Here is a 111,698-nt window from a genome sequence, read left to right on the forward strand (position 1 = left end):
TACACAATGGAGCTTACATTCTGGAGAGGCAGATGTACAATAAAGAATATACATAACAAATAAGAAAAGTATATATTATGTTAGAAGGTGCCAAGTAATATAGAAAAATAGAACAGGGTAAGGAGAATAAAGAAGGAAGGGATGTTTCAATTTTAAATAGAATAATCGGGACTTCCCTGGTGGTCCAGTGGTAGAGAATCCACCGTCCAATGCAGGGGACGCAGGTTCGATCCCTGGTCTGGGAACTAAGATCCCACATGCTGCGGGGCAACGAGGCCCACCTGCCACTACTGAGCTTGATCGCCTCAACTAGAGAGGCTGCGTGCGGCAAACTACAGAGCCCACGCATTCTAGAGCCCACGGGCCATAACTAGAGAAGAGAAAACCCACACACCACAACTAGAGAGAAGAGACCCGTGCGCCACAACTAGAGAGAAGCCCAAGTGCCTCATCGAAGAGCCCACGTGCCACAACAAAAAGATCCCACATGCCTCAATGAAGATCCTGTGTGCCTGCAACCAAGACCTGACGCAACCAAAATAAGTTAATTAATTTAAAAATATTTTAAATAAATAAATAGAATAATCAGGGTAGGCCACATTGAGGAGGTAACATCTGAGCAAAGACTTGAGGAGATAAGAGTGACTCATGTATACCACGTGAATGAACAAATGAACAAATAAAATGGCTTTTATGATACATTCTAACTATGCAATTAGAAAGCAGACATTAGAAGGGCTAAGACCCTGAGTTGGGAAAGATAAATTCCAAGGATAGATAAGATCAAAGTTTAAAGATCATACCCAACACAGTAGGGTGACAATGACTCATTCCACAAATAGTGCCAATTTGCTGCTTCAAAATAATTTTGGAGCAGAGAAAGCTGCTTTCTGTAGCAGGCAGTAAACACGTGAGACTTACCCCCTAAAGATGGTACAGGCTGAAAGCACAGGACAGTTTTCAGTAAATCCATATTGCCCTGGGGTCAGTGATTGAAAGAAGCTGGGGATATTTGCAGGGTATGCCCTAACCCTTTGCTGGGATCCCAGGTACGAGTCTAGTCTTGTGCCATGTTAGAACATAGGATCTTGGTAGACTGAGCCCTGAAATGCATATCCTACGTCAACGAACATTGAAAGTCCTTTCTTTTACACTTTACACCGTTGATGTTTGTTAAACAAATTGCAAACTAGACAGACAGAATTATTACATTTGTGGCTTTTAAAAAAATACAGGAATTACATTGGATCAACTTTTTCAAACATAAGATCACACTTTCTGACCAGATCAGGATATGTCATTTTGACCGAAGTATAATTCTTAACAACTGATTTGCTTAATAAATAATTTCCAAATTAAATGGCCTTTGCTCTTTTTTTTTTTTTTTTTTTTTTTTTTGGTACACGGGCCTCTCACTGTTGTGGCCTCTCCCGTTGCAGAGCACAGGCTCCGGACGCGCAGGCCCAGCGGCCATGGCTCACGGGCCCAGCCGCTCTGCGGCATGTGGGATCTTCCCGGACCGGGGCACGAACCCGTGTCCCCTGCATCGGCAGGCGGACTCTCAACCACTGCGCCACCAGGGAAGCCCGGCCTTTGCTCTTCACAGAATGTTTCCATATAAATATATAAATATAATTTTGATGAAATGAATCATAACTGAAATGTATGAAGTTGTCTTAATATTTAGAAAATTTCTATACAAATAGAGGCTCAGCTTGTGAAGTACCTCCTGTAAATTTGCTTTATGTATGTAGATTTTTGTTTATTGAGTTTTCTTAGAGTAGAGCACACGCATTTGACATTACAGTTTTTTAAAAGTATTTAAACTTTTTACACACTGATATGGAATGTTCCCCAAACTGTAAAGTACAGACTGGCACATATTTTATGCTATCATTTCTATTAAAAATATACACATATAGGCTCATGTATGTATAGAATATCCCTGGAAGGATACACAAGGAATTGGGAATAGCACCTGTCTCCAGGGAGGGAAACGGGGTGATCAGAAGACAGGGGAAAGTGGCAGAGGTCTTTTTTACTTTATATCCTTTTATATCTTTTGACCTTAGTACCATGTGTATGCATTATTTAGTCAAAAAAATAAAATAGATTTAAACACAACATAAAAAAATAAATCATTGCTGTTTTAGGATAATTATATAGTCACCAAAATGACTCAGAAATTAAATAACGAATGTTAGTGTTAATGACACATTGACAGGGTCAGGGAAAGTATTGTCTGAGTCCAGGAAATACCTTCCCCTATCTCTCCCTTTAAAGGTAGACTAGTATTGATACTTTAAGTTAATGGAACTCAATTTTGTTTTAAAGATTTACTCAAAATACAGCTTATTTACATGCCTTCCTCAGATAGGGACCTCTGCTCTGATTTCACAGAGTCCACTATATCTGCTCTTCAAGATTGCCTTTTCTTTTTTTTTTAACTGCAGCTTCTGAAACATGAAGCTTTTAGTAATTATATAAGCAACAGATATGAACACATATTTTACACAAAATAAAATACAAATAGTAAACCTAAGCATGGAAAATATTCCATCTCAACAGTCTAAGAAATTCAAACTAAAACAAAGAAATATCGTATTCAATAAGCAATTTATTCAAAGGTTACCCCCAATGGAAATGTGGGTCTGGTGAAATCTGTATACATTGATATCACTGGCTAAAATATAAATCAGCTGAGCCCTTTTACAAAACGTATGTCAATTCCTGCAGCCATAAAAATATTAATGTCTTTTGACCTGGTAATCCCGCTCCTCAGAATTTGTCCTGAGGAAGTTTTTCCAAGGAAGAGAAAAATCTCAGTGTAGAAAGATCTTCATTGCAGCTCTGTTCATCAAAGTGAAAAAGTGATGGGCTAGAAAGAGCATTGGCTTGGGCATCAGGTGTCGGGTTTGAGGGCTTGATTTGGGGATGGGCCACTTGGTATCTGTGTGGTCTTGGATAAATGACCTGAGTCTGCATCTACCAGGGTGGAAGGAGGGAAATCAGGCTGTGAAAGTTGGGTGGAACCAGATTATGGAGGATCTTGACTGCTAAGCTAAGGTCTCCAGGCTCTACGCAGTCAGCAAAAGGAAACATTGCAAGTATTCGATCAGAGCTCTGCATCAGAAAAATTACCCCAGCAGTGGCATATAAGATGAATGGAAAGAGCAAAAAGGTGGAGGTGGGGAGGCCACTTAGAAGTCTTCTGCAGTAGTCTCTATGAGAGGTAACGACTAATTAAATGAAACAGCCTAAATTGTGTGAGTACCTTGTGGGTGATGAGCCATTATCATAAACCTCCAGCCTCCCCGTAGAATCTGGTTAACAGTCTGCGCTGAGCAGAAATACTTCATAATAACACCTTATACTTCTAAAACCCTTTACAGTTAAAAAAAGTGCTTCCATGTGTATTATCTCATTCGATCTTCTAGGGTGTTTACAAGTGAATATTTGTAAAGTTTTCCCATGTATTGGACCCAGGTCTATGGGTTTATAACTTCCAGGGTCCACCCCTCCTCTCCTCCTTCCTTCAGCTTCCTTTTTTGTTCAGTATTCAGGCACTCCATAGTTCTTTATTTCATTTTACTGCAAAAAAAAAAGTGGCTGAACAATGCACCAGCCTCCTCACTTAAGTTCCTCCGAAGGCAGGTAAGTCATCAGTGGGCTGGATTTGAGTGCATTTGGTTTATTTAATCATTTGTTGTCTTTCTCTGATTGCATTGGCGTATCACATGTTCCACCATATGCTGTCCCCCGATGCTCTGCACACACAAGCGAGAGCCCACGAGGGGGCCTAACCTTCCCTCCTCTCCCTCCAGTTCCAACCCTTCCCCCATCCCAGCGAGGGGCATCTCTCACTGGAGGCCCCAAAAGGGAGCCTAAGTCAGACAGACCCAGTCCACGAGAAGTGGGTCTAGCGATCACCCAGGAAATCTGGGGCCCGGGACGGCACTGTGACAGAGACTTCCTAACTCCGGACTTCTCTGGCTTGCAGAGGCGCTAATGAGCAGGGCTGAGCGGTAATTAAGTCTGTGCTCAGCTCCACATCACGCAGCACAGCTGCAGCCAGCCAGGAGGAGGGAGAGGAAGACGGGAAGGAGGCCCCCAACCCTCTCTTCCCACTCCGAGCCCGCTCTCCAGGGCTCTATTTAGTGCAGCAAGAGGAATCCATAAAGCCACAGGATGAGGGAACACCTATAGGAGACAGCTGCTCAGGGCTGGAGGAAAGCACCCAGATGCCAGCCAGGTGTTGCTGCTCCAGCCCATGGGCCGCCAATGGGCCAAGCTGTAATTTTGTCAGAGGTGAAGATTACCCTGTCTTGCAACCAGCCTGGCACTACAGGACCTGCAGCAGGGTGGGGCTGAGGTCTGGCAGGAAAGGAGAGGCATGACACCTACTACCCACTACTCATTGCCATGCAGGTATGCCATTGTCTCTGGGGAGTCTGGGACCTTCTTCAGCTCACACCCCAGACCAAGGGTCTGCTCTGGATGAGGACCAACATCAATATGAATTATTCAGTGAGCAATCCTCTGGAAATCCACAAATCTATAGGACCCAGTCCATGCCCTCCAGTGGGAAGGCAGACGTGAAAACAGAGACATGCCTTTTATTTTGAGTGTCTTTCTTTGAACTTTTGCATTTTCTATTTCTATTTTTGCAAGGATCATTTGGCATTTTTTAATGTTAGCATATTTTCCTTGGAGCAATAAAGGCGTTTGCAGTATGGAAAAAGTGACATTTGATCTGAAGGAGTCCGGAGGGGATCTTTGAGTGTGGGGAACTGACCTTTTGTAACCACCCACCCAGAGCACGGGCTGCAAAGTGTGAACTGAGCCTCCAGGAATGATGTCTGGTGCCCTCCACAGGTCAAGTCACAATAGGAGCCTTGGTGACAGCCGTGGGAGCATGTGTGTGCCTGTGCTCCCGTGCCTCTCTCCTGCGGTTTCTCTAGATGGCTGTGGCTACCCTTCTGTCCTTCCTCTCACTCTGTCGTCAGCTGTCCCAGTTCTCCGTCTCTCTCTCTCTCCTTTCAGCCCAGCCCGGAAACCCAAGGGCTGGGCCAGAGGGAAGCAGTTGTTGCTGTTTTTCCCCAGCTCCCGCTCAAACCTGACACCCACAGAAAGGTCAGGCCCACGTGGTTCAGCACATCCCGGCCTGGCCCGCCCTGGCTGTTACCATGACGACTGCTGGTCTGGAAATGTCCTTAGCCACCTCTACTCAGCATGTTGGGTGGCTGTCCCAGGCTCCATTCTCAGAAAAGCCATTCCTGCCTGGCATTCCAGAGTTATAGGGCTTCTGAGAACATGGACGGACAGACAGAGACACAGAAAAACAGACCAAGTCAGAGGCACACACACAGACTGAGACAAAGAGAAACAAGCAGACTTAGGGACCCAGAGACTATGAAGATGCTAGAGAGATGGTGACAGAGCCTTGGCAACGCAGGACAGAGGGATAAATAAAGCAAAACAGAGTCGGAGATGGAAATAAGAAAAAGAGACAAAGAGAGGCACAGAGGACCATGATGACCTAAGGAGAGAGAACCCCAGACTAAAAGGATAAAGGAGGGGGCCCGAGGGAGGGAGGGAAGGGGAAGAAGGCAGAGGTGTGAGAGCAACCGGCTTTCACACCCCCTCGCTCCCATCCCAGTAAATTACCTTGTTATGCGCAGGGCTTGGATCCAATATTTCTCTTTGTCTCGTCCTGTCTGAGGTCTCAGGTGGGGTCTGAGATGATTTGCTGGCCGGGCTTTTCCTCTGGCTGGATAACATTTGCCGCCTTAGAAGAGGGATCTTGTCCTAAGCTAATAATGGTAAACTTGAACTCCACTCCACTCCACCCCAGAGCACACACACACACACACACACACACACACACACACACACACACACACACACACCCCTCTCCTTACCCTAGGGAGGCCCTTGGTTCCATCTCACCCCAAATTCATCATAAATACCTACTCTCAGCCTTACTTATCCCAAGTAGTAAAATGGGTATCAGAACAACTGAATAGGGATGATAAGAAATGAGGCAAAATTAGGGAGTAATGAATGTGAACATCAGAGATGATGAAGCCCCAGGAGGTAACTAATATGAAAGAGGAGAGAAGAGATGGGCTGGAAAGAGTGAGTACCAGACAGGAGTGTGGGGGTAAGAGGGTGAGAGGAACCAGGGGAGGAGGAGAGAGACAGGTTCAGAGCTCTGATCAAGGCAGCCCAGAGAAGTTACAGGAGTGGTGGGCCAGCTTGGATCGGTCCTCCAGGTCTGGCCGGGAACCCTGCCTCCACCATTAGTGCTATGATCTCCCATCTTCAAAGTGTCTCCGAGGCTTTGAGCGAGGTCTCTCGGGGTCTTTGGGTTCTTGGCCGTTCTTAGCCTTTTCCTTTTAAGAAATAGTGAGGAGGCTTCCCTGGTGGCGCAGTGGTTAAGAATCCGCCTGCCAGTGCAGGGGACACGGGTTCGAGACCTGGTCTGGGAAGATCCCACATGCCGCGGGGCAACTAAGCCCGTGCGCCACAGCTACTGAGCTTGCACTCTAGAGCCCACGAGCCACAACTACTGAGCTTGCGTGCTGCAGGTACTGAAGCCCGTGCGCCTAGAGCCCGTGCTCCACAACGAAGAGTAGCCCCCGCTCGCCGCAACTAGAGAAAGTCCGCACACAGCAACGATGACCCAACACAGCCAAAAAGATAAAAATAAAATAAATAATGAGACCATTAGCACCATTAGCAGAGAGGAAACCTGGAGCCTATCCAGGCTTCGACCTGTCCTGACCTGGAGCACAGTGTAGAAGGGACAATGGAGCCAGTGTCCCTAATGTCACCAAGTTCCCAGCTCACGTGTGGATGGAGAACAGGTGCCAGCTTAGAGGGCCCAGCCCGGTGCCCTCAGCCCAGAGAGCCCAGTGAGGGAGCGGGGCCCAGAAGGGAGACCTGAGTCCAAGAGAGGTGTGTGTGGACATTCAGATAGGGCTGTGCTGAATTAGCCAACCTGGAGGGCATGCCGCACCACAGTGGCTGGAATGTGCAAATCAAAGGTACCACACTGCCCTGGAAGATGGGTCCGGGACTGGGCGCGAAAGGGGCTGTGGCCGATGTTGTTGGTGCCCCACATCCCTTCAGCCCCCTTTTGTGTCCAGCTGCAGCTGTGGTGGACGGTCCTGACACATCCTCTTCTCTGCCAGAGGCTCTTGTCAGTCCCTGCCGGGCAGCCTGGAAGTCCCAGGAGCTTAGCTCTCCCAAAGGGCAAACCGTAACCAATGAGGGATGGCACTGGTGGAATTACTTCATCACTCAGTGGGGAATTCTGATCTGCGATCTTTATGGCTCCTCAGAATGATCCCAGGAAGACTGAGCTGTAAGTACCCACAGGGGACCCCTCAATGCAGCTTCCCTGTCTCATTGCTCCCTTGCTCCTGTTCAGCCCCTAAAATGCCTGCATCCAAGTCCTTGTCTCATGATATGTATTCAGAGAGCATAAATAGCACAAGGGCTGTCTTTCTGTGACCTTCAGAGCCAGAGTGTGTCCCACAGAGCTGAGCTAAGATAAGCAGTATTGGAGGGCTCTGCCCCTGACTGCTTGTTGGTAGGTGATCAGGTGTTTGTTGGAAGGGGTCATTATCATCTAGGGAAGGAAAAGAGCTCACCAGCTCTACCTCCCAGATGTTGGGGAAGCCAGGGCTGACTTATTAGCACCAAGCCTACATAGGTCTCCAACAGACAGCCGTGGACTCTCATAACTGGAGAGGACCTCAGGGGTTACCTGATCCAACTTTCTATGCAATTTGGGAATCTCCTTCACAACCTCTGTGACACCTGCTTAAACACTTCTAGTGACAGGGAACTCACTACCCTTTACAAGACAGTCCTGTCCATTCTTGGACAGCTATTAGAAAGTTCTCCTTATACTAGATGGTAATTGGTCTCCTTGAGACTTCCCTGCCCTATATCTAGTTTGTCCTTTGTACTTCAATGTCTCATCTGTCTATCCAAGACTGCTCCAAATATTCTAAAGCCAACTGTGTCTACTACATCTTCTCTTCTCTAGGCCAAAAACTCTTACTGCCTTGACGATTCTTCAAATGACTCAATCTTCTGAGTCTCCTCATCCTGGACCCCTCCTCCAGGGAGCACTATGGTTTATCAATGTTACCCTTTCAGTGTGGTGCCCAGATGATGCCTCAGAGTAGTATGACCAGTGAAGAATGTATTTTTCACTACTATGGCCCTAAGTACATTTCCACTATTAATTTCTAGAATTATAACTTTTTTGGCAGGTTCACAACACTGAACTGTACTCAGCTGAACTGTGAAGACAATGTCTGTGCTTTTGGCTTCTCAGCATCCCTTTTGATTTTTTTCAGGTAACAGTAACTCTCCCCCATTTCCCATTCTCAAATGGGTCTGGTGGGATTGCCAACCCCAAAGCCCTGTACCCCTTGGCATAGGTTTGGACCCATGACCTAGGCTCAGCCAATAACAGAGTATCCTTTCCCTGATCACAGTAATTGTTTCAATGAGGAGCATGTGACCCAAGCCAGGCCAGTCAGATTCCTTCCCTGGGATTTATTATATGGAGCTGGAAGGGAGACCTCTACCTTTGGATGTGCTCAGCTGGGATGATGTGCAGAGCTCTCTGTGCTATACCAACACACCAATCAGAGTTAATAGTGAAAGAAAGATGAGACTGAAGATACTGTTTGAGTCCTTGGATCTAGCCGGCCTTGAGGCCAGCTCCACTTCTGTCCTTCCCAGTCAGTGTCCCTGTATGGCTTGATCTAGGCTGAGTCTGTCTACCTTCTGTCACTAGAACAAAGTAGCTAATTCGCAGTTCTTTGTCCTCTAATGTGTAGTTAATTTTTTTGATCCTAGATAAAGATCATTATATTTATTCCTAGTAGGTTTCATACTTTGTCTCATCATTCCAGTCTATAGAAAAATTTTTGAGTTCTGATTCTGCGATTCAATCAATTACCTATCCCGCTCACTTTTGATAAGGATGCCTCCTATGCACTCATGCAAATCATTGATAAAAATGTTGAGCTAGGCAGAGTAAAAAAAAAAAAAACCAACATCATGTCAATTTATCAAACAACTGAGTGTAATTTTCAGATGGTTGTTCAAACAACCATGAATCTGCTCAACTGTACTCTTATCCAGCCCTGACCGTCCATCCTGTCTCTGAGATCTCGTTACTTGATCAGGCACCATGCCAAAGACCGTGCTGCACCTCGGCATTCTGCCGAGCTACCACTTGATGATGTCATCCAAAAAGGACATAAGATTAAAAAACCAAAACTGGTCCTAGGCTTTAAAATGCTCAGAAACTCTCAGTAGCCCATCTCGCTTATGCGCACACATGCACACACATAGACACAATCCCTCCCCTGCCTCTGCCTCTGCCTCCTCCTGCCTTACTTGTCTGCAAAAGAACCAATTTTTTTTTTTTTAAGTGGATTAGGTCAGCATGAAGCGAAAAGAGAGTCCGTCCATTTGGGAAGAGGCAACCTTTACTTCAGAACGATCTGTGACAGGTAGCACTTGGGAAATGGAGGTGGGGGGAAGGGAAGCAGATGAGTATCTCTTAGCCACTCTTAACTCATGGAGGCAGCACAGGGACAACTTTAGTAAAGCCTGGAGCTGGAGGGTGGGGAAATGAAGGAGCAGAGGCCCACTGTTGCTCCGAGTCTGGCCTGTTCGAGGCAGTACAGTGCAGCAACAGAGAGCACAGGCTCTGAAGAGAGCTAGGCCCCGGTTCTCAGTCCTGGGAGTATCACTCGCTAACCACCCACCACTACCTTGTGCCATACCCGGGTGCCATGCTTCACTCTTCCCACTCACGCTTCGTTCCACTCGGTTACCAAGTTCCCGTGGTTCTTCCCCCTAAAGGCTTCTCACATCCACTCCTCTCTAGCCTCACTGCCGCATCCTCGTTCACGTAACCGTCATCTCTTCAAATATTTCTTCTGCCACTTTCTCTCTCTCTTCTTCTTCTGGGACTCAACTCATATGTGTATTAGACTGTTTGATGTTGTCTCACAGCTCTTGGAAGCTTGGCTTTGCTTTTTCTTACCCCACCCCACTCTATTCTCTCCTTGTGTTTCAGTTTGGATAATTCCTATTAACCTTCCTTAAGTTCACGGATTTTTTCCTCAGCTGTGCCTACCTATTGAAAAGCCCATTGAAGGAATTCATCTTTGATATCATGTGTTTTTTTTATTTCTAGCATTTCCATTTGGCTTTCATACAGTTTCCATGTTTCTGCCAAAATCCCCCATTCGTTCACGCAAGTTGCCCACCTCTTTCCAATAGACCCTTTAACATACTAAGTCATTTTTATTTTAAAGTCCCTGTCCGATGGTTCCAACATCTGTGTCATCTGTGAGTCTGGTTCTGTCGATCTCTTTACCTTTTGACAATGGATTGGGTTTTTTTCTTTGTGGGCTTTTTGTATGTTTTGTAAATTTTTATTGAGTGCCTATCATGTGTAGAACAGCAGAGACTGAGGTAAATGGTATTTATGCCTGGAAATGAGCATGCACCTTCTGTCAGCCTGTTGGTGTGGGGGGAGGGGGGAGGATGGGAGTCCATCTATTGATAATTAGGAGTCAGGCAGGGTTTGAATTTTGTTGTTGCTGTCATTATCTCAGTGCATCACAGATTTAAATTCATCTAGTTGTGGGCTGCTGAGAGAGGAGACTGGGTGTCAGAGGGTTTTTCTGTGTTCCTGCTCCACGCTCCCCTTTTCAGCCATCCCAGCACGCCTGCCCCTCCACCCAGAGGAGACTGCCTTCCCTTGCTATTAGGTGCTAGTTTGGGGGCGGGGTCTCTGACATCCTGGTTCAGCTTCAGTCTTAGGCAGGTCCTCTGTGAGTTTCAGGAATGGGGCTTTCTCGTATTTCTGCTTCTGCTCCCAATGACAGCCAAACTCTGTCTCCTACCTGTGGTTGGTTTTGGGTGGCCAAATTTTCTTGTCCTCTCCCCCAGCAGAGCAGACGTTTGCTTGAATTTTCAGCCCAAGACAGTTTCCCACTTCTCCCCTTGGGGTAGAGGGCTTTTGCTTGTTCTCCCTCCCAGAAGCAATGGGTTTTCAAGTGTTCAAGAAGGACAAGAAAGTTCTTACCCCTCACCCAGAAGCAGATGGGTCTTGCTTTTATTCCTCCCCCTGAAGCAAGACTCTGTTGCCCCTCCCTCAGTGGCTTAAGGCCGGTGCTTATTGGAGAAAAGGATTGGAAGCAGCCGAGGCGTTTTGCCTTCCCCCAGCAGCTGCCTTAATCAACTACTTGCTTGTACCACCAAGGAGGGACGCTCTCTCCCATTTCCTGCCCTGCTCCCACTTTTTTCTCATGAACCTCAGGGGACCTGTGGAAGAAAGTTTGCCGGTGAGTAGAAACCCCCTGTGTCTGGAATGGTCTCCAGCTACTCTAAACTGACACGCTAGCTCATGTGTAGCCTTTAAACGTTTGTTAAAATTTTTGTCGGTTTTGTCTTACCTGCTTGTATGACAGCTCCCCCGTTTCCCGTGCTCTGCTAAACTTGAAACTGTTTTGTGTATCTCTCTCCTTGAAGAGGCTTTACTTGGTTGCCTTGTGACCTCAGCTTTCTGAGGGCTCAAGAAAAGCTATGATTTTGTAGATTCTCTGGCTATTTCTCATGGTTAAGGTGGGAGTGATGCTTTCTTGCAGCGCTGTTCATCCTCAGTAGAAATACAAGTCCTCGAGTCACTGTCACCTCTTTCGTAGGCAACTGCAAACACCTAACAGCTGGTGCCTGCGCCCAACTTTGCTCCTCTCCGTACTGCAACCAGCATAAGTATTCAAAATTCTGTGACCATCAGAAACTATAAGGGACCGCAAATAAAATACTTCAAACTAGCTACATAAAAACTGAAACCTAGGGCTTCCCTGGTGGCGCAGTGGTTGAGAGTCCGCCTGCCGATGCAGGGGACATGGGCTCGTGCCCCGGTCCAGGAAGAACCCACATGCCGCGGAGCGGCTGGGCCCGTGAGCCATGGCCGCTGAGCCTGCGCGTCGGGAGCCTGTTGCTCCGCAACAGGAGAGGCCACAGTGAGAGGTCCGCGTACCGCAAAAAAAAAAAAAAAAAAAACCTGAAACCTAGGTTATGGTGTACCAGTTTTCTATTGCTGAGTGACAAGCCAACCCAAAACGTAGTGGCTTAAACCATGACATTTTTCCTGTTTGTGAATCTACAGGGCTTGCAGGGACAGCTTGTCTCTGTTCCACTTGGTGTCAGCTGGGGTGGTTTGAAGGCTAGGGCCTGAAATCATCTGAATCACTTATATGTCTGATGCCTGGGGTGGGAAAGACTCAAACAGCTGGGGACTAAACTGCGGGAGCCCCTCTAGCTCTCGGTGGGGTCTCTCTAGTATGGAGGCTTCAAGGTTGCCAGACTTCTCACATGTTGGCTCAGAACTACCAAGGAACATATTGAGAAAGAGAGAGATCCCAGGTGGAATGTTTTTATGACCTAGCCTCTGAAGTCATATTATTCATGCTGTACTCTACTAGCAAGGCAGTTACGTAGGTCTACCCAGGTTTCAGGGGAGGGAATATTGACCCAACATCTCAGTGGAAGAGTGTCCACACCACACTGTAAGTTGAAAGTGTGGGATGTGATATATTGATATGGCCATCTTTGGAAAACACAATCTGCCATACATGATTCTATGTGTTCTGTAATAGTGAAAAAATAACTTCAAAGAAATCAAGCCAGAAAATAAAAACAAAGGAAAACCACGAACCATCTGACTGCATTATTTCATGTAGACAGATCATTGCCAAGTGTGAATTTGTGCTCCCCTCATCAATTTAAACATGTCAAACCCATGGCAGCCATAACCATCTTTCTAGACGCAATTCTGGTCCTGTCACTGCCCCTCTTAAAGTGACACTTTAGCTCCCTGTTGCTCCCCAAATGCATTCCAAGCTCCTTAACAGGGCTTATAAAGCCCTTCCCACCTGGCCTTGTTTATTCATTCCTAAGCTCACCTTCTGATGCTTCCTCCTTTGTCCTTTATGCTCCAGCTACACTGAACCATTTTCCAGTATCCAAACTTTATTTTGCCTTCAGGCCATTGTACTTGCTATTTTCCTCTTCTGGAACTTTTCTCTGCCCCCGTGCTCTTATCCCTCCATTCTCTCCAACTGCTACTCATTTTTCGGGACTCAGCTTCCCTAACTCGGTCTCTCTCCTACCTCCCACCCAGCTAGCCTAGGGCTCTCATATCTCCTTCCCATATGCTCTCAAAGCACTGTGTGCCTGTGCTAGGGCTCTACAGAATCAGAGACCACAGCACCAGTTAACTAGGCCGTATCTGCCCCTCCATCAACCCACCCCACCCGTATGGGAACATACGGTTTTATTTTATTCACCACCACGCACAGTGCCTGAAGCATGGCAGGGGCTCAAAAAACATTGGTTAGATGAATGAACCTGTGCCTTAAATAGCCCACTGGGTTCAAGTAGACAGCCCTCCCATGAGCCTAAGATTGTGATGACAGTGTCCTGTCTTGAATCTTATAACTGAGGTAGGGCCAAAGCTGGCTGGGATAGTTTGGAAATTTCAGGAAAATATCAGCTGTTTTATGTGGCTGGAGCTGTTCCCAGCGTTGGGGGACTCATTCCAAGGCAGGGCCAGGGAGTGGCTCCAGGGCATCTTCCCTCCTCCAGCAATAGTCCTGGTGGGCAGGCCTGCCTGAGAGGGACACACCTCGGCAACGGCTGGTAGGACGTTTGTTTACTTGCTGTGCCTACATCCAGAGCCTATTTCTGGAGCAGGTACTGGATGCAAGCCTGTGCCATTCCGGCACTGATCTTGCCAAGCCCTGTGCCAGGAGAGAACAGCGGCGGTCACTTACCTTATCTCCCTGGCTCCAACCAGCCTTCTCTGGATATACCTAGTTATTATTGTTTTGCCCTGTTGGGAATTGCCCTTCTCTGGCTCTAAGGTTTAGCAGTAAATATTGCTCCATGTGCTCTAACTTTCTGTCTGTTTCATTAAGGACGTGAGGAAGGAAGAAAGTTAGGGGTGCTAAGAAAGCCTCTCTCAGCTCATAAAGTTTACTGATTTGAGGAAGTCTTAACTGGAGCGCCTTGGGAGTTTCCAGGATCAAAGGAAACAGATCAGCATTTTTGGCCAATACAATTTTTCCTACGGTTAGTCCAATTTCTGAAAGGGAACTGGAATACAAAGAGGTCATTTGACTTATTTATGATCCCACAGTAAGCCACAGCACAGATAAAGATAGCACCCAAGACTCTTGGTTTCAAATTTAGTACTACATCAATCGCCTAAGTTAAATTTATATTAAAAAGTTAGCTTTGGGAACTAATATCAAATTTGTTTTTGGTAAATAGAGTTTCACCTTTTTTTTAGAGCCATCACTTAAGTTGTCATCTCTAAACCAATTAAGAAACCACAGTTCTTAAATTCCATATATGTGTTAGCATACGGTATTTGTCTTTCTCCTTCTGACTTACTTCACTCTGTATGACAGACTCTAGGTCTATCCACCTCATTACATAGGGGTAAGACAGGAATAAAGACACAGACCTACTAGAGAACGGACTTCAGGATATGGGGAGGGGGAAGGGTGAGCTGTGACAAAGCAAGAGAGAGGCATGGACATACATACACTACCAAACGTAAGGTAGATAGCTAGTGGGAAGCAGCCGCATAGCACAGGGAGATCAGCTCGGTGCTTTGTGACCGCCTGGAGGGGTGGGATAGGGAGGGTGGGAGGGAGGGAGACGCAAGAGGGAAGAGATATGGGAACATATGTGTATGTATAACTGATTCACTTTGTTATAAAGCAGAAACTAACACACCATTGTAAAGCAATTATACCCCAATAAAGATGTTAAAAAAAAACAGAAACCATAGTTACAGCCCATTAGACTCCCTTCTGTGGAAGCCTGTCTCTGTAGAGGAGTGAAGTGAGAAGGCAGCAGAGATCTGGGGCCTTCCCCCCCACCCCCGCCCCACCCCGGGTTTTCACTCTGGGCTAAACATCTTTCAGTCCTACAATTCCTTTTCAGTTCCTCTGAATCAACTCCCCACCTTTTCGTATTAAGATTTCTGTTTCTTAGGTCGAAAATGGGAGGTAGGGAAAAGGCAAAGTTGGAATCCTGCCTGAATGACAGAAACGCTGTTTTCTGGTACAGAAACATTCTCTAACCACCCATGATCAGCTGCTCTTTGGGAGAGTATTTTCAGACCTTACTGCCTTTTTTCTTAAATTGTTGTTACTGAGGAAGAATAATTTTGTTTATCATGCAGGGAGAAGGAAAGTCTTAGGTGTTTTTTTTTTGTTTTTTTTTCCTTTCTAAGCCTATCCATCCATCTGAAAGCCATCAGATGGCTCTGTAGGAAGAGTGAGGTTTGGCACCTGAACCCCAGGCAGAATCCCTTGCAAGCTTAGTCCAGGGCTGGATGACTGTCAGTGTCTGGCTTGCTCAAAGTGTCTGGGGAACAGAGGGTCACTCTCTCTGTCAAAGGCATCCTACTAATAAAAAGCAGTAAGAATAAAGCTAACACCAGTAGTCAATGGCAAAACAAAAAGGAAAACCCATCTGGAAATTACGACAAAAATATTCATATAATTAAGCAAGTATATAGAATCACCTGGTTGGTTCCCATCCTTTTGGACAAGGCAAAATTTCTCAGTCTACTTGATTTAGAAATGAGCAAATGTTCTCTGAAGGTTTTTATGGCCACCTGCTCATCATTAGGGATTTGGAACCTATTACCCAGAAAGAGGCTCCACTGGAGCCATGACCTCAGAATCCTACCCTCAGGGCACCGAGGTTTGGCTTGTCAGAGGGCACAAAAAACAGGAATCTGGCAAAAGTTACCAGCTCTCCTGCGTTGACATGCATTTGTGTTTACCTCCTGACTGCCTAGGAGTGTCTCTCTGAGAGGAATCAGGTTAATAGCACCACACACAGCTAGTCTGATGAGAAAAGTTTTATGTGGACAATACCAACTGAACAAGAACACCATAAACAAGGTAGGAAGCATAGGCTTAGCCAGGAAAGCTGCCGCAAGGAGTAGGCGTGGAATTATTCAGCAGTGGTTTCAAATACCAATACCATAAACACAAGTCTAATTTGGAACCTGGCTCTTTTTAAGTGCCAGAGGAAGTCAGGGGAGAAACCATGCATGAAATAAAAAATATACATGTATACACAGAAACACCTATATTTTCACACTTCCTTCGTTCATTTTCCCCACAAGAAACAAATCAGACGAAGGAAAAGCCCAGCCTCTTTTTCCTAAAGTCCCTATATTTATTATGGACTTGTTAGAGAAGCCTCAGATGGGTCTTGGATTCAAGGAAGCAGACTTCACTCTCTTCGGTGCCACGCATCCCTGACAATTTACCAAGGGAACGCTTGGAACACAGGTGGGACCATCCAGAAGAGGCGAGAAAAAATATGGCTCACTTAACTTATCCATTATACACAAGGGTATCAGTTTCTCCAAATACTTTCACACTTGGTCCTTCACTAGGTTCTCAGCAGACTTCTCACCTGCAGCAACAGAGCTCAGACAAGCTGTGAGACAGAGAGGAAGGCGGTATTTTGATCCAGCACCCACTGGGTCAGTCACTTTACCCAAGACAGTCACACGTGCCAGCCCCCAGCAAGTCCTCAGGGGCCCGCAGCTGCTTGCTTGGTGGAGTGGAAGGCTGGGCTTTTTCCCTCCCTAGATTTCTCCTTGCTGCTGCCGCTGCCGAGCTCTCTGCTGTTCCCTCTGGAACCAAGACAGCTGCTGGGCATGTGTGTGTGTGTGTGTAATTTATTGTTCCACTGCTGCTGGCTCGTCCCCGGGCGCTGGCTTCTCAACCTGCGACTCTGGAGGAATCAGATACTGGACCTCCTCCGTACTGATGGCTACTTTATCTGGCTGGAGCCACCTCTTGAAATGTTCCAAGGTGCTAGGAAAGAGCAGGAGAGAAGGGTGGCTGCATCAGACCTCACTGGTTAATTACTCAATGATTATCTCACTCAAAGACTGCCTTCCCGCCCACCACCAATTTCTTCCTATAATTGTTTTTCACTGCTAACGTGGGGAGCACAGATACTCCTCTGACAGCTGTGCATCCTGGCAGCTCTGTGGCATAATTTACCCCCTAGTGGGCACTTGGGCGACAAGCAGCACCAGGCCGCCTTCAAATGAATGCAGAGTCTCTGAAGGCTTGATGAGAACAGCTAAAGAGCTTATGCCTCAGTCCCGTCTTTTTTTCCTCAAAACTGGAGAGAAGAGAAATCGTCAAGGGGAGGAAACATTCAAATAAATACCAAATTATTAGTGAGGCAGAAACCTGAGCATCTTGAAATCTCTTATACCTGAGGTAGTCTGAGGCTTAATTATACTTACAGCACTTAGTTGTACTAAACACGATTTTTCGTGTGTTTTTGTTTGTTTAGTTCTTTCTACAGCAAGATGCCAAGGTGGAAACATCTGAGTAGCAATGTCCCCCACAAAGGAATGCCACTATGCCAGGGGGCTCTTTTTTGTTTGGATCTGTGGGGAGGGGGAAGTGTCCCCCTCCCACCTTCCTCGAGTACCCAGGATATCTCCACCCTAAAGCTATTAGACATTCACGGTAAATTGCAAATGACTAGGAATAATATAAACCTCATTCTGTGCTCTTCAATAGCAAAAAATCGTAAGCCAAGAAATAAGGCCATAACCAGCAGATTTTAGACACCTAAAATGAGGGAATCATGTTGTGGACAGTAGGATTTCCCAGCCCATTGCTCCCTTGCCAAAAGCATGCCATAAGGAGGGTCACACATCTGGCCTTCACATACGTGAAGAACCACACAATTCCACTACAAAACGGACTGTGTTTAAAACATAAACTTTGAAGTTTGAAACCAAATGCACGTCTACTGTTTCCTGGCGCTTGTTCTGAACACTGATAGAAAGAAGCATTCCCACAGATGTAGGCTCAGGGCAACAGGTGCCCACAGCTCAACAGGTGCCCATAGCTCAGGGGACTAAGGTGCTATGTGGGCATTTAATCTTCATCTACCATACTTTTCAAAAATTGTTTCAATTATTTCTATAAGGAAGGGAAACCCACATTATTTTAGGTATTAATAAATACACAGAAACATAAACTTGAGTCTTGGTGCTGATCTAATTTCTGAGAAGAATTACTATTTGAGAATTATGCAGGAGAAAGTTGTCTTTTCTTCTCAGAACTGGAGAGGAAGGAAATATTGAAGAGGAGAGAATATAATACCAAATTATTAGTGGCTCAGAAATCTGTGCATCTTCATCTTTTGTGTTTGGGGCAGTTTAAGGCTCAACTGGGAAAAGAAAAGAGTAAAATGTATATTATTTTCTGAACCCTCAGAGGGAAGCTGACCTGACCTTAGATGCCACACTGATTTCTGAAGGATCTGGGGGCACGCTGATGCAATATTTGAGATAATGTAAGTGAAAATACTTTGCAAATTAAAAAATAAAATGTAACCATGAAGTTCTATTCACATACTGTCCATGATTTCAGCAGCAGTATCTTCATCTGATACCATGGGACTCTCAAAATCAGTGTTAATGCTATGATGTAAACTTAGGTTAAGTCATATTCCCCTAAGACCTTGTGTTAAAATTCAGGTTTTTATTTCCCTCACTGATTTTCATTTTGAATAATTTCTTACTGAATTTTAAAATTCTGTTAGGAAGAATAATATTAAGAAGAGCTAACACACAGTACTGACCCTGTGCCAGGCACTGTTCTAAGTGCTTTATACATAGTAACTCATTTAATGCTCGTAACAACCCTATAAGGTAAGAGGTACTACTCCTGCTTTACAGAGCAGGAAGCTGAGGCACACACAGGTTACTCACCCAGAAACATACAACCAGTAAGTGGCAGAGCTCCTATCCCCAGTGTGTCAAGCACCATCCTGCTTTTTGTGGCAGAATGCCCTCTCCTCCTTTCTGCATCCAGCCCATCTGCAGATACTTTTCTCCTTTGGTACAAAACTAGACCCCAGAGGGAGCTCAATGGTCTTTCAACTCCTAAAGCACGTTGTCACTTCCACTCATCTGGCTCTTTTCTTATGCTGCCTCGTTTTGTTAGGTATGTCTACATATATATTTGTCAGCTCTCCCCACCTAGTTCTGAGGACCAAAAAAAGGCTCTAAAACGTCCTTACATCTCCCCTCCATGCCTACGACATCAAGCACAGTGCCTGCATAGTAGATTAAGAAATTCATTCATCTGGTCTACACAAATTTGAGTGTCCACTCAAATTTGACAGAAATATGACAGAAACTCTGTAAGGCAGTGGAGATTGATAGGTAAGAAGACTTGGTTCCAGTTGTTGATTGATTACTACTTTCTCAAGCACAGTGTGTACTTAAAAATGAAGACAATAGTTTATTCTCAACTCTGTTCAACCTGTGATCAAGATGTAGGTGGGGGGGGGCTTCCCTGGTGGCACAGTGGTTAACAATCCGCCTGCCAACGCAGGGTACACGAGTTCGAGCCCTGGTCTGGGGAGATCCCACATGCCGCGGAGCAACTAAGCCCATGAGCCACAACTACTGAGCCTGCGCTCTAGAGCATGCGAGCCACAACTACTGAGCCCGCGTGCCACAACTACTGAAGCCTGTGCACCTAGAGCCTGTGCTCTGCAACAAGAGAAGCCACCGCAATGAGAGTCCGTGCACGGCAACAAAGAGTAGCCCCTGCTCGCCACAACTAGATAAAGCCTGCACGCAGCAATGAAGACCCAACGCAGCCAAAAGAAAAAAAAAGATGTAGGTGGGGAATTTGCTTTTTGGCAAAAATACTCATTCCCCAGGCTTCCCTGGTGGCGCAGTGGTTGAGAGTCCGCCTGCCGATTCAGGGTACACGGGTTCGTGCCCTGGTCTGGGAGGATCCCACATGCCGCGGAGCGGCTGGGCCCATGAGCCATGGCCACTGAGCCTGCGCATCCGGAGCCTGTGCTCCACAGTGGGAGAGGCCACAACAGAGAGAGGCCCGCGTACCGCAAAAAAAAAAAAACTCATTCCCAAAAATCTGCCACTGGACTAAGCAAATAAAGCAACCTTACAAAGGATGATTTTAGCTCAGAAAAGCTGATGTTGATATCAACTTATATCTGGACTCAGATGTCGCTCTCCCTGACTTCTTTAGAGGAAGAGAAATGCTTTCAGTGAAACAGACCGTCACCTGGAGCTGGACTGAGAATCAATTACCTCTCATCAGAATCAAGTCCATCCACAAAGAATTCTGATGCTAACTTCTCCTGGAGGAACCGATCCCAGCATTCCTTCTTTGCTTGGGCCAGGGTACGAAGCATGTCCTTGGAAGTCACTTCCTGATGTAAACCTTTGATTCTTCTCAGTTTCTTCTCTAAAGAGAGAGGAAGTTGAACTTAACAAGGAAAGTGAGTATGAAACAAAACTAATCTAAAATGCAAAATGCCAGACTTCCCTCGAGGTCCAGTGGTTGAGACTCTGCGCTTCCACTGCAGGGGGCACGGGTTCAATCCCTGGTTGGGGAACCAGGATTCCACATGCCACACAGTGCGGCCAAAACAAAACAAAGCAAAAATGCAAAATGTCAACTTAAAAATTCTCTCACTGATGAGTACAAGCACACTCCCTGAAAAAGAGCTCATTTTTTTAAGGAGGACAAACGTACATTTTTCTTTTTCCATCCCAATGCCTTCTCTCTGCATTGTACCAAATAACTGTTAAACTGTTTAACCCCAGAAAAAGAGTTTATAGGTTCTCATAAATAAATTGATGGCACGGTTTCTTTGAAATCACAGAAGCCCAGCAGGTATCTCTCTAAGAAATGCTTGTTTTCCCTGGCTTGACATGTGTATGCTATTTTCTTTTTTCAACTCCTGAAAATAGTCTCTCGGAGGAGTAAATGGCTTTTTTTGTTACAGTCTCATAAAGTGGTTTCCAAACCTCATGAGAAAGAATTAGATAAAGTGAAGAGAGTTTCGTTGGTTCATTAGACACAAAAATTGACTTGATGAGAACTCAATAATAAGAGACCTTTAAGATCTCTATGTGTGATTAAGTTCTTGATTAAGGAAAAGGAATCTCCCAATGTTTTTTTTGAAGGTTGTTCTGCTTGTGGCCTGGATGTTGGAGCCTAACAAAAACATCTTGTAATCCCTGTGAGAGTGATCCATTATGGCTTCCTGGTGATACATGTTTAGTTACTCTTCTTTGCATTTTAAGTATAACTGATGAACAGATAGCCCCTTTAAAAGAATACAAGTAAGGGTATCACCATTTGCCTTCTGCCTTAATTTAGTCTTGCCTCTAACTATAATAAATAGGTAAATGATGACTTTCTGGAGGGGAGGGGTGGACATCAAGCCCACCAATAGAAACTTTATGATTTGCAATCTTGTTTTCATTTCTAAACAAGCCGCATCAGCTGGAACCCACTGATCAAAACAAACACCTTTTGTTGCTACAAGTTACCACCAAAAGCTCACCCATGGAAAAAAAAAAAACAAAACTACAGTTGATAAATGTTAAATATTTGAGGAGTTTTTTTCTCCTGGAGGATGGGTAAAGGATTATGTATATCTCAGGTTGAACTGGCTAAAAGTTTTTAATTGTTGCTCTTAGTGGATTCTCTGATATAAGTTTATTTGGCAATAAAAACAATCTTTATGTTGTCAGGCCTTGATTGTCAAGGTGGGAGGTAGTCTTTTGGGCTGGAAAAGGTCTTCCCCTTTCTGAGGGTGCTGAGTCCCTGATCAGATGTGATCAGGCAGAAATAGGTGCCTTGCATTCTCCAAACCCGCTTGCCATTATCTTCCAGACTCTGCCAAAGGCAACAGGAATCCCTCTTATTTTCTTCAGGGGAGGACATTTTAATCATCATCTTAACTGAGTTTAGAAAAGATCCGTGGAGTTTTAACTTTCTGAACCAGTCTTCACCAATCAAAAACATCACTGAATCCATGAAAGTTTCTTATATGCCCTGGGCACAGAGCACCAACAAGCCGAAGGATCTGGTTCTTCAGCTTCCTAAGACTGTGGCTTCTTCTATCATCATTAAGCAGATATTCTGACTACAACAGAATTGGTAACCTCCTCGGCCACTGCTGCAAGTATTACTACACTATCTCTGGTGGCTTCCCAACAAATTTCATGTTACACCCTCATCTTTCTCATTAGCCATCATTCCACCTGTGTTTTTCTCATATTTTTTTCCTCCAGTACATCATTAACCAAATTCCTTCTATTTTTCCAAGAAATTTCTTAGCAATCATGTAAACTCTATTCTGACTCTTCTTTCTGTCCTTCCTCAAATGCTTCTTCTTCCTGAATTGCCTTTCCTTCCTCAAATAATTATTCTCAGGTTTGGTTTTGTGACATATTGATGCGTCTCATGGATGTCTAATAATAAAGGTTAACTCAATTCTGAAGATTGGCGATCACTGCCCAAGACTGATATTTGTCTTTCCCCTAGCACGGGATAATCTGAATCTCTTTCCTGTGTTAGGAGTCTCTCTAAATACTTAAGGAAGGCCACAGGACAGGGCAGTGAAGATGTGTTCAGGAAATATTTAAAAACTAAAATGGCTAACAAGAGGCAGAATGAATTTTATGTCAATATACTCCCATCCCAACCATCAATCTATTAAATCTATTTCTCAAACTGTAGCATCATAAATCCACATGTAGCTCTGGGACCATGACCTTCTTCTTTCAGGATGCATAAGGTATGACACTTTGGGGTTATCTGAATACATGGGCCACCAAGAGTGAACAAGAGTGTCCTACAGAATGCCAATAAATAAAGCAGAATTGAGATGAAACAGTCAGAGGCAGGAGATGACAAAGACTGTTAAGGGATGTACAAGGAAAAGGGGGCTCCTTCCCAACAACCAACCTGAAACACCCCCTAGAATTACATCTGACAGATACATGTGGTAAGGACAAAAAAACAAACAAAAAAACAGAGAACAGAAAACCAGGTTTGATGTAACAGAACTTCAACATGCTTCCTTAAAACCACCAGCTTCTGATTAAAAAATTAAAAAAAAGCCATCTAACTTACCTAGAGATGCTAAATACACTTCTGAATCCTGCAGGGGAGCCCAAGGCTTTACAGTTGGCTGCACAGCAAAGTCTGGGGCCTCCCTCTGGCCTGTGCCTGCAGGGTAAGAATCCATAAAGGAGTCTGAGAAAGCATTGCTGGTACTATCCTCTTGGTCAGGATGTGGCAGACAGGAACAGATTTCAGCCCAAAGATCCGGGCCAGGTCTTGTAGTTGTAGAGTCAACGTTCTCAAACATTTTCATTTGGAATCTGAGCTGAAAAAACAGAAGCTCAAGTGAATAAGGACTGACTTAGGAAGGAAGGTAATAGCCTTTTATCAAGTTTCTCTTAACAAAATTTAAAATGTCTTCTATTACATTCCTATGTTATAGAGAAAAAGATGACAAAAGGGTAATTAGGTTCCTCTTCTGGCTCTGCACTCAGGTTGTTTTCATAATGAAGTTTGTCTTTTAAAATGGAATTTCTTTTTTTATTAATTAATTAATTTTTGGCTGTGTTGGGTCTTCGTTGCTGCACGTGGGCTTTCTCTAGTTGCGGCAAGCGGGGGCTATGCTTCGTTGCAGTGCGCGGGCTTCTCATTGCAGTGGCTTCTCTTGTGGAGCACGGGCTCTGGGCACGTGGGCTTCAGTGGTTATGACACGTGGGCTCAGTAGTTGTGGCTGGTGGGCTCTAGAGCACAGGCTCAGTAGTTGTGGCGCACAGGCTTAGTTGCTCCGCAGCATGTGGGATCTTCCTGGACCTGGGCTCGAACCTGTGTCCCCTGCATTGGCAGGCAGATTCTTAACCTCTGCGCCACCAGGGAAGTCCCTTAAAATGGAATTTCTATAAGCCAGACACAAAAGGACAAATATTGAATGATTCCACTTATATGAGGTCTATGCAGTCAAACTCATAGAGACAGAAAATAGAATGGTGGTTGGAGGCGGGGATGGTAATGGGAGTTACTGTTTAATGGGTACAGAGTTTCGGTTTGGGAAGTTCTAGAAATAGATGGTCGGAATGGTTGTACAATAATGTGAATGCCACTTAACAGTACATCTATAAATGGTTAAAATGGTAAAATTTATGTTATGGATGTTTTAACACATATACGCACACACACACAGAGGAATTTCTAGGACATTTCCAGTGAGGACAACCATTCTGCACTTTTCTCCAAAGATCTCCAAAATGCAACCACTCTGTCCTCAGCCAATTAAATTCTGTTTTCAATAGGATACAGACTAAAGGCCCTGCACAGTTCCATATACAGTACACCAGGATAATATAAATGCTGCTTGGTGAAAACTGTCGGAGAGCACTGTCATATGCAAGACTCATGTGCTCATTACATGGTGACGCTGGGCTATACGGCTCGTGTTCTTATTTTAATAGAAAAATGGAAAGACAGACATTGTCATCATTTTACAGATGAAAAAACTGAGGATCATGAGGGTAACTTGTCAAAGGCACATTACTGATACAGAGTGAATCCCTGATTGGAAACCAGACCTGTGACGCTCCAAAAGCCATGTTTTTACCCATTACCACTCTGCCTGTTTGGGACTCTATACTGAAAGTAGCCTGAGCAGAGCTAAGTGGGTAGGGCTACCCACAAAGCCCGGGGGCTTTCGTAACTATCTAATCTAATAGGATGAATTGACACCTTCTTACAGGAGGGACCTTTGAGATTAGGAAGGCTGCCTGGGAAAAGGTCTGAATAATTCCAGGAGAGAGCGCCCAGCCTGCGCAATGGCCCGGAAGTAAAAGGGCCAGATATGTGACGGAGTCCCTGTATGAACTGATGCCAAGGGTCACAATGAGGCTCCACCCCTATACCGAAGTCGTTTGAACCCACCCACACCAAAACTTTGCCAGCATCAGAGCCCTGGTCCCCTGGTCCCCCGGTCCCCCGCAGGAAGTCCATACCAGCGCGGAAAACCCTGATGTCCAGATCTCGGGCCTCAGTCGCTCAGGCCTCAAGGACTGGCTAGGAGGGACGACTGAGGCCCCGAGGCACCTCTGTGGTATCTCGGAGCCGGGGATACAAAACGCTGGGCACCCCCGCGCCTCTCCACCTACCGCAACCGCCGGCCCCGCAGCCCGCAAACGCTCAGCTCAGTTCAGTCGCTGGCAGCCTGGGAGAAATAGGGAGGCGGAGTTTCCAGGTGACGGATCCCTGGAGTCCTCCAACCACCTCCCAAACTGGCGATGTTCTGTGCGTCAATTGGTCGAGTGGAGCTCAGCAGGGTAAGGAAGCGAGAAGCAGAGGGCTAGGAAACGATGGGCGGGACTGTTGTTGCCTGGAAACGGTGGAGAACACGCCCTGGGCCCCAGTCTTCCCAAGGGCCAGGTAGATTCGGCTCATAACAAGTGCGTTACAGCCGCGCGGACGGCGCTTTCCACGTGGTTCCTGCTCAGATAGGGAAGCCCAGTTTCCAAGGCCTTGACTTTTCTTGGTTACCTGAGCAAGTTAATCTCCTCGGCAGTTCTCTGGGCTGCTGTTTGTCCCCGAAAATTTCAGCCCTTCGATACGCAAATTAGAGGACTTCTGCTCCTCGAATGGGGTTGGAAGCGATTACTTTACTTACTCTCACAGGAGATCCAGGTCCCGTTCACCAAGTTATGTAGCTTTCCCACATTCATTTAGTCAATAGACATAAGTCTCATGCTGTGTTCGAGGCATTGTGTTAAGCGGGAATTCAAGACAGGTAAGACTTGGTATGGGTCCCAGCCTTAAAGCTTAGGAGGAAGCGCCATGGAGACAGACAAGTTTACAAATAACATCAAAGAGTTATAGAGGATATGACGGAAGTGTGGCCAGAGTACATAAAGGAGAGAGTGGTCATGGGAAATGTGTGTCAGAAACTCTTTTTTTTTTTTAAAGGAGATGACCTTTGATATCCTTCAGGGGTTATCCGTTCGCTGAGATGCAACCCTCCCAACCTGATCCCCAATTTCCAGGGCAGGTTACTGTCTCGCAAAAGACACATGTGAAGAAAGACATCAGCCAACCATCTGTAGAAGTAGCTTGACTGAGGGTATAATCTCTAGATGTGTCCAAAGCCAATCAATGTGGCTATGGTGGTAATAACTACCACCATGTGAAAGGGAACTACAAGGTACTCTGTTACATTTATAACCATTCTTAGAATATGCAAACAGAAGGAAGTGGAAAGCAAGAAGGTTAGAAAACAAAGGAGCAAATAATAGGCAAGATTTTGGCAGTGCTTATTCACAGGGAATATATGAGGATGGGCGGATCCACAGAGTCCTCCAACTGCCACCCGACCTGGTGACACGAATCTGGTAGCATCTGATTCATAGAAAGGGTCACTGTCATAGATTTATGGGTGCTTCATTGAGCTGCTCCATGGCCTTTCAACTCACTTATGAAGTTTTCTCTAATTTCCTGCTCACCAAAAAAACCTCTTGATTTCATATTTGGCCTCTTACATATCTTGATACGAGGATGAGGGTGCCTTTAACAGTAGGCACAAACAGTGGCTGGTATAAAATTGAATACACCTTTTAACTTAAAATTACAGTTGTAAATTAAAAAACGGTCACCCTTAGCGATTCATCTGTGTCCTTTGAGTTTAATTAGTGTGTGCACTGAATAAATCCAAACCAGATCCTGGACTTGCAAAGCTGAAACCATAAGCCCTGGTGATCTCCCCCTCCCCAAGGACTGTTCACACTGGGAAGCCACATGAGGGCAGTCAGCATCCCTCTATCTTAGTCTCTGCTTTAACCACAATGTGATTAGCACAAATATGTTTTATATTTGTTTCCTCAACCAGCCTAGGCCTTCACTGAGGTCAGGAACCATGTCTTTCTTACCTCTGTATCTCTAGAGCCAAGTGATGCTTGGCAAATGTTCAAAACTTGTTTGGTGTCTGAATGTTTAAATTAGAACCCTCATGGTCAAAGACCACACTGAATTGGAGCTAGACCTTGTGATTCACTCTTCAGTCCCTTCTCCAAGTTGCAACCAGGGTAATCTTTTTGAAATGGAGATTAGATCATGTCACTCACACACACACACACACACACACACACACACACACACACACACACACACACACACACACACACACACACACACACACACACACACACCAGAAACTCTTTCCCATTGCTCTTAAATTAAAGACTTAAATCCTTATCACAGTAAGTTAGGTGGAGTTCTTAGTTCAAACTATAGAGCTCATTCTAGCCGTTTAAGCAGTAAAAGGAATTAATTAAAGCTGCTCTGTACAATAAAATTTCTGTGATGATAGAAATGTTCTGTATTTGAGCTGTCCAATAAGGTATCCACTAGCTTCATGTGATTATTGAGCACTTGAGATGCAGTTTCTGTAACTGAAGGACTGAATTAAAATTTTTTTTCATTTTAATTAATTTAAATAGCCACAGGTGGCTAATGGCTATTCTATTGTACACCACAGTATTAAAGGATATTAAGTAGTTCACAGGATCTCAAGATGGACCAAAGAGTCAGACTTGGGGTCTATACCCACTGAGTAAACCTCAGTGTCCAAACCTCACTGAGGGACTTCTCAGGGAGCACCCCAATGCCATTGAACATAGACACTGCAGCTGGGCACTGGACACAAGAACTTCCCCCACTCTTAGTCCCCCAAATCAGATACCTCCAATGCTATCTTGTCAGACATGTATTCCACACTGTGCCTGCTTCCTCTGCTATATGCCTCTGAACCAAAGGTTCTGCCTGATCAAAGGAGCCCAGGTGATGGATGCCCAAGTTGCAAGGGAGGCTGGGAAGGCCAGTTTCTGAATTCCACCTCTTGGAGGCAGTACTTAATGTGGGAAATTCTCCACACAAGAGTGTTGAGAAGATGCTGGATGTCCAAAGGGTACGACAAAAATCTACTTTGCATGGTCTATAAAAGTCCTTTTCAAACTTTAATATGCAGACAGATGATCTGAGGATCTTATTAAAATGCAGGTTCTCACTCAGCTGATCTGGAGGGAAGGAGGAAAAAGATTCTGCGGTTCCAGCAGATGTTGCCCATGTTGCTAATCCACAGACCACATTTTGAGTATTTAAAAAAAAAACGTTATTGAAATATAATTCACATTCCATACAATTCACCCTTTTGTCATGTGGCTGGTTCTCAGAGGCCTTGCCTTCTCTTGATTTGGATGTTTCTGAGCCTGTTCTCCGGCTCTCTTGTGAATCCTATGAGGCACTAATATCCTTTCAATAATTCCGTCTCTTATGAAGTTAACAGAAGTTGGTTTCAGTACTTTGCATTTAAGAACTCTGACAAATACATCTTCTGATCCACTTGGAGTTTTAATCTCAGGACACGAGCATATGGGAGGCAAATGGGAGATCTCTAGTCCTCATGCTCTTAGGGAGCAGGACAAGTGTAAAAACATTGCTTCTGAGATGTGTGTGCTTAATTACATATATAACAGCTTTATTGAGTTATATAAGTCACAAAATATACCCTTTAAAGTATACAACACAGTGCTTCTTGGATATTCAGAGTTTAGCAATCCTCATTTTGTTTTGTTTTGTTTTAAAATAACTTTCAAGAGTCTTTCCAGACTCAGGGGACGTCGAGCATATCTACATGGAATCTACACTTAATGAATCATTCTCACAGCCTCTCAACTCAACTCATTCTGCTCACTCCTTCACTCCTATTCTTAACGCAGTCCCGCCTCGGCACTAGGCCTCACTGATTGGTTGGTGCCGAGTGACGTCATCAGAGCGCGACATGGCCGCCGAGGTTGGGTGGTCATGTGGCTGGGCGGCCGCGTGTGGCTCCAGGTTTTTGGGCAAGTGTGCTTCAACCTCCGGCGTCTCACCTTTGACAGGACTTGGGGTGGCCGTAGGGGCCCCATGGCGGAAACACTTTCGACCAGGGCCGAGGCAGCTAGCGGGCTGGGGGCTCCGGCTCAGCAAAATGGAGATGCGGGTGGCTACGCGAGGGGTGAGCAGCCCCCAGGGCGCCCGGAGCCAGCGGGCCCAGGAGTGGAGCCGGCCCCGGGGGACGCGACGCAGGCCGCAGGGAGCGGGGAGCAGGCCGCGACTGCAGGCCCGGGCCCCGGCAAGCGGAAGAAGCGGCGGGGAGCAACCGGGGAGCGCGTCGTGCCGCCCCCGAAGAAGCGGCGGGCAGGCGTTAGCTTCGGCGATGAACACTTTGCCGAGACCAGCTACTACTTTGACGGCGGCCTGCGCAAGGTGCGGCCCTATTACTTTGACTTCCAAACTTACTGCAAAGGCCGCTGGGTGGGCCACAGCTTGCTGCACGTCTTCAGCACCGAGTTCCGAGCCCAGCCTCTTGCCTACTACGAAGCCGCGGTCAGAGCAGGGCGCCTGCACCTCAACGAGGAGCCAGTACAGGACCTCAGCGTTGTGCTCAAGGTGGAGTCCGCAGGGGGCCTGCCCAAAAGGGGGCAGGGTTTTATTTCATAGTTACTAGGGCATAGGTACTGGAGTAAAATCGGGGTAATTCTGAAGCGTTCTCATTTTCACTTGGAACACTCTTTTAGCGCCCCATCTCCGCAGGTAGACAGCCTGTATGCTTAAAAACTCAGCCCACTTATCCCCTCCATCAAGGCGTCTTCGGTGTTTCCAAGGGACAGAAGTTGTAATTCTCATAGCTCCTTTTACGCACTGTCTTGTGGCACTGGTGCTTATGACTTTCTACCTTGCGTTGTAGATCTCTATACAAATAGTAATAACCGAGACTATCATTTATATCTCCTGACTGTGTGCTGGGCACAGAGTTAAGCATTAAGTACTTTAACATTTAATTCTAATGACAAACTTGTGGAGTAGATACTGCCACCTCATTTTACCTGTGAGGAAGCTGAGAAAACTAAGGTAAACCTCACAGAGGTAAGGTAACAGTGCCACTTCCAACGCCTGTGTCCTTATAACTTCTGCTTAAATTATTTATCACAGAGCCTGATAAGATAGAATTATGAAATGACAGAGATTGAGACTAGAATTGTCTAGCCCAGTGCTTTGACTCTTTAAAATTCCATCACAGCTGAGGTACCAGACACCCTTGTTATTAACACTGCCTCACCATAGTTGTGAGGGGATGCAAGGCATTTGGAGAGTGAGTGGTTTGAATCCTCTCTCCCATCCCAGTTTTGAGAAGCAGAGGTCTGGACTGACCCTCACATTTTACAGATGAAGAAACTGAGGCCTGGAGAAGTGAAGTGACTTTCCTTAGAGCATACAGTAGGCCTATAGCAAATCCAGGTGTAGAGCCCAAATCTCTGGACTTAGAGCTTGGTGTTTGTTCAAGGTCACAATAAGTGATGATTTATGGAGGTTTTTTTCCTTTATTTTAGAAAAATTTACTTTTCGAATATAACTTTGTGGTAGAGAAAATAAGAATAAGCAGAATAACAACAAAAATCCATACTCTTACCACCCAGGGATATCACCGTTAACATTTTGTGTATATCCTATGAGTTTTTCAATGTCTGCTATCTACCTGTATGTCTGTGTTTTTGCAAAGTGAGACTACACTATGCACACTGCTTTTTCTGTTTAAGGATGTACTGTGACCATTCTTCCATGTCAGTAAGGAAGAGGGGAGGAAGCTGTGTGTGCTGCTGACTGATTATAGGTGGCTGGACCCTGGACTGACTGGTTGCCTATGTCATTGGCAGGACAATGACTTCTTACGGAACACAGTGCACAGGCATGAGCCACCAGTTACAGCAGAACCCGTCCGCCTGCTAGCAGAGAACGAAGATGTGGTGGTTGTAGACAAGCCTTCTTCCATTCCTGTCCACCCCTGTGGCCGCTTCCGACACAACACGGTCATCTTCATCCTGGGCAAGGAGCACCAACTCAAGGAGCTACACCCATTGCATCGGCTTGACCGCCTTACCTCTGGGGTCCTTATGTTTGCCAAGACAGCAGCCGTCTCGGAGAGAATTCATGAACAGGTTCGGGACCGGCAGGTGAGCCAAGCTTTTGCCTCCTGCAGGCCACCTTCTGACCTCATGAATGCTCTGTGTTGAAAGGGTGTCACTGAGTTCTAGATCTGAAGTGAGCCTTCGTGTTTATCTGGTCATGCCGCCTATCTTCAGGAAGGTCAACACCTAAAGTGCCGGAGACAGGTTATTATCTCTCATGTTTCAAAAGATCTTTAGAGATGGCATATACTGCCTCTCAGTAATATGCTGTTTTGAAGATTTAAAGTGCTGACAGGCTGAGCAGGGTTTTTAAGACTGTGGTGAGAATCTACTTGGTGGGAAGAATTCTGGATGGCGTTGGAAGATGCTTGGGTAGAAGAGTTAAATGGTGGTGATTGTGGTCTTGAGACTTGTAATTCTGGATCTGATTGTAATATATTTATTGTTTACTGTATACCAAGCTCCAGTACCAAGTACGTTAGAGCCCAGCTGACTGAATCCGTATAACAGCCCTGTTGGTGTAAATGCTTTTCTAATCAAACATTTTCCAGACAAGTTAATGGGATTTAAAGAGGCTAAGTAAGTAATGTGCCTAGGATTGCGCAACTGGCAAATGGTGGAGCTGGGGTTTGAATCCTTTTCTGTCTGACACAGGTCCATTGTCCTCACTGCAGAGGGTTTGGGCTTCATGCGTTTAGGCTTTGTGCTGACTTTCTCCCTCTCCCCTCCTGTGTAGCTGGAGAAGGAGTACGTGTGCCGGGTGGAGGGGGAGTTCCCTGCCGAGGAAGTAACCTGCAAGGAACCCATCTTGGTGGTGTCCTACAAGGTAGGGGTATGCCGTGTAGATCCTCGGGGCAAGCCCTGTGAGACAGTGTTCCAGAGACTGAGCTACAATGGCCACTCCAGTGTGGTACGGTGCCGGCCACTCACAGGCCGCACCCACCAGATCCGAGTCCACCTCCAGTTCCTGGGTCACCCCATCCTCAATGACCCCATCTACAACTCAATCGCCTGGGGCCCCTCCCGAGGCCGAGGCGGCCACATTCCAAAGACAGATGAGGAACTACTGCGGGACCTTGTGGCAGAGCACCAGGCCAAACAGAGTCTGGATGTGCTAGATCTCTGTGAGGGTGACCTGCCTCCAGGACTCCCAGACTCTACAGCCCCTTCCTCAGAGCTGGGCAAAGACTGCCTAGGAGAGTTGGCTGCATCTGCCCAGAAGATGGATGGAGCAGTTGAGGCAGGCCCTCAGGATCTGGACACAGTGCCCTTGGCATCAGGGAAGGCAACGGAAATCGATGTCGTGGATCAAGAGACAGACCCACTCTGTGCAGAGTGCCGGCTAGTGCGACAGGACCCCTTGCCGCAGGACCTTGTGATGTTCCTGCATGCCCTGTGCTATAAAGGGCCAGACTTCGAGTACTTTTCACCCATGCCTGCCTGGGCACAGGATGACTGGCAAGAGGACTGAGGGCTGTGGCCAATGGAGGGATTACTTCTCGGACTGGAACGGGGATGGGCCATGAAGTAGGAGTTGACCACATGGGGTGGTACTCAGACTTTCTCAGGGGTGAGGTTGGGCTCTTAAAGGACCTGCTCATACTTGCTACCTCCTTCCTTCTCCCTCCAGCTAGAGTTTGGGGACTTTTTGGTTTGTAAAATAGATCTCTTTTTCTAATACCTTGTGTGTCTGGTTTTCTTACTAGTCTTTTTGGTTTTTTAATTGAGGTAGAGTTCACATAACACAATTACCATTCTAAGATATACAGTTTAGCGGTGTTTCATACATTCACAGTGATGTGCAGCCATAACCTCTTAATTAGTTCCAAAACATTTTCATCACCCAAAAGGAAACCCGTACTCTTTAAATAGGTAATCCCCATTTCCTCTTCCTCCTAGCCCCTGATTCCATTCGTCAACCTTCTGTCTCTATGGATTTGCCTATTCTGGACATTTTTTACAAATGGAATCACATAATATGTGACCTTTTGTGTCTGTCATCTTTTGTTTAGCATAGTGTTTTCAGGGTTCATCCCGTTTTGTTTTTTTGGCCACGCCATGTGACATGTGGGATCCTAGTTCCCTGACCAGGGATCAAACCCGCGCCCCCGGCATTTGAAGCACGGAGTCAACCATTGGACCGCCAGGGAAGTTCCCTGAGTTCATCCAATTTATACATGCATCAGTACTTCATTCCTGTCTATGGCTGAATAATGTTCCATTGCATGGTTATAAACCACATTTTGTATATCCCTTCATCGGTTGACGGACATTGGGTTGTTTCCACCTTTTGACGGTTGTGAATAGTGCTGCTATGAACATTTGTATACAAATTTTTGTTTGAATACATGTTTTCTGTTCTTTCAAGTACATACCAAGGAGTGGAATTGCTGGGTCATATGGTAATTCTGTGTTTAATTTTGGGGGAAATCACCAAACTTTCCCACAGCAGCTGAACCATTTTACATTCCCACGGGCAATGCACAAGGGTTCCAGTTTCTCTCCATTCTCACCAACACTTGTTATTTTCCATTGTTTTGATTATAGTCATTCTAGTGGGATTGAAGTATTATCTCATTGTGGTGTTTTTTTGTTTTTTTGGTTTTTTTTGCGGTACGCGGGCCTCTCACTGTTGTGGCCTCTCCTGTTGCGGAGCACAGGCTCTGGACGCGCAGGCTCAGCGGCCATGGGTCACGGGCCCAGCTGCTCCGTGGCATGTGAGATCTTCCCAGACCGGGACACTAAGCCGTGTCCCTTGCATTGGCAGGCGGACTCTCAACCACTGCGCCACCAGGGAAGCCCTCTCATTGTGGTTTTGATTTGCATTTCCCTTGTAACTAATAATGTTAAACATCTTTTCATGTGCTTGTTGGACATTTGTGTATCTTCTTTGCAGAAATGTCTATTCAAATCTTTTGCCCATTTTTAATTCAGATTGGCTTGTTTTTGAGTTATAAGAGTTTTTATGTATTCTGGATATAAGACCCTTAAAAGATACATGATTTGCAGATATTTTCTCCCATTCTGTAGGTTGTCTTTTCACTTTATTGGCAGTGTCCTGTGATTCACAAAACTTTTATTTATTATTTATAATGGTAAGAACACTTAACATGAGATCTACACTTAACAAATTTCAGTGTGTACAATACGATATTGTTAACTGTAGGCATGGTGTGGTACAGCATCTCTGAAACTTAAGTATCTTGCGTAACTGAAACTTTATACTTGTTGAATAGCAGTTCCCCATGTCCCCCTGTCCCCAATCCCTGGCATCATCATTCTACTCTCTGCTTCTATGTGTTTAACTATTTTAGATACCAGGAAAGAAAAACTCATTTTCCTTTACTCACAGAATACTCTACTTCAAATATGTGGTGGTTTCCCCACATCAAGCAATTCTCTGACACAAGCTGAGTGTCCTACACTGTAACTCATCTCTGACACCATCTACCTGGAGATAGGGTCAGATGCCACAAGTTAAGGACTTGGTCCCACAAGACTTGCCCCAACTTCAAATGCCAATGGCAAGTCCAGATTGTTACCTGTGCTTCTGACCCGCTGTGAATCAAAGGTTCCCACAACCGCCTCCTCAGGTTCAACCATTTATTAGAATGGCTCACAGAACTCAGGAAAGCAGTTTCCTTACTCAATTACTGGTTTATTACAAGGGATTTTAAAGGACAGGAAAAACAAGCAAGATGAAGAGATACACAGGGCGAGGTCTGGAAGGTTCTGAGCACAGGAGCTTCTGATACCGTAGAGCTCAGGTGTGCCACTCTCCAGCATGTGGATGCCTTCTTGCTCACCAACTCGGAAGCTCTCTGAACCTTGTCATTAGAGATCTTTAGGGAGGTTTCTTTACCAAGTCATGACTGATTATATCATTGGCCGTTGGTTATTAAGTCAAACTCTAGCCTGCCTTTTCCAGAGGTTGGAGTTTGGTGGTAGTGCTGGAAGTTCCAGGGTTGGTTCCTCTGGCAACCAGCTCCCATCCTTAAGAGTTTTCCAAAAGTCACTGCATTAACATAAACCTTTTTTTGGCCGTGTGACAGGGCATGCAGGATCTTAGTTCCCCGACTGGGGATCCAACCCGTGTCTCCTGCAGTGGGAGTGAGGAAGGGGCATATTTTGGGGTGACATTTTGGTTTCCCTCAGCTGGATCATATGGTATTTCTGCTTTTAATTTTTTGAGGGCCCTCCATAGCGGTTGCACCATTCTACAATTCTATCAATGCACAAGGGTTCCAATTCTCTACATCCTCTCCAACACTTGTTACTTTGGTTTTTTGATAGTAGCCATTTTCCTCACCCAAAAGGAAACCCATACTCTAAAGAGGCCATACAAATGGCCAACAAGCATATGAAAAGATGCTCAACATCAGGACAATGCAAATCAAAACTATCAAAGATATCACCTCACACTCATTAGGACGGCACATCCTGAACAGTAGTGTGGGTGGAGAAACACATTGAGTTTATATGCTTTTAGTGGTTCATACTGGTTGTTAACCACCTACTATATGCCAGACATTATTTAGTGCTGGGATACAGAAATGAATGACTAGGCTCTGCCCTGATAGAGCACATATGTTTAAGTGTGCAAAATACAAAGGGAACAGTGGACATATGGCATAATTCAGTCTGGAAGTGCCAGCACTGATTTCCCAGAGGAAGAGGCGTTTAACAATGAGTTAGAATTTGCCCAGTAGAGACATGAGAAGGATTCCAGGTAGAGGGGAAATGTAAGAGGAGGCAGGTGTATTCCAGAGCTAGAGAAGATGGAGGCGGCACCCAAGGAGAAATGTTTTGGGGACTTTTGGCCCTCTGGTCTCAGTGTATGATTCACTGTCACTGACTATGGAAGTCTTTGCATGGCTTGTATTTCAACAGGGCGCTCTGAACTACAAAGCATAGAAACAGCCTGGGTAAGACAAGATTCACATCGATCTGAGTATCTGCCCAGCTTTGTGAAAACTCTATCTCTTTAATCTCTTATGAGCCAACCAATTCCTCTTATCACTGAGACCCTCCTTAACTCAGGAGCTCTGGTTTCCTAGGACTGGCAAAAATCAGATGCCTGGTAAAACTCATTCATTCAGCAGACATTTGAGTACCAACTGTGTATTAATTTTATACCAGACTCTGTTTATATAATGGTGAATAAGATAGATATGGTCCCTGCTCTTATGGAGTACACAGTCTGCAGTGTACAACATGATGTGGGGAAGACCAGTAAACAGTTAACATACAGGGAGGTCAATGTTCTATGTGATGGGAGGAGGAAGGGGGCAGAGGCTATCTCCATACCTAGTCTGTTGTCTTCCAGGGTTCTGAATGGGAACATTAACCTTTGCCCATTTTCTTTCCCTCTCTAGTCCTGTTTGTCTTATTCGCATTCTTTTAGTCAGCTTCAGAGGTTCTTGAAGTAAGGACACCTGGATGGGCTTGACAGGGTCCCTGGATCTCTTGAAATTGTATGCAAAATTTTCTGTATGCATATTTTTTTCTGAGGAGTCTATGTATTTCAACAAATCCTTCAAATCTGCATTGTCTAATACTAGCCATGTGTGGTGATTTAAATTTAAATTAATTAAAATTAAATAAAATTTAATATGCAATTATTCACTTGCACTAGCCACATTTCCAATGTCCAATTCACTTGGTCTATTGCACAGCATATGTGGAGAGCACTTCTATCATCACACAAAGTTCTATTGAGCAGCATTACTTCAGTCTCTATTGAAAACAAAAATCCCTGACTACCATGACTCCACTAGTCTGCAGACACTTAAGAAACAGGGGTTTTGTGTGCGTGTGTGTGTGTGTGTGTACGTGCACATGCATGTGTACTTCCACCTTCCACATGCTAGTCAAGTAATTGGTCTCTGTCAGTCAGTTACTGTGCTAGGTGCTAGAACAGTTGTACAGAATCTGTGAAAAAGTTATTGCCCTTAAGGAGCTCAGGTTGAATCCAGTTGATCTTTCCTCTAGTTAACAGTTGGCTGGACTTGAATGTGTTTTTTTCCCCTTGTAAAATGTTACCCTTTTTATTTATTTATTTTTAATTTATTTGTTTTTGGCTGCATTGGGTCTTCATTGCTGCACACGGGCTTTCTCGAGCTGTGGTGAGCAGGGACTCATTGCGGTGCGCGGGCTTCTCATGGCAGTGGCTTCTCTTGTTGCAGAGCACAGGCTCTAGGCACGCGGGCTTCAGTAGTTGTAGCACATGGTCTCAGTAGTTGTGGCTTGTGGGCTCTAGGGCCCAGGGCCAGTAGTTGTGGTGCATGGGCTTAGTTGCTCCATGGCATGTGGGATCTTCCCGGACCAGGGCTCGAACCCATGTCCCCTGCATTGGCAGGTGGATTCTTAACCACTGCACCATCAGCAAAGCCCATGGTACCCTTTTTAAAAATTTAATTTTTATTATAGCCCCCCTCTCCTTACCCCTACTCTGGAGGTAACTACTATTAATAATTAAATGGTCTTTTTATGGACTGTTTTCTCTTCATAGATACATAAATCTATCTGTATTTTAAAATGAAAATGGGATCATGCCTTACAAATTTTTCTGCAAGTTGCTTTTCTCTAGGACTTTTAAAAAATAATAGCTGCCTTGTGTTCCATTGTGTGACTACACCATACTTTAATCCATCCCCTATTGTTGAAATTTTAGGTATTTGCAGTTTTTCATTATTACAATCTATAGTGAACATCCTTATATCCTTTCACACTTGTACACGGTGCTTCTGTAGAGCAAATTTTTAGTATAATTGCGGAGTTGATAGCTTTAAATACTGATTGATAGGTAATACCATACTACCCTCCAAAAAGATTAAACCAATTTACATTCCCATCAGTAAGTAGTGTGAGAGGTAGAGGCAAAGGCAGCTGAATGTAGTGACTGAAACGGCTGGTTAGGCAACTGCATTTTCAAGTTTGGCTTTAGTTCCAGCTGTGTGTTGTAATCACGGGTTTCCCAGAAGGTCTGTATCTCTCAATGGATGACCTAGGTTTGCTTGGGTTAGTCTTGCTCCCAAAGGCTTAGTTTAGAGAAAATGGGCTCATTTCAAAGCCTCTTTAGGCTTTGGATCACTGGTCCTCAGGACTGAGGATTTTCTAGAACACAGAATTACTGAAAACATATTATTGAATTATTGAAAATGGAAGCAGAGCAGCTTAATGAATGTGACCAGGTTTGGGATGGATAAGTTTATTGGAGTCAGAGGTATCATCACCAAGGCACTCATTCTGCTTAGAACACTGCTTTGCACATGGCAAACAATATTGTCTATGATTATGACTATTGCTTTCCTCCCCTCCAAACCCTCTGTGTACCCTCCTTTTCCTTTCATTTGAAGCTTGTCCATGTAACATTTTTATCAGCCATTAACCACATCAAAACAGTTAAGAATTGCCTACTAAAGTTGACAAGTGATTCCACTTGTAACTATATACCTAGAGGAAACACTTGTATATGTACCCCAGAAGGCATGTATAAGAACATCCACAGCAGCATTCTTTTTTTTTTTTTTAATACATTTTATTTATTTATTTGTTTTTCGCTGTCTTGGGTCTTCGTTGCTGCGTGCGGGCTTTCTCTAGTTGCAGCGAGCAGGGGCTACTCTTTGTTGTGGTGCGCGGGCTTCTCAGTGCGGTGGCTTCTCTTGTGGTGGAGCACGGGCTCTAGGCACGCAGGCTCAGTAGTTGTGGCGCACGGGCTTAGTTGCTCAGCGGCACGTGGGATCTTCCCGGGCCAAGGCTTGAGCCCGTGTGACCTGCATTGGCAGGCGGATTCTTAACCACTGCGCCACCAGGGAAGCCCCAGGTCAGCAGATATTTTGTTGCTCTTCTTACCTGTATTTTTGTTGAAATTCTTTCCCCTATCTTTCCTCCCCTTCCCTTCCTTCCTTCTTTCCTTCTTCATCTTTTTCGCTTCCGCCCTCCCTCCCTTCCTTCCTTCCTTTGCCAGAAATTCTTTCTGTTAGCAAAGCAAAGAATGACTTGGTTGTGATATACTGTATGCAGTTTCACAGTCAGATATGATATTCTATGAATGGGACTTTAAAGGTCAGAAGTACCCTCCCCCCTTCACTATCACTTACTTTAGAAATAATATCCTTTGCAGCTCACTGCTGAGCAGCCTAGCACGTGAACAGGAGCACAAGCTCTGGGGCCAGGCTGCCTGTTCAAATCCTGGCCCTTCCACTTATCATAGCTTTGAGCAGGTTACCAATTTCTCTGTGGTTCACTTTCCTCAGGTTTAAAATGAGGGTTTTATATACATAAATGAGGGTTTTTTATATATATATATATATATATATATATATATTTATATATATAGCAGCATTCTTATAATAGCAAAAAACTGGAGACAACTGAAGTATCTGTCCATAAGACAATAGATAGATAATTATATATTCAGATAATTGTATAATAAGCAGCAGTAAAAATGAATGAATTATATGGATAAAACAGTGTTGAGTGAAAGAAGTCACAGATGAATGATTCCATTTATATAAAATTCAAAAACAGATAAGACAAATATATTCCTAAAATGTTATATATATGTATGTATGTATATGTATATATGTATATTTGGTAAAGAAAAGTAAAAGGATGAATAACACAAAATTCAGTGTAGTAGTTTTCTCTTTGGTGGGAGGATGCGAGCAGGGAGGGGCACACAGGAAGCTTCAAAGGTCCTAGTAATATTCCATTTCTTTAGCTGGGTTGTATATAAATTGTACTGGTTTTATGCTTTTAAACTATACATACACAATATATTACATGTATGTATTATATCATTGTATGTATAATACCTTTCAAGGTAAAAAAATTTTTTTTAATCGTTAAAAGATCTCTCTCTTTCTTTTTTTAACCTTTGGTTATCTCTGAAATAGTGATCCTCCTGGTCACCCACTGCACAACTCCCAAGGTCTATTTGACCTCCATGCAGCTGGTGGGTACCACTCCCAAGTGCCTCGGCCATGGGTCGCTTTCACCAGCGATGGAAAAAGAGCACCATATGTCTGGAATTTTGGAGACAGTAATGATAAGCAATATATAATAATTTGCAAAAGTGACTGACCACTTTAATATGCCTTAGCAGATTCAAATAATGCTTCTTTATCATAACAGAGCTGAGAGATCTAAAAGCAGTTTAGAGTTTTGGTATTCTAGATTTGGCATACTTTCAGACACAAAGAGAGCCCTGTGCATTGCATTTCCTAACACTTTATTAATGTGACATCTAGACACAAAATTCTTGAAAATACTTCATTAATTCAAGTAAACAATAAATGATACAATTTTTCTGGTTCTTTTTTCTTGTAAACTTTCCAACATTTGAAATGGAGTAAGAATAGCTTTATATTTCATCCTAAATGCTAAATTGTCCAGAATCAGAATTGAGGCAAAATTATAAGGATTAAGAATTTTACAAGCAAAGGAATGTTAAAGATTGCCAGAAAATCACCAGAAGCTAGAAAAGAGATGTGGAACAGATTCACTCTCACAGCCCTCAGATGGAACCAACCCTATTGACACCTTGATCTCAGACTTCCAGTCCTCAGAGCTATGAGATAATTTCTGTTGTTTAAGCCAAAAGAAAAATAAAACTAAGTCCTACATCATGGGCTAAAATAAAGGTTGCCTCTGTTACTTGCTGGATTATACCAAAAAAATGATTACTGACAGTCATTGAAAGGAGAGTTGATTTTAAGTGATCCTTGTAGTGAGTACATAGAAACTACTGTCAAGGAGCTATTTCAGTTTTCTGAAAGCAAAATTTTATTTTAGGTGTCAAGTTTCTATATTATTCAAGTATTTAAAAATCAGAATTTAAAAGCTATATCTGTATTAGCTATCAACAGAAAGTTGATCATTGAGATGACTTGGAATTGTTACTGGTCTGTTGTTATCACTTAGTACGCTGTCATAGTTCAGAACAAATATAGCCTTCATTTGTCCGTCGTAACTTTCTAAGCATTAACTGAAGGCATCTGATCTAGAATTGATAAATGTAAATTAAAAGATTCAGGTAAAAATACTTAAGAAAGTCAGAATCTTTGAGAAAGCCAGAGGGGAAAAAAGTGCTTAGAGTCAATGACCTTTTATTTAGCCCAAAGAGAAATATGAAAAACTTACTACTCCATAGTACCAAAATCAGAAAAGGAATTATTGCTTCTAACTCCATGGAATCATCAGTCATGTCCTCAGGTCCTTCATCCATTAATTTCACCTACTGAAGTTGGGCTTGACCCAGTTTTACTTCATTCTGGAGATTTCAAATGAATATTTGAAATTTGAAATCTGGGGCATTGCTCATCCTCACTGTGATGAGAAGGAAAGGTGTATGTAACTGGTTCTTGCTTGCTATCTATCCATAGCTATCTTTGCAGAAGATACAAAGCATGGGATATAAGCAAGTGTTATTCCCCCTTTCCCCTAGTCTATTGGCATTTATTCACTTTGTCTTCCTGAAGAAGTTTACTATAAACTAGATTTCAATTTTTGCTCTATCGATCTTCAATATGAAAATATTGTTTAGTTTTCAGCTTAGTAGGCATTCCCAGAAGTTGTTATGGCAACATGGATGTTTTCATATGATAGCATGCAGCTGAGGGAATAATTTGAGGAAAAAATAAGTTTTGAGTTGATGTTGCAGACTCAGAGAAGAATGCCTGGATTCATTCTTGAACTTCTCCAGGTCTTGTCACAACTGTCTTCCCAGAGATGATTCTCAGTGGGACCATACTTCCTAATGGTAAGGAACAGAATGAATTCACTTCTGATATGGTCTGCCTCTCAAAACCAATCTTTGTTAAGTCTTGCAGCCCTGGGTCTGAGTTTCTCTTGTAAGAATTAAGAAACAAACTGGAGGCACACCAAAAAAAAAAAAAAAAAATCCTGGATTTCACTTCTTCCTTCAGAGATTTGTCCATGAGGGCTGCTGACACATAAGGATCTGCCCAGGCAGCAGACCATCACCAAGTAAACACTGGACAGTTCTTCCCAGAGCACCTCATTCTCCAGAGACAATGGGTCTTCTTGAAGCTGGACTCAGAGAATGAAGATCCATTCCCTGGCACCGAAGTAACAGGAGAGCTGGAATATCTTGGTAATGCATCTGGCTGTGCAATGGTTCTTTTTCTCCTGGTCTTCCAGAGGTGAGAGGTCCTGCAATAGTTCAGGATAGGACTTGTGAAGAACCCTGGTGTTGATGGAGAATGATTTCCTTGAGCTGTGGCTTGTTGACAAATTTGGGGGAGTAATGGGGATATTTCAAAACGTATGAGCCATTCAGGCAGAACTATCTTGTCCAAGTCTTCAGTTGCAGCTTCTCCAGTAGATGGCGCCTCTAACACTTTACTGCCTTCCTTCATTACATAGATAAATTTTTCTCCTTACTACTAATCCAAGTCCCCACACCCCTGGCCTCAGGCTTTTAAATAAACTGGCATGTTGTTAATCCTTTTTTTTCCCCAGCTGTGACTCCAGACAGGATTCAAGAGGAGTTTTACAATCTTTTCTCTGGGTTTTAAAGAGACTTACTTTACCCTTCTGTGTTAGCCTGAATCCTTTTGATTCTCTGAGAAACAGGTAAAATAAGCACAGTTCTTATACATGAAGAGATCAAAGAAATGCAAAAACTGGGACTGTCATAGCAAGACTTACTGTAAGCATGAGCTTTGTCCAGAGAGAGCAAGGCCTAGTTGAGAGGAAGGTTAAGATCAATGTCTTGAGGGCACTTCAGAAAAATCTCTCAGGGGCTCTTAACCTTTTTTGTGACATAGATCTTTGGTAGTCTGGTAAAGCCTATGGGTCCCTTCTCAGAATATTGTTTTTAAATGCATAAAATTAAGTTTGTTGTAATAGACAGTCAACCAGTTAAGTTGGAATACAGCTATCAAAATAGTTCAGAAATCTGTGATATAATACCAAGTGAAGCAGAAACAGAAAGACAAATACCATATGATATCACTTACATGTGGAATCTAATGTAACATATATGTGGAATCTATGACACGAATGAACTTATCTACGAAACAGAAACAGACTCACAGACATAGAGAATAGAGTTGTGGTTGCTAAGGGGGAAGAGGGGTGGGGAGGGATGGATTGGGAGGTTGGGATTAGCAGATGCAAACTATTATATATAGAATGGATAAACAACAAGGTCCTACTGTATAGCACAGGGAACTATATTCAATATCCTCTGATAAACCATGATGGAAAAGAATATGAAAAAGAATGTATATATACATATAACTGAATCACTTTACAGCAGAAATTAACACAACATTGTAAATCAACTATACTTTAATAAAATAAATTTTAAAATTAAAAAAATCTGTGATCTAATAGTATAATGCATGTACTTTCTTATGAATGCATAAATTTACAAGATCTAATGGCAGGTCCAACAACTACCATTATCTTGAAGTAGTAGTAATGAGCATAAAGCAGTAACAGTAATGTGATATAACATTATCTGTTATTTCTATTGGTGACAAAAATCACGGGTAAGGTTAATATTACTGTAGTTTGCTGCTTATCTTTATTGAAGGAAGTGCTTTCAATTAGAGATGAATGAAAATAAAGCTGCAGTTTTTTCCCCAACGAAGTAACCAATTGAATTCTATCCATGGACCCCTTGGGAGTGTGTAGAATCCGGGTAGAAACACCTCCTAGCAGCAGAGTGGTGAATGAATTACAGAGCAAGGCTGAAGGCAGGTACTGGGGTGACCCTCAGTCCTCAGCCCAGGCAGGTATCAACATTCCCAAGGGATTTGAATTGACAAGGAGGAGCCACTGGAGCCTGAATTCCACCCTGAGGGCTAAGAACTTTGCTGAAGACACCTGCCCGTTGCCAGGTTCTGGGATACCGTACACTGCAGAGAGAATGTGTAAACCATCACCGCAAGGGATTGATGAGCACTTTTTACTAATTTCCAGCACCACATAGGATGATGTTAAGAGCCACCAGAGTTCGACAGACTTGGGTTACAATGCCTTTTCTGCAATTACAGAAGCTGTATAACCTTGGGCAAGCTTATCTTTCAGTGTCCTCATTTATAAAATGGAGTAATAAAAATGTTTATCGTGATCACAGGGTTATGGTTAATTAAAGTGCTATAATTCATTGTGTTGCCTGCAGATAAATACTGGATAAATGAAGGTTGTTAAATGTGAGTTGAATGAATCTGCCCGATGACCTTTCAAGAGGGGAATCTATTCTTTTTCTACTCCCTGTTTTTCCCTCTTTGCTTAAATCCAAGAGAGGAATTAAGACCTCCTTTGGGAAGGTAGACGTTCAGTCTCTGGCTTCTAGATACCACCAAGTTTCCACGTGTTGTCAACATCTTTTTAATGTCGAATACTTTTCTTGAACACCTGCAGCCTGCTGGGGGCTGGAAGAGAATCCTCAACACTGTCTCGAGGTAGCTTTTGAAGTGAAAACCCTGGGGTAAGAATCCACAGTAATTGAAGTTCCTCAATCAGGAGCTGGGTTAAGTAATGTTGACCAGACCACAACTGGAACATATGGGAACAGTAATAATCGTGGAATTCTATGCACTATTGTTTACTTCATTAAAAAGACATTAAATCCATTTTATAATTAAACTCCGAATCCCAGGAAATGTCTCTTTTCTTTATCTGCGAGGTCACAATGCTCCCGAGCCCTTCTTTCAAAGATTCAAACAGGAGGTTAATTGTGCTGGAGTAAATTGACTAGTAAATCATACCTGGAACAAATATTCAACTGTTTTCATTCCGCAAGCAAATTTACGTTTATCTGTTCAAATCAGAGGCAAAAACAATTCCTCGACGAGGATGGGATTCGAACCCACGCGTGCAGAGCACAATGGATTAGCAGTCCATCGCCTTAACCACTCGGCCACCTCGTCCCCGAAGCCTTCTGTTTCCTGCTAGCTATAGAGAGTAAAACTAGGGGGATGTGACGCAATGTGATAGAAGCCGCCATTTTGTACGGAAGCAAAGCTCCTATCCTTTTGATAGCAAGAAATCAAAAGAAGATGGCCGCTCCCATACTGTGGGAGATCTGCAATGGGAATGGACAAAGGAAAATTCGGTAGAAAATGAGATAACCTTGAAAGAAATAAAATCGGCATACAGGTTGCAAAGGAAGTTTGATTAAAGGAGTCTTAGGAAGGCTCTGGAGCCTAAGGGGCGGGGCCGACGCGTTGAGCGGTTTTGCGCATGCGCTCCAACAGGGCGGTTAGATTTGAATGCTTCACTGAGGCCGTCTGGGTGTTGTGAGGTGACGTCGAGGGGTGGCGGTGAGGTGCCTCTCTGAGAAGCGTGCGGACGCCAAACAAGTCTGAGGAGAATTTCTCAAGCAGTTGGGCCGCGGCGGGTAACTTTCGGCCTGGGCTTCGCGCGGAGGGATTTAGGTTTTGTCTGAGCGGTCTGAAGGCCCCGCGGTGGGAGGTGGGGGACACTCCTACAGCCAAACTGCCTCGGAACTCGCTGGGCTCAGGTACTGACGCTTCTCCGCGGGTGCGGGTCTCTTTTTTCCTCACCTCGGCCTGCACATGTGCCGCCTTCCTCCTCCCTAGCAGTCTCCGTCCACACCTGGGCCCCACGGCGAGGGGGACCCGGCCCGCGGCGCCCCGCCCCGCCATCTTCTGTCAGGGTTCCGGTACTCTTCCTCGCACCCCAGTTTCTTTTCCTTGGGGAACTCGCGGCTGTTCGCACTTCTTACTCAATCTTTTCTTAGCTATAAATGAAGTGACAGCAATAAGTGATTTTAAACTCTCGGCTTATGGTTTATTTACAATGTCTGATCGAGTGCTAGCAGCACTGAGCAGATTTTGGGTTTCCGGCGGATGTAATAACATAGACAAATAAAGCCAATATTAGTACACCACAAATAAGTTTTTAAAAAGTCTTCCTCTGTCCATTATTAGGCCAGAGTTAAGGAGTCTTTTCTTCCTGTTTATCTCAATACTGGAGTTTAAGAAAAAGTTCTAAAAAAAATACATTGCCGATTGGAATTTTGAAGATAGGTTTATAGAGAGATGACAGAAAAGACCAAAGCAGAACTTACTCTAGGTATTAAGATTGAAGTTTTCGGTTGAATTGAATAAGTCGAATTCCTCAGATTTGTATTGGGTTCTTTGTTGTCTTGTGCCAGGGCTGGGAGCGGATGATTGAGTCCCTCATCTAGAGTTTACAGTCCAGAACGGGAAAGAATTAATATACACAGATAACTATAAAACAGGACAATGTAAAGGATTGTAGGACATTCTGAAGGAATATGGGAGCACAGAAAAGCTTATCTGATGCTTTTTGGCAATGGAGACTAAAGGAGGCTTCTTGGAGAAAGTGGTATTTGAGGTGGAACTTGAAGGGAAGAATGATTTATAGAGATGAAGAATTAATGTAAGATTTTGCTAATTAAAGTTTGGGTTCAAAGCAGTATAATTCTTTTTGACTATGTGAATGGCTAGGAATGTTTACAAGATTGACAAATAGATGTAAACTGAGTAAAAATATTTGGAGTGGTAGTATTAATGATCTGTTTGATGCTAAGTAAGAGATGGTAGAAGACACTCTAGATATTGTTAGTAGGACAGTGCTGTCCAATAAAACTTTCATTGTTAATGGTAATGTTTTATTTCTGCACTAACACGGTACTCATTAGTCCCATGTGATGAACACCTGCAATGTGTCTATTGTAACAAGAACTATATTGTAAATTTTATTTCATTTTAATTTAAATTTTAATTAATTTAAATTTAAATGATATAGACTCTAGACCTGTTCTGTATTGGACAGCACAGATCTAGAATCTGTATCATTGGACACTATGAAATACATTAATTCTAGATAGTGGTGAAGTAAATGAAGGAGTGGACAAATAGCTAGATAGTAGATTTTCAGGTTTTGCAGGCTCCATGGTCTACATGATCTCTGTCACATTTCTTCTTTCTATGCTTTTTTTTTTGTTCTCTGTAACTGATTTAAAATGTAAAAAACTACTGTTAAAGGCCCATTTGGCCCAGCAGCTGTAGTTTGTGGACCTCTGGATTATTTAGACTAGTAGTTCGCAAATTTTCTTGGCTCATTATGCCCCTAGGACAAAAGAAATATCTAACAGTTCTATCAATATTTATTAAGTGCTTAGGTCCAAACAATTTTAGAAGTTGTTGTTAAGTGATTCTACCTGCTTAGTAGCCATTTGAAAAAAATAATATACATAAATTGAAGTAAAAGATAATATTTTAATTTTATTCATAAATACTTACAATTATTTACTAATTGGATATGTGTGCCTGTTGAATATTGCACACCTTTTAGATTTTGGAATCAGACTGGATACTGCCACCCTCATTTCCAGTACCACATTGATCAAAAGTACTTGCTTTATATCACAGGAACTGCCAAAAATCCAGCTTTGCGATAATATGTTATCAAAACTAATGTAATGTGAATGGGTACTATATTGAGCTAGCAGTGATGTATAGATGTTGAGAATTGTTGTTTCTCTCAAAAGTTCAAAATATCCCAGAACACCTTTGTGAGTAAGCTGTAGCACCCCTACCTGTGTGCCAAGTGCACAGTTCTGGAACCAATCAGTAATCAATTAATGTGACAGTGATCAAAAGTTCAACCATAATAGCATTTTACACGTGAAGCTTAATGTGAGAACCTGGAGTCTCCTGTTTCTGTTGGAGGTGGAACTTACAGATATGTACTGAATAGAATATTTTTAAAAGAGGACATCAATAAGCTTTGAATCTTATTACTTAATCAAGTGTCAGCTGGTCTGCAGGCTAAACAAGAATGATGCACGATGACTGTTTCAAACAATGAAGATGTTTAGGTGATCCTGATTTGATAGTATTTACTTTTTTTTTTTTTTTTTTGCGGTACGTGGGCCTCTCACTGTTGTGGCCTCTCCCGTTGCGGAGAACAGGCTCCGGACGCGCAGGCTCAGCGGCCATGGCTTACGGGCCTAGCCGCTCCGCGGCATGTGGGATCTTCCCGGACCGGGGCACGAACCTGCATCCCCTGCATCGGCAGGCGGACTCTCAACTACTGCGCCACCAGGGAAGCCCGTATTTACTATTTTTAATCTGTGAATTTTTAATATATCACGATTTGAAAATATTTCCAAAAGAAGAAAAAAATGCAAGACATAGATCATGAAGCCCCCAAAATAATATTTTTAATTTAAAAATTTAAGCTATTACATACTGTCCTCTTTCCCAAAAGCAACCACCTTCACTACTTTAAGTTAGTTATTTTGTATCGAAAGAAAGCTCTCTTGGGACTTCCCTGGTGGCACAGTGGTTAAGAATCCACCTGCCAATGCAGTGGACATGGGTTCGAGCCCTGGTCCGGGAAGATCACATATGCTGCGGAGCAACTAAGCCCGTGTGCCACAAGTAATGAGCCTGCGCTCTAGAGCCCTCGAGCCACAACTACTGAGCCCGAGTACTACAACTACTAAAGCCCGTGCACCCTAGAGCCTGCATGCTGCAACTACTGAAGCCCGCACACCTAGAGCCTGTGCTCCGCAACAAGAGAAGCCACCGCAATGAGAAGTCCACACACTGCAACGAAGAGTAGCTCCTGTTCGCCACAACTCTTCACTGAGCAGCAGTGAAGACCCAAAGCAACCAAAAAAAAAAAAAACTCTCTTACCCGCAACCACCTCCACCTGCATCCGGAGCCTGTGCTCCGCAACGGGAGAGGCCACAGCAGTGAGAGGCCTGTGTACCGCAAAAAAATAAATTAATTAAATAAAAAATAAAAATATTATTTTAAGTAGATATAGGTGTTATCTGTGAACAGGAGGTAAGTGAAACCAGAAGAATGGATAAACAGACTTAGAAAGTGATGGAGGACAAAAGGAGAGGGTCAGAGATCAAATCCTAGAAGATACCCATCACCTTATATCTATATTAACAGCTAATTAAATAAATCAATACTGAAAAATAAGCAGACTTTTACTTCAGGTTCAAGTTCATTATGAAGTATTCTTTAATTTGACTTGTTATATATGATGAAAGCATGTAAAATAAGATATCTTTTAAGTACCTGTTTTTTTGTTGTTTTGGTTTTTTACTTATTGCTAAAAGTGTAAGAACATTGATTCTGACAGTTTGTGTATGTGGTATTTTATTTTTTTCTAAGTAAGTATTTTAGTCTTTTTATCTATCTATCCATCTATTTATTTATTTTTGGCTGCCTTGGGTCTTTGTTGCGGTGCGCCGGCTTCACATTGCAGTAGATTCTCTTGTTGCGGAGCACAGGCTCTAGGCACATGGGCTCCAGTAGTTGTGGCACGTGGGCTCAGTAGTTGTGGCTTGCGGGCTCTAGAGTGCAGGCTCAGTAGTTGTGGCGCACACTTAGTTGCTCTGTGGCATGTGGGATCTTCCCAGACCAGGACTCAAACCCATGTCTCCTGCCTTGGCAGGCGGATTCTTAACCACTGTGTCACCAGGGAAGTCCATATGTATGTGGTATTAATTTAGTATTTAGTAGAAATGCTCATATTGTTGAGTCAGAATCTCGAGCTATTCTGTTTTTTGAAATCTGCAATGGAATTTTTTCTTACCCAGGGATAAAGTTCTAAGGTTAAAATGCATAAAGTGAAAATATAGGTATGGATAGGTAGGAGATAAGACCAGTTAAAGAAACTTCAGGTTATGCTTCTTATTGCACACTCTTTCCAAGACAGATACTCATTGAGTGAGATTGTAAACATAATCAACTACACTGTTTAAAATGTTTTTTCCCCCAATTATTTATTTATTTATTTATTTATTTAGGCTGGCCCGGGTCTTTGTTGCAGCATGCAGACTTAGTTGCAGAAGGATAAGGGATCTAGTTCCCCAACCAGAGATCAAACCTGGGCCCCCTGCATTGGGAGTGCAGAGTCTTACCCACTGGACCACCAGGGAAGCCCCTAAAATGTTATTTTTATGCCTTAAATTTTTTTTTGCTCGAGTACTTAAAGTTAAATTTTCATAAGATAAATATGCATTTATGCAAATCTACTTTATGCAAATATAAGTATTTTGATAGCTGATTGACTATATTTTGAGATTGAATTATTATATAATCCATAAACTCATATAAACTAGGACAAATTTTTATTTGAACCGTTAAAGTCCATCTCATTCCAATCAGAGTTAGTCACTGATTTCCTCTTGAATATGAGAATTTTCTAGGATTGGTCACTATTAGAGAATAGTTTAAAATCCTCAAAATTTCTCATGTTTCATAGCCCCATAGTGAAGTAATCCTGAAATTACAACTCTGCTCTGCTCTTAACCTCTTCACAGATTACAACTTCTCTTCCTTTTTTCTCACCTTTTCTCATATTGTGTATTTGTTACAGAAACAGTTTTTCTTCAAAAATGGATGGGATGTCTTCAGAGGCTAATGAAGAAAAGTAAGTTTGGGAAATGCAGCTAAAAATGTTCAACTCTTTATCAGGGAAAGATACTTTTCCAATTAGTAAGACATGTTTATAACTTCTGAAATGTTTTCCCAGTCTGTTCCAGGGAAAAGAAGTAAATGTTACAAAGTCACAGCACTCCCTGCCATATCTTTATGTAAACTCATCTAGAGTCAAAACTGAGAGGGACTTTAGAGACCACTTCCTGTCTCTTCAATTTAAGGATGAGAAAATTGAGGCCTGAAGAAATGAAATGATTTGTCTAAAGTTGGCATCACAAACTAGTGGCAGTTTACAGCCTACAGGCATATATATATATGACAAAGAAAAAATTGTCTAAACAATAAACAGTGTTTTTTAATTTTTGAATTAATTGCCAAAATTTCAAGATTTCATACAATAATTAGATTTTCAGCTTTTCCTGAAAAATCAAGTGGTGGAACACTGGGCTCATATTCTTGCTTGGCAACAACTAACCTGAGCAGAGTACATAATAGCTGTGATGATCAAACCAGGCAGGAAGGAAACCAGACTAAGTTGTCTGTTTGGCTACCATAGCCAGTTGAATATTCAAAACCTGCTCTAAAAATCACACTGTAGTAAAACCAGAACTAGAGTCTCTTGATTTATGGTCCATTTATCTCTTTTTTTTTTTTTTGGCTGCACTGCGGCTTGCAGGATCTTAGTTCCCTGACCAGGGATTGAACCACAGCTATAGCAGTGAAAGCACTGAGTCCTAACCCCTGGACTGCCAGAGAATCCCCTTTCTTTCTTTTTTTTTTTTCTTTTGGTCCATTTATCTTATAATTATGCTTATATAAATCAATATGGTAAATTATGTTTTAAATTATGTTATCTCTTGTTTTTCAAGAGATAGTCCTATGGTATACCATATGTATTTTAAAACACTGACTTTCTAAATACTGAATTTAAGTCTCGTAATATAAATTTTATTAAGTGAAAGTGACGCCAACTGTTAAGTGATGACCAATTTAAAAGCACGTAAGGGATGTTGTAATGATGGGTTTTAGAAATTCAGTTTTTTACTGCTATGTATATAAATTTTTTTTCCTCTTTCAGTGACAATGTAGAGAGACCTGTTAGAAGACGACATTCCTCAGTAAGAAACACCTATTTGAGCTAATAATTGTTACCTTTTATTGAATAATGACTACATACCACAGTAATTTTGAATGACATCACCATCCCAACCCCCCTGGCTTCTATTGCTCTCTGGATAAAGACTCAAATATTTAACCTGGGCTTCCCTGGTGGCACAGTGGTTGCGAGTCCACCTGCCGATGCAGGGGCACAGGTTCGTGCCCTGGTCTGGGAAGATCCCACATGCCGCGGAGCGGCTGGGCCCGTGAGCCATGGCCGCTGAGCCTGCGCGTCCGGAGCCTGTGCTCCGCAACAGGAGAGGCCACAACAGTGAGAGGCCCGCATACCACAAAAAAAAAAAAAAAAAAAATTTAACCTGATTACACAATTCTGTAAATATACTAAAATTCCTATTTTATGGGTTTCATGGTAATTTAATACATTCTATGCTGTGTAAATTATACTTTAATAAAGCTGTTTAAAAAATATATTTAAATGTGTACAAAGCTGTAGCAAGACACACAATAATCCAACTCAAACCGATTTAAGCACAAAATTTATTGGGTTATGAAATTGAAAAAATCCAAAGATAGGGATGATGTTAGGCACAATTTAACCAATCAGGTGTTCCAACAGTAGCACCAGAGGTTGTAGGGTACTTTCACTGTAAGCATCTTTGCCACAAACACTTTTGCCACATAATTAATTGGCAGCAGTGCAATTTAGCTGTAAAGGTTAAATAACTAATTGATAGTTTGATTTCATTTCTTCATTGATGCAGTACTCTCATTTTTATATTACATAAATCTGAGATATGCCAAGGTCTCCAAGGCAGAGTTGAACCCATTTCTCCCACAGAATTTTGGAACATCTCTCAACAGACATATGGCATTATGCCAAGAACAAACAACAGTGTGGAAGGGTTTTATAATGCAATACAAAGCTCAGTTACAAATATGTATCCTAGTATTTGGAAACTGATAATTTGTCTTAATGAAGAAAGAAATTTTAATGAAAATGAAAAAGCGCGATGCCAAATGAAGGGAATGAATCAATAAACTAAAAAATGTATAAAATACTATGAGCAAAAGACAGAAGGCAAGAGCTTAGGTACAACCCACAAAATAAAATCAGTTATTTGCTCAGTATTGGCATGAATCTACACACATTTTAAATGTATTCAAGTATTTCATATCTTGCAATAAAGTCTTTAACTTTCTTATTCATTTTTCATGTTTCATTATGTCCTCTTTAATGTCCCTCTTTTATCTTTTATAGCAGAAATGCCTTACGGCCAGTTAGTTATGCAGCAAAAATGTTTGCAGCAAAGATGTCTGTGGCAAATATGCTTATGGTGAAAGTACTGGACATGATCACCAGTACTAAGATTTCATTTTTTATACTCTGATCCCTTTCTCTGGGTAATCTCCATTATCAGAACGGGCTCTCCCTCTGTGATTACTACAGTACATCTAGCTCTCCCAACTTCCAGGTTCAAGTCCTACATGAAAAATAGTGTCTATTTCCTCAGGATAAAACACGAAGGAAACAGAATACTCAGGATTGAATCATCTTGGCTTGATTGTCTTGACCATATCTTGATATGGGTCAAGTCCTCATTACCAAACCAGTCACTATTGACAAAAGAATACCATGTGCAGATTGTTCTCAGCCAGGGCTACCTGTTGAACCCTAGAGTTGGAGTAGAGCTTTACTGAGACCACATGGGATGAGAGTAGGCAAAATAATTGGGGAATGTGGGCAAGGAGAAGGGAATAGATGCCGAATATTTAAAGCAGCCACAAAGTATACCACTGAGCAATATGAGTTTGAGGAGTTTTAGAGGTTTTTACAGGAATTTTAGCATCTCTACCTTTCTGCTCATGGTATAACTTGAAATGAAGTGATTATTAATAGACATTGCAGATTTTCTTGAATAATTCTGTTCTAGATTTTGAAATGCAGCTTTTCTTGAATAATTCTGTTCTAGATTTTGAAACCCCCAAGGAGTCCTCTTCAGGACCTCAGAGGTGGGAATGGGAATGAAACTGTTCAGGTAAGTCTCTGGTACAAATGCTTTATAGATGACTATTTTCAGTGATTTTTATTTTTTTTTCTTTTGCGGCACGCGGGCCTCTCACTGTTGTGGCCTCTCCCGTTGCGGAGCACGGGCTCCGGATGCGCAGGCTCAGCGGCCATGGCTCACGGGGCCAGCCACTCCGCGGCATGTGGGATCTTCCCAGACCGGGACACGAAACCATGTCCCCTGCATTGGTAGGCAGACTCTCAACCACTGCACCACCACGGAAGCCCTCAGTGATATATATATATATATATATTTTTTGTCAGTGATATTTTTAATAGTTAGAAACTTTATTAGCTATATGAAGGGAGAATGTCATAAATGATTCTCAACTGAATATGTACAAGTAAGCATCCCATGGCCTTAAGGTTAAAATCCAAACACTTGAGCAAGCTGGCACTCTTGATTTTTAACCCCTATTTGCTTTTCCAGACTTCTTTCTTGCCACTCTCATACATGTATCTCACCATTCAGAACTGTTTACCATTCCCCAAACAGACAAGAACTGTCAAGCCTGCAGGTATTTACATGTGATGTTACCTCTGTCTAGATGGCTAGTCTCTCATTCTTCGTTTATCTGCCAATATTTTATTAAAAATTTTTTTTTCAAACACACTGAAAAGTAGAAAGAATTTTAGGGTGAATGTTCATATAGTCATTACATAGATTCTATAATTAATATTTTATCATACTTGGTTTATCATATATTTGTAGTCCTCTATTTTTAAAATTTATTAATTAATTTTGGCTGTGTTGGGTCTTCGTTGCTGCACACGGGCTTTCTCTAGTTACGGCGAGCGGGGGCTACTCTTCGTTGCAGTGTGCAGACTTCTCATTGCGGTGGCTTCTTTTGTTGTGGAGCATGGGCTCTAGGCACATGGGCTTCAGTAGTTGTGGCTCACGGGCTTAGTTGTTCCGTGGCATGTGGAATCTTTCTGGACCAGGGCTCGAACCTGTGTCCTCTGCATTGGCAGGCGGATTCTTAACCACTGCGCCACCAGGGAAGCCCTGTAGTCCTGTTTCTCTGGTAATTCCAATTTGTTTTCAAGACTCAGTTTTGGTATCATTTCTCTCAGAAAATCATCCCTTAACATCTTCTATTGTAATTGTTTACTAATGTCCATTCTAAATTGAGAACTCTCTGAGGTCAGGACTTCGTTATGTGTTTTTTAATATATTATGCCTGGTATATAGTTCACTTTCAGTACATTTTGTTGATGGATGAAATGCATATAGTTTTGGAGACCATATAATTCTGAGTGCTTACACTACTTCTGCCTCTCTTATCTTTCTATTTCTCAAATACATCAAGCCTTTCCCTGCCTCAGGGCCTTTGCACATGCTCTGCCTAGAATGTTTTCCCTCTGCCCAACTGTTCATCTGACTACTAACTAATCCTTCAGGTCTCAACTTAAATGTACTTCCTCAAAGAAATCTTCCATGATTATCAGGCTAAATTATTTTTTTATATACAGTTTTTATTCACACCACTCATTACACTTTGAATTTTATATTTTTGTGGATTTTTTGTTTTAATCTGTTTCACCATTAATCCTCATTAGAGTAAGGACTGTATTGTTTCCTTTACCGGTCTTTTTCCATCACTGAGCATGGGATTTGGTATGTGTGGTTTTTTTTAATTTAATGAATGTTTGAATGAGTAAATGACAGATTCATAGACTCATAGAGCTTTAAAAACAACAGGACCTCAATACTAATCTTGAATCTAGTTCCTTCATTATATAGATGAGAAATATGAGGTCCAGAGAGGTTAAATGTTTTGTCTAAGCCCACACAGTTAGTGGCAAACTTCAAATTGGAGCTCTAATCTCCTAATTTCTAACTCAGTGCTCTTTCCAATATACCACATAAATTTCAGGGGTTTTTAGTAAGAAATGTAGTAGTATTTGCTATGTCCATAATATTGTCATTATTAAGCTCAAAGCTGCCTGTGGTGTCTGCCAAAGATCTTAACAGAGCGGATGATTCTTTGTTATAACAAAACTTGTCCTCAGTTATCCAGAATTAGCACAGTTAAAATTCTCTATGTATTTCATTTGTTTTTGTCTTTTGCTTTTTGTGTTCGGTATCTACGTGAGTAAAAATGTTTGCCATTGTTAAGGAAGATGAGGGAAAATAAAAGTAGTATATTATAATGAAAAGATGCTCAGCATCACTAATCATTAGGGAAATGCAAATCAAAACCACAGTAAGATATCAACTCATACCCATTAGGATGACTACTATTAAAAACAGAAAACAAACAGAAAATAGAAAGTGTTGGCTAGGATGTGGAGTAATTGGAACCCTTGTGCACTGTTGGTGGGAATGTAAATGGTGCAGCTGCTGTAAAAAACAGTGGTTCCTCCAAAAATTAAAATAGAATTACCATATGATCCAGCAATTCCACTTCTGGGTGTATACCCAAAAGAATTGAAAGCAGGGTCTTGAGGATATGTATACCACTGTTCATAGCAGTGATATTCACAGTAGCCAAAAGGTGGAAGCAACCCAGAGTCCTTTGATAGATGAATGGATAAACAAAATGTGGTGTCTATGGAATATTATTCAGCCTTAAAAAAAGAAGGAAGATGCAAGAGGGAGGAGATATGGGGATATATATGTATGTATAGCTGATTCACTTTGTTGTAAAGCAGAAACTAACACTCCATTATAAAGCAATTATACTCCAATAAAGATGTTAAAAAAAAAAAAGGAAATTCTGATATATACTACAACATGGATGAACCTTGAGGACATTATGTTAAGTGAAATAAACCAGTCACAAAAAGACAAATACTTTATAAATTACACTCATGAAGTACCTACAATAGTCATATTCATAGAGACAGAACGTAAAATTGTGGTTGTGGGGAGGTTGGCGGGGAAAAGGAGGAGTTGTTTAATGGATATACAATTTCAGTTTTGCAAGATGAAAAGATTTCTGGAGATTGGTTGCACGACCATATAGAGGTACTTAACACTACTGAAGTGTACACTTAAAAACAGTTAAGGACTTCCCTGGTGGCGCAGTGGTTGGGAATCCGCCTGCCAATGCAGGGGACGCCAGTTCGAGCACTGGTCCAGGAAGATCTCACATGCCGCAGAGCAGCTAAGGCCGTGAGCCACAACTACTGAAGCCCGCACGTCTAGAGCCCATGTTCTGCAACAAGAGAAGCCACCGCAATGAGAAGCCCATGCACCGCAATGAAATAAATAAATTAATAAAAAAACAGTTAAGATGCTTCAGTATGTTATGCTAAGTAAAATAGTCACAGAAGGAAAAATACTACATGATTCCACTTATATGAGGTGTCTAAAATAGTCAAACTCATGGAAGCAGAAAAGAGAACAGTGGTTGCCAGGGACAGAGAGGAGGGGGAAATGGGGAGTTGCTAATCAACGGTATAAAGTTTCAGTTATGCAAAATGAATGAATTCTAGAGATCCGCTGTACAACATTGTTGCTATAGTTAACAGTATTGTATTGTACACTTAAAAATCTGTTAAGAGGGTAGATTAAGTGTTCTTACCACAATAAAATTAAAAAAATTTTTTTTTAATTTTCTTTTTTTGTACAGCAGGTTCTTATTAGTTATCCATTTTATACATATTAATGTATATATGTCAATCCTAATCTCCCAATTCATCACACCACCACCCCCCAAAATTAAAATTCTTAAAAGTGGTTAAGATGGTAAATTTTATGTGAATTGTATTTTACTGCAATTAAAAAAAAATTTTTAATCTTGAAAATAGTATAGTAAGGTTACCATAATAGGCAACATATCACTTGTTTTGTTCCCAGTCTTTCTTCTACTTAATTGCAAAATAACCATTCATTTAAAGGAGAGAGAAAAGGTAAGGGATAGTAATCACCTTCCTTAAATATGTTGTTTTTGTCACTGTGCTTATTTTCACATTGAAAATCATATTCATGTTAAGCGCTTCTATATTGGAATTTTTTGGAGAATCAGATTAATTATGAAAATTAATGATATCACATTAATTCAGAATAAGAACTGGTCTCTGTCTATCATAATCTTGGAGACCTAATTCACAGTGGTTTCATTAAAAATCATACCATATAAAAAAAATCATACCATATATTCTCTGTCCTTAGGAATCCAATGCTTTGAGAAATAAGAAAAACTCTCGTCGAGTCAGCTTTGCAGATACTATAAAGTAAGTTGAAAAGAAAAATAATTAAAATGTGACAGGTAATACTTTTTGTGTGTCACACCAAATGTGTTGGTACTAACTGATTCGGATAATTTGTGTTTCAATTAGGGAAGCTTTAGAAAATTGTTATTTAAAAGGCTGTTATGCTTAAAAGAGAAACATTGAAAGCATCCCCTTTACAGTCCAGAACAAAACAACTATGTCTTACGGCTGCTATTTAACATTGTATTGGAGGTGCTAACCAACAAAAAAAAAACTAGAGAAAGAAAATGGAGTTACAAAAATTGGAAAGCTGGGGATAAATCTGTCGCCTTTGCAGATTAAATAATTGAATATTAGGAAAATCCAAGAATATCAATTGAAATACCTCTGTAAACAGGAAGTAGCAGGATACAAAATTAATATTTAGAAATTAATGTATTTCCTATATAAAAATAATAACCAGATAGAATGTAAATGTCCTTTTTCCATTATATTATATTTAGTTGCTGTAAATTTAATAATAAAAGAATATAAACTGTACAGGGATTTCCCTGGTTGTCCAGTGGTTAGGACTCTGCACTTCCACTGCAGGGGACACAAGTTTGATCCCTGGTCGGGGAACTAAGATCCCAGATGCCCTGTGGCATGGCCAAAAAAAGGAAAAAAAAAAAGAATTGTGCAAATGAAGACAAGTTCCTGAATAAAAAGATTTAACATCATAAAGATATCACTTCTCCCTAAGTTATTAATTTAATGTAATTCTTATGTATAATGTTTTTATGATTATTTTCTTGATGCTGAGCAGTATATTTGTATTTCCTCATTGATTGAAGAGTTGTTTAATTGAGAATTTTAACATTCATATCTAGGTGGTAAAGACATCTTGTGGTCATTAATTTTCAGTTATATTGTAGTGAGAGAATGCTAATTTGTGTTATTTTGATTTTTATTGAAATTTTCTGTGTGGTCTTGTATATGATCAATTTCTGTGAATGATCCATCCACTTGAACAGAAGACACATTTTGTATTTTAGGGTGTAGAATTTGATATATATCAAATATATCCATTTTATGCATGTTATTTGGGTCTTCTGTAATTTTATATAATTTTAGTCACTTTAATCTGCATGAATTATGAGAGAGGTAAATTAGTCTGTAACTGACAGTGCATCCTACTCTTTCCAGTAGTTCTTCTTTATGAATGTTTATTCTATGTTTATTGGTGCATAGTCATCAATGTTATATCTTCATTCGGGATTGCACTTTCTAGCATTATGAAATATTCATCCTTGCTTTGTTTATTGCTTTTTGACCCAAATTCTACCTAGACTGATGTTAAAATTTCTGTCTTTGTTATATTTTTGTTTTCATTTTTGTGGTATATCTTTGTGTAATGTTTGACCATGTATGAGCAATGGTAAAGTTAGTCTATTTCCTCTCTCCCAACCCAGTTTTACTTAATAATATACTTTTGTACTATTAAATGTGCTTAAATTTCAAATAAAACTTCATTGTATTATATGATATCCTTTGGCATTTATAATGGATGAAGTTATTGGCCTACTTCTTCCTCTCGTTTTCTCCCCCCATTCCCTACCCATCTTTTTTTTAAATTTTATTTATTTATTTATTATTTATTTTGGCCACGCTGGGTCTTCGTTGCAGCATGTGGGCTTCTCTTGTTGTGGTGTGCAGGCTCTAGAGTGCGTGGGCTCAGTAGTTGCGACGTGTGGCTCTCGGGCCATGTGGGCTTAGTTGCAGTATGTGGAATCTTAGTTCCCTGACCAGGAATCAAACGTGGTCCCCCTGCATTGGGAGCATGGAGTCTTAACCACTGGACTACCAGGGAAGTTCTTCCCTCACCCCACCTTTTTTTTAAGTTGTATTATATCTCTTTCTCCCTTTCTCTTACTCTCTTATCTCTCTATCTCTCTCTCTGGGTATTTGACATTAGGTCATCTGTCACATTTGTGTCTTAGTTGTATTCTATATATTTAAATGTTCACATCAGTTCTATTACTATAGTTGCCCTAATTATCTCTTGGTTGGCCAAAGCTTTTCTCTTATGTTTTCCCAAGAAAGGCTCATTGAAGCAATACTCCCTGAGTTCTTGGGCGCTCAGACTGTTAGTCATAGCCTTTATACTTGAAGATTTAGCTGGATATAAAGTCTTCAGTTCACATTTTCTTTTTTTCACTTTGAATATGTTTTGTTTTGTTTTTGTTTTTGTTTTTTATCAAACACCAAAGTCACTGAGGGTTTTTTTTTGTTTTTTGTTTTTGTTTGTTATACAGCAGGTTCTTATTAGTTATCTATTTTATACATATTAGTGTACGTATGTCAATCCCAGTCTCGCAATTCATCCCACCACCACCCCACATTTTCTTTAAGGAACTTGTTAATGTGATTCTGTTATCTTCTGGCGTTGAATGTTTCTATGAACAAGTCAGAGGAGAGCATGATTTTTCCCCCTCATAAACAACTAGATCTTTTTGACAGGCTACCTAACAGATTTTTTTTTCCTTTATCTTTGAAGTTTATTGACTTTACTTGGATACATCTTTATTTTGACTGTTTTGGGTCTTGAATCTTGAATTAACCTTTAAGTATCTTTTTCTATTTCATTATTTAAATTTCGTTAGGGACTCCATAATTTAGAAACACAAATTATGTTTAGATTCTTTGGTTTTCTTCTGTATTATATTCTCTCTTAAGTCCTTTTATTTTCTTTTACTTTGTTCAGTTAAAATTTTTTTCTATGTCCTTAACCATATTTTCCAAGATACTTACTTACCTTTATGTCTCTTCCAGTTTTGCCTTCATTCTGTGATGATTATATTTTTTCTTCTGCTTCTTTCATGAGTTTCATCTATTTGTGTGTCATTTCCTGTTTTCTTACCATCTTTTCCTTGAGTTCTTGTATTTCTTTCATTTCTGTCTTTGATAGAGATGATTGATTTGTTATGTTTTTTAAGTCCATAAAAAACTGTATGCATACAATTTTCATTTTCTCTGGGACAACATTTTTCTGAGTGTTTTTCTTATGTTATGTTATACTTTGCTTTCTTTTAATCTTATGGTGTCCTTATAGATTGTATACTTTTTACTCATCATTGAATGGGTTGGGTTTTCCTGAACCACCTATTTTCAAGACATTTCTGTGGAGGGAGAGGGGATGTAATGGTGTTCCAGGGTACCTGTCTTTTTGTAAACAGGCTCTCCTTTTAGTTATCATAAAGATAGCTTGTCTACTTAATATCACCTTCTTCAAATTTTATTTTCTGTATAATTCAGATTTCTTTAACTTGGCCTGTTGTGAGGTGAGCTCCTAGATCAATTTAACCTTGAATTTAAACATTTTAGGATGAGGCTTGATTGTTTCTTGTCCAGAAATCTTCCTAGGAATGTCCTGGGCTTTGATCTGCATTGTTTCCCGTTCCTCATTTGTTCCTCTCTCTCCTCCGAATTCTTTATCTTAACAAACCTTTAGGATCAGACAGATTAAAGAAATTCAATTCTGTATTTGCCATATAAAACATGATTTTGCATTAGGATAAGTTTATAGTTGCCCGGGATTTCAGTTGTGGGGCTATTGGGAACATGTTTTCTTCTTTTCCTTAGGGGAGTAGTAAGTAAATGTTGGTAAGGGGTGAAGAAGGGGGTTCCCACTTAGCTGCAGACTATGTGACATCTTTCTGTTACTGAGTAGTTCCAAACAGTAGCTACCTTCTGAAATATAAATTCATTGTTGTCGATTGATAGTAATTTTAATTGTTTTATACTTCTTTTCTATCCATCTTTTATCCACAAATCAATTAACGTCTTCCTGGATAAACATGAGTTGTCAATATTTCATATGTATTGAATTCTGGGAGTGGGGGGTGGGAAAGACATAGTAAGATTTGGTATTATCAGGGAAGATTAGCTATTGCCTGCCAGTAGACTTCCCTAGGTGGTATATTCCTTGGTGACGTTGCTACTGTCTTCCTAGATCTTGCCCTTGGCTTTGCAGACTCCATATTGGTTTCTTCTGTACCAAAAATGGGCCTATCTCTTCGAGATGGACTTCTACTAAACAGATTCACTAGAGATTTGTGTATAAATAAGAATGCTACTACTAAATATATCATGAGAACCAAATCAAATGAATCAGAACCCTTATTTGAGTAGATCAATACATTCCTTATAGGCATTCTACCTAAGAAAGTAAACTATAATGTAATTATGGCTTGCTGATCATGGAATCTGAACTGTTAGTTATTTGAATGGTTCAGAATATTTAATGGCACCAGGCTAATGAATCCATGTCCACAGTAGGTACATACACACCTGTTGCAAGCCTTGAATGATTCTGTCTGTATACTCCCAGTATACTCCTTGAATAGGTGTGGCCAAGGTTTGATTTAATAACTCATTTTCTCCCCTTTGTTTCAGACTGACTTTTCCTTCACGTGCTGTTTTTTTGTTTTTTTGATTTTTTTGGCTGTGCCACTTGGCTTGTGGATCTTAGCTCCCTGACCAGGGATTGAACCCAGGCTACTTGGTGAAAGCACTGAGTCCTAACCACTGGACTGTTAGGGAATTTCCTTACATGTTTTCTTTAGGAATATTAATGTTAATGTAAAAATAACTATTTTAAATTTTCTGTTAAGCATTTGATTGTTCCTTGTGCTGTGTTAGATATTTTTGTGTAAATTACCTTTTTTCTTTTGAGTTACTTCCTTGGGATTATAGTCCCCAAAGTAGAATTGCCGGACTTAAAAGAAGCAATGGTTACATAGTCATTATTACATTTTTGTTATTGGTTTTAGTACCTCTAGTAATGTACCTTTTTTTCCCTAAGGCACTGTAAAGATTAGATTTTAACACTTAATTTTAGCTGATTTTATTGTTATCTTAGTTATTTTAATTTGTACTTTATTTTTCATTACTATTTTTTCTATATTTTGTTCATTTATGCTTTTTTTTCCCTTCTCATTTTGAAACATTTCATTTTTTATTTCCTTGTCTACCCAGACGATATTGAAGAAAATATTTTAAAGTTTTTGTTTGGTTAAACCCTTTAAATTTTGTGTTATTAAAGCATGTGTCTTTCTTGGTTCATAAATAATTTTTGCAGCAGATTGTACCTTTGAAAGCTTTCCTTGTGTCACAGACACTATATAGGTTGAAAAAAAAATGAGAGAGCAAGGAACAACCATAATTAAGATAAATATCCAGAAAGATAAATATGGAGGAAAGAATTATTTTGCCCTTTCAGTTAGGTGTCTCCATATGTTTGCTAAATATGTTTTATTAATTATATACATTTACAACTTACTCTTTGTCTACCTAATATATGGTGTTCTAAAATTTGGATCTTAAGGCATCTAAATATATTTCTGTATTTTCTTCTTTGTATTTCTTTCATTTTTTTCCTCTGACTTCTTTTTTTTACATGTAATTTGGTTTATTCATTGTTAGTTTTCATTGATAACTTTCCTCCTACTGTATGATAGCAACCTTGTTTAGTTCTAATACTTTATTGCTATGAAACTTAGTTGATGTGTTGGATGACTTCATAATTATCTTTTCTGTTGTTTGTCCACAGATAATTTTTAGCTGTGAAAAATTTTAATTTGTAACTTACTGGTTGTAGATTGAGTTTAAAATTTTTAAAAATTTAGTCAATAGCCATTTTTTAATAGGGTAGCTCAGCCAATTTACATTTGTTAAAATCAGTACACCTATTCTCCCTATATTGTTGGTTAAATTTAACTTTATTGTTGCAGATTTTTGTTTTGCATTTAAACAAGAATGGATATTGGATTTTATAAATGTTTTTGACCATCTATTAAAATAACTAGAGTTTTTCCCAGTTTAATCTTTAATATGATAAAACAAATTTTGGGGTGTTGAGTAATCTTAGCATTCCTGGGATAAATCCAGTTCAGTCATAAAATATTCTTTTATTGGGTGGGCCAAAAGGTTCATTCCGTTTTTTCTGTAAGATGGCTCTAGTAGCACTTAGTATCTTTAACTTCATTCGAAACAATTTTGTTAGATTGTATGTGACAGCTGTTATATCAGCATGCATTTTTAAAAAGACTTACCAAAATTGGTGAATTTTTGTATAGCCATTTTAATATTGAAGTTGGAAGAAAAAAAGCAACATTTTCGTCATATTATGCTTTATTTCAAGAAGGTAGAAAAGCAAGTGAAACGCAAGAAAAGATTTGTGCAATGTATGGAGAAGGTGCTGTGATCGATCAAACGTGTCAAAAGTGGTTTGCAAAGTTTCATGCTAGAGATTTCTCACTGGATGATGCTCCATGGTCAGGTAGACCAGTTGAAGTTGATAGCAATCAAATCGAAACAATAATTGAGAGCAGTCAGCGTTATACCATGAGGGAGATAGCCGACATACTCAAAATATCCAAATCAAGCGTTGAGAATCATTTGCACCAGCTTGGTTATGTGAATAGCTTTGATGTTTGGGTTCCACATAAGTTAAGCAAAAAAACCTTTCTTGACCATATTTCTGCATGTGATTCTCTACTGAAACATAATGAAAATGTTCCATTTTTAAAACAAATTGTGATGGGCAATGAAAAGTGGATACTGTACAATAATGTGGAACGGAAGAGATCTTGGGCAAGTGAAATGAACCACCACCAACCACACCAAAGATGTTGATGTTCTGTATATGGTGGGATTGGAAAGGAGTCCTCTATTATGAGCTTCTTCCAGAAAACCAAACGATTCATTCCAACAAGTACTGCTCCCAATTAGACCAACTGAAAGCAGCACTCGACGAAAAGAGTCCAGAATTAGTCAACAGAAAACGCATAATCTTCCATCAGGATAACACAAGACTGCATGTTTCTTTCATGACCGGGCAAAAACTGTCAAAACTTGTATGGGAAGTTCTGATTCATCCGCCATATTCACCAGACATTGCACCTTTGGATTTCCATTCATTTTGGTCTTTGCAACATTCTCTTAATGGAAAAAATTTCAATCCCCTGGAAGACTGTAAAAGGCACCTGGAACAGTACTTTGCTCAAAAAGATCCATCTTTTGGGAAGATGGAATTATGAAGTTGCCTGAAAAATGGCAGAAGGTAGTGGAACAAAAAAGGGTAAATACGTTGTTCAATAAAGTCCTTGGTGAAAATGAAAAATGTATCTTTTATTTTTACTTAAAAAACTGAAGGCACTTTTTGGCCTACCCAATAAAACATTGCCAGGGAATTCCGTGGCAGTCCAGTGGTTAGGACTCTGTGCTTCCACTGGAGGGGGCACAGGTTCTATCCTTGGTCAGGGAACTAAGATCCTACAAGCCACACTATTTAAAAAAAAAAAAAAAAACCTTGCAGATTTTCAGTAATCTTTATTTTGCTTTCTAGAGTATTCCAGACAGACCCTCATATGAAAATAGTGGAAAAGTCAGAAATTTCAGGTAAATTTGTTACTGCAATCCCTGCTAAATCTGTTGTCTATATAATTATGCTGTGGTTATCTAACCAGATAATTGGTATAACTTAGTATCCATCTTATTGCTCAAAAAGTGTAACTTGTAGAGTCATGTACCAAAATGTTCATTGCAGCTCTATTTACAATAGCCCGGAGATGGAAACAACCTAAGTGTCCATCATCGGATGAATGGATAAAGAAGATGTGGCACATATACACAATGGAATATTACTCAGCCATAAAAAGAAATGAAATTGAGCTATTTGTAATGAGGTGGATAGACCTAGAGTCTGTCATACAGAGTGAAGTAAGTCAGAAAGAGAAAGACAAATACCATATGCTAACACATATATATGGAATTTAAGGGAAAAAATGTCATGAAGAACCTAGGAGTTAGACAGGAATAAAGATACAGACCCACTAGAGAATGGACTTGAGGATATGGGAAGGGGGAAAGGTAAGCTGTGACAAAGCGAGAGAGAGGCATGGACATATATACACTACCAAATGTAAGGTAGATAGCTAGCGGGAAGCAGCCGCATAGCCAGGGAGATCAGCTCGGTACTTTGTGACCGCCTGGAGGGGTGGGATAGGGAAGGTGGGAGGGAGGGAGATGAAAGAGGGAAGAGATATGGGAACATATGTATATGTATAACTGATTCACTTTGTTATAAAGCAGAAACTAACACACCATTGTAAAGCAATTATACTCCAATAAAGATGTAAAAAAAAAAAAAAGTGTAACTTGAGCCATGGGGGGCAGAATGAAAGGTACATGGTTAGTATTTTTTTTTATTGTTAATGTCCTTATGCAATTTTTCTAATGCTTAATCAGTGTATTATTGAAAAACTTTAATCTTTTCTCTATTTATAGAAACAGAAGCAGGAGGAAATGTCCTATTTATGCAGTAAGTAAAAAAATGTGATGTAAATTATACTTTAAAACTTGTTTATTCCTATTAAATGAAGTGTTTTTAAAGTTAAAATTCTTTTTGTTTTTTATTTCCATTCCCTTTTGTGGAATACTTAGGATTAATTCAGAAAACAAATTCTTTGCATAATTTAATATACTGCTATAGTTGATAAGTATGTGCATTGTACACCTTATCCTATTAAGAGGGATGAAACATTCCACTTTCATATATAAATCCTCAAATACATGAGCTAGTACAAAACAATAAATACCAAGTCCTCAGATTTTTTTCATTAAACTAGTTTTTCTTATTATAACATTAATACAAAAATTAAATAGCAGTAGGCTTGAACAAATGAAAACATACTTATCTTAATCATAAGAGAAATACAAACTTAGACTATATTGAGACATAATTTTTCATCTAATCAGTTAAGAATATAGGTAAAAAGTCTCATTGCTAGTGGGTATATATTGTAGAAGGCAATTGGCAATATCATTCAAAATTTTAAATGCACATGCTCTTTGGCTCAGAGATTTCATCTCTGAATTTATCTTACCAATACACTTGTAAATGTGTGAAATGATGATATAAAGTTATTCACTGTAACATTTATTTTAATAGTAAAAGATGTAAAAGATCCTAAAGGTCCATCAGTAAGGGACTGGTTAAATAAATTACAGTTTTTCCATGTAATTGACTAGTGTTGAGCTGGAAAAAAAAAAAGATTCTCTTTATATATTGACAGAAAAATCTCTAGGCCATATTACTTAGGCTCCTCACAGATAACCACTGTTGATAATTTTGGATGTCCTTGCAGAAATTTTATATGTATATCCAAGTGCATGGTTTATCTTTAGCTTTTTTTTTTTTTAGACAAGACAAAAATGGGATCACTCAAAGTCTTTGGCACTTTCCATGTTTCCATGTTTCCATGTAGATCTACCTCAGTCTATTATAATCTGTTGTATGTCTGCACCAACATTTAGTCAGCTCCCCATTGATGGACATTTGGGTTAACTTTTTTTTGGCTGCGCCCTGGGATCTTAGTTCCCCAGCCAGGGATTGAACCTGGGTCCCCTGCAGTGGAAACGCGGAGTCCTAACCACTGGACTGCCAGGGAATTCCCTGGGTTGTTTCCTTTGACTTACCTTTTTTTTTAAAGCTAAATTTCTAGAAAATGAGTTGCTTTACAGGTCATTCGTTTTTTCGTTGTTTTTTTTTTTTTAATTTATTTTAATTTTGGCTGCGTTGGGTCTCCGTTGCTACGCTCAGGCTTTCTCTGTTTGCGGGGAGCCGGGGCTACTCTTCATTGCAGTGCGGGCTTCTCACTGCAGTGGCTTCTCTTGTGGCAGAGCACTGGCTCTAGGCGTGTGGGCTTCAGTAGTTGTGGCACATGGTCTCAGTAGTTGTGGCTCCAGGGCTCTAGAGCGCAGGCTCAGCAGTTGTGGCTCATAGGCTTAGCTGCTGTGAGGAATGTGGGATCTTCCTGGACCAGGGCTCAAACCCGTGTCCCCTGCATTGGGCAGGTGGATTCTTAACCACTGCACCACCAGGGAAGCCCCTACAGGTCATTCTTTAAAAAAAAAAATAGGTAATTCCCTGGCTGTCCAGCTGTTAGGACTCCATGCTTCTACTGCAGGGGACCCGGGTTCGATCCCTGGTCGGGGAATTAAGATCCCGCAAGCCTCGTGGCACGGCCAAAAAATATATATATTCTTTTAATAAAAAATTAAAAAGAAAAAGCAAGCAGCATGTATTAAACATATTTTTATAGTGTTCTTGAAATTTAGATATCTGAAAAAAATTAATGGTAAGGTCCTTTAATTGCCTTGTAATTTTTTCTGCCAGCATTAGATGTCTTTTTTTTTTTCTTTTAATTTATTTTTTGCAGTACGCGGTCCTCTCACTGTTGTGGCCTCTCTCGCTGCGGAGCACAGGCTCCGGACGCGCAGGCCCAGCGGCCATGGCTCACGGGCCCAGCCGCTCTGCGGCATGTGGGATCTTCCCGGACCGGGGCACGAACCCGTGTCCCCTGCATCGGCAGGCGGACACTCAACCACTGTGCCACCAGGGAAGCCCAGATGAGTCTTTTTTTAAAGATGTCTTTGGAGTTTTCTGCCAGTCACCCTGCGAAAACCTATTGCCTACCCTACTCTTTCAACTGTTGTGATTCTTGGTAATTGTCCAGAGTATAGATTTTTAAATTACTTTATAATTTTTAGGAATAAGAATCCAGAAGATAACTACTGTGAGATAACTGGTGAGTATGATCAGAGTACTTTTCTTATCATACGTTTTTCTCTTTATCTAGATTCCTTGAAAAGTAATATGTAAGAGAACCATGAACAAAAAATGTAGAGAAAGTGTTCTTCTTTACACAAAATCTTTAATTTAAAGTTTCACAAACTTACTAATATTTCTCTCAAACCTGCTGTCCCTGTTGTTCTCTGTCTTGAACTCCCACTCACTGTCATTCACTCAAGTCAGGAATTGAGTCATGTTTTCCTCCTTTCCCCATATCCATTTGGCCCTATTCTCTTTGATTTTTTTTTTCTTTTTTTCTGGCTGTGTGGCTTGCAGGATCCTAGTTCCCAGACCAGGGATCGAACCTGGGCCCCCTGCAGTGGTAGCGAGGAGTCCTAACCACTGGACCACCAGGGAATTCCTCAGGCCCTATTCTCCTTCAATTCTGTCTCCAAAATATCTGCCCCATCTGTTAGTTATTCTCTGTTCCTTCTGCCCATATTTGAATTCAAGTCCTCGCTGTTCTTTCTTGAGCTATTGTATTTAGTTTCTTATCCTTCTAGTCCATTCTACATATTTCTAAATCTTATCATATTACCTCCCAGCTTACAGTTGTTCAGTGACACTATTTTGCTTACAGGATAAAACCCACACTCTTTAGCATAAACTTGGAAAACCTTTTATAATTTGGCTTGTTTTTTTCTCCAAGTTTATCTCCAGCCCTTTATAGGCATCCTGTGCTCTAGCCCATGAATAACTACTTGCAGTTTCCCATGTGGACTTTTTTCCTGCCTGTATCCATTTGTAAATGCTATTTCCTCTGCCTAAAGTGATCTTCCTAATACAGTTTGTCTAACAGTCTTCTCATCTTTCACTTAACTTAGCTTTTCACTTAGCTTAAGTTTAGTGCTTTCAAAGTAACCAGTCCACAAACTGTTATAGTCCTTGACAGAAAAGGAACTTGCAATAGAATGTAAACCAACTACAGCAGTAAGCTACTGTTTAGCGGCATTTTTTTCTTAGCAAAGCTCTACTGATGAAAGGAATTTTACATCAGCTGCAAGCTCCTTATCTCAAAATGAATTAATTGATAATAAGCAGTTCACCATCTGGCAACATACGTTAAGTAATACTGGCTTAAATCAAGCCTTCACTGACAAAACCAAGGAGTTAGTCACTCTGTTTTGTGCTCTTACAACACCCCTTTTATTTCTTAGTCTCTTGTAGATTTTTTTAAATATAAATTTATTTATTTATTTTTATTTTTGGCTGCGTTGGGCCTTTGTTGCTGCGCACAGGCTTTCTCTAGTTGCCGCAAGTGGGGGTTACTCTTCGTTTTGGTGCACGGGCTTCTCATTGCGGTGGCTTCTCTTGTTGCGGAGCATGGGCTCTAGGGCACGTGGGCTCAGTAGTTGTGACTCGCGGGCTCTAGAGTGCAGGCTCAGTAGTTGTGGCGCACGGGCTTAGTTGCTCCACGGCCTGTGGGATCTTCCCAGACCAGGGCTCGAACCCCTGTCCCCTGCATTGGCAGGCAGATTCTTAACCACTGTGCCACCAGGGAAGTCCCTGTTGTAGAATTTATCATGCTGTATTTTAGGTATTTGCTTTTGGCTCTCTTATTAAACTAGGAACTCTTTTGAGTCCAGAAATTTTGTCTTGTTCTTTGTGCTTTAGTATATGGTTGAGTTCTGGGGCACATAATAGGTTCTGAAACAATATTTGTTAAGTAAATGACAAGAATGGAAGCTGGATATGTAAATAAAACTTTAATAAAAAGCCCATAATTACTTCATCATATTCAGTCGAGGTTGCCATAAACCCTTTGAAATATTCTAAATATTTACCTTTAAACTTAAGAATTTTTAAATGTATTTCCTGTTTCATTATAGCATCTTCAGTCCCTTCCTTATTTCCAACATCCAGTTTGTTACCTAAACCTTTATATTTCAGTTCTAGAATGTCTTTTTTTCTTTTTCTTTTCTCAACTTCCACTCTTTTTATTTATTTTTTTATACAGCAGTTCTTATTAGTCATCCATTTTATACATATTAGTGTATATATATCAATCCCATTCTCCCAATTTATCACACCCCCACCACCACCACCACTTTCTCCCCTTGGTGTCCATACGTTTGTTCTCTACATCTGTGTCTCTATTTCTGCCCTGCAAACCGGTTCATCTGTACCATTTTTATAGGTTCCACATGGATGCGTTAATACACGATATTTGTTTTTCTCTTTCTAACTTACTTCACTCTGTATGACAGTCTCTAGATCCATCCACGTCTCTACAAATGACCCAATTTCGTTCCTTTTTATGGCTGAGTAATATTCAATTGTATATGTGTACCACATCTTCTTGAGGTGGGCTTGTATTGCTATAAACTTCCCTCTTAGAACAGGTTTTGCTGCATCCCATAGGTTTTGGATCATCATGTTTTCATTGTCATTTGTCTCTAGGTATTTTCTGATTTCCTCTTTGATTTCTTCAGTGATCTCTTGGTTATTTACTAACATATTGTTTAGTCTCCATGTGCTTATGTTTTTTACATTTTTTTTCCCTGTAATCGATTTCTAATCTCATAGCATTGTGGTCAGAAAAGATGCTTGATATGATTTCAGTTTTCTTAAATTTACTGAGGCTTGATTTGTGACCCAAGATGTGATCTATCCTGGAGAATGTTCCGTGTGCACTTGAAAAGAAAGTGTAATCTGCTGTTTTGGGATGGAATGTCCTAAAGATATCAATTAAATCTATCTGGTCTATTGTGGCATTTAAAGCTTGTGTTTCCTTATTAATTTTCATTTTGGATGATCTGCCCATTGGTGTAAGTGAGGTGTTAAAGTCCCCCACTATTATTGTGTTACTGTCGATTTCCTCTTTTATAGCTGTTAGCAGTTGCCTTATGTATTGAGGTGCTCCTATGTTGGGTGCATATATATTTATAATTGTTATATCTTCTTCTTGGATTGATCCCTTGATCATTATGTAGTGTCCTTCCTTGTCTCTTGTAACATTCTTTATTTTAAAGTCTATTTTATCTGATATGAGTATTTCTACTCCAGCTTTCTTTTGATTTCCATTTGCATGGAATATCTTTTTCCATCCCCTCACTTGCAGTCTGTATGTGTCCCTGGGTCTGAAGTGGGTCACTTGTAGACAGCATATATATGGGTGTTGTTTTTGTATCCATTCAGCAAGGCTGTGTCTTTCAGTTGTAGCATTTAATCCATTCACGTTTAAGTTAATTATCAATGTGTATGTTCCTGTTACCATTTTCTTAATTGTTATGAGTTTGTTTTTGTAGGTCCTTTTCTTCTCTTGTGTTTCCCACTTAGAGAAGTTCCTTTAGCATTTGCTGTAATGCTGGTTTGGTGGTGCTGAATTCTCTTAGCTTTTGTTTGTCTGTAAAACTTTTGATTTCTCTATCGAATCTGAATGAGATCCTTGCCAGGTAGAGTAATCTTGCTTGTAGGTTCTTCCCTTTCATCACTTTAAATATATCATGCCACTCCCTTCTGGCTTGTAGAGTTTCTTCTGAGAAATCAGCTGTTAACCTTATGGGAGTTCCCTTGTATGTTATTTGTTGTTTTTCCCTTGCTGCTTTCAATAATTTTTCTTTGTCTTTAATTTTTGCCAATTTGATTACTCTGTGTCTCAGCATGTTTCTCCTTGGGTTTATCCTGTATGGGACTCGCTGCGCTTCCTGGACTTGGGTGGCTATTTCCTTTCCCACGTTAGGGAAGTTTTCGACTATAATCTCTTCAAATATTTTCTTGCATCCTTCCTCTCTCTCTTCTCCTTCTGGGAGCCCTATAATGTGAATGTTGTTGCATTTAATGTTGTCCCAGAGGTCTCTTAGGCTGTCTTCATTTCTTTTCATTCTTTTTTCTTTATTCTGTTCTGCAGCAGTGAATTAATTCTACCATTCTGTCTTCCAGGTCACTTATCTGTTTTTCTGCCTCAGTTATTCTGCTATTGATTCCTTCTAGTGTAGTTTTCATTTCAGTTATTGTATTGTTCGTCTCTGTTTGTTTGTTCTTTAATTCTTCTACATCTTTGTTAAACATTTCTTGCATCTTCTCGATCTTTGCCTCCATTCTGTTTCCGAGGTCCTGGATCATCTTCACTATCATTTTTCTGAATTCTTTTTCTGGAAGGTTGCCTATCTCCACTTCATTTAGTTGTTTTTCTGGGGTTTTATCTTGTTCCTTCATCTAGTACATAGCCCTCTGCCTTTTCATCTTGTCTATCTTTCTGTGAATGTGGTTTTGTCCCACAGGCTGCAGGATTGTAGTTCTCCTTGCTTCTGCTGTCTGCCCTCTGGTGGATGAGGCTATCTAAGAGGCTTGTGGAAGTTTCCTGATGGGAGGGACTGGTGGTGGGTAGAGCTGGCTGTTGCTCTGGTGGGCAGAGCCCAGTAAAACTTTAATCCGCTTGTCTGCTGATGGGTGGGGCTGGGTTCCCTCCCTGTTGGTTGTTTGGCCTGAAGCGACCCAACGCTGGAGCCTACCCGGCTCTTTGGTGGGGCTAATGGTGCACTCTGGGAGGCATCACACCAAGGAGTACTTCCCAGAACTTCTGCTGCAAGTGTCCTTGTCCTCATGGTGAGCCACGGCCACCCCCTGCCTCTGCAGGAGACCCTCCGACACTAGCAGGTAGGTCTGGTTCAGTCTCCTATGGGGTCACTGCTCCTTCCCCTGGGTCCCGATGCTATACTACTTTGTGTGTGCCCTCCAAGAGTGGAGTCTCTGTTTCCCCCAGTCCTATCGAAGTCCTGCAATCAAATCCCGCTAGCCTTCAAAACCTGATTCTCTAGGAATTCCTCCTCCCATTTGCCAGAGCCCCAGGTTGGGAAGCCTGACATGGGGCTCAGAACCTTCACTCCAGTGGGTGAACTTCTGTGGTATAAGTGTTCTCCAGTTCGTGAGTCACCCACCCAGAAGTTACGGGATTTGATTGTATTGTGATTGCAGCCCTCCTACCATCTCATTGTGGCTTCTCCTTTTTCTTTGGATGTGGGGTATCTTTTTTGGTGAGTTCCACTGTCTTCCTGTCAATGACTGTTCAGCAGTTAGTTGTGATTCTGGTGCTCTCGCAAGAGGGAGTGAGCGCACGTTCTTCTACTCCGCCATCTTGAACCAATCTCTAGTTCTAGAATGTCTTGAGTCTAATCCCTTATTTCCATTCTTATTGTCTCTTGCCCTAAGACAAACTCTCAACGTGTTGTATCTGAACTTTTAGAGTAGCTTCCTCATTGGTTTATCTTCTCTTGAATCTTCTTTCTTCTCCTTCTCTTGAATTATTTTTATAAAATGCACGTCTCATCCTGGAAACATTTAGACTCCTTAACATAGAATAAAAGATGCCTCAGAATCTTACCCTAATATCTTGGTCTTTTTTTGTTTTTTTTTATTGGAGTATAGTTGTTTTACAATATTGTCTTAGTTTCTGCTGTACAGCAAAGTGAATCAGCCACACGTATGTATATATCCCCTCTTCCTTGGATTTCCTTCCCATTTAGGTCACCACAGAGCATTGAGTAGAGTTCCCTGTGCTATACAGTCTATTCTCATTAGTTATCTGTTTTATACATAGTAGTGTTTGTATGTCAATCCCCATCTCCCAATCCACCCCACCCTTCCTTCCCCCCTTGGTATCCATACATTTGTTTTCTATGTCTATGTCTGTCTGCTTTGCAAATAAGTTCATCTATGCTATTAACATTTTGGTCTTATCAGTTGGTACTCTTTACTATGTAACTTCTACTATCCAGGAAATAAAAATAGAGAAGTGAAGGAGGAAAAAAAGTAGTCCACACTTTCCACTTTTAGAATCCCACCTTCTCTACCACATTCAAAAAATATTTTAATCACACAGAGAATACAGTAATCACTGAACTCTCTGTCTCTAAAATGGGAAAATTTTAAAGTCTCAGTGAAATTTAGGAAGGACTTAGTAACTAAAAAAACTTTAGTAAATACTTGTAGCTGATGAAATTCCTAAGAAAAGGGAAGTCAGGCTCTTGGTGATATATATTTTTGTCATTGACTATAGTTTTTCTTTTTACTTAATAGGGATGAATACATTGCTTTGTGCTCCCATTCAGACCCAGATGCCCCAGAGAGAGGTATGAGTTCATGCAAGTGCCTTCATATTTTAATCTTCTTTGATAGTTAAAACTTTTAAAACACAAAAAATTTCATGTTAGTGACATGATTTAGGGATTACTTACCAAAATGGACCAACATAGACTGGAAAAACTACATACCTTTCCAGTTAACTAAGTAAATCACTGCCAGTTTAAATAATAGGGAAATATGTTAATTATATAAGGACTTCTCAACTTTAATGGGCATGTGAATCATCTCAGGATTTTATTAAAATATAGATTCTTATCCAGCAGATCTGCGGTAGGTCCTGAAATTCTATACTTCTAACAGTCCCCTAGGTGATACTAATGCACTGGTCCACAGACCATACTTTGAGCAATAAAGAGTTAGACCATGTCCTCACAAGTAAAACCACTGCATTCAAGGACAACTCAACCACCCAAGAGTATAGAGTGTACTATAAATTAGCCATCATGCACTTATTCCTTCCAAGTCTTTTTTACTTAGAATGAGAATGACCTATCTAATATAACAATTAGAATTTACATTATAGTTACATTTGGTATTGTCAGTCTTTTCATTTTTTAGTCAGTCTAGTGGGTGAATAATTAACTTTTAATTTGTTCAGAAACACTAAAAGTATTCACAGACTTCAGAAAAAAATTTAAATAAGAAATTCTGTGCTGCACACCACACCATTGATTCAAACAAACCAATGTAACATGAAACCATCATCTAGGATTGTTTATATAATACTCTTTCTATATAGTACATGTTATAAAATACCTTTTTAGAAGTTTGCATTTGATTTGATCTCTTATATTTTCCTTTCTTTGTAGGTTTCAGTTACAGAATACAACCATGAAAGGAAACATGCAAATGACCAGACAGTCATCTTTTCAGATGAAAACCAGATGGACCTGACAGCAAGTCATACTGTGATGATTACCAAAGGCCTTTTGGATTGTACCAAAAGTGAAAAATCCACCAAGATAGATACCACATCATTTCTGGCTAACTTAAAGCTCCACATTGAGGATTCAAGAATGAAGAAAGAATTAAATTTTTCTGGGGATCAAAGCACTTTCTCAGAAAAGAAAATAAATTTCAATGACTTCATAAAAAGATTGAAAACAGGAAAATCGAATGCTTCTCCTTTTACAGGACCTGATAAAGAAAATTCTGAGATGCCTATTCATTACAAAGAATCAAATAGGGCCTCTTCTATGCATCAAATGCATGTATCTCTTAGTGTAGATGCAAATAGCAGTAATATGACTAGACTCTTTAGAGAACAAGACGATGGGATGAATTTTACCCAATGTCATACAGCCAATATTCAGACTTTGGTTCCCACATCCAGTGAGCCCAGCTTAAGGGAATTTAAAGGTGATGATATTACAATTTATGGCAATGACTTTATGGACCTGACAATTAACCACACTATACAGAAGTTACCTTCAGCAGATAATCTGTCTGAAATAGAAAATCAAACTCAGAATGTCATGATGGATGTTTCAACAGGTCGTGGAGCTAAAGCACTAGGACAGAAGACAGTCTTTAAGGATAAACCAAACGATGCTTTTCAAGACCCTTCCTTAAACCCTGAAGGTGACATACATATTACCAGCAGTCATATTACAGGGACAGAAATTCAGACAGTCACACAGACTTCCTACCAGGACGTCAGAACATTGGCCATGATCCCAGAATCTAAACGTTCCAGTCCAGCTATTCAAGATTATAAGACATTTTTCTATTCTAGTTGTAATGATGCCATGGAACTGACCAAGTGTTTCTCAAGTATGAGAGAGGAGAAGAATTTGCTAAAGCATGACAGGAGTTATTCTAAAATGTATCCCAATCCAGATGCCATCTCTCTTCTCAGAGAGAATACGATTTATTCGGGAGAAGAAAGCATGGACATTACCAAGAGTCACACAGTTGCAATACATAATCAAATTTTTAAACAAGTTCAGACAAATGTACAGATAGCAGCTGCACCAGTATCTGAAAAAGAAATGATGATCCAAAATCACATAATCATGTCAGAGGATGGGGAAATGAATATAAATTATAGCTCAGTTCCTCACGTATCTAAGGAAAGATTACAGCAGAGCCTGGAAAATCCTTTATTTACTTCATTGACTGACAAAAGGACTGAAATCTTCACAGATGAAAATATGGATTTGACTAAAAGTCACATAGCTAATGTAGGAAGTCAGTTTCCTCTTGCATCTTACAGTCTGGCATCTGAGAATACCAGTAAATCTCACTCTCACAGCATAAGCCCTTCAGATGAATGGGAAGAAATGACCAAAGGTCGTATTGAACCATCCCGACAACCAAACATAATATCTAAAAACATCCCAACTGACACATGGGACAAAGGAAAAGATCAAGTTTTGAATATTTCACCCTATCTTGATAAAGATTCTCCTCAGTCACCTGATATTAACCAGAACATAGCAACAAGCCATAATATAGTATACTCTGGTGGAGATCTTGATAAACAAGTAACACTGAGAAATAATAGAAATACAGTTTCTTGTGAGCAATCTTTGTTTCCTACTACAAAGCCATTGTTTTCATCAGAAGGACAGTCTGCCATGAGAAATCATAATACTGCTGTTAATAGTCAAACAGTGAAACCTGTACCAGACCAGAATTCTAAACTGCCTGAGCCACTGAGGAAAAGTTTAGGCAGTCCCACGCCTGACTGTTTTCATGACAAGATAATTATTTGTTCAGAGAAGGAGCAAAATATGGACCTAACCAAGAGTCACACCGTTGTCATTGGATTTGGTCCTTCTGAAGTACTAGAACTAGGTAAGACTAATTTAGAAAACACTAACAACCAGCTAACAACAGTAAACAGACAGAAAGCTGTAAAAGTTGAAAAATGTAATGAAAGTCCGATAGAAAAAACTGGAGTATTTATTTCTAATGATATCATGGGTGTGTTGAAGGACAAAACTGGAATTCTGAATGAAAAGCAAGATGTCAAAATTTGTGAAAGGAAAAGTCTTGGCAGACTAAAAATTGATAAGACTGTTGTGTTTTCAGAGGGAGATGAGAATGATATGGATATCACCAAGAGTTACACAGTGGAAATAAATCATAGACCTTTACTAGATGAACATGATTCCCGTTTGGTGCCTTTGGCAGGAACTTCTAAAACTGTTTTGTATACATGTGGGCAGGATGACATGGAGGTCACCAGAAGTCACACAACTGCTATAGAATGTAAAACTATCTCACCAGATAAAATAACTACTAGGCCTGTGGACAAAACTGTAATGTTTATAGATAATCACGATGAACTAGAGATGACAAAGTCCCATACTGTTTTCATTGACTACCAAGCAAAGGAGAAAACTATGCTTCCAGACAGCTCTAACTTTGAACTATCCAAAAGAAAAAGCCTAGAAAAATCAAAAGTGACACCTAATCCTGCTAAGGAGGGTGTTTTCTTTCCGGACAATGGTGAAAGTGATCGCTCAGTAGCAAAAGTCAGCCAGCTAACATTACCGGGGGAATGGTCTAATAGTGATCCTTTAGAGAAAGCTGAAGCATTTTTAGCTGCTGGTAACATGGAAGTGTCTAAATCAACCATTTGGAAAAATGACAAAAATGTACAAAAGCCTGGATTTCTGAATGAATCTCTATCAGGCAAAAGTCAGAGAAGGAAGAGCCTTAGACTCAAAAATGACAAGACCATTGCATTTTCAAAGAATGACAGAAATGGTGTGGATGTCATCCAGAGTTGTACAGTGGAAATAAATAACAAAGGTGTCCTGGAAGATAGAGAGGACTCTCATTGGGTGCCTTTGGAAGGAACTTCTAATACTGTTTTATATACATGTGGGCAGGATGATATGGAGATTACCAGAAGTCATACAACTGCCTTAGAATATAAACCTCTCTCACCAGATAAAAGAACCGCTGGGCCTATGGACAAAACTGTTATGTTTGTAGATAATCACAGTGATCTGGAAGTTACTAAGTCCCACACTGTTTTCATTGATTGTCAAGCCATGGAGAAAATACTTCAAGAGTACCCTAAATTTGGAATAGCAAAAGGAAAAACCTTGGGTGTTTCTTTTCGTAAGGATGGTAGCTCTGTTCAAGAAATCACTAAAGAACAAGCACTGGCTGTAGAAAACAAAACTGTTCTTCACACTGAGCAAAAGCATCATGTGATACCCTTTGTTCCTACTAATATATTGTCTGGGGGTCAAGGTGAGACAGAAGTCAAATTCCATAGCACTGCTGTGGATGAAGAGGCCATGAAAGTTGTAGTCCAGGCCTATGTATTGGAAAAAGCCAAAATTGAAAGCTGTCACTTAAATAGTACAGATAGAAGAAATGTGGGTTTTACAGGCAGTTCTGTAGCTGCTGTTTGTGGATCCAGTGATAATTATTCCTGTTTACCTAATGTTTCCTTTTTTGATAATTTGGAGGAGAATGGCATGCCCTTATGTGATAAAGATGATGTAAAAGCCAGTCATTGCCCAGTGCAAAATGAGCTTCCTTATGCAAACAATTTAGCTAGTGAATATTATTTGAAATCTGAGGGACTGCCTCTTTCTGCTCCTTGTTCTTTGTTAGAGAAGGAAAAAGTTGTTCAAACCAGTACCCAAGGACAGTTAGACTGTGTCCTAACAGTACTCAAAGATCAAGATCTGATTAAGGAGCCCCCAAATCTATTAGCTAATGAAACTTTAGTATATGGTGAAGATTTGGGGGAGATGACTAAACTTAACTCAAAGCGAGTATCTTGTAAGCTTCCAAAGGATCAAACGGAGGCCTTTGTTGATAATGCAGAGCATAGTTTAAAGAAGACCTTTGTTGATGATGTTTGTGTTGCTCCTCAGCATCATCTGTCAGCCCAGCAACATCCATTACCTCAACAAGGACAGAGTATTGTCAGTAAAGATGAAACAATATTGTCTAAAGTGGGAAATAAGAATTTAAATATTGTTAGAGGAAATGCCTCTGAACCCATATGTGAAGACGATTCCACAATGCTCAGTAATGAGAAACAGTTTACTATGGCCTGTAAAAAAGAACTAAAGAAAAATATTCAAACAGCTAAATGTAATACAGCTATAGATTTCCACAATAACTCAGACTTGACTAAGCAAGTTATTCAAACTCATATCAATCCTAGAGAAGCATCAGATCCTGTAATTGCATCTAATGCTGCAACTTTTAGTAGTATCAAACCACATCTGAATAATTTGAATGAAAAAACTGAAGAATTTTTAGATTTCCAACCAGTTCATATACCACCTTCTCCAGAACAATTACTTGAATTAGTAAATAAGGCACACAGTAATATGAGTATAGTGCAAGCTACAGAAATACATAATGTTAACATAGTGTCCAGCAGTGTTAAAGATGATAGGGATGAAGAAAATAAAATTTCTCATAATGGAGCTGAAACCATCTCTGTACCATTAATGACGACTATAAAAGATAAGGTGAGGAGATGTTCTTTGGGAATATTTTTGCCCAGATTGCCAAACAGGAGAAATTGTAGTGTCACTGGTATTGATGACCTGAAGCCGATTCCAGGAGACACAACTGATTTAAATAACTTAGAAACTCAGCCAGTCTCCAGTAAACATTCAGACACTGGATTTGTTGCAGCTAAACTGAACTTAAGTCCATCTCAATATGTAAATGAGGAAAATCTTCCTATATATCCGGGTGAGATTAATTCCTCAGACTCTATTAGCATAGATACTGAGGAAAAGGCTTTGACTGAGACATACCAAAAAGAGATTTCACCATCTGAAAATAAACTGGAAGAAACCTGCAATAGCCAAAAAAGAACCTGGGTACAAGAAGAAGAAGATGATATTCAGGATGAGAAAAAAATCAGAAAAAGTGAAATTAGGTTTAGTGATACCGCACAAGATCAGGAGGTGAGCTCTGTCTTGAATTAAGAAATGTTCTTAATTTTTTATGAGTATTCTTGAATTTTAATTTTAGTCTCGGGTAACTAGGAATTGATTATTTCCAATTTTATATATACATATATATATATATATATATATATATATACCTGGGGAAATATTCCTATGTAGAATCTTAAGAAATTAATTGACTAGCAGTTAGACTTAAACACAATTTGAAGTGACAAATGGTCACAAAAAATGAAATGGAAAGTAGTACAAAAATTAATATCAAAATTGTGTAATTCTAAATATTCTGTCACTTCTAGTGTTTTGTCATTTTGGCTTTGCATATTAGAATCTCTAGCCAGGGTATATGTGGTTTGACAAGTCATCTTCAGTGTGAAAATATTTGGAGGGTAAAAAGCTTTTTTATTATGCAAACTGCTTAAAGAAAAGCTGGACTGAATTTTCTTGGCTAGTGAGGATATATAGAAGCTGAAAGTCCATTTCTTTCGAGGATGGGAGAATGCGTAGATCAAGCCCAGTATCTCAAAGTGAAGTGAGTGAGATTATGTGTTTATTTAAAAGTCATAGAAGGTTCTTTATTTTGCAACATCTAGGCATTTTGGAAGTCCTGAGGTGACAATGTATGATAAAAAGTAGAGCTAGTGAATTAACCCATTTGTAAATATCTTTGTTATAATTGATAAAAAAGCAACATTTTGGACATGGAATTGTTAAACCCTCAGCTGAGAAATGTACGTCAGGACTTGTTCATTAGGTTGGCAGCAGAGGGGCAGAAGGAAGTATAAAGGTAGGGCTAAATGTGGATGTGTTCATATTTAAATTTTGATGATAACCATTGATGTATGTGTGTACCTCTTGGCTATACTATAGGAATACATTAAGTAATTCAGTGGAAACGTACCTCCTTGCTAATACTTGAATAGTTTAGATCAGGTAATGAATCCTCTTAGAAGCATTATACTTTACGTACTCTGTTGCATTATGTCTCATTTTTAATTGAACATTAAGGGAATGTAGTATTTTAATCATAACTCTGCCAATATCTTTATCTAGAGGCCTGTTGCCATTTTTGTCTTTTATGAAATTTTTGTTGCCAAGAAAGGCAGGATTACATTTTTTCCTTCCAGATTGAGTTGGTTTAGTGTATTCTTGGTTATCAAAATACTCATAGCTTTGGGACTTTGAAATGTTAAATATTCATGATGTGTGAAAAAGCATGATACATAACTGTATGATCTTAATTACATAAAAATGGATGCTAAGTTTTGTAGGTACACAAACGAGACCTAGGACGACACATCAAACAGTAAACTGCTTGTGATTGTGGATGACTTTGTTTTCTCTTCTTGTGTTTTTTGGTTTCCTATTTTGCATGTGTTATCTTTTAAGAAATAAGTGTTATTTTAAAAACCTTTAAAAACAAAGGCATAGATTTTAAACGTTGAGGGAACACTGATTTGGATAACTTGTCACTGAAACTGAGTTTTACAGGTGGAGAAATAAAGATTAGAAAGTATAATAGGTTCATAGGGGGCTTCCTTGGTGGTGCAGTGGTTAAGAATCCACCTGCCAATGCAGGAGACATGGGTTCAATCCCTGGCCCAGGAAGATCCCACATGCCACGGAGCAGCTAAGCCTGTGTGCCACAACTACTGAGCCTGCACTCTAGAGCCTGTGTGCCACAACTACTGAAGCCCGCGTGCCTAGAGCCCATGCTCCGCAACAAGAGAAGCCACGACAATGAGAAGCCCGCGCACCACAACGAAGAGTAGCTCCAGCTTGCTGCAACTAGAGAAAGCCCGTGCACAGCAAAGAAGACCCAACACAGCCAAAAATAAAAAAACAAATAAAAATAATGAAAAAAAAGAAAGAATCATAGGTTCATAGAAACAAAGTTTAAACTCTGTTAAGAAATACGTAAGTAAGCTTAGAAGATGATTTCATTGGTTCTTTAAGGTGAGGTCCTAGGGAAATTGTTCATCTATGAAGCTTTGAGAAAGTTGTAACAGTAATATAAAATGTATAACTGAATAGATTCTATGAAAATTAGTATTATTTTATTTAATAAATATTTATTGGGTATCTGCTATGTCCTAGGTCCTGTTTAAGTCCTGGGAATGCTTCAGTGGGATTTACGGACAAAAATCTGTTCTCATAGAGGTCACATCCTAGCACTTAGACAAGGAATATATTGCCCTTAAAAACATAAGTAGGGCTTCCCTGGTGGCGCAGTGGTTGAGAATCCGCCTGCCAATGCAGGGGACGCGGGTTCAATCCCTGGTCCAGGAAGATCCCACATGCTGCGGAGCAGCTAAACCCGTGTGCCACAACTAGTGGGCCTGCATGCTGCAACTACTGAAGCCCACATGCCTAGAGCCCGTGCTCCACAACGAGAAGCCACTGCAGTGAGAAGCCTGCACACCGCAACAAAGAGTAGCCCCCGCTCACCGCAACTAGAGAAAGCCCGCGCACAGCAATGAAGACCCAACTCAGCCAAAAATCAATAAATAAAATAAATAAATTTTATTTTTTAAAAAAATATAAGCAAGTAGGTAGATGAAAATGGCATTTAAGGGCTGTAAAGTCAAATGGTTAAAATGGTAAAAGCAGGACCATATGACTTATTTGACTTCAATCAAAGGAGTCTTGGTCACCTGGGGAAGGAAGTACTAAAGCCTGGAAATAAATGCCTTCTCTGTACTCCAGACAGAGCCATTGTGTACAGCCGGTATTCTCTTCTGGTTTTCTGCAGTGTGGTAGCCCTGACCATGGTGACTAGTAGTTGAAAAATCAGATAGGTCAACGTTTGGTAGCTCATATGATATGGCTGTAACCTAGATACCTCTGGGAAACATTTGCTTATATAGTATAACGCACAAAGTTATTTCTATATATTTTTAAATAAAATTACTTTGAACTCTAAAAGCCTTATTCTAATTCTTTATTAAGGTATTTTATATGATTATAGATAAATTTTATAGAAGTATTTCTCTTAACATTGAACACTTAGTCATTATAAGTATACACTGTCATAACATTATTCTTATGATGTTTCTTTACTGATCATTTCAGATTTTTGATCACCGTGCTGAAGGAGCTATAGAAAAAAATGCTAACAGTGTGTTGATAAAAAGCCTGAGCAGGACCCCATCTACTTGCAGCAGTTCTCTGGATTCAGTCAAGGCTGATGGGACCTCTCTGGACTTCAGCAGTAAGACCTTCATGAAGGCTAAATAATAGAAGTCATCTGCTTACTTGACTAATAATATATTTCAGTTCAGGAGATATTTGAAAGTTGTATAAGCTTTTTGGGAGTTGATAAGTAAAGTCATACTTAGTTTATTTTTAATTCTTAGTTATTTTAATAAATTGAGAAGTGTATATTATGAAAGTGATTTTCGTAAGAGGCTTATAATTAGTAGAGAAACATATATGGAGCCTTAAAACTGTAATACACTTTGCCCTACAAACGACTGTCTTCCCAGAAAAATCCTAGCAGATAGCTTCAAGAGCTTGAACCACACATAAACCTGAATAATAACTAAAATTAAGTTTACAATTTAATTTTGACATATTCATCACTTGAATTTGCTTTACTTGTAGCACACCCCAGTAGTCAAATAGAATCACAGTTCCTCAGAGATACCGTTTGTGAAGAGAGCTTGAAGGAGGTATGTTAAAGTAGTTCTCATTTCTAATGCAACTAATTTCCTTATTTTGTTTTCTCTTGTTTAATTTTTTTTAATTATGAAATGTTTCAAATATACAGGAGACTAGTTTTCTTTTTTTTCTTTTTTTTTGTTAAGGATCCAACATGGCAATTAATTATGTGGAGTAGAATCACAATTGGAAGACCTACGTTTTGTTTTGTTGGGTTTTTTCCCAATTTTACTGTTACTGAATAAACTTAAGAAATAATATTAGATAAAATCTGCTTATGTATAGCTTACAAATATCTGGATAGTGTTTCCACAAATATATGCAAAGTACTTTAAGCCATTTAGAAACAAAGGTGGTGGTTATAGTCAAAATGACTCACCTTGAATGGTCATGCAAACTTTTTTTTTTCCTCAGAAGCTCAGAGATGGGAGAATAACAATAAAGGAGTTCTTTATACTTCTTCAGGTCCACATTCTGATACAAAAACCTCGACAGAGCAATCTCCCAACCAAAGTAAGTTCAGTTTCTTGGTAAAATAGTTATCTCAGTTAAAATATATTGTACTTGTTTACTAAACCGCATCAAAGCAAGCATTTATTAAAAAACAAAAAAAGAATCTAAGGAAGCAAATTTTCCTATAGAAGGTTTTCCTGTAGAAGGTACATTTGGGGTTAGCATAAAAATTGATTTTTTTTTAAATTGATTTTTTAAAAAATAATCATGAATTTTGAAAATGTGAAAAATATTTTTTTCATTTCTTGCCATCTATTTTGTTTTTTATACTTTTTCCTGAACATACGGTTTTTAAAAAACCAAAGTACAGCAGAAGTTTGTTTTTTGGGGTTTTTTTTTTTTTTTGGTTTTTTTGTCTGCATTGGGTCTTCACTGCCACGCACAGGCCTTCTCTAGTTGCGGCAAGTGGGGGTTACTCTTCGTTGCAGTGTGCGGGCTTCTCATTGTGGTGGCTTCTCTTGTTGCAGAGCACAGGCTCTAGGTGCGCAGGCTTCAGTAGTTGTGGCGCACAGGCTTAGTTGCTCTCCGGTATGTGGGATCTTCCCAGACCAGGGATCGAACCCGTGTCCCCTGCATTGGCAGGCGGATTCTTAACCACTGCACCACCAGGGAAGTCCCCAGCAGAAGTTTTTTTGTTTGTTTGTTTGTTTGTTTTGTGGTACGCAGGCCTCTCATAGAATACTTAAATAATACAGTCAACAAACTGAGTTTAAAAGATTAATAGACAAACATATCACTTACATACAAAATTACACAATATTTTTTTCACTTAAGTCTGTCGAACATTTACAAAAGTTAATTATGCCCTTGGCCACAAAGAAAATGGAAAAAAAAAATGGAGATTTCGTGGACATCATCTGATCTTAATCCAATAAAATTAGAACTAATAAAAGGACAAATATCTTAGCTTCTTGGAAATTAAGAAACACATTTCTAGTTAACTCATATCAAAGAAGAAATCAAAACTATTTAGAAAGCAAAGTAAGGAGAACATTTAATGCCAAATATATGGGATATACAGCAGAAATTATACTTACCAGGGAATTAAAAGCCTGAGATATCATTGTTATAGAAAAGACTCTAAAAATAAAGGATTTTTTAACACTCACTTTAAGAAATTGGAAAATGGGGCTTCCCTCGTGGTGCAGTGGTTGAGAGTCCGCCTGCCAATGCAGGGGATACGGGTTCGTGCCCCAGTACGGGAAGATCCCACATGCCGTGGAGCGGCTGGGCCCGTGAGCCATGGCCGCTGAGCCTGCGCATCCGGAGCCTGTGCTCCACAACGGGAGAGGCCACAGCAGTGAGAGGCCTGCGTACCACAAAAAAAAAAAAAAGAAATTGGAAAATGAACAATAAAATAACATCCATAAAAAGGCAGGAAGACAGATTTAATGCAGGTAAATAGTAAAGTTATTGAAATAGAAAAAAAATAAGTAGAAAATATAACAAATCTAAAAACTCGTACTTTGAAAAGACAATAAAATAAGAAAACTCTTAAAGAGCCTAATTAAGAAAAAGGAGAAAGCTAAAATATATATGGTTGAGAAAGAAGACATGTCCACAGATTAAAGGAGAGATTAAAAGAATTTTTTTTTAATCCACCAACTGTGACGACAAATTTTAAGACCTAGATGGTTTTTCAGAAAAACATAAATTACCAAAATTAACCCAGGAACTGGAAAACTCTAATTAACTACCATTGAAATTTTTTTTTTTACAATTTACCATTAAAATTGTCACTAGGACCAGATGAGTTCTAACTTTTAAAGAATAGATCCACACATACATGAATATTTGGTTTATGACAAAGATGCCCCTGCAGAACAGTGGCCTTTTCTATAAATGGTGTTGCATCAGTTGGATATCCATAGGGAAAAAAATGAACCTTGATTCAAACTTCACCCTATACATAAAAATCAGTTCTATACAACACCAAAAGTACAAGTGACAAAATTAAAATTTGGAGCTCATCAAAATTTAAAACTTGTGTGCTACAAATAATACCATCAAGAAAGGGAGGGCTTCCCTGGTGGCGCAGTGGTTGAGAGTCCGCCTGCCGATGCAGGGGACACGGGTTCACGCCCCGGTCCAGGAAGATCCCACATGCCGCAGAGTGGCTGGGCCCGTGAGCCATGGCCGCTGAGCCTGCGCGTCCAGAGCCTGTGCTCCGCAACGGGAGAGGCCACAAAAGTGAGAAGCCCGCATACCGCAAAAAAAAAAAAAAAAAAAAAAAGGGAAAAGACAACCCACAGAATAGGAGAAAACATTTGCAAATCATACATCTTATAAGAGACTTGTGTCCAGAGTATATAAAGAACTCTTGAAACTCAAAAAGACAACCAAATTAAAAAATCGTCTGGGACTTCCCTGGCAGTCCAGTGGTCAGGACTTCACACTTCCAGTGCAGGGGGCATATCCGATCCCTGGCTGGGGAACTAAGATCCCACATGCCCCGTGGTGTGGCCAAAAAAAAAAAAAAAAAAAAAGCCAAGAAGCTATGCAAATGGCCAATAAACAAAATTATGATTAAAGAAATACAAATTAAAATGAGTTACTATCACACCCACTAGGGTGGCTGTAGTCAAAAAGACAAAATAATAAGTATTGGCAAGAATGTGGAGAAATTGGAATTTTCATACATTGCTGATAGGCATGTAAAATGGTGTAGCCACTTTGGAAAACAGTTGGGTATTTCCTCAAAAAGTTAAACATAGAACTATTATATGATCCAGCAATTCCACTTCTAGGTATTTACCTAAGAGAACTGAATACATACATCTAAACAAAAACTTGTACATGAGAATTATTCATAATAGCCAAAAAGTGAACTGATTATGAGTTACTTGAAGCTGGGATGGGGTGGAGGAGAATGGGGAATGACAGCTAATGGGTACAGGGTTTCTTTTAGGGGAATGAAAATGCTGTAAAATTAGCTGGGGCTTGATGTTGTACAACCCTGTGAATATATTTTTAAAATAATTTAATTGTATACTTAAATGGGTGAATTATATGGTGTGCAAATTAAATCTCAATAAAGCTGTTTAGAAAGAAATCAATTATAGGAGGATTGTCTATCTAACGTGAAAAGTAAATCAAAGATGGAAACTGGGAAGATACTCATGCATCTTTTGGGTTGCCAACCTCATTATTCTTATCACCATAGTGCCCCTTCCTAGTAGAATCTCCTTGCCTCAGCTGAAGATGGGGAGTAGAAAGGTACCTAGGTATGCAGCCAGAGTCTTAGGAAAAGCAGAAAGAGTACCAGGGGACCAGAGAAAGCAGAGGCTTCCCCTTCCGGTAGGAACAGAGAGGATGCTGGCAGGGTGGAAGAGGGAGAGGATATGTAGGAAGCTAATATTTGAGGGTATGAATGCTCCCCTTTCCTCTCAGGCCTTACAGAGGTCAGGAGGGGCAGTGTTAGGGAAATAAATCTGGGAACAAACCCATCAAGATAGTAAGAGAAATCAACTATACTTCAATAAAATAATTTTTTTTTTTTACATCTTTATTGGGGTATAATTGCTTTACAATGGTGTGTTAGTTTCTGTTTTATAACAAAGTGAATCAGTCATACATAAACATATGTTCCCATATGTCTTCCCTGTTGCGTCTCCCTCCCTCCCACCCTCCCCATCCCACCCCAATAAAATAATTTTTTAAAAAAAGATGGTAAGAGAGTTCAAGCTATATCAGGAAAGAAATTTAAAAATCCCAAAGTAGAGGAAGGCCAAAGAAATGGAGTATGTATGGGCTGTGGAAAATGAGGTTCACAGCTATGGGCATCTGTTCCAGGACTTAGATGACTTTAGGGTAGAACTGGGGAGAGCATTTTTGAGGCAGGTGGGGAGATGTGTGGCAGCCCTCATAGACAGATGTACAGCATCCATATGTGTGTGTGCAATTGTAGGAGCTCAGCTGGCAGCACCGGCAAAAGGTACTATGTAGAAATATCAAATCACTATATTGTGTAACAAGAACTAATAACATAGTGTTGTAGGTCAGTTATATTTCACAAACAAACAAACTTATTAAAAATGAGATCAAATTTGTGGTTACTAGAGGCAGGCAGTGAGAGGTGGGGAAATAGGATCAAGGCAGCCAAAAGGTACAAACGTCCAATTATAAGATAAATAAGTGCTAGGGATGTAAGGTACAACATGATAAATATAATTAACACTGCTGTATGTTATCTATGAAAGTTGTTAAGAGAGCAAATCCTGAGTTCTCATCACAAGGAAAATTTTTTTCTATTTCTTTAATTTTGTATCTGTATGAGATGATGGATGGTTTTTTTTTGTTTGTTTTTTTGAGATGATGGATGTTTATTAAACTTGTGATAATCATTTCATGATATATGTAAGTCAGATCATTAGCTGTAAACCTTAAACTTATTCAGTGCTATATGTCAATTATATCTCAATAAAACTGAAAGAAAAAAAAAAGGTGCTATGGTAGTGCCCCAAGACCTCCTGCATGCCCAAGGAGTGGCTCAGGCCAAAACACTATAACTTACACCCTTTCAGTGCAGTTGAGGAACTACTGAAAGTACCCCTGCCAGGCCTGAAATACCCAAGAGCTGATTGTGCATAAATTGGGCACTTAATCAAAATAAATAAGTCAAGTGAGGAGGGTGACCTGTGCATATAGTCCTGGACTCAAGGTACAGCAAATTACCCATGTATTGCATACAGCATGGGCAGTTGCATCCAGTATGTACCCATAGTGCATGAGCCTAATATCCATTGGCACTTGGCATTCCTGGTGAATTTCTGAGAATGTGGTCCCATGTTTCACTTTGTGGTTATGAAGCTTCAAGAGGAAACCTACTCTTTTTTAAAAAAAAAAACTTTACTATTATAGGAATTTTCAAACATATACAAAAATAGATAATAGTTTAATGAAATCCCCATGTATCCATCACCAAACTTCAAAAATTATCAACTCTTTATTCTCTACATTTTCCTACCTCCCCACCCCTGTTATTTTGAAGCAAATCCCAGGCATCATCAATTTATCTGTATTTCAGTATGTATCCCTAAAAAGATGGGAACTCTTATTTTTAAAATATCCAAATACCATAATCATATCTTAAAATGATTAATTATTAAGTCAGTATTTATATTTCCCTGATTGTCTGCATTATTTTCCAATTTGTTAAGTTGCAACCCGGGTGAGGTCCAAACATTATAAACACTTGATATCTCTCTCTCAATTATCTTTTGAAGTATAAGGTCCCCTTCCATAACCCTCCCTTCCCCCCGCTTCTCTTTCTCTCTCTTCCTCTCTCCCCCTCTCTCCCCTAACCCCCGCTTTTTATGAGGAAGCCAGATTTTTCCATACTCTGTTAAGTATGGATTTTGCCCATTGTGTATACCCAAACTTTCATTTTAACGTGTTCCTCTGCCCTTTGTATTTTCTGTAAATTGGCAGAGGCCTTTTCAGATGAAGGGTTTTTTTTTCAAGTTTACTTTATAGTTGTACTTTCATCAGGAGATAGTATCTGGTGATGATGTGATGATCAACCATTATTTAATGATCAACCATTATTACTAGATTATCTAGATCTAGTAATTCATTAGGAGTTGTAAAGTAGTGATATCCTAATTTTCTTCTTTTTTTTATTTATTGTCTAAATACTTCTATAAAAAGAAATATTCCTTTATCAAGTATTTGGCTCCTATATGAAAGGCAGTCAGCCATTTTCCCAAGGAGGCCTGATTTCTTTGAGAAGAAGTATAGAGCTTTGATTTTTCTTTATAAATTTAGCCTTAAAAATATTTTTTAAGAAAGAGAGTCAACATCAGTTATAATTGCTTTTAGCACATTTTTACACTTTCTGAGCACATCTGTTAGAAAGCTTGTTACAGATAGAGAAATGAGAGTAAAATCTCATTCGTTATTTCCTTTTAATCTGTCAACTGAAAGGGGAGAATGAGAGGAAACTAACATTTGTTAGATTACTTCAGCAGGCCCTGAGCTTTGGTACCTTTTTTTTTTTTTAATATTTATTTATTTTTAGTTTTGGATGTGTTGGGTCTTCGTTGCTGCATGCGGGCTTTCTCTAGTTGCAGCAAGCAGGGGCTACTCTTCGTTGCAGTGCGCGGGCTTCTCATTGCGGTGGCTTGTTGCGGAGCACGGGCTCTAGGCGCACAGGCTTCAGTAGTTGTGGCATGTGAGCTCAGTAGTTGTGGCTCGAGGGCTCTAGAGCACAGGCACAGTAGTTGTGGCACATGGGCTTAGTTTCTCCGTGGCATGTGGGATCTTCCCGGACCAGGGCTCGAACCCACGTCCCTTGCATTGGAAGGTGGATTCTTAACCACTGGACCACCAGGGAAGTCCCACTTTGGTACCTTTTTAAAAGACTTTTACTTTAATCTTAAGAGGTTGGTCAATATTGTGCCCATTTTATAGATGAGGAGACCAAAGCTTAGAGTGGTAAAATGACTTATTCCGTGCCACACTGCCTATAAATAATGTACAGTTGTGGCGTTTTGTTTGGTTTGGTTTTTATATGTAATGAGCCAACTTGGTTTTTCCAATACTGCATTAAGGACATCAGAAAGTCATTGGATTAGAGCTGTAAGACATTTAAAAAATGTCCAAAAGACACTTAAGACATTTTAAAAATAATTAAATTTTTACTGATTTATTTTATGTATATCAGAAAAGTTTGAGTTCAACCTGGGATACAAGTAAGGAACAGGGTTAGAGAATAAAAATAGAAAAGCATAATCTTGGAAACTGGCATCTTTTTTCTTTCTTTTAAGGGAGAGGTTTTTGGTAAGTTTGAATTTTCAGGTATTGATAGTTTTTAAAACAATGCATAGCCATTTTCCTTTCTCCTCAATTTTATTGAGGTATAATTGACAAATAATGCATAGTCATTTTCAAATCACTTTCAATCCTATGAGTGGAACATCCACAGTTCCTCTAAACATCTGTGAGAAATTGACTTTGAGATTAGAGACTTTATTTCAGATTCCAAGTAGTAGCTTACTAGGTATATGAATTTAACAGAGTTTTCAAATTTTTCTTTGTAGAACTTTTTAAAATAGGCACTCTGAGACTTGAAACAGTTCTTGAACATGGTTTGGTTCTCAAAATACCAGTTTTGAGGGACTGATTTTTTTTTTTTCCAGTTTACTATAAACACATCACCTACTCCAGAAGACCTGATGTTAAGTCAATATGTTTACCGACCCAAGATACAGATTTATAAAGAAGATTGTGAAGCTCTTCGCCAGAAGATTGAAGAGTATGAAAGTTTTCATTTTTTTGTGTGTTTTGTTGGATGGGTAAATAATCTGTGTGGCAAGGTTTTGATTAGAATAACACCGGCATAGGAAAAGTTGATAGCATTAATTGGCAGTGTGATATAGTATATGGGAAAGAGTTTCAGCTTTGTAGTCAGACAGATGGAAGTTCAATCCTGGCTACAACAGTAGCTGTGTAACCTTAGGTAAGTCATTTAACCTTCATTTCCACATCCATCAATTGAGGATAATAATAGTAGGTAGAAATGAGCAGTAGAAATAGTGTATATAAAAAGGTTGCATGCCATTCTTAGCAAAGAGTAGGTCCTTAATAAGCAATCATTATTAGATTATGATATCATAAATTGCAAAAGAACATCTTTAAAAGAAGATAATACCCTTTAGAGATTTATATATAGTGCCTAAAATCAAGATTGACTTTGGGTTTATAATTCTATCACATTTGCCCTTGATTTGCATTTATAAAAGAACAAAGTTTTACTCAGACTATTGTCAGTGGTTTGGTATAAGTAGATGCTGCAGACTAATTTACAAATTAGGTATATCTAGATTTTCGCAGGTAAATCAAGACTTGCGACTCAAGACAATGTTTATATCATACTTACCTAGAACTGTCAAACTAAATTTGAGCCAATCTAACAAATAGAAAAGAAATGAAATAATCTTTTAAGAATCGTGTAGTTTTAAAACTTTTGGTGGTGAGCACACTGTAGTGTACATAGATGTCAAAATATAATTTACACATAAAATTTATATAATGTTATAAACCAGTTACCTCAATAAATAAAAATAATTAAAGGGAATTATGTAGTTTTAAAACTAGAAGTTTAAGATGCTGTTAAATTATAGTACTGCAGATTGCCTGATTTCTGGCTTGTTCATTCAAGAAATATGTATCGAGCACCTACTATGTGCCAGGCACTGTACTAAGTCCTGGGGTTCATCACTGAACAAGACAAGTTTCTTATCTTAATGTTGTTTAAAAGAGTTGGGTGTCTCAGGATTTGTCTGAGAATGTTTTGTTTTGAATGAAATAGGTAGATCTTGTATACAATGAAAAGTCTGTTTAGATGTGCTCTACTGTTTGATTTTGCACCTATGTGCCTGTATATAGTATCTTCTAACTCTGATAAAAATGTATTTCCTCTACTTATTAACAAGAAACTAATATATAACTTTGCTACTTTTATTAATGGTATTCTAGAAAGGTGAGATAAGACCAAAGTGAATTGGAAACCTTTACTTAAAATAATAGCTACGGGGCTTCCCTGGTGTCGCAGTGGTTAAGAATCTGCCTGCCAATGCAAAGGACACGGGTTCGAGCCCAGGCCCGGGAAGATCCCACATGCCGCGGAGCAACTAAGCCCGTGCGGCACAACTGTGGAAGCCCACGTGCCACAACTACTGAAGCCTGTGTGCTTAGAGCCCGTGCTCTGCAACAAGAGAAGCCATGACAATAAGAAGCCTGCGCACCGCAATGAAGAGTAACTCCCGCTCACCACAACTAGAGAAAGCCCGTGCACAGCAACGAAGACCCAACACAGCCAAAAATAAATAAATAAATAAATTTATTACCAAAAAAAAATAGCTACAACTTCACAACAGTAATGCATTCACACGCTTAAGGATTCTCTATAAGCGACGTATTTTCATTTTGGAACAAGTTGATGCATTGAGATGAGAATTCTATTTATTTGGGAGGGAAGTTTTGTTGAATCATAACATTCTTGAACTGTTCTCCAAGTGTTGAAATAATCAGGCTGGCCGCTGTTCCTGAGTGAATTCCCCTCTTTATGTAGAAAAGAACTAGGAAAATTAAGTATGCCTGTAGATCTGAGCTGATTCATTCTAGCTGACTTCTGAACTCCGTGCTAATTAACTTTTCTATATTTTAGATTAAAGCTTTCTGCACTGAACCAAGATAAACTGTTCACTGATGTAAATAGGAACCTATGGGAAAAAGTGAGACACTACTCTGATGAGGAGGTACTTTTTTCTCATTTTCTGAATGGGAATCAGTATAGACATTTTGAAAAATGTTTATTGTGAAATTAGTAACTGTTACTTGATAATTAGTGATGAGTTCTTTAAAATTTACTTCTCATATAATATGTAAACAAGATTTTATTATACATGAATGATTATTAATATATAATCTTTTCAAATCTTAAGTGATCAATTTAATATATGAAATATATTTGAAATTTATTGAGTTCCCTCCTTGTTTGCTTTTCACTTAGATTAAGATGGGGAAGAGATTTACTTTAATTGATTAAATAATAAGCAACTCATTTTATATTTGCCCTAATTAAAGAATTTTATTAACTAAGAGCCAGTCATTTTCTAATTTGTAATATAAGTGAATTAAAAGTAGGAATCAAAATTGAAATCTTTGGTTCTGGACTTAAACTATTAAATGGTATTAAATTTGCAAATGAGAAGCCTTAGGAATCAGAGTCTAGGATGGGCAAAGCTTAGCAGGTACCAGCTGAACCAGCCTTCCCAGACCGTTTGCCTTCTCTAACTCATTTGTTTGAGTGCAGTATAATCTTTGACTTTCCCTTACAGCTGAAGGCCTTTGGAATTTACCTGAACAAAATAAAATCACGTTTTACCAAGATGACTAAAGTCTTCACTCACCAAGGAAAAGTGTCCCTGTACAGCAAGCTGGTACAGTCGGCTCAGGTAATTTGAGACAGTTAAGAGCTTAGAAAGATCTATTAAAATTACTTTATAATTGGGGCTTCCCTGGTGGTGCAGTGGTTGAGAGTCCGCCTGCCGATGCAGGGGATGCGGGTTTGTGCCCAGGTCCGGGAAGATCCCACATGCCGCGGAACGGCTGGGCCCGTGAACCATGGCCACTGAGCCTGCGCGTCTGGAGCCTGTGCTCCGCAATGGGAGAGGCCACAACAGTGAGAGGCCCACGTACCGCCAAAAAAAAAAAAAAAAAATTACTTTATAGTGGTTATGGAATATGAAGCATGTTCCTTAGGAGACATGTGAATGAGAGCTGGGCAAAAACTTAAAATTGTTCATAAGAGGTGGGGTTCAATTTATTGAAAGTAGTAAATCCTGGCATCTTGAGTAATTCTAGAATATATTTACTAATATGTGCCTATGTGTCATCTCACATTTGTTATTCATTATACATACTGAAATAAAACAATACAGGAGTCTGATCTTCCATTGCTAAGGACTGTGCTGTAGTATGATCTTCCTCATAGTCCATACTCAGCTGTGTTTGTGTGTGCATGTGTTTAAAGTAGCATTTCCCAAAATGATCATCCTTTAAGAAAGGCCTTGCATGAAAAAACTTTCCATTGAAAATGTCTGGGAAATGTTACATGCAGTGTCCCCCTTTTGGAGAAATATAATAACTAGCATATTAAAGTCTAAGGTCAGAAATATACATATATATATTTTTTTTAGTCTAAAAAGAAAAAAATGCTATAATTCTATTTGACCAGTGTTTCCCAAATTTATTTGACCATAGAACATTTTTCATGAACTCTTTTTAAGTAATATATATTAACATCTTATATTACATGGAAATGCTAAAATAAAGCACAAAATATGAACTTATATTAATCTGTTTTGTATGCTTTAAAAAATTCTTTTAAGACCAGACTTGAAGTTTTGATCTTTGTTTTAAGATTTGCCTGTTCATGAATTAGACACAGCAGTTTGAACCACTTATAATGTTATAATGTTTTGTTTGGAGTTTTAACTTGACAGTCTATGATATTGTGTGTTTAGAACGAGAGGGAGAAGCTTCAGAAAAGGATAGATGAGATGGACAACATACTTCAGAAGATTGATAACTGTCTCACTGAGGTGGAAATAGGTAAAGTATCCTGAATACTTTTCCAAAAGAAAATTTAATTGTATCTAAATGCTTCCCTACAGTACACATTGCTGGTAGCACTATGCTGAAGCCTTGTTTTAGTAGCTTGAGCCATTAAATTAGAGCAAATTAAAACTCCTTTACTGTCATTCATAATGCAATCAACAAGAAATGCCCAAGATAATAAGTCTCTTTGGGAAGCTCTTCATAACCTAGACCGTGATGTTGTGTTGTTGTGGTTGTTTTAATAAATGAACTTACCTCTGTTTGAAAATTATCTATCCTTTCAGTTGGATCTCTCATGATCCCGACTTGTTAGTATTATCTTGAAACTACTTTCTCAAAGATCACAAAATTTCCCATCATCATTAGATTTGGTAGCTCTCAGTCCTTAGCCATCTAGATGTCTTTCATCATTTGACACTGCTGATTATTCTTTTCTTCCTGAAACTTTCTTCTCCCTAAACTGTTATGATACTGCACTACCCTGACCCTATTCTTTTCTCCTAGCTGTTCCTTTTAGCTCCTCTGTTGTCCCTTCTCTAACCCCTTGTGTAAGCATTTAGGTTTTATCATCTACTCATTTCTATATTCTTTCCCCTAATGCTTTCATCTGCCTTAACAATTATGTTATATGAATAATTCCCAAATTCAGTGAAATTCATCAAGCATTTGTTGAGCACCTGCTACCTGCCAGATACTGTGCTTAGCATCAGAAAAAAGATATACACAGATTTTTGCCTTTAAGTGGCTTATAATCGTTTTGGGTGAGGGCATCTTTAGCCTCCTTCTCTTGAGTTCCAGACTTAATGTTCCCAGCTTCTTGCTGAACCTCTTGGCAAAAGTGTCCTTAAGCACCTTAAACATTATGTGAAAAAATGGAATTTATTGTCTTCCTTTTCCAAAATAAAATCTGAAAACTTCTTATCTCTATAAACAAGTTTTCTTTCTCATCTCTTAACGGCATCACCATTCTTATAAATTGTAAAAGGCTCGAAATTTCATTGTCTTGTAGTCTCTCTTATCAAGTCCTGTCATATCTGCTTCTTCAGTATCCCGTGTTCTTTCCCATTCACATTAAGGCTGTCATTAATTCTGACGTGCTATTTCCAGTCTTCTAACTAATCTTTCTACACTTTTAATTTTATTCTATTACACTCTTAATTTCATTCTGTCTCTTTCCTGTCCAACCTGCACATTGCTGCCAGATTAATGATTATGAAAGACAGTTTTCATTATGTTACTTCTCTGAAAACTTTTCTGCCTTTCCATTTATTACAAAATAAAATCCAGACTCCTGAGCTTGACATTTAACAATCTCTACAATCATTTTCAGATATTCCTTTCTTATAAGATTTTACTATTATTCCCTTACACATCCTAAATTCCAACCAAATTTTGTCATTTCTGTGCAGTCCTGCCACTTTGTCTTTGCCTAATGTATTCTCCCTCTATTTTTACCAAAGGACATGTTCTCTATCTTCCTTGAGCTACCATGGCTACTTTGTTAGTACCTCTTATATTACCTATCATATCTACTTGTAATTATGGTTACTTTTTATAGTTTATTTTCCTAAGTAAATTGGAAGTTCCATAGGGGCAAAGATCAGCTTTTATTTTTCTTCATATCCTTCAAAGTTCTTAGCACTATGCTTTGCACAGAATAAGTGCCTAGTACATGTTTTCTACATTGAATTGATAAGTATATGAATTTCATAATCTTAAACTGTACCACCCCTTTGTTCATTATCTTGCTTTTTTACTTCATGAAAAAAAATAGAAGCCATTAGGGCCAGAACTTCTAAACTTTCTGCTACCAAACAAACCAAACTTTTATATCTCTATATCAATTCTTTCATCCTTCCTTTTCCCTAAGATCAGTGTTTCCACCTAAACTTTGAATTGCAGCCCCTCTTGTCTTCTCAGGAATCTTATAGCACTGATTTTCCCTTATCTATTGTATATTCAACCTCTCTGCCTCCTCCACTGGATATGTTCACCTCTCTCTTATCTTTAAAAATACCAACAACCACACTCTTTCTAGGTACCACTGGATGGCTCCCTATTTCTTTCTTCATTATTCCTTGAGCAAATTACTGAGTACCTGTTATGTGCCTTGTATAGTGCTCGGTGCTAAGAGTACTATGGTGATTAAAAAGAAAACTTTATGCCCTCGTGGAGCATTTTTTTTTCATTTATCAATACTTCAATTACTTTCTTTTTTTAAAATATTTATTTATTTATTTGGCTGTGTCGGGTCTTAGTTGTGGCACACAGGATCTTCGTTGCAGCATGCAGGGTCTTTCGTTGCGGCGTGTGAGCTTCTCTCTAGTTGTGGCGTGCAAACTTAGTTGCCCCGCAGCATGTGGGATCTTAGTTCCCTGACCAGGGATCAAACCCATGTCCTCTGCATTGGAAGGCAGATTCTTACCCACTGGACCACTGGGGAGGTCCCCCATTACCTTCTTTTAATTCAAACATTTATACACAAAGAAAGGTTTCCATGCTTTAATTTTTAAACATAATATACAGAACCACAATACTATTTCAATTGCAAATCATGGGAGATCACATTCAAATATGCTTGGATTTGACAAGTTGCTATTACAATACTGAGAAAAGATTATAAGAATTAAATAGTTTTAACTGCTATGGAAGAGTGGTTCCATGGTGCTATAAGTTCCTGAAACAGAAATCTGACCTAGTCAGGTCAGGAGAGGCTTCCCTCTGAGGAAGTGGCATTTAAGTCAAGATCTGAAGAATAAGTAGGAGTTAAAGTGAGAAGGGAGGGGAGAGCCGACTATTCAATATGAATAGCACAGGTAGAAGCCCTTCTATGGGAAAGAATATACCAAGTACAAGGGTCTGAAATAAGGCCAATGTGGCTAGAATAGAAAGAGCAAAAGGGAACACAGTCTGAGATGAAAGTGGAGATGTCACTTTTAGGGGCCAGGCCAAGGAGGGCCTCTTAAGGAGTTTTGAGTTTTTCTAAGAACAGTGAATAGCCATTTGAAGGTTGTTAAGCACTGGCTGCAGTGTAGATACTGGATTTGAATAGATCAAGAGTAATTATAAGAAGTTAAGTGTAGTTATTGGACTGATATGGTTAAGAAAGGACAATAGCTTATATTAAGGGAACCTGGTGGTGGCAAAGGATAAAAGTGGATTCAGAAAATATTTTTGAGGTAAAAATCTAAACTTGGGTTTGGATGTGGGGAGAAGGCTTTTAAGGATGTGTCCAAGGTTTCAGAAACAAATTAAATTTAAAAATGTAAATTTGTGTATGTGCATCTGTATATGTGTATCTGTTCCTGCTTAGTCCGTGGGGTTTCCTAACAGTAACTTTAATATATGCAAATTATATATAAACAGTTTCCATCTCAGAGTGTCCCCTAAGAAGCTGCTATTGGAGATCATTGCCATATGGCTCAAAGTTCACTTGTCTGCCACTAGAAGCAAGTCTTAGTATGAAATTATTATTATAGCTCAGTGCTTTTTTGGCAAGGAAAGGTAGGGAAAGATGAATGTGAAATATTCTTAACACTTCATTTGGGGACCATCTATTCTTTTCATTTCTGGTTGTTTATTTTTGACTGAGTTATTCTAATGCATGTTGTCTCCTTTAGAAACTAAGTATTTGGAGGATGAACAGAAAGACAATCCTGTGGAAGAGTGGGATTCTGAAATGAAGTCTGCAGAGAAAGGTAACTGAATTAATTAAGGAGATAAATGGGGGGAAAAAATCCCCTGTTCTGAGTTTATTTATTTATTTAGGTAAGATTAGTGAGATAGACTTTTCAATAAAACAGATGATTTTTGTACCAATATTTTAATGTGTACATTCTGATAGTTTTATTTTTCTTTTCAAAGAACTGGAACAGCTAAAAACTGAAGAAGAAAAGCTTCAAAGGTTAGTCTTCTGTTTGAGTGTTAGAAAATACGCTAAACTTCACATGGCTAAGTGACTTCCTACCTCCAGAAACTGACAAGATTGAGGGCATGAGTATTGACTAAGGCTGAGTCAGAGCTTCTACTGTACTTTGAACTTGACCTTGGAGGCCATCTTAGTCAGTAGTATTTTCTAAGCATTTATTGTTTACAGAGCATTAATCCAAGGCAGTAGTTCTCAAGCTTGTAAAATATCAGGATCCTGGGCTTCCCTGGTGGTGCAGTGGTTGAGAGTCCGCCTGCCGATGCAGGGGACACGGGTTTGTGACCCGGTCCGGGAGGATCCCACATGCCGCGGAGCGGCTGGGCCCATGAGCCGTGGCCGCTGAGCCTGTGCGTCCGGAGCCTGTGCTCCGCAAGCGGAGAGGCCACAACAGTGAGAGGCCCGCGTACTGCAAAAAAACAAAACAAAACAAAAAAAATATCAGGATCCTATTAAAGAAAATCTAGCATTAAACTGCTTTTATATGGCACTTAAGTATAAATAAATATAAAATGAGGTATATGTTTCTTTTTTTTTTTTTTTTTTTTTTTTTTTTTTTTTTTTTTTTTTTTTTTTTGCCGTACACAGGCCTCTCATTGCTGTGGCCTCTCCCGTTGCGGAGCACAGGCTCCGGACGCACAGGCTCAGCGGCCATGGCCCACGGGCCCAGCCACTCCGTGGTATGTTGGATCTTCCCGGACCGGGGCACGAACCCGTGTCCCCTGCATCGGCAGGCGGACTCTCAACCACTGCGCCACCAGGGAAGCCCGTGTGTGTCTTATACTCTGGATCTTATTTAACTATAAGACTAAAAGAAATCAAATACAAATAATGGCAAAACCAAAAAAATTCCAATTGAAAATGTAAATTTGACAGGTGATAATATCAATATTTGGCTAAAAATAAATTGATGCTAGCAAAATGACTAACAAATTATAAGTTCTATTTAGCTCTAATAAACTAAACAAAACCAAATGCAGGCACTGAAATTATGTCATGTCTCAGTTTTATGTTGGGCATTCTTACGGTCTACATTATGCTTACATTTTTAACATCAAAATGAAAATGTAAATTTTAATAATAATCCTAAAGAACATGTGAACCCCTAAGAATATCTTCATGGATCCCAATTTGAGCGCCATTGATTTAGGCCTTTCCTAATTAGACCCAAACTTCTAGTTTAATGCTTATTAAAAAAAAAAAAAAACTAAGAATGCAAAATGGATGTCATACACCTCACTGGGGAGCCATTTAGCACATGACTTTTTGTCATAAACTTTTAATGAAGTCTGAATTCTCTAACAGTGGCCTTATCTTTCTCTAAATACCTGGTTTGATTTGCAGAAATCTCTTAGAGCTGGAGGTACAGAAAAAGCAGACCCTTGCTCAAATAGACTTTGTGCAAAAACAAACAAATAGAACTGAAGAGCTACTGGATCATTTGAGGTAAGGAAAAGTAGGTGACATTAACTTGTGTTTTATCCTGTACCTTCACGGTTGTCTAAATCCACTAGTGCAGTTGACATATGTTTGTAATGTGTATCACTGTTTTTAACCTATAATACAATGCATTCTCAAAAAAAAGTTAATATACTCAACACTAAGCTGAAAGTATACAAGGTGGGAGAGCTATGAAATTATAATTTTTAAATATTTAATATTTTATATTGCCTAGACTTGGTTTTTCTCTGATATACAACTCAAGATTGAGTCCATTCTTATTTCTTTCAAAAGCATAAGTTTGTATATTCACAATATTGGAATTAAAATAATGATTGTCTCCCAAGACAGTAGAAAACTCCAGCAGCTGCTGATGGTACTATTCAGGTGGTATAAGAAGTTAACTCTCTTCTTTTATCTCAAAAAGTGTTTTTTTTGTCTTGTTTATTCTCTCTTCAGCTTGTCTGAATGGGATGTCATTGAGTGGAGTGATGATCAAGCTATATTCACCTTTCTTTATGACACAGTAGAACTCACCATCACCTTTGGAGAGCCAGTAGGTGAGTAGCAAGAATAAGATAATTCCCCTGCACATAAATGTACGGCTAAACTTACTAAAGATTCATATCTCTATTTTAATACAATAATAACTATTGACATAATAAAAGCACTGCTGAAAATCTTAATTAAAAGAGGCAATTACTTTAATTAGTGATAATAGAATTTTATTTTATTAAATAAAAAATAAAATAAAAATTCAGCTAGTGAAAGTTACCCTTTGTCGAATTACATTAGATAGAAATTTTGCCTATCCAAAATAATGGATCAACATGCTATTCATATCTGTTTACTCTGAGTTCCTTTTTTCCATCTGTCTTTTGTGATAGAGAATTTACTCTAATGGCTGATGATTCTTGACTGGTTGTTTTTTTGTATATAAGTTAACCTAAAAAGCTAATTGGAAATTCTATGTGTATTGGTAGGTTTATCAAAGTAGGTAGACATCACTATATGGTAACTTGACAGAGTCCTAGCTATTTTGTTAAAATCTCCTGTCAGTATCTTTAGGTCTTTTCTCTTGAAACAGATAGCTTCAGCATGGCCAACCCTGGGTGATCATGGCCAAATTGAAACTTAGGATCTTTATAATCTCCCAGCCTCCAAGCCCAATTCTCCTTAAAAGTTCCTGGGAATTCCCTGGCAGTCCAGTGGTTAGGACTTGGAGCTTTCACTACTATGGCCCCGGGTTTAATCCCAGGTTGAGGAACTAAGATCCCGCAAGCCGCATGGTGCGGCACCCCCAAAAAAAGTTCTTTTTCTAATGAATACCATCAACTTCTGTTCAGGTTCAAAATTAAAACTTAGGAATCACTCTATACCTCTTTCTTTATTTTTATTTATTTATTTTTGGCTGCGTTGGGTCTTCGTTGCTGCACGCAGGCTCTCTCCAGTTGCGGCGAGTGGGGGCTGCTCTTCATTGTGGTGCACGGGCTTCTTATTGCATGCGGTGGCTTCTCTTGTTGCAGAGCATGGGCTCTAGGCACGTGGGCTTCAGTAGTTGTGGCACACAGGCTCAGTAGCTGTGGCTTGCGGGCTCTAGAGTGCAGGCTCAGTAGTTGTGGCGCATGGGCTTAGTTGCTCCGCGGCGTGTGGGATCTTCCCGGACCAGGGCTCGAACCCTTGTCCCCTGCATTGGCAGGAGGATTCTTAACCACTGCACCACCAGGGAAGTCCCTATACCTCTTTCTTCCTCACCAGGCATATCTAAATCATGAATAAGACTTATTGATTTTAATTTAATATTCATCTACTTTTTTGTGTCTATCAATAGTCATCTCTAATCTAAATGATTACAATAACACTATAGCTGGTCTTTCTGGATCTTTTCCTTTTCCTCTCCAATTCTTTCTCCTTCCTGTAGCAATAGTGATTGTTTAAAAGTTTATCATGCACCCCCTATTCTTAGACTAATGATCAAAATACTAATATAGCCTGTAAGGCCCTGCATGAATTGAATTTTTCCTCCTTTTCCTGCCTCATTTTACATTGTTCTCTGCACGTCGGCCACAATGGATTTCTTTCATTTCCTTAAAAGGTCATGGTCTTTCATGCTCAGTCATATTTCATCCTACCTCAGGACATTCATACTGATGTTTCTTATGCCTAGAAGCTCTTTCCCCTGTCTTAGTCCTTCTGGGCTGCCATTTTAAAAATACCATAAACTGAGTAGCTTATAAACAACTACTGGAGGCTGGAAGTTCAGTTCTGGAGGCTGGAAGTCCAAGATAAGGATGCCAGCAGAGTCAGGCAAGGGCCCTTTTCCGGGTTGCAGACTTTTCATTGTATCCTCACATGACTGAAGGCCTAGTTAGCTCTCCAGGGTCTCTGTCGTGAGAGCACTAATCCCATTCCTGAGGGCTCCACCCTCGTGATCTAAGCAACTCCCAAAGGTCCCATCTCCTAACACTATCACACTGGGTATTAGGATTTCAGCCTATGAATTTCAGACCATAGCACCTCCTCTTCACTAAATAAATGTCTACTAATAGTCTTTAAGAGCTCAGCTAAATTATCACTTTCTCAGGAAAGTTTTCCCTGACTCTCCTTTACTCATTCCCTCCACTACTTGCCCTCCTGGTATGTGTTCTCATTGCTTCCTGCAGTTTTCTTAATTGAGCTTATTATAGTTTGTAGTTCTTGGTATGTTTATTAGTACAATTATCTGTGTGTTCCCCTGAGTTGTAAGCTTCTTTAGAGCATAGATTGATCATGTCTGTTTGTCTCACTGTCATATCCACGGTGCCTAATACATAGAAAATAATCAACAAAGTGAAAAGAATCAGAATTTGAGATACAGGAGATAACTGGTGTCTGGAAGAGCAATCAGCTCTCCTGGCTACCTAAAATTCATTACTATAATGCTGAAAGCATACATGATTTTCACTGTATTAGTACAAAGATAGTAGGTCTGGGGAGGTCATAGTCATTTTCTTTATATGGTTCCTGAAAATAATATTATCTTCACACAGAAGTTAGGGATCAAAGGAGGAGGCCCTGATAAATTACAAAAATGTTCCACACCTTAAATGTCATTTAAAGGCCTGCCCAGTTAATATAGTTCAGCATTCTCAGGGGAAACTTTGCATACACAGAGAATAATATGATTCAAGGATAAACCTTCAGCTGCCTATGAAAAAACCTTGCTACCCAGAAAGAGGAGGATTCTAAAGTACTGAGTTATATGTGGCTTTGAATCAGATAATAAAAAGAAATGCTATCCTTCTGTTGGTTTTTCCTAGTTGGTCTCCGTTTCCTGGACAAGGCTTGTAGGAAGATTGTTGACCTGAATTTTCAATCTCTGTTAGATGGTAAGTTCAAAACATTTAAACCAACAAGACTTTGTTGGAAATTTACAAGTGTATATTGCTCCTTGAGAACTCTTTTACATACTAAATTAAATATAAACAACAACAATAATAATAATTTGTTCTTAGAAATGTGTATTAGACCTAAAACTGCTTGGGTATTGTTCCAAATATTGGGTGGGTTTTAAAAGAAATTTTTTTAAAAAGTTATTACTAGATCTTGAACAATGGTTAATAATAGCTATTTCCATAATTTACAAATTACCATTGTGAGTACTTACTCTGTATCAGGCATGTGTACTACTTACATCAACACTACTCCCCATTTTACAGTTAGGGAACTATAGCTCAAAAGAAGTAAGTATTGTGTTTAGGATCACGCAGCTAGTAAGGAAAGCCAGAATTTAAACTCAGGGTTATGTTACATTTAAGCCTATACTTTTAACTAAGTTCTATTCTATATGTGATAAAGGCTTGAGTTTATATCAGAATGTCTTATGTTCACTATATATGTTGATTTATGTGTTTGAAAATAAAATGGGGACGATACTTAGACACCTAGTAGTTTGAAGGTATTTTTAGTTAATATTTCTAGCTTGTATTTATATATATATATATAAAATATATGAATAATAAGTAATACTCTGCTTTTGATTTTTTTTTCCCCTTCCTCAGAGGATAAAGCTCCTCCTTCCTCCCTTTTAGTTCATAACCTTATTTTCCAGTACATTGAGCAAAGGCAATCCTGGAAGAAGAAATGTACAACACAGCATCAGGTACCCAAGGTAAATTCCCATTGAAGTATTTAAAGGAAAATTATGTTAACTGTCCCAAACAGCAGAACTGAAATTTTATATATGTAATTGTGTATCCTGAAATGATAAATATATTAAATTGTTTAACTTTGGGGGGTTCTTTATAAAAGAGCCACTAAACACTGAAATGTTTTCATACTCTCATTTTTTTTTTTTTCCTATTTTTCCCAGATGCTTCAAGAAATCTCACTGGTAGTGAGCCATTGCAAACTTCTTGGAGAGGAGATTGAGTTTTTAAAGCGATGGGGACCAAATTATAACCTAATGAACATAGCTGTGAATAATACTGAGTAAGTGTGTTAGTTCCCTAGGGCTGCCATAACAAAGTACTACAAACTGGGTGGCTTAAACAACAGAAATTTATTGTCTCACAGCTCTGGAGGCTGAAAGTCTAAGATTGAGGTGTCAGCAGCGTCAGTTCCTTCTGATGGCTGTGAAAGAGAATCTTTTCCATGCCTCCCTCCTGACTTCTGGTGATTTGCTGGCAGTCTTTTGGCATTCCTTAGTTGTAAATATATAATCCCAATAGCTCCTTTCATTTTCACATGACATTCTTCCTGTGTGCATGTCTGTGTCCAAATGTTCCCTCTTGATTAGGACACCAGTCATTTTGGATTAGGGGCCCCCACCCTACTCCAGGAGGACCTCATCTTAATTCATTAAATCTGCAATGACTCTGTTTACAAATTAGTTCATATTCTGATGTACTGGGGATTAGGGCTTCAACACATGAATTTTTAGGGGACACAGCTCAATCTATAACACTAAGTAATTAGTTGAAAACTTATTAAGATAATTTATTTTATTGAGTTTCATGACTAATGAAAATACAATCATAATCATACTTTGTTGCAGTTGTTTTACTCTCTGTTTGTTTGATAAGGACAAGAAATGATGTATACCAAAGTTTCTCATGCCAGTATAAAAGCAAAATGTATTTGTGTTTCATTCTATTTTTGTTTTGTATTTTTAACTGAGGATCTTGTCTTTTACAGATTGAGGCTTTTATTCTGCAGCTCAGCAGCATTTGCAAAGTTTGAGATAACTTTGTCTCTCTCAGCCCATTACCCATCTGTCCCATTACCTTTCTCTATTCAAAATCACCTTGGAAACATTGGGTGAGTAAAAGGCCAGCAGGAAAGGGCCCCCAACTACTTTTTTACCTTTGTTATATCTTTTGAAAGATCTCTCAAAGTGATCAGAAAATGGATAGACCATAGTGAAAGCCAAATGTCACCTCTATCTGAGTTCATTTTGAAGAATTTGTTCTTTTAAAGTCAGTGACCTTCATTGCTATCTCCAGTGGATGCTGGAGACAGCTGGTCTATTTTTTTACACTTGCTCCACTTTTTGAACACCCCTACCTAAACAGGAATCAAGAAGGATAAAAATCCTGCATAAGCTTAGTCCAGATCATATTTGAACAACTTTTATGGTGCAGTCATAGTGCTTTTCTCAATTAGTCTGCGGAAACAGACCTAAAAATATTTCATTTCTACTGTATATTTTGTGACTTTTTGGACACACTGCTGACAGATTGTAAAGTGACAGAGTTTAGAATATGCCCACCTCAAATCCATCAGCAAACACCAACAGATATTTATAGCTAGAGAAAGCAGCTAAGTCAAGATACCTCACAATTATATACAGAATTGGTTCTTAGGCCTTATTTTTGGAATCTCAGTTTAAACTGGACAATCTAGCTATTTCCAGAAATACCTATTTGTGTTTCCTAGCAGACTCAGAAACTGTACTCAAACTGTACTCTGATATGAATTGCACTGAAATTAAGACAAGTTTCCAGAAAAATTAAGTAACCTTTTGTTCTTTACAGCCAAGATAAAATCGCTGCCATTCTGTCTAAAGCGCCACTGGAAGACAACTACCTAAAGAATGTAGTCAAGCAAATTTACCAAGATCTGCTTCAGGACTGACTGCCATTTCTACCAGTAGACCCATGGACTACAGTTGTAACAAATCAAGCACAGTACACTAAGTAACAATATTATGTCGGAGTCTCCATTGCTGTTTAATCATCTTTAGGTCATAGAAGCCTAAAATTTCTTCTGATGATGTTACAGTTAATTTGTATGGTTTTTAAATTTCTACAGTCAGGAGTAATGAAAGGCCTCAAATAGCCTGCTGTCCACTTACTCACCTTTCTACCAAAGGTTTAAGTAGTAGAACACTTAGGGAAAATTTCTCCTAACTAAAGTTGTGCTCTCCGCTTCAGTACAAGCCCTAAGGAGTAACTTTTAAGTATAAGAAAAGGTGTCACCACCGACAAAAACATTAGCCATTTTCCATATATAGGGCTGTGATTTTTAGTTGCTGGCTTCTGCCTACCAGGTATTTCTGGGGTAGTCATGTCTATCTACCAACCACTCATCCTCCTTTTGCTCCATTCCAGAGATGTTATTAAGAGAAAGCAATAGCACTCAGCTATTGGAATGGTTGCCATCTTTTCTCGAAGACCTTGCCTTCTTTTAAATAGTGTCTATTAGTATTTTCCTAATAAATATAATTTTGTAGGGAAAGTTAATTCATCTTTGGTCCAATACATATATGTAAATATATTAATTTGTTCTTGTGTTTGTGAGGTAGTAAGGAGATGTATATAGAAATGCAGAAAGATGTATAGACACCCTTCTGCCTGGGCAGTTTCTGTCTTTCTGAAGGATGCTTTCCAGCAAGATTCTCAGTCTCCTTTTATTTAATAACCAGCTTCAAACAATATCACACCCAAAATACAGGTTTGTCAAGTTTTGGCAATAGTAATGAACTTAATATAAGTATTGGTTTCTGAAGCCATACGTTTCTCATACACAAAAATAAGCACGTCATTGATATTGAATGATCAGTATTATCTGTAAGATAGACAAATATGAAAAAACTTCACCCAATCTTTAGTCAAATCCTAATCATGATAATTTTTGTTTCTCTTATATTGAAGCCTAAACTAAAATATATTTGCATTTTTAAACTAGTTCGTCTTAATATTTTGCATTATACTTTAGGATGGGGTTTAAAGACCTATGGGTCCCACGGATATTATCTGCCCTTTTGATTGGCTTTTACTTCGGAGCTACTTTGTCAAAAGAGCAACTGGTCTTTTAAGCTTCAAAAGTCAACATAAAACTCATTTGCCATAAAAATCAAGATGTAGATGTTCCCTATTTCTGTGAACTCCTTGAAAAACTTTTAAAGTCACCAATATGGTCTATTTCTCATGAAACTTAAATTAGTTTTCTTACTGGAGTTATTTCTTTTCTGTAAAGCTAAAAAATAGAAGTTTTGTTTTATGCATTTTGGTAACCTGGAATGACCAGTTCCCAGAATGATTTGGCTTGTAATGATGGTCTCTGCTTTCTTGGGCTTGGAGTACATAATTGTAATATTTACCTAGTTATTTGCTTTTGTATTTGTTCAAAGTATTGGTTATTTTTATAAAATTCTTTGGAAGTTTTTCCTCTACTGATTGGAAGCAGATTAGTTTTTGTGCTATTAAAATAAGCTTATTATATGAAATATTTTAAAAGCAGTGTCTCTTTATGAAGTTTTTTTTTTTTTAACCATGTATCCAATACATCTTTGAAGATATGCCAAAGAAAGCTCCATTTAGGAACACCCACCTATTTGAAAACTCAGATAAGATTAAAGTCTGTCAGGACCTTAATCAAAGAACCAGGTACAAACCATAGTTATCCTTATGTCTCTAAAGGACAGTAAAAGAAAGCTATTTTGAAGTTCCTTAGGAAACCATCACTTCTTATGAGTTAACGGAGTGGTTCTCAAAGTATAGTCCCTAGACCAGTAGCAGCAGCCTCACCCCAAAGCTGCTGAATTAGAAACGCTGAGGGAGGGGACCAGCAATCTGGGTTGTTGGGGTTTTTTTACTTCCTTTTTTTCAAAACAACTTTATTGAAATATAATTTACATATGATTCATCATTTTTAAAATTTTTTTTTTTTGGCTACGTTGAGTCTTCGTTGCTGTGTGCGGGCTTTCTCTAGTGGCAGCGAGCAGGAGTTACTCTTCGTTGCACTGTGCAGGCTTCTCATTGCTGCGACTTCTCTTGTTGCGGAGCACAGGCTCTAGGCACGCCGGCTTCAGTAGTTGTGGCACGCAGGTTCTAGAGCGCAGGCTCAGTAGTTGTGGTGCACAGGCTTAGTTGCTCTACAACATGTGGGATCTTCCCAGACCAGGGCTCGAACCCATGTTCCCTGTATTGGCAGGTGGACTCTTAACCACTGCGCCACTGGTGAAGTCCCTGACTCATCATTTAAAGTGCCCAAATGGATGGTTTTTAGTATATTCACAGATACGTGCAACCATCACAATTTTAGAACATTTTCATCACCTCAAAAAAAACCCCCACTTTTCAACAAATGGTGCTGGGAAAATTGGATGTCTACATACAAAAGAATGAAGTTGGACTCTTACACCATATGCAAAAATAAACTCATAATGGATCAAAGATATAAATGTAAGAGCTAAAACTCTAAAACTTAGAAGAAAACGGGAAAAGCTTCAAAACATTGGATTCAGTAATGATTTCTTAGATACGACACCAAAAGCACAGGCAACAAAAGTAAAAATAGTTAAATAGAACTATCAAAATTTAAAACTTGTGCATCAAGGGACATAATCAACAGAGTGGAAAGGTAATGTATAGAATGGGAGAAAATATTTGCAAATAATGTATCTGATAAGGGCTTAATATCCAGAATACTCAAAGAACTTCAATAACAAAAACAAGAAAAACCGTATCACCCAATTTAAAAATAGGCAAAGGACTTAAATAGACATTTCTCCAAAGATGATACACAAATGGCCAACAAGCACATGAAAAGATGTGCATTATTTGTATTAGGGAAATGCAAATTGAAACCAAAATGAGACACCACTCACACCCACTACAATGACTGTAATCAAAAAGAAGATGGGGACTTCCCTGGTGGTCCAGTGGTTAAGACTCAGTCCCCACTGCAAGGGGCACCGGTTCGATCCCTGGTCAGGGAACTAAGATCCCGCACGCCCACGCAGTGCGGCCCCCAAAAAAGAGGGAAAAAGACAAGATAACAGGTGTTGGCAAGGATGCAGAAAAATCGGAACCCTTGTGCACTGTTGAATTGATGGAAATAAAATGATGCAGCTGCTATGGAAAACAGCACAGTAGTTACTCAAAAATTAAAAGAATTAACCATGTGATGTAGCAATTCTACTGGGTATATACCCAAAAGATGTGAAAGCAGGAACTCTTAACATATTTGTACACTCAACGTTCATAGCATATTCACTGATAGGCAATTTCAGTGTCTATCAGTTGATGAATAGATAAATAAAATGTTATATACATAAAATGGAATATTATTCAGCCTTAAGAAGGGGAAAAAAATTCTGACACATGCTACAACATATATGAATCTTGAGGATATTATGCAAAGTGAAATGAGCCAGTCACAAAAAGATAAATACTGCATGATTCCACTTACATGAGATGCTGAGTGTGGTCAAATTCATAGACACAAAGTGGAAGGGGGCGGGGAATGAGGAATTCTTGTTTAATATGTATCGAGTTTCACTTTTGTAGGATGAAAAAGAATTCTAAAGATTGCACAACAATGTGGATGTACTTAACACTACTGAAATGTACACTTAAAATTGGTTAAGATGTCAATTTTTGTGCCTTTTACCACAATTTTTTAAAAACATCCATAGGTGTTGCTATGGAAACAGACAGGACCTAGGAACCAGGCTTCATGGTTATTATATTCTGCCAGGAGTGTAACATGTTTTACCCAAGGGGGACAAAGACAACCGCATTCTTCTCTACGCATGCTAGAATTGTGATTACCAGCCGGAGAAGAAAAACGGGGCATCATCTACGTCAGCAAAATAACACAACTGACCCAGAACATCACTGACGTGTCCCAGGACCAGATGCTGCCTGGAACCGAGCACTACCGCTGCCAAAAGTGCGGCCACAAGGAGGCAGTGTTCTTCCAGTCACACAAAACCAGGGCTGAGGACGCCATGAACCGGCACTACCTGTGCAGGGCCCCACACTTTGGCCACCACTGGAGTGAGTGAACCCCTTCAGCCCCACATGTATAAATGCTGGGTTCCTGCGTGCAAAACAAACAAAAAGCAAAACCCATAGCCTTTAGGTATTGCCCCCTATTTTCACATCACCCCAACCCACCTTACCCCTAAAGCAACTAGTAATCTACTTTTTTTTTTTAAATAGCTCTTTATTGGAGTATAATTGCTTCACAATACTGTGTTAGTTTCTGTTGTACAACAAAGTGAATCAGCCATATGCATACACATGTCTTCATATCCCCTCCCTCTTAAGCCTCCCTTACATCCTCCCTATACCACCCCTCTAGGTCATCGTAAAGCACCA

The 111,698-nt window shown here is 39.9% G+C and overlaps 3 protein-coding genes, 3 non-coding genes and 1 pseudogene across 8 annotated transcripts; 3 read left to right on the forward strand and 4 right to left on the reverse strand.

Annotated features, from left to right (window-relative positions):
• Nucleotides 1-16,817: 16,817 nt before the first annotated feature.
• On the reverse strand, nt 16,818-25,299 carry CCDC32 (coiled-coil domain containing 32). Of its 3 annotated transcripts, none has more exons than XM_060147326.1 (4): nt 25,163-25,299; nt 23,100-23,355; nt 20,258-20,414; nt 16,818-16,970 (listed from the first exon to the last, which is right to left on the reverse strand). In XM_060147326.1, the coding sequence occupies exons 2-4, from the start codon at nt 23,341-23,343 to the stop codon at nt 16,832-16,834; spliced, it is 540 nt and encodes a 179-aa protein (XP_060003309.1). In that variant the 5' UTR covers nt 23,344-23,355; nt 25,163-25,299; the 3' UTR covers nt 16,818-16,831. The 3 variants fall into 3 exon arrangements, with proteins under 3 accessions (XP_060003309.1, XP_060003315.1, XP_060003321.1); XM_060147332.1 differs by having other exon boundaries at nt 23,100-23,350; nt 25,163-25,248; XM_060147338.1 differs by lacking the exon at nt 25,163-25,299 and adding an exon at nt 25,010-25,136.
• A 3,532-nt stretch (nt 25,300-28,831) lies between these two features.
• Nucleotides 28,832-32,678, forward strand: RPUSD2 (RNA pseudouridine synthase domain containing 2). Its single transcript, XM_060147346.1, has 3 exons — nt 28,832-29,483; nt 30,749-31,045; nt 31,737-32,678. Exons 1-3 carry the CDS (start codon nt 28,857-28,859, stop codon nt 32,469-32,471), a joined length of 1,659 nt encoding a protein of 552 aa, XP_060003329.1. The 5' UTR covers nt 28,832-28,856; the 3' UTR covers nt 32,472-32,678.
• A 9,807-nt stretch (nt 32,679-42,485) lies between these two features.
• On the reverse strand, nt 42,486-42,605 carry LOC132506315 (small nucleolar RNA SNORA26). Its single transcript, XR_009535773.1, has one exon. It is a non-coding gene; the product is annotated as a small nucleolar RNA SNORA26 (small nucleolar RNA).
• Nucleotides 42,606-44,828: 2,223 nt separating this feature from the next.
• TRNAS-GCU (transfer RNA serine (anticodon GCU)) lies at nt 44,829-44,910 on the reverse strand. Its single transcript has one exon. It is a non-coding gene; the product is annotated as a tRNA-Ser (tRNA).
• Nucleotides 44,911-50,382: 5,472 nt separating this feature from the next.
• Nucleotides 50,383-108,741, forward strand: KNL1 (kinetochore scaffold 1). The gene is given in 26 exon segments (XM_060168779.1): nt 50,383-50,432; nt 51,519-51,558; nt 53,530-53,595; nt 57,745-57,806; nt 65,173-65,225; nt 66,114-66,147; nt 68,379-68,416; nt 74,479-74,531; nt 75,354-80,447; nt 83,520-83,658; nt 84,051-84,118; nt 84,522-84,620; nt 91,760-91,875; nt 93,790-93,880; nt 94,463-94,579; nt 95,651-95,738; nt 99,365-99,442; nt 99,609-99,648; nt 101,014-101,115; nt 101,569-101,669; nt 104,409-104,477; nt 105,150-105,259; nt 105,461-105,579; nt 106,285-106,407; nt 107,124-107,217; nt 107,219-108,741. Coding segments are annotated over 26 exon segments (7,053 nt in total). The 5' UTR covers nt 50,383-50,397; the 3' UTR covers nt 107,243-108,741.
• Nucleotides 68,745-68,817, reverse strand: TRNAG-ACC (transfer RNA glycine (anticodon ACC)). Its single transcript has one exon. It is a non-coding gene; the product is annotated as a tRNA-Gly (tRNA).
• A 2,277-nt stretch (nt 108,742-111,018) lies between the features above and the next one.
• On the forward strand, nt 111,019-111,382 carry LOC132531174 (DNA-directed RNA polymerase II subunit RPB9-like; annotated as a pseudogene).
• Nucleotides 111,383-111,698: the final 316 nt, after the last annotated feature.

The sequence above is a fragment of the Lagenorhynchus albirostris genome, chromosome 1, assembly GCF_949774975.1.
Source record: "Lagenorhynchus albirostris chromosome 1, mLagAlb1.1, whole genome shotgun sequence".
NCBI lineage: Eukaryota > Metazoa > Chordata > Mammalia > Artiodactyla > Delphinidae > Lagenorhynchus > Lagenorhynchus albirostris.

Bases quoted from the DNA above. Each gene is read 5' to 3' on its own strand.
- CCDC32 (XM_060147326.1), bottom strand. From the start codon at position 23,343: ATGAAAATGTTTGAGAACGTTGACTCTACAACTACAAGACCTGGCCCG. The intron at 20,415-23,099 runs GTAAGTTAGATG...CTCTCTCTTTAG, and splicing joins AGTGTATTTAGCATCTCTAG to AGAAGAAACTGAGAAGAATC. The intron at 16,971-20,257 runs GTAATTGATTCT...GCTCTTTCCTAG, and splicing joins GGACTTGATTCTGATGAGAG to CACCTTGGAACATTTCAAGA.
- RPUSD2 (XM_060147346.1), top strand. From the start codon at position 28,857: ATGTGGCTGGGCGGCCGCGTGTGGCTCCAGGTTTTTGGGCAAGTGTGC. The intron at 29,484-30,748 runs GTGGAGTCCGCA...TGTCATTGGCAG, and splicing joins ACCTCAGCGTTGTGCTCAAG to GACAATGACTTCTTACGGAA. The intron at 31,046-31,736 runs GTGAGCCAAGCT...CCTCCTGTGTAG, and splicing joins AACAGGTTCGGGACCGGCAG to CTGGAGAAGGAGTACGTGTG.